The 144,179-nt window shown below is 48.0% G+C and overlaps 1 protein-coding gene across 1 annotated transcript; it reads right to left on the minus strand.

Annotated features, from left to right (window-relative positions):
- Nucleotides 1–8,546: 8,546 nt before the first annotated feature.
- Nucleotides 8,547–104,708, minus strand: DLGAP2 (DLG associated protein 2). Its single transcript, XM_027122562.1, has 11 exons — nt 103,692–104,708; nt 91,357–91,568; nt 62,511–62,658; nt 57,363–57,582; nt 35,923–36,272; nt 34,978–35,019; nt 28,968–29,053; nt 26,904–27,319; nt 17,812–17,903; nt 11,536–11,688; nt 8,547–9,145 (listed from the first exon to the last, which is right to left on the minus strand). Exons 1-11 carry the CDS (start codon nt 104,691–104,693, stop codon nt 8,927–8,929), a joined length of 2,940 nt encoding a protein of 979 aa, XP_026978363.1. The 5' UTR covers nt 104,694–104,708; the 3' UTR covers nt 8,547–8,926.
- Between the last annotated feature and the right edge of the window lie 39,471 nt (nt 104,709–144,179).

Below are 144,179 nucleotides of genomic sequence, written 5' to 3' on the forward strand. Positions count from 1 at the left end.
TAGAGGAAAACATAGGCAGAACACTCTCTGGCATAAATCACAGCAAGATCTTTTTTGATCCATCTCCTGGAGTCATGAAAATAAACATAAAAACAAACAAATGGGACCTAATTGAACTTAAAAGGTTTTGCACAGCAAAGAAAACCATAAACAAAACGAAAGGACAACCCACAGAATGGGAGAAAATATTTGCAAATGAAGCAACCGAAAAGGGACTAATCTCCAAAATATACAAACAGCTCATGCAGCCCAATATCAAAAAAACAAACAACCCAATCAAAAAATGGGCAGAAGATCTAAATAGACATTTCCCCAAAGAAGACATACAGATGGCCAAGAGGCACATGGAAAGATGCTCAACATCACTCTTCATCAGGGAAATGCAAATCAAAACTACAATGAGGTATCACCTCACACCGGTCAGAATGGCCATCATCAAAAACTCTACAAATGATAAATGCTGGAGAGGGTGTGGAGAAAAGGGAACCCTCTTGCACTGCTGGTGGGAATGTGAATTGGTACAGCCACTATGGAGAACAGTATGGAGGTTCCTTAAAAAACTAAACATAGAGTTACCATATGACCCAGCAATCCCACTCCTGGCATATATCCAGAGAAAACCATAATTCAAAATGATACATGCACCCCCATGTTCATTGCAACACTGTTTACAATAGCCAGGACATGGAAGCAACCGAAATGCCCATCGACAGACGAATGGATAAAGAAGCTGTGGTACATATATACAATGGAATATTACTCAGCCATAAAAAGAATGAAATAATGCCATTTGCAGCAACATTGATGGACCTAGAGATTGTCATACTGAGTGAAGTAAGTCAGGTTGAGAAAGACAAATATCATGTTATCGCTTATATGTGGAATCTAAAAACATGGTACAAATGAACCTATTTACAAAACAGAAATAGAGTCACAGATGTAGAAAACAAACTTAAGGTTACCAGGGTGTGAGGGGAGGGATAAATTGGGAGATTGGGATTGACATATACACACTACAATATATAAAATAAATAACTAATAAGGACCTATTGTGTAGCACAGGGAAGTCTTCTCAATACTCTGTAATGGCCTCTATGGGAAAAAGAATCTAAAAAAGAGTAGATATATGTATATGTATAACTGATTCACTTTGCTGTACACCTGAAACTAACACAACATTATAAATCAACTATACTGCAATAGAAAGTAATAAAAAAATAAAGAGGTAGGGTGAGTGAAGGCTAAAATATTAGGTATGTGCTCTCAGTTATTTTGAAATGGTTTCTCTTAACTGAAAACTTATAAATCACGGTTGTTCTCAGGCGAGTTGAACGGAAAGGATTCGTAAATGGGTTCAGTTTCCCGAACAGTCCTTACGCGGAACTCACGAGCCTCGGCAGGAATTCTCAACGAACGGCACCCAACTCACCGAGGGAAATCAGACCACAGTCTCACCCGTCCTGACTAGAGACTTTTTTCCTCCATCTTGCCGCCGCCATCAACTTACCTCGAAACCTCAGCGAGGCCGGAGCGGGTGGAAGGAAGAAAGCAGCTTGCAGAGACGGGAAGCAAGTCCGGGGTGAACACGGGGCAGGTGCTGAGGGGCCTGGTTGCCCCCACCAGACTGTCCATGCTTCCTGGGGGGCTGGAGGGAGAGGCTCAAAGGGGGAGCCGCCGGCACTAACCTCCTGCAAAAGCCAAGTGGCCAGAAGCACGGAGGCGGCAGAAGCCACGGGAAAGCAGGGATTCCCAGCAGGCAGCGCGAGACTAATTGGCAACAGGCGGGAGAAGGAAGCACAGGTGCCCTCGATCACGCTGATGCGAGAAGAGCTACCGAAGCAGAGCGGCGCCCAGCCCGCGCCCACCCAGGGGCTTTTCCCCGCGGCGGCCTGGGGGTTCCGCGGAGACAGCATCCCCCGCTCCCTGAGCCTGAGTGGCAGACCCCACACGTACCCTGACACGCCTCTTGTCCTGCAACGCAAGAGAATCTAAAACACGCATTAACTGACTACCGTCGTACTTACTAGTTTTAAGCTCATTTTCACCTGTGCCATTTTTTGCATCCACAGGAAACCTGTCGCCTTAATAAATGTCCTTTTCTTTTTAGCAGGTAGAGGAGGCGAGTCCATTTCAACAAGGAAGTATATACTGGGGGAAGGGTGCAGTTCTCCAGATAAGATTCTTTGGTCTATATAATTATTCTGAGTTTAAAATCACACGAGAATCCACTCCAATAAAAAGCAGACATTACTTTTCTCAAAAAATTTAATTGCAGAACTATTTACAGGAGGTGAACATCAACAATACAGAAATCAGATGAGAGAGGCATTATCCTGGAAGAAAAGGTGAGCGCGTTTTTCTTATAATCAGCGGAGAGTGAAAAGAAGTCAGGAGGAAAAAGAACCCAAATGACACAATCCTTCAATGCCTTTAAGTAAGGACCAACATTCTGAGAAGAAGTTATTGACAAGAAGAAAGAAAGTGTGGTGTGGACTGCGTCCTGTACATTCAGTGTAGGCATCCTGCATGCTAGGAAACAATTTATCAAAAGAACCAGAAAAGCATGAGAAAGAGAATTCCATAAAATCGTTTAATTCCAGTGAAGAGTAACTTTGTACAGATGTCAAATATTTGGCACTCTGTTCATCCTCACTGTTGATGTGACTTCATATGTATATATATTTATATATATATTTATATACTTTAAAAAAAACCAAAAAACGTTAACAGCTAGTTTCCTGGTTCTAACATTCCTTGAATTTCTGTAGGAGGCATTTCCTTTAGTCCTTAGGCCACACCTGGGTATTGTGACATGGGGGGTGGGTGTGTGGACCGCTCTCCGGGCGGGGAGGACCCGCATGGGGAGGAAAGTGACAGCATTTGGAAATAAGAGTTCAGAAGTAGCCTAGGATTCACTACCGGCGAGGGGAAACTTTTTGAATTCAGCAAACCAGTTATAAAGTGGAGGGAGAGAGACGTACTGAGCCCTTTAAGTGATGTGATAGTAGTCAAGCAATGGGCTGGGCCGTGGTGGGGTGAGATGGGCAGGGGCGTGTCAAAGAGCGGGTGAATGGCACCTGTGAGGTACCACAGACAGCCTTGGAGCTCCCTTCTTGCCTGTTCGCCAGCACGAACCGACATCCTCTCCCTGGTCTGCTTGAAAGACAGAAATGTGTACACAGATCTGGCAGAGACCTTTCCTTTCACCGTCGCCTCTCCTCCACTGAGGATGTGATCGCTTGCGTTCCCGAGGCTTTCAGGTTCAGAATAAGCACCCGTGATGAAGAGTCACATAAAATCTAAGAAAGGGAGGTAAACCCCCCCGTTACGTGTGTGTGTGTGTGTGTGTGTGTGTGTGTGTATACAAAATCTTTTAAAAAGTAGTGTTGTCGTAGGTAACTAACATTTCCTCTGCAAAGAAGTCATCTGTCAAGAGTTGAGATTGAAACTTGAAATAATTTCTTTAAATGCTGGATCACAATGCCAGGGTTAGGACAGCAATTCAGGAAATTACGTGGATTTCTCGATGTTGCAAGGATGAAGAGGTGGAGTTTCCTCGGAGTGTTCCCACGGGGCACTTCACGTTCTCTGAGGTGTGAAACGGGGTCATTATAAAAAGCCAGCCCAGAGGGGCCAGTTTCACAAACCTTCAGCGATTTTGGTACGTCTGATTCCATCCTTGGCACTGTCCCACATGCTCAGCTTTCTGTTTCCAAATTATTTTTTCTTTCTCACGTTCACGTTTCACTTAAGAGCTCGTCATTTCATCTAAGATGACGCTGTGCTTAAGCAGTGGTGAAAACATCACCTCATTCTGGGTGGTGCCTGGTCCTTGTTCGTGGAAACATCTAGAAGCGCTTGCCATCAAAGCCAGAAGACATGGAGAAAGGCCCCTGGTAGTTCTCCATTTCCAGGCCTTCATGGAGCTCCTGGCAGCCTCCTGCCGAGCCCAGACAGCCCTCTCAGGAGGGGACCGCTGCGTTTGGTGGTCCTGACCATCTCTGAGATGCTCAGGAAGTGACTTGACCTCCGCAAGCATCCGCCACACAGAAGGGGGCCGTGGGCATGGGCTTTATCAAGAACAGACACTTTCACACCTGATTCCAAGGAGCTCAGAGGACGTGAATGTCATCAGTCTTCACAAAATGTCTGTGAGGGCGACGGGGATGGGAGAAAACTGAGACGCGGGGTCAAGAGAAGTTGCGGCTGATGTAGGAACAGAAGCCGGGCTTCTCATTCGACTCCAGAACCCTCTGCAGCCACTCTGTGCTAAAGGGCATTTCCTTAAACTGTAAGAGGTCGCCTTTCCCAGCATTGCGTCCACTGCCCACACTTACTACAACTGTCAACTTAGTAAAGGGACCAGGTGGACCCTTGCTGTGAAGGCACAGGGCTCTGACGGGACCTGATGCCGCGAGCTTTATGACAAATGGTGCAGGGGGTGCTGACGAAGCCGCTTCCACAGCTCCACAGCTCCAGCCTGGTGGTGAAACGTACCTACTACCAGCAGCTGCTACAGTCTTGGTTACTTATGCTTCAGGTTTTCTATTTTATTTTCAAATTCTGGAACCCTGTATTCAACCAAAACTTTCAAACGAGTGTAAGCAAGTATGCAGATAAAAACAAAGGAGAACCTCAGGGGCTAGTATATGAAACCACTGTCTTCAACTACCTGATTAGTATGTTAAATTTGCAGTAAAAGGAAAAAAAAAATCAGCGGTTCAGGCTCTGAGAAGCAAGGAGGTGCCTGGGAAACGTGCACAGGTGAAAGATGCGGGATGGAGCCATTGGGTCCATCTGGGAGACGCGACAGGAACGTCCCACTTTTCAGAAAGGCAGGGCGATGCGGCGTCCACGTGCCCTCCCCAGCCTGAACCGTTGGGGCTGCCCTTCTCCATCCGAGGTGGGCACGTCCCTGCCTCACTGGCCGAAGTTCTTGGAGGCCTCCACTCCCCTGGACCAGGTGCTGGTGACTCTGGCCAGCCTGGGGGCCCACACGTTCCCCAGCTGATTCCAGATGAGGCACGTGGGACCTTCTGGGAACCCGACAGAACCCTGAAGGAGGCTGATGGCTCTGCCAGCAAAAAGCAGCTCAGGCCTTGGCCACGTCTCCCTTGAGATGCCCCAGGGGCCTCCAGATCCTCAGGGCGCTCGAGGTCTGTGCGATTTGACCCAGTTACTGCCGACGGGAAAAGGCTTTCTGATGAGGACCGTTCCTCCTTTCTTCTGCTCCCTACTCGCCACTGAAAGCTTTGGCCCAAATCAGGCAGCTGCTTTGAAGAGCCCACATTCAGAGTCACTCCAGGCACTTGGACCAAACGTCTGCAACATGACTTTTCTTTCCAGGCAGAGTCCATCCTGGATCGGGCCGTGGATTTGAGTGAATATGCAACGCGGGATCTTTCAATTAAAGTGACGGATACAGTGGTTGCTCCACATGGTATTGGGAAAGGCAAACGGGAGCACAGGCCCCAAAAGAAATGTTCAAAGCCCATGCATCTGTGGAATCGTGTTGTCTTCTGGTCATAAATTTGGCCACTTCTACAGGACCTAGCAGGGAGAGTCCCTCTACTTTTAGGGCCACTGACTTGCTGGTTACTTTTTTTTAAAGAGGGAATCTTAAATGTAATCTGTTATTTTCCCTAATACACTTTTCTACTATTTACTGCTGGAAGTCTTTAGTATCGATCTTGAGGTGCAAACATCAACAACATTTCCTTTTAAACAAAAATGTAATTTTTTGGTATCATACAACAGTTCGATTCTCCATACCCCATTCTAGGATGGTTCTATAAATTTGCTGAGAAAAAAATGGTAATGATGGTCACTGAGAACAACTACTTTTAAGTTAGAGACAACAATAACAAATGAAGATGTATGAGACGACTTACATCGAAAGCGCACTTGTGAACAAGTGACATTTGCCTTGTTTGGGTTTTGTTAAACTTTAGGACCCTGTTTATCATACTTGTGTTCTGATTTGGAAAGTTAAGTAGGGCCTTCAGCATGGCAACATCAACTTGTTGGCTGTGAGGAAAATGATTTCTAACGGGGTACCTGGGTTATAACGGTTATGGGCTGTATCTTCAGGGAATACAAGTCTGTGATCACAGAGAACATGGCGCTTCCCAGCACAATGTTCCTAGAACATCGTGCACTATCATTTTCAACCATATTCTCAAATTTACGTATAATCTTTCGGTAAAGTTATATCCACGACGTGGTGAAACGATCACAGAATAGTTCTGTGTCTGTAGAAGTGACTGCAATAAGTTAGTGTGAGGGACTAACACAGTATTATAAACAGTTTTATTTTTCTTTACATGTACAATGTGTAAACATGGCTTATCGTCTGCATTTCATGATGGGATGTCACCATGAGAACGGATATATTGCACTTGGTCGTGTCACACAAACGGGTACCATTCCATCAGACCCAGCTGCAAGCATCCCCCCTGCCCCCCGTCACACGACCTTCTTTGGAACAACGTGGACCAAACAGGGGTTCATACACGTTCCCCACTTCACATCAACAACTGATGTCAAATTTAGTTGTAGGTGAATTTGCTCACCAAAGGATGGTTTAGGCCAAGACTTTTGGGGATTTTAAGATAAAAATGAGTCTATGAAACATAAAGAAAATTAATCCAAATCCAGTGAGTACTTTGGTTTAAGTCAGCATCAGAGAATCTGGGATCTAAAATCATTATCGTCTAATTTTATAATTTGTTGGTATATATTTTGTACACGTTCAAGGAAATGAGATAAAACCCATCAGCTTCCAGGCGAGGCACACGTGAGTAGGTTGGCAAACACGTATGCCGTTTACATTTCCCCATGTGAATGAGTGCACACCGAGTTTTCTGTGGTTATTCCTAAAGAACTGTTCGTCTTAATAATACATCATGTTTAGAGTCTAAAATGCCAATGCTTGCAGATACATTTGTCTTTAACATAGTATACTGACTATAGGAAGAAGCATCATTATCGTATGCTACTCAGGATTTAGGTATTTATTTAGGTAGAAAAAATGTTTAGAATACTCTGGGGGAAATAGGATTCATTTATAGAAGAATATTTCAGGGGATTTTTTTTTTTTGCATTTTTCAAGGATATACATTCGTACTGATTTTTGCTTCCAAATATATTTTAAGGCTGTTTGGTAAAATATATACCAGATATGAGGTTCCATTTACAGGGTTTTGTCCTTACAGGGAATTCTTAACTACTCCGCTTTAAAAAAGTAAAACTTTGAAGCTAAACATGCTTTAATATCATCTGTGCTCCTACGAACCCCATGCTTCGTGAAATGTAGAATACAAGGAAAAAGAGAAGCTGCAGGCGTTAAGGCGCGCCCCAGCTGTGCAAGGACCTCACCGAAGGCTCTCGTACATTATCAGGCTGCAGGGAGAGCTGGGTGCGTCTTAAAGTGCGAGTCAAGGTAGGAATACAAAGTGCTATGGGGGAGGGTCTGTGCTGCTGGGCTGGGGGCACAGCACTCGGGGGGCCACAGGGGACCCGGCGTTCGGGCGGAAACGCCGCGTCACCTGCTTTTACCTGGAGTCACAGCGAGGACTCTAGTATGGGGTCAAATGGATCAATCCACAGGCGCTTCCTCTGAAGTGATGTCTCAACAGACACACACACCGTCGGATTGGAACAACGGTCACGGCATCTAAATTTCATGAGACGAATGGGAAACCTTCCGTTAGAGACCTTCCTATTTTTCTCTGGTGCCAATCAGAACCACGAAAACAAAGGACTTTTGCTGAAGTCCACAGGTGGAAATCACAACGTGCCCTTTTTCTTTTTGTCTAAAACAGGCAAGAAATGTATTCTTGACTTTAGCCATACTGCATAGGACAAACGAATTCTGGAAAAATACAAATGTAAACTACGTTTCTTCTTTACCATTTAAACTGAGAGACACTTACCACTCACATTCATGTTTCTTAAACTTTTTACATCACGACTGTCATTTTAAACAAGCAAACGTTTTGTTTTGTTTTGTTCTGTTTTTTAAGGATACCCTGGAAAGTCAACTGACAGAGCATTTGAGAATATATATACATCTATAAAGAAAAAAATCACATGGTGCCTAAAGGGTGAAACTTAAAGACAGAACCATGTGTGACATTTTAAGTGACAAAGGAATAAAAAATAAATGACTCTTTTATCTGAGTGAGGACAACTCTTTGCTCTTTTCTACTCCTGCTACAGGAGTGCCAGCCTTTCTTAAGACTCTGCTCTGTTTCCATCTGTCTCTCCCTGCGTGAATGAACATTCAGCTGACTTTCTGACTGTGAAGATGCTGCGCTGAATATCTGTGGCGGGGGCGGACTTCTCACCCCCCAGGTTTCTGGAGAAGCACACGGCGGGGAGATTGGTGGCTGGAGAGATGACTTCTCATCACCATAGACTCGGCACAGAGAACCACGTGAGGGGTCAGCTGGGTTGAGGGCGCGGTGACCCCAGGCCACGGGTGGGGTCTTTCTTTCCTGCACTCAGGCTGTAGCACCTTCCTCTTGGGTGTCTAATGCCTCGAGTGAGTGGGGAGATGCACCCATTCATAGTTTTTTTTGTTATTCTTGCCTCTAATATCACACAATTTATAAAAATATAAATAACAAAGTGTGAACTGGGTTCCATCTCGAGAGGTGTTCCTCGTACCCCTCTGAGAACAGAGTGGGTATGTCAGGTGTCCCCACGCCTCTCCCTCCCTGCTGACGGGAAGCCAGGCCATCCGGGGAGAAGTCGTCGTGGCCGTGAGCTCGCAAACCGTGGACGTCAGGGTGTTCCAGGGTGTTTATGGCACAAACACAACAGCCGGGGCGAGCTCGCTGGAGGAGTGACACAGGAGTGACCAGGGATGTGATGCACGGCACGGGTGATGGGAAGAAGGGGAGGGAGGGGCGGGCCCGGAGCCCTAGAGCCGGGTCTGGGCCTCGGGGATGTAGATCTCGATGCTGTCGGCCCGCTCGCTGGCCGAGCTCTGGCGGAAGGACGCTGCCCTCTTGGCGGCCGCCAGACGCCTCCGGGCCTCCTGGCGCTGTCTGTCCGGCAGGTCCAGAGACTTCTCTCTGGTGATGGGAAGTTTGCCTTTGGGGGGCTTCTTTGGTATTGGAGGGGGGACCTTTCTTTCTTCCTGAAAAGCATCACAAGTCAAAATTGGGGCAGTCAGAGGAGCCTGGCCGTCCCCCCAGCTCACAGCCCCGCGCCCACCCAATGCCGCGTGACCCTGCCCGGGGTGGGCCTGCTGTGCCTGCCCCCAGATCCCCGGGGTGGGGGGAAGTGTTTACACACGAGGACATCCATCCTGCATGTGTGCGTGGGACGCCGCCCTAGTCTTAGAGTTATTTTGACCCTGTTGCTGGGCGAACACTTGACAAGTGCTCACAGGCTCACGTTCTTGAGTTTCCCAGGGGTCTTGGAAGATGCCGCCTGACAGCCCTGTCCTACGTGACAGTCTTTTCAACAGACTCCAAGGTCCAAGGACACGGACCAGGGAACCGATGTCCAGATTCTCTACTATGGGCCTTAAGCCCTTTGATATGAACTACATATGATGTTTCGCTTCCTTGGTAAAAGGATGCAAACAACTATTTCTGACCCTTAGCTCGTGTTCTCAAACAAGTCACCCCAAGATACGTGTATGCCTCTTCCAGAAAGAGAAATGGCACAATTCTGCAGCAAAGGAACACACAATGCTTGCAAGGGTCCTGGTGGAAGGCCTGTGTCCCACACTGTGTTCTCTATTTGCTGTGGCCCCTCGCTAACAAGGCCGGACCTTCCCAGTGGTTGGAGGGCGGGAACTCCGCAACCAGTATCCTTGTCAGGAAAGGGGATGTTGCATACGGGGCCCGGATGCTGCCTTTTCTGAGAAGATAGTCGTTGAGGGGGGGCACCCACTCCTCTCTTTCCCTTCAGCCTCCAAAAGAATCTGAAGGGCACGAGATGGGCCCGGGCTTGGCCATTAGCACAGGTTCAGGTGAACACATGGCAGAATCTTGATGTTGTGTGCTATTGTTTTTGGCAGGAAGATCGTTTGGGTGTCTGAACCTTTGTTCCCATGACTTATTTTAAAATGACTTGGACCAGAAGCAACGTCCCTCCCGGCTTTTTGGCAGGGGTACAATCAGGGGTAATTAATTCGTGAAGACTTGCAGCTATTTCAAAATTTAACCCCTGCCTTAAGTGCTTCACTGTGATTATCTCTCTCCTCTCCTTTCGCAGCCTCTGAACTATGGGACTGTAAGAAATCAACCATTCTTGTGAGTCTCCGTTTTCAAGAGGCTCACAGCCTTCCTGCAGTGGAAGCGGGGGGGCAGGTGGCCGAGCAGATCTATGAGGCAGAGCGTCAGGACTCGTGTCCCGAGTGCAGGACACAGAGCCTCGGCCGCGTTCAAGGGCTGCTCGCCTTCTGGACGGGGTGCTGTACCCTCAGCAGGAACCGTGTTCATTTTGAGGACTACTCTCTGTGTACAGTTGAGGTGGAAGGGATTATATTAGCTGTCAATTACCGAAGAATGAAAAATAGGGAGGATTTTTGCATATCATTGGACTAGTTTAATAAGTTGTATTTTTAGTGATTTCTTTGAAGAACTGTTTCATTTGGAATCATTACTTATGATTTCCTTCACTTCAAAACCAAACCATCGATTTCCTGGACTTGCTTATGTACAACCCGATGGTTTGCGGGCCCCTCAGCCCCGTTATCTGCGGTGAGGACTTTTTCAGCCGCCCGCAATGGAGCGATGGCCTCCAGCCTGGAGCCCCACAACGATGGTGGCAGCACGTTTCTGGGAAAATGGACGATGATGATGGTGCTTTCATTCTAACTATGTAGATATACACCCTGAACTACATATTAAACACCACTGTCCCAAGTATGTTGGATTAGTTTTCTTTATCGTTTTAATTGATAATGTCTGTCCAGAAACATCAGATTATGATTACGTAGAACTTCTCTAAAATGTGTTAGGAAGTCAATGTCTTTATAGCTAATTCACACTTATCTATCAGCCCCAGTAAAGATGATCTCTAGAGGGAAGAGGTGAAACCATAGGTTCAAACTTAATGGACAGTTTCAGCCTATTTCAGGGCCAGGAAGTTTACATCCTCAAATTGTTCAGGAAAGTTTCAAGTGTTCCCTGTCTTCAACTGCAGATGCGCCAACTGGAAAGTCTATCTCCACAGGAGGCATTGTAACTGAACTGAAACTTCCCCAGTGGGAAACCGTCTCAGTACAATCCAAACAGAGGTTTGATGGCGATAACACAGGGGACAGACCCTACCGGAAACGAGACCGCGGCAGACAACGTGAGTTTTGTTGGTGTCTTCCGGGAATTGTCAGCAAGAAAGGGTCTCATTACACATGCTGACGACTTTAGCTCCACCCCGATCACGCACACATGGGTTTATCCCTGAAAATCGGATCCCGTACTGTTAGTCAAAGACCGAGACACACATAATAACGTGGCATTTGGAGCACGTGGCCTGAACGCCGGGAGGTGGCAGCGGCAGGTGGGGGGTTACCTTCATCTCCGGGGACGCCAACTCCTTCCAGTCACTGAGCTTCAGCTGGTGCAGCTCGTCAAACTTCATGCTGACGTCCTGGACGGACAGCTGCAGCATGTCCCAGTACCCGGCCAGGTCCTGCGAGGTGGGCCTGGGCATGGCGCTGGGGTCCTGCCGACACATAGGCGCAGTTAGAGCTGCTAAGAACTCGGAGGGCGGGGGCGGGGCTGCTCTTCCCAAGGAAGCGGGTTAGGGAGAAGCCCCACGAGTTCAGAATCGGGTGAAGATATTCCCGAGGGCCCACGAGGATTCAGGAAGAGTTCCCTTAAGTATTTGCTGACAGTTAAAAAGTCTGAAGAGACTACATTCTGTATGGTTCCAACTCTAGGACCTGCTGGAAAAGGCAAAACTATGGAGACAGTAAAAGACCAGTGGCCATGGGGGTTGGGGGGAGGAGGGGTGACCAGGTGGAGCACAGAGGATTTTTAGGGCAGTGAACCTACTCTGTGGGATGCTGTAATGGTGGACGCATGTTAGTATCCATTTGTCCAAACCCATAGGATGTCCAACACCGAGAGTGAGCTCTGATGGGAACCACGGACCCTGGGTGGTGATGTGTCACTGGAGGTCCATCAGTTGTAATAAAGGACCACCTGGTGGGGATGCTGATGGTGGGGAAGCTGTGGTGTGTGCGGGCAGGGGGTGTATGGGATTTTTCTCTGTATTTTTCTGTATTTTCACTCAATTCTGTTGTGAACCTAAAACTGCTCTAAAAAATAAGGTCTATTAACCTGATTAAGAAAATGGGCAGAGGATCTGTCTTCCAAGGAAGACATACAGATGGCCAACAGGTGCATGAAAAGATGCCCAACATCACTAATCATCAGGGAAATGCAAACTGAAACCACAATGAGCTGTCACCTCACACCTGTCAGAATGGCTACCAACGAAAAGATAAGAGATAACAAAGTTAGTGAGAACGTGGAGAAAAGGAAGCCCTCGTGCACCGCTGGTGGGAATGTAAATTTGTGCAGCCGTGATGGAAAACAGTATGGCGTTTCCTCAAAAAATTAAAAATAGAACTAGCACACAATCCAGCAGTTCCACGTCTGGGTATTATGTGAAGAAAACAAGAACACTAATTCTAAAAGATATATGCACCCCAACGTTCACAGCAGCATTATTTATCAATACAATAGCCAAGACGTGGAAACAACCTAAATGTCCACCAACAGATGAATGGATAAAGGAGATATATATATATATATATATATACACACACACACACACACACACACACAATGGAATACTACTCAGCTATAAAAAAGAATGAAATCTTGCCATTTGAAACAACATGTAAGTCAGACAGAAAAAGAAAGATACTGTATGATTTAACTGATATGCGGAATCTAAAAATCAAAACGAGTGAACAAAAATCAAAATGAGTGAAATAGAGTCATAGATACAGAGAAGAAACGGCTGGTTGCAGAGGGAAGGGGGTGGGGGGAAGAGAGAAATAGGTGAGGGAGATTAAGGGCTATGAGCTTCCAGTTGCAAAATAAATGAAATGTACAGTGTGGGGGATACAGTCAATAATTATGTAACGCCTTTGTGTGCTGACATATCGTGACTAGACTCACTGTGGTGATCAGCTTGAAACATCAAATCACTGTGTTTTGTAACAGGAACTAACAGTGTTGTAGGTCAGTTGTATTTCAAAAACAAACAAAGAAACAAACTCTTAGAAAAAGAGATGAGACTTGTGGTTACTGGAGATGGGGTGGGGAGTGGCAGAAGGGGGTCAAAAGGTACAAACTTCCAGTTACAGGATAAACAGGTGCTAGGGACGCGATACCCAACACGATAAATACCACCAACGCTGCTGTGTGTTATACAGGTAAGCTGTTAGGACAGTAAATCCTAAAAGTTCTCACTGCAAGGGAAAATATATTTTTTCTATTTCTTTACCTTTGTACCCATAGGAGATGATGGATGTTCACTAAGCTTATAGTGATAATTATTTCATGATGTATGTAAGTCACATCATTATGTGGTACCCCTTACATTTATTCAGTGCTGTATGTTAATTATATCACAACACAACTGGAGGAAATGAGAAGAAGAAAAATAAAGTCTACTGAAGAATACACGTGTAGTTACATTCCTTCACTGTTTCATTTTGAAAACGCTTTCTTGGAACCTGGGATGGTGGTACATGTTAAGGCTCCAGCCGCTTGACAGTTCATTCAGGCCCCAGGGTTCTGGTCGCCTGTGGGGTTACTGGGAAGCTGGTGCCCAGGAAGGGTCTGCAGTGGTGCTGGTGGTCATAGGCGCTGGGGAGATGGGCCTGGAGCCACGGCCATTTCTGTTTGTTCTCTGAGCGGTCTCAGCCCTGCTTCTGAAGGTCAGGGATGCCCTACAAATGTACCATCGATGTACCATCGTCGCTCCCATGTGGAGGGAGGGCAGGCACGTCGATCTCCTGAAGGGTCAGCACTGTCTCGGGGACAGGTCCCCGCCCTTGGAACGTGCAGGTGATGTCACGGAGCGGCACACGGGCAGCCATGGGCGCATGTGGTCCCGAGGTGGGTTTGCTTCTGCACACGGCGCCTGAGGTATGTGTAGTTTCAATGAGTTGTCTCTACTTAAAGCCGGGTGACTCCACAGGAGCAGAGGGGGGCCCTACAGTGCCCTGGCCACGCCCCTGGCGCCCAGTGCCGGCTGGTGACCACGGCCTCGAGTTCCCCGGGCCGCGTGACCTGCCTGCAGGCACCTGAGTTTGCCACCCTCGGGTTAAGGGTGTGAATTTTTCTGGTGTGGTTCCCTTGATTCAGTGTGGGGCTATCTCAGGTTAAACAGACGGAGAAATTTCTGATAGGTAAACATTTATCTGAATTTGCTTAAAATGTGCCATTTCCGGCTTGTTCATAAGTCCTTCCCATGAAGCACATCAGGAACTTCTATTTGGTTGGGTTTAAACTTCCTTTAACTTTTGTCTTAGTCCATCTGGGCTGAGAGAACAAGAAAACCACAGACTGGGGGCTTATGAACAGCACAGTCTACTTCTCCCAGTGCTGGAGGCTGGACGTCCAAGGTCAAGGTGCTGGCAGATCCTGTGTCGGGTGAGGACCCCCTTCCTGGTTCACAGACGGCGTTTTCTCTCTTGTGTCCTCACGTGGAGGAAGGGCTGGGGGCTCTCTGGGGTCTCTGTTATGAGGGCACTGATCCCAGCATGGGGGCCCCACCCTCATGACCTCGTCATGTGAATGTTTGGGGACACAGACATTCAGTCCTGGTTCCACATCCACACCCACTAGGTCACTCTTTGAGCCCCGTCTGTTCTGCTGATGCAGCCAGATGGCAGCTGTGCTGACCTGAGGGCAGACGGTAAGAACCACTGTCCAAGCGACTTGCACAAAATGCCCTTGTTTTCTCCTTCTCTGTCTGGAGTGAAAGTTGCAACCCAGGGCCGCTGTCTGCGGTTTGAAGCTCGTTCTCCATTGAGCCACCAGGAGGCGAACTGGGCCTGTGGATCGAGGAGCCCAATGGGCAGGTGCAGGGTCAGGGTCAGGGTCAGGGTCAGGTGCAGGTGCAGGTTCAGGGTCAGGTGCAGGTTCAGGGTCAGGGTCAGGTGCAGGGTCAGGTTCAGGGTCAGGGTCAGGGTCAGGTGCAGGGTCAGTGTCAGGGTCAGAGTCAGGGGCAGGTTCACGGGCAGGGTCAGGGTCAGGTGCAGGGTCAGGGGAAGGTTCGGGGGCAGGTGCAGGTTCAGGTGCAAGGTCAGGTGCAGGCTCAGGGGCAGGGGCTGGGGCAGGAGGTTCCTCCAGTCGCCTGGGTTGTCATGTACTTGCCTGTCTGAGCTCAGCCACTGCTTGTGAAGAAAAACAGAGCGAAGGTCTTGCCTCCGGGCCGTGCTCTGCAGGTGACGGGGGTGCACAGGGGCTCCCTGGACAGTCGGGGCTGGGGGGACTCCTCCCCCCAAAGGTGGGTCCTCAGCTGCTCTTCTGGAAGATGACACAAGTACAACGTCCTCTCCCACAGGTGCAGGCGTGATGGGGCCTGAACGTGTCCGAGGGATGGAACGGCTCCCCAGGTGGGACTTCGGGCCCTGGTCCTGCCCCACGGCTGTGCTGAGGCTCATGTCGCCCGAGAGTGGACTCTGTGGTCACCTGCCCTCCCCGCTGGACCGGCGAAACCTTTGTCCTCTGGGCTCCCAGGGAGCAGAGGCCGTGGCGTCGGTGGAACTGGGCATGGCCAGGGTCTGGCTCTGCACGGGAGGCGGCTGCATCTGCGTCCACTGGACATTCAGATGCCCGATCTGTTTGTAAGTCTCATTTTTTCATGTCAGTGGTGAGCCAGGCCGGTCCCCTACCCCAGCAACGTGTACAGAGCCATCCGTCCTTGCTAACCGCAGGCCGTGGGGTCCAGGTGGGATGTGGGCTCTGAGGCTCCATGTTCCGGAACATTCTCTGGGAGCTGTGTGTCCTGAGAAGGGCTGAGAAGAGACCGTGGGTCGTGTTCAAGTACACTGTTAGACCGGCCGGTCTGAGCGTGACTCCATTTCTCCCTGCTCTGGGGTGCTGAGCCGCTGGCCCGAGAGGTACCGGTATCGACCCGCCAGCTTCAAGGGTGGGTCCTGCCCGGTGTCGTCCATCCTAAATAGCTGGTGGGCTCTTGACGCATCTCCTTGACTGAAAACTAGTCACCGGTCTAAAGTTGCAAAGTGTGGACAGTGTGGCTTTGCTGAGCAAGGCCCCTGCTTGCACTGTCAGCATTTCAGCATTTCTGCTGACAGGCCTGCTGAGGGCCCCAGCCTGACCTCCTCCAACACATGCTCCAGACTCTTTTGGTCTAATCCTAGACGGAGGTCAAAAGAAATGGAAGCAGTCATGCCAGACTTTTGAAGGTTAACACAAAACGCAATCTGACATGTATAAGAGGGATCAAAAGTATAAGAGGGTGGATAATTTTTAAGTCTAGTATCAGCTGCTCTGGCAGAGAAGACATGCAGGTTTTATAAGCTTGAATAATGTGTCTCTGCTGAGTGTAGGGTGCTGAAGATGGGGACGACCCTCCCCACCAGACTCGGTGGAATACGGAACATGCTCTCCAACGGCCTGAATCAATTCCTTAAAGGTGATCCATTAAATACACACGACGGAGGACGCTAGAACATGCCCAGTAAACATAATAACTGAATGTTTCCGCAGCGGTGTGTTTCTTTCAGGGACTCGAAACCTGCCTGTTTCCCCTTTTAAATGTTGATTATAACTTCACGTCATAGGCAACCAGGCGGTAACTCTTTAAATTTCATGATGAACTTGAATGGGATTAATTGGAAAATATCAGAGAAAACATACTTTTTAATGATCCTGATTAAAAGGGATAAATTGACAACTCTGACGTGCTCTGCTGCCTTTGATGTGGAAGAACGTTCTGTAAATCCACACGCCTCCTTGTACATTTAAAAGCCAAACAAAACGAAATCAAACCACCTTGAACCATTGCTATGGGAGACCCTGCAGAGACCTACTTGTGTTTCAATGAAAATGCTTGGTCTGAAAGAAGTCAGTGTATGGATTATAAATAAAAGAACCTGTAAAGAAGTCAGTGTATGGATTATGAATAAAAGAACCTGTAAACCTGTAAAGTGATTACTGTTTAGTTATTTCTCCAAATAATATCAAGTGAATATTTTCTTTAGTCAGATAATGTGTGTGTAACAATATATATTTATATTTATTTATACGTAGTATAGTATACATATAGGTAAGAGTGTCCCCTTGATCTTTTCAGGAAGATCAGAACCAAGTTTAATGCCAACCATATCACCTAATTTAGTCCATGGTATTTCTGTTCACTCCTGACTGTAACATAATAAAGCGCAAATTATTTCTAAAATCTCTTCCTAATCTCTTGCACTGTGGTTGTTTACGTGTTTCTATTCAAGCCACCTGCTAGCACTGTCCTCACTGTGACACCCACCGTGACAGTGATTTACGCTTCCCCTCCATCCTGGGGTCCCCTGGGGGACAGCCAGGTGGCAGAGGACACCCCTCACGGCTGGGGAAACACCTGACTCCTTCCCACCCCTGCCCCTCCCCTGCCCATACCCCCATGGCCTCTCTGCTTTGGCTGCACTTTTAAATCCCCCCCAAAGCTGGGAGTGTCCCCCTACTCATTCACCAGGCTGCACAGGTGCAGGGATCTTTTAACAGGCGGGAACGCGGTGAGCACAGAAAGAACGGACGTTCAGCTTGGTTACAAGGGGCCGAGGTTACCTGAGGATCCACTTACCATGTTCTGTTGGCAAAGCCAGTAAAACTGTTGGAATTTCTGCGACATCAGAAGCTGGGCACTGCCAACAGCGCTCCTGATTTTCCCGAGAACTGTTAAAAAAAAAACAAGGTCAATTAAAAAACAAAAGCAAAAGCATTACACAAAGGGGGTATGACCCAAAGAGCAAAAGCTATTATTCTATCAGCTCTGTTACTGGAGGTGAAACTGTTCAGTTAAGTATGGCCACGGGCTGAACTGTCTTTCCGTCTGCTCCATTCCTGAGCAGGAAGGAAATTCAAAGACGACCTGTCCTACGGAGAGAAGCAAGTCAGAAAGAGAAAGACAAATACCGTGTGCTAACACATACATATGGAATCTAAGAAAAAAAAAAAAAAAGGTCATGAAGAACCTAGGGGCAAGACGGGAATAAAGACACAGACCTACTAGAGAATGGACTTGAGGACATGGGGAGGGGGAAGGGGAAGCTGGGATGAAGTGAGAGAGAGGCATGGACATATATACACTACCAAATGTAAAATAGCTAGCTAGTGGGAAGCAGCCGCATAGCACAGGGAGATCAGCTCGGTGCTTTGTGACCACGTAGAGGGGTGGGATAGGGAGGGTGGGAGGGAGGGAAACGCAAGAGGGAGGAGATATGGGGACATATGTATATGTATAAGTGATTCACTTTGTTATAAAGCAGAAACTAACACACCATTGTAAAGCAATCATACTCCAATAAAGATGTTAAAAAAAAAAAAAAGACGATCAAATGCCAGCTGCTAGGATACTTCAGTGTTGGGGGAAATTTAGCTTAGAAAGGTACTGCTAACACCACCAAGCCCTTCGGGGGTCAGCAGGGTGACCAGTTCCCCCGACCTCCTCACATCACCATCCGCTGACCCGTGGAAGCGCCACGTTCGGTGCTAGTGAGAACATCCCGCTTCGGGGCACCCTGTGGGCCAGCTCAGCTTTCAGGGGGTTGGAAGTGTCAGTTTAATCCAGAAACGATTTCTAAGTTGTAAGACTTTAATCAAATAGCACTTAAAAATGTAAATAATATAGTTTTGTCCGTGGAAAGGATTTAACCAATTACCCGAGAGCTATGACAGCTCTGGGGTTTTAACTGGGCATGAAATTTGTGGGAAAACCCCACACCTGCTACCTCCAGGGGCCTCCATACTTCCCATCTTTCTGCCCCAATCCTTCCTTAGCCTGTGTAAACGTCGTCATTATTTTGGAAATAATAGCTTTGGTGGATCCCAGCTCCCACGATCCTCGAAAGCACGTAGCAACCTGTAGGAGAACATTTCTGGCGACTCTACCCAGGCCCACTTATCTCTGACGTTTCGTCTGTAAGCAACAGTTCCCAGCTATTTCACTGAGCTTACACAGCATCCTCCTCTGATGGCCAGAAGCATCTTCTCTTCTGGGTCCCCCTCGAGACTCTGTGCAGAACACAGATAACACAGCCACACGGAACCCCTGAAACTCAAAGTCGGGCCAGTTTGCTAGGCTGGCCATTCCCTCAGGCTTTCAGGAGAGCAGCGCAAGCTTGTCTCCAGTGCCCTGCGGGCAAGCCTTCAGGAAAAAGGGGGTTTTAGCCTGGAGGTGCGTCCGTCGCGAAGCAGAGACACAGCCATCACCACTAACAGGCTAGTTAAGTACTTACTCTGGACAGAATGCTTACGTCCTTGCGGTTTTATCTGGAGAAGAGCCCACAGAAGCCAACCCTATCAGCACGTGAGTCACCTGGGGGTCTGGTTCCAGGCAGATTCTGACTCAGGGGGTCTGGGGTGGCGCCTGAGACCTGGCATTTCCACAGAGGTGGAGCCTGAGTCCAGAGAAGTAAACTCAATTTCATTACCTTTCTCCCCAATTTCCCAAACATTAGTAATTTGGACAGGCAGCCTTCAATAAGATGACTTGAGACGTTTAACGTGCGTTAGAAAGTGGAATCAAAGACTGATTCCTGAGCCTGGCCACACAGCTGCTGAGACCCTGTTCCTCGGCCTCCCTCGAAGGGAACGGAGTCACAGACACCGTTGGGAAGGGCCTCGATCCCACGTAACCAAGTGTCACATGTTGGAACCGATGTCCCAGAAATAAACCCATTGCTGTGAGGGGTGCTGAGGACACATCCTAATGTAACAGAAATCAGCCACGCAACAGAAGGGACAGCACAGCCTTCATTTTTACAGCGTGAGGATGTGGCCCCACAGACAACGTGTTCGTAACACGATGCTCTCCTGGGGAAGTTAATGGACTGCAACACTTCTTAGTTTGCCTGTGTTTTCTCACTTGTCCAGATTGTTGCTCTCCAAAGTTTTATTATGGCAAATTTCACACGCAGAAAACTTGAAAGAAAGTATCACAAGCACCTCCACCCCATCCCTTAGAAGCACCAATCTCGGGGCGGGTTTATTTTCCTGACCCACTTGGATAAGCTGTGGCCAGAGCCCCATCTGCCGTCATCCTGTACGACCACAGCGCCATGACCGCTCCTAAGAAATGAATAGTTCCCTAATATCATCCAGTTCTAGCTTGTCCTAAAATATGAAGAATTAAAAATGTAACTTTTAATACAAGTGAGTTAGCTGGATAACACTCTGGCATCCTTTCAGGCTTAAAAAAATATATATTGTCTTGTCAGCATCTTGACACCTGGGCCCTCGTGTCTCCTACCAATCCACTGCGAGAGGGGCTTACGCCCCCAGACCCCCCCATCCCGCCCATCTCCTCTGTCTGCTTTGCCTGCAGCCTTGCACGAGGGCAGTGGGGTTGGAGCACCTCCTGGAAGGGCCGAAAATACTGCCTACTTTGTTCCCAGTTTGATTCCCCAAACTGAATATGTTTCTGCAGCTCTGGTCCCACTGCTGCTGAGTGGAAGAGTTAGCTTTGTTTTTGAAAAGTTGAATTTTCACTTGTAAACCCCTATAACTTACATGACTGATGAAAACCTTTCAGGAGACTTGTTTTAATCAAGCTGTCACTGCAGGAATATATAGAAGTGACTCATGGATAAGTGCACTTCTTTTCACTGACTCTATGCTTCCTGAAATGGTATTTATTTATTTATTGTTAATTTCTCTAAAGCCTCAGTTTCTTTTTTTTTTTAATTTATTTTTTTATACAGCAGGTTCTTATTAGCTATCCATTTTATACATATTAGTGTATATATGTCAATCCCAATTTAAAAAGTCAATCAGTTTTACCCATTTTGAGGTTTTAATCCCCAATCTTCATATTCTTCTTTAAATGTACTTCCACGGAAGTGTTAATGTAAAGTACTTCCGTTTATCATCTTTAGCACAACATGGACAGGTGGGTGATATGTGGGTGTTGAGTTAATGCAGTGGAGACTTATTATAAAGGGTGTAAATTGATTATTGCTAGAGAGAGATAATGGCTGTGAGAGTGTAGCTAATGACCTGATGGCAAATGGCAGGAGAATTTGCTGCTCAGTGAATGGGGATGATTCTATCTGATACCTATAATGTAAATAGCGTCCTATAATTGCAAGGAATTTGAGGCGAAAATTCAATTTATTCTTTTCCACTATCCTTCCCTAATTTCGTCACAGTTTAGACACTTTCTTTCAAGAGCTACAGATTAGGACGTGTGCTCATCAGAATGCAAACCTACAACGAACCTGAGACAACCCTGGCCTTTGATGTACAAAGAAATTGGATGAACTGACTTTGCTCCTTTAATTTATTTTTCACGCGTGTTCCACAATTTTCCATTCTATCTAAATTTGCTGTGAAATGCCAGGACAACATTTACACTATTCTTTTCTTTCAAAATTCGAGGTGGGTTTTTCTAAAATCGGCAGACTGTTTGAAACGATCATTTGAAGATGTATTACTCCGGGATCTCTTGGGATTCCCGCCTGACTCATTTCGTAGAGCAGGCTGGGGGACACGGCTGCTTCCACAAACCCCCTCGCTTCCGGACCTCTGGCTTGATCATTTTCGTTTCGTTTCGTGTTTCTTGAGCATACGTTTCTTTTTATGCTCCAGTTTGCCTGCGGCCACTGGGTGGATGGGCTGTGTGGGGACATCTCCGTCGGGCACTTACCACATCCTTAGCAAGAGCCGGGACACAACCAGGCTTGTGTGTCCTGGCAGGGGTCTGGAAGCAGTGGCTGTACGTTCCCTGGAGGACTGGTCAGATCTCAGAGGCTGTAGCAGCTGTGCCGCTCAGAAGCATCATCATTAGCTCTGGTCTTCAATGTGCTGTCTTTGCTGATGGGGACTCCTGGGCAAACTGCAGACCCAGGGGCAGTTTCTCTGTGGCCCATGTCCTCCTCGTCCCCTGCATTGCCACGTGGCCCACGAGTCCTCAGGGTCACTCTACTTGTTGTCTGCTCTTCCCTGGGCACAGCGACCGAGCCACGCCCCCTGCCACCGCCGCCATCCAGGGAGCATCGCCCCTCCGCACGGAAGGACTGGGGGACCCATGCTGGACACCGAACCCCGACATCGGCGCTAACGTGACTAGTGAAGCCGGGGTCCCTTAGATGAGGAAGGAAATCATCAAAGCCCCCAGCTCTGTGAGTCTGTGGGTCCACGCATCGGACTTGGTGATGTTCAGATTATTAGCTTTGGGGCAGAGCTGTTCTGGGGGCGAGAGAACGTCCCAACACCTCTCGAGAGACCCCATTGTTGAGTTCCTTATACCATTCATATTTCTACAGACCTGCTGAGTAAGATCTTTGTGGTTCTGGAACCATTTCTTTTATTTCAGAAAACATCCTATTGTTTTTGTGCCACTTACCCGTTTGGTTTAACATAATTAACACAAAAATCCCAAAACACTAGTCTAGTGATGGTTTACAATCCCTCCAGAATATATAAATATATATAATATAAATATATTATAAATATATATAATATATTTATATAATATAAATATATTATAAATATATATAAATAAAAATATATATATAAATATATAAAAATATATATTTATTATATTTTTATATATAATATAAATATATTATAAATATATGTGAATATATATTATAAATATATATTTATATAATATAAATATATTATAAATATATATAATATTTATGTATTAACAATAGGAAGCCTGCTTTAACATGACTTAACTTGAACCAGTATTTAACTGGGCTCATGATGTTTTTATTAACCACAGAGGGCTGAATGAATCTAAATTCGTTCAATCGACTCAGTGAGCTGTGATTATAAAATTACAGTTCAGGAGAAAAGTTATCTCATGTAATGGAAATTTCAATATTCCAAGCTCAGGGTTTTGGTTCAACAGCCATGTAATTTAAGCTTCGCTTTTTGAAAGGGCCGTAACCAATAACCCTGTATCTGTTCTTAAAATGAGGACTGGACTTGAAGGTGATCTGACCTTTAAACATTACTAGGGAAACAACTAAACGTGACTGGTACGGTGCTGGCTTAATGGGCAAAGCATACAGTTCAGGTTCAAAACAACTGTTCTGTCATCCTTGTCCACAAAAAAATAAAGCCAGGCAAATAAGAGAAGAAATTAAGAAAATCATAAAAAGGACCCAGCAGATCTGTTCTCTGTTCTTTGCCTCCGAGCCTCATAGAAATGCAGTCGCACGTAGTTATTAAACGGTGGTAGGAAAACCCACGCAGAGTCACGATTATTGAGCTGGTGCCTGAGGAACGGGGTCTTCCCCAGCCTGGCCGAGGGCGACTGCAGGATGCGTGGGGTTTAGATGCTATGCTTTAAGAAGGCGTGAGCAGGGCTGCAACCCACCCCGGGTGTGAAGGCCGCACCTCTTCCCGCCTTCTTCCTCTCTCTGACTCTCAGCTGCACAGGGCTTCTGCCACGCACTGCTGGTGGATAATCGATGTACCAAGTGCGAGCCTTCCAGGAGCCTAAGATGTCAAACGACAGCGGGGCCCGGGCGGTAAGAGCTCTGGGAAAACGCAGAGCCGTCCCCACCTTTGAGCAGCATGTCCCCAAGGCAGTGGAGGACGACAGAGCCCAGGGACTCGAGAGGTAGTGGCTCAGCCTTCCCCTTGGTCAGGTGCAGAGTCCACGTCTAAGGGAAGGTCTTCCTGGAGGGTCTCCCAGCCAGTTCTCTGCCTCTGCTTGTGCCCCTGATCCTGCTCTCTCATCACCATCCCCCCGCCGACCTGCTTGACCAAACCCACCTCCCCGCAAGGTCCAGCCAAGATGTCACCGTCACCAGGAAGCCTTCTCAGACTTTCCCTGCCGGCAGCATCTCTCAGGCTCCTGAGAGAGTCTTTTAAAAGCACTGGATCTGCACTGCTCTTGCTACACTTTATATTTCTCACTCGCCATGAGCAGCTCTGCCCTGGTCTTACTTCACCCCTTCTTAAGTCACTGCAGCTTCCGTGCTATACACTCCTTTTCGTATCCACCTGCAGTCTATCGAACGACTCATAGTATGGGTTCAGCAAATATCTGCTGGGTGTTTACAAGATGCAGAGAGTCCAGAGAAGGTCCCAAAAAGATAGAAAAAAACTTGTGTATGGAAATACAATTGAGGGACGGCAGAAACTCCCTTTCCTCTCTGCCTTGTTGAAGGAAAAATGTGTTCTCCAGATGTCCAGTAATAAGGCAACTGAACATCCTAAGTGATGGACTGTTACTGTTGATGTGGGTCACTGCAGATCATCAAATCGTATTTTAGACACAGTACACTTACGGCATTACTCCCAGAATTTTCTTGAACGCCCCAGTGGCAAGAAAATCATAACTTAGGACAACGCTTCAGCGCTGAAGCCTTTTAATTTCACCTCTTAACTTCCAAGGGCTGAGGCACAACCCAAGTATGTATTTTAAGGCTCAGGGATTCTCTCTGGACCACAAATGGGTGTCACAGATTCAGAGAATCAGAATGAAGTAAACGGCCAGGGATAGGGGCTCCACATTTTCTAAAAGAGCAGAAGAAGACAGTGTTAGGATACAAAGGACAAGTTCCCAGGAATGGAACATCTGGACTGAAGAATGTCGGGCAGCGTGGTGGGAAAGCACAGCTTTTGACAAAAGACAGCTCTGACTTCGAGCCTGGATTCCACTGCTCTACTCTGTGGAATGTGAGGCAAGATTTTAACCTCTCTGAACCTCAGTTTCTTAACTTCCATAAAGGTGACAGTATTTTCTAGGTATCATGATATGCTGAGCCCTTGAAGATGTAAGTGACGTACTTAGCGTAGCCCTTGGCACTGTGTTCAGTACAGGAAGGCTTAGAGATTTCTTTTAAAAAACATATCTTTAAAAAAAACTATAATCCTTGATAAAATCGTAACTGAATTAGCGGTACACACTAAATATGGAAAATCATGACACGGCAGGTTTTGCTCTGTGTTGCCTTACAAACACAGCAAGGACTCAAGGCCTCCATCTCTTCCAGGCACAGAGGGAGACCAGAATCTTGTGGATGTGTCCTAACTGGTGTAAATCCACATGGTTCTAGAATAAAATGCTACCGACATACTGTGGGGTAAGCCCTGACAAGGGTTGCCTCTTGCTGAACTGTCCCCCCATCTCCTCCCCTTCAAAGGCATTTCATGGAGGGACCACAGGGTGTAGGAAACACATCCCGACTCATCAACCTCAGGCTCACGTCTCACAAGCCCCGAGGACCGCTCACCAAGCCCAGGCTGAACGCGGGGGTGTGTACAGAGCGGGAGCTGACAGTCTCCTTCAAATCCCGGGTCAGCTCTGGGTAAAGAGGATAAATCCCTGATACAATACAAACGGTGTCGCCCCGTTGAAGCACATACTGACAAGTGAAGAAAGGCTGCGGGAAACGAGGGATTTTTAAACATCGGATTGAGCGTGGTCACCGTCGGCTGCGCCCTCGACAGGTGACACGTGTGGACAAACGCATGGGGGCGGGGTGACTTCGGCAGCTACGTGCAGCGATGCCGCATGGCCGGGGCACAGGCTATGCTTCCTCCAAACCCCTCAGCGTCTAGTACCCACTCCGGCGAAGGAGGTGTGGGGTGTGATGACTGACAGAGGGATGTGGGAGAAGAGAACTGGGGACCTGAAGGCACGGCGCTCTTCCCCTTTCTTCCTAAGTTAACAATGTACATTTTAACAACTCAGGATCAAAACACCAACCATTTTCTTGGACTCCTCAGCGGCCAGGGCCACTGTGTCTATAAGTTACCATCCTGATACTTTCATCCTTATGCCTCCACTGTCAGGATTACTGACATATTCTCCTACAGCAGATTTCTGGACATGCAACGTCAGGGCGACATTTCCAAGGACGTCAGGTGTCCTTTTGAACTTCAGGATTTATAGTGATCTAGCAATTGTACAAAGGACTTCATGGAAAAAGAAAAAATTAAAAAGAGCACGCTTTGTCGAGGTAAGACATTCAGAAACGCCTCTGTGAAACTGTATTTGGTAAAGACAAAATTTGTTAGTTGTATGTACGTTGCAATCGTTCTTGTGGTATTCTTGGTCTATAAACAAAAGTCAGGAGGTATCTGTTTCGAAATCAACCCAGCAATTCATAAAGGATGCTGCTTCCGGACAGCCCTGACAATAAGTTTCTTCAGGGAAAGGGGAGGCTGGTGCCTTTCTGCGCAAGAGCCGGAGACCCACCTGGCGTAAAGGGTTGGGAGCGGATCTGCGCTGCCCACACGAGGTCGGGGAACTTAGATCCCCACCCGCCCGGGGATGGGGAACCGGGAGCCGCCACCACCAGCTGGCTGGTTAGTCGTCTACCGTAGCCAACGTTTCTTTGGCATAAAGCCAGTGCAATTTCTTATAAACACGGGACAGTCATGATTCTAGAAAACAGCTGAACTGCTCCATATCAAGTCATTGCCAGAATTCAAGAGAACCGGCACGTGGAACATGAGATAAACTACCTCCCTGTGAGCACAAGCCATCCTGTTATCCAACAAACAAAACAAAACAAAAGGATGCCCTTGAATACTTCAGCGATTGCTTTTCTGCTCGGTTACTGTGTCTGAGAATCGGTGGGAGGCAGCAGGAAGCCCACTCACTTAAATGTACTCAGGGACTCAGGGACTCTGCCTGGGAATTCTACCGTTTGTGTTACGGCAACATCACGAGCGTCTACAAGCCTCAGAGGAGACCTGGGCCCTTACTTTCCTCCGCGAGGTCGTTCTCCTCCGCTTCCCTCTCCATCTCTTTGCACCAGCCTTCCATCCTCTTCGTCTCGCTGTGCAGCAGCTTCAGAAACCAAGCGCCGTCCCTGTGGCACGGAGACACGCGGCCGCCATCCACCGCGTCCATGGACGGCTCCAGCCAGGGGTCGGGAGGGGGCAGGTCGGCAGTGTCCACGGGGGTCCGATAGTCCTCTCGGTAGCTGAAGAGCCCCTGGGTCCGGACGGTCCGCACTGCCCCGTACTGGGTCGGGGTGCTGGGCTCCGAGTGCCTCTGGAAGGAGGACCCGAACTGTAGGCCCTTGTCCTCCGTGGCGACATGTCCTGGGAAGCCCTCCAGCTCCAGGTCCGCCTGCACCGCGGCCGTCACGCTGTTGGAACGCTTAAAGCGTCCGCACCTGCAAGGGAGGCAAGGGGGACAAGTGGGGCCTTTGCGAGGTGGGCTCGTGTAGCAAAACCTAGATGCACTCATCAGGAGTGCGCCTGGGCCACAAGCCGGCACCTCGCGGGGAAGACGAGTGTTTTCAACTCTATTACAAGCACTCTGGTGCTTCACCTATGGCAGAACACCATTTGGCTTTGCAAAGAATGAACCTCTACCTTCCACCTAAGTTCCAATGTCTAAATAATGCCCGCTTAAGACTTAAGTTTATTGCACGACACAAGGAGGCTTGATGTATCCCGTGAAACCACTATCGTGGAGTGGTCACTTGCCTTTCAGAAAGACGCTACAAGTTTACCCTCTTCTGTTTGTGGCATACACGTGAAACGAAGCCCTGCTGCTTCTTTTATGTCTACAATTCTCTTAAGTAATAACATCTGTGTCCTACTGAGTTTTGGTGGCTATTCCTATCACAGCTTAGGACATGAGTTTCTTCTCCTATCTGAATAATGTAATATCATCCCGATGTTGTCTTTTATGCAAAACAATGAATCCAAATTCTGACCTCAGCAGGTGTTTAAAAAACATTTTCATCGTGTGTATTTAAACGTCAGTCATTCCGCACAGCCAGTTCCTGAAATGACTGGCAGAAGTGAGCTTATAACAGGAGTGCAGATTTTGCTGGTGAGAACTGTGTGTGTGTGTGTGTGTGTGTGTGTACGTGTGTGCGCGCGTGCGCACGCGTGTATGTGTGTCTGCACATCCAAACTTTGCCCATGCTACATGTTTTGGCTCCGCAGCAACTGGCCCCCCAGATGGCACACAGCTGTGAGTACAGCTGGTTAATGGACCTGCCACCATCTCCTGCCCTGGAGGCAAAGGAGCTGAGAACAAGCCACCGCGGGGGATGGAGACAGCCAGCCCCGGTCCCCAGGTACAGACGACTGACGACGTGCGGGTTCTGAGAGCTTGGTGTCCTGGGGAAGCCATCAGTTTGTGTTCTGAATTCCTCGGCAATCAAAACCTTTGCAGGTTGGTCCTAAAGCCCTCCACCGTGAGCAAATCACCGGGGCTTCACGATGTAATGCGCTCATCAGAATTTGTGCTTATGAAATTTACAAGATATGCTATTTTAAATATAAAATAAAATAGTCATCCTGTTTTTGTTACGAAAACAACACTCCTGTAATGGACTTCTCTGTGTTTGACAGTTTGAGGGGTTCCTTTGAAGTGTCACAATTCCAGCACAGCTAAGGTCTTAAACGTCTTTCAATCTCCCTCCCTCTCTCTCTGTCTTTCTTTTTACTTTTAACATGATAAGGTGAGAAAACCTGTGTTTGTTTCACCCTCAGCCTGTTTTTTCCCTTTGGATAAAGGACTGTAACATTCAGAGCTGCCAGCCCCCCTGCTTTCGTAGGTGGTAAATTACTTTAGAAGAAGCGGGTCCCCTGCCGCTTGCAGAAACAAGGCATAGGAGGATGTTAATTCACACTTAGAATGATATACGTTGAAAAGTATAAAGATATGACCCTGTTTCCTGGCCTGAATTATTGATGGTCAAATGGCCTGCATTATTGATGGTCAGTGTGGTCTAGACACTTGCAGTCAGGTTACAAACCAAGAGCCCCGCTTGGGAGATGGCGGGTATCTGGGGGGCTGGTTACCGTTTCTCGTTCTCCACCTGCACGCCAACAGACTGGTACTCCCGCAGGCCACGGCTCTCCGTGTCAGAGTCGGTAGCTGTTTCCACCTAATTCAACACAGAACACCTTATTTTAGAACCAAGACAAGGGACCTGGGTCAGGGACTATTTGTGTGTGTGTATTCATTTGTGGTAATTAATTATGTATCTGTTTAATTAATGCAGAGATGCACTTGACCCAGGAAAATGACAGAGAGAGGGAAATGCACTCGTAGTGGTGTAAGTCGCTACTGTGTTCCGCCAAATTCTGTGTCACCACTTGAACTCAACAGGGCATCTCAGTCTTTTAAATGTATGCAAATGAAATGGCTTTGTTTCGCTCCCGGCAAAAAATAGGCTTTGTTAGATCGCGTTATGAGGACTTAAAAGCTCTTGTCACACCCTACAGGTACAGCATGAACCAGAGAGAGCTAACAAAACACACACGCGATTTAATAGGACTGTGCTGACGGCTGCATCCACATACAAGAACACACGGAAGGAGTTTAAGCATTTACCAGGAGCACCGGGGCAACCTCTCCATCTGCGCCTACACAGAGCTGTCTCTCTTTTTGCTAATGATGTGCCCAGAGCAGGGCGATGTCAGAACAGAACAGAAATCGTACATTCTACACACAATCCTTACGGTGGTTGCGCTTGCCAAAAAGTCTCCCCAAACCCAAAGAAGCATTTATGATCGTCACTGGTGTAAAGTTAACTCGTGAGAGAATTCTAGTAGCGCAGGTTTTCTAAACAAACAAACAAGTAAACAAACAACCCCCCACCTGCCCCGCAAACTCTCAGTATGAAAAGTCTGCAAAACCAAAGGTTAGTTTAGTCAAATACTACCCCAGCTACTACACTGTCCCTTTTCCTTTTCACAAAGAATATTGCCTATTGTCTCAAAAGGACTTTTGACCCCAATCCACAAATGTCATAACTCAACTGTCAAACACATCTTTTCTTAAAAATATTAATGATCGCTGCAAAGGTAAGATACAAACCATTAAACGAATAATCAGGACGCTCTCCTGTGAGTTATGAGAAAAAAGATGTACTTAACAATCGTGCCTGTAACTTGGGATGCCCCTCGGCTAAGCCTTTGTCACTGGGGGCTGACTCATTTTGTGGTGAGTAGAAGTCGCGGTACTAAGAGCGAGCTGGCATTTGTTTTCCGCTGACACCGCACCGGGTACCATGCTGAGAGCAGACAAGTGTTACTACACCTGGTGCACATGATACCCTGTGTCGTTTCCAGCCACATCGAACACTGAGGAATCAGAGAAGGTGAGTAACTTGCCCAGGGGTGCACAGCTTGTCGGGGGCAGAGCCATGCTCTGCACGGATCCGCTGTGGCCAGAATCAACATGGCCACATGGAGACCCTGCAGCTCCCGGTGGGCTGCGGAGCTGGGGACAGCAGCCGGGGGCTGCCCACTGTTTATTGGTGTAATTCTGAAACCATGCACAGAAGTCATCTCTCATTTGTGTTGCATATTTTGGCGGCTGGAACAGGAAATAGGTTGACTGCAGAGGGAAACGTACTTGCATAAAATTCCTAACCTTGCTATTAATCACCACATCTTTTGAGTTTCAAGTGGGTCATGGCTCACATAAATGTTACCTTGCTGGGTGGGGAGACTGTTATTGTTTTACACAAAAAGATTGCAATAAAAGTTGATATATTAAAAATGTTACCCCATGTCAGTGCAAAAGGAGCTGCCTTGTGCTTTAAGTGCTATTCCACTCTATGGCTATAACCTGATTTATTTAATCAGTCTTCACTGGAGCGATAATTTGGTTATTACTAGTTTTCTGACATTGTCAAGGACGCCGCTATAAATACATGTCTGCACGTGCATGTACTTTGGTGACTATACTCCCAGCCCACGTGGTGGCTGAGGCAAAGGTATCCCATTTTACAATTTGGGTAGGTATTGTCGAATTGGACAGATACATAATATGGGTGAAATTGCTTCATTCGTACAGTTTTAGAGAGGTATTTGTAATGGAAAGAGCATTAGCTTTTCATCATAAAAATGTTCCAAGTATTTGCCTTACTTTTTCCAGTCTTGGGATTCTGGTCTAAAGAAGTTACCTCGAATTCTAACAAATTATAAGGTGACACGTGGGAAAAATAGGAGGCTAGGAAAGTAGGATAATAGTAACATATGGTAAGTTTTCATTTCTCATGACACAGAATAGCTGTGCAGCTCTGAAAATGATGGTTTAAGGATGACACCACAAAAGATGCTTACGGTACAATGTCCACTAAGGAATGTAGACTAGCAGGTGGCGTGAGCGGTCAGATCACAAGACGTGTGTGCACACGTACAACATACACATCTTCACAGATACATAAACATGCCATAAAGTGACGAAAAAATACCAACAAGGTATCACAAAGTGCTTTTTTCTTCCTTTCTCTAGTGTGTACGTTTTCTCTTATAATTCTCTTATTTTTACAGTGAATGAGGAAAAGCAGCTTTGGAGGCAGTCAAATCCTGCCACTTGCCGGCTGTGTGGTACTTGGGTAAATCTCTTAAATTCAGTGGAGTCTTTTCTTCCTACTCTCAAAAGCGAGGGAAGCGCTGGGCACCGGGTCTGATCGACGCAAGACTCTTTGGGTGGAGCCAGATTCAGCTCAGTTTCTCCACAGCACATCTAACGCTCTGCCCTCTCACGCCCGCTTTTAGGATCATCAGCTATATTAACAATAAGGTACTAAATTCAAGGAGTTTATATTGAATGACTTTTAGATTTTACAGTGTTTGTCATATGAAGCCTTTGTAAGAAAAACATGAAGACATAGCTCTACTTTTCAGAAGGTAAAGGTGAAGGGGGGTATGATTCAGTGGTACAAGGTCAGGATGAGCTAAATATCTATCATTTCAGAAATCCTGGGACAGCTTTATGTAGACGGGGAAAAAAAGTAAATTTGGGACAAAGAAAAGGAATTACTGTTTTGCATGGTGGAAAGGAAATCAAAGGGATCTTTTCCCGAGAGAAAATTCTGCCTAGGAGGGTAAAAGGATTGTAAAGGTTTGGAGAAATATATGTGTACGTTCATTATTTTTTACAAGATCCACGGTGTTCCAGGCATTGAGAAGAAAGATGAAATCAGCAAAATCCCTGTATTTTAAGCGAACTCTCTGTGAAGCAAACGCTGTACTGGAGGTGCTCACTGATGCAAGGGGAAAGGACCACCCCATCGCTGCAGTGAGTGGTGGGCGCCGGGATCCGGAAGCCCCCGCCTCACTCTCCCCGGGCCTCAGTGGAGGGACGCATGCTGAGCCTCGGGCCAGGAGGAGCAGTGGGAAGGGCGGTCCCGCACAGACCAGTTAGGGAACAAGGAGTTTGGTGTGGCCGGTGTGTGTGTGAGTGCACACGTGTGTGCGTGTATATGCCTGTACGCACGTGTGCACGTGCATGTGTGCAGCACACGTGCGTACACGTGAGCGCACATGTGGGACTGTGCATGTGTGTGCGTGGCCCGCGTTTTCGGGAGGTGAAGGCTGGTCGCCCGTGGTTGGAAGCACCAGAGAGGAGCAAGCCGTTACCAGGATATTTGCTGGAGCTCCAATCTCAAGTTTTTGCTCTAAACTGAGCTCATTTTAGGCTCTGCCTTCAAAACTTCACACATAGCAAAGCGGGTACATTGCTTCCCATACAAAGTCCCCGCAGCTCCCTCAGGGACTTATTACAAGTCCAACGGTTAAATATGATTTGCCAGCCCTGCTCTGTGAGATGCTTGCAGCCCCAGCAGAAGCAGTTAGGAAGGTGGGGTGGGGAAGGAAGGCTTGCTGGAAACATGAAACGGCTGGGACTCCGAGGGCGTCCTGGGTCAGGGTAAATCAGCATCACCACAGAGAGGACGTTTAAACCCAGTAACCAGCTGGTGACACCGCAGAGTGGGAATCGCTCCCATTTTAGAGATGGGGTGACTGAGGCAGACGGGATTGAATGATCTCTGACATTAAACCACATCACAGGGTATGGGAACAGTAAACGTGTTCTACAGAGTTTCACACGCGCGCGCACACACACACACACACACACAAGTAGAAACTGCAATAACAGACAAACCACAGGTAAAAACAAAAGTGAGCACAAAGAAAATAGCTAAATGTCACCACCATCGTGAAGAAAAGTGAGGTAGGGCCAGGTGTGGGCTCCAGGTGAGAAGACAGGTGTGCTGGCCGGGATATGTCACCAGGAGGGACCCAGGTGTAGCGCACACCTGCAGGGCCTGGGGCAGGATGTCACGGGAGGAGCCCTGAGCTGAGCCCCTGAGGACCCTACACATCAGTGCTCATCCTGGGCCCGGGCTCCAGGGAAGGTGCAGGCAGGAGGGCACACTCTGCTCGGTGGGAAGGACAGTGTCTGTACAATGAAAAGACTCTGCACTGTCTAAGTTTCCCCAACAGCTGTGGTTCTGGGAACCCGTCAGGTCCTGGTTCCGGCAGGCCAGGCGGGAACCCGTCCCCCCAGCGCTGGACGGGCTCGCAGAACACCAGCCACCCTGCCCTGCAAGCTGAGGACAGCGTGATGGGGCCGGGGGCGTTGCCGCCCTCCACGAGGGGTCATGGGGTGAGAACCACAGCAGGCTCCCGGGGGGGTGTCACCGCAGGACCCTCATTTCTTCCCCTTCCGTGTGCGGCAGGAGACTGCAGGCTGGGGTCCCATCCTCCCCCTGTGGCTGTCAACCTGTAGGCAAGTCACTCACCCCCAGCCTCGGGCTCCCCGTCCCTGACGGGGATGTGGCTCCAGCTGGCCCGTGGGGCTTCCGTGAGGATGAGGGCAGCTCGGGGCGGGGCTGGGACGCAGACTCAGCAGATCCACACGTGGCCCCAAGCCAGCCCCCTTCTTCGCCCTCAGCGTCACCTCTACTTTGTGCCCTGCCCACCCTGACGCCCTCGAGCATTCTTCTAGAGCTTTCTAGGCATCTAGGGGTGGTCCTTCCATCGGCTCGGTCTTCACTTCATCCCTCTTCCCCCCTGTGCCCTGGGAGCTGGCGCCCCACACCCATCTGTCTCCCAATTATCCTGACACTCGAGTTTCTTGGACGACATCTTCTTTGGTTTCCAGCTCACTTCCCTTGGCCACCGCGAGGTGACAAGCTCGCATCGTGCTGTGACATGCCACCAGGAGGAAAGCAGAACCCCTGCATTCGCACGCTCGCCCACACTCGCCCACCGACACTGACCGAGAGCTCGCTATGTGCCAGGCGCTGTGCTAGGCGCTGGGTACCAAGAGGCGGCAGGTGCGCCTGGCCGGCACGCGATGCGCAGCTGGGGGCGGGTCCGGCGAGGCTGGTAGGGAGGGTGGCCTGGGCAGAGCGGGGGACCTTCTGGGGAGAGGCACTGCGGCCGGAAGCAGAATGGGGCGTGGGGGGGTGGCTCCTGGGGTGACTTGCAGGCAGGAAGTGGTGGCCGGATAAACTCGCTTTATGGGCGTCTGGAATTACCTGAAATTATCTGAATTACCTGGAAATTCCCGCTATTTTCGGGTAAGTCAGCAACTCCTCGTGTTTGGAAGTCGACCCTCCAGCCTTGTTTGTGGCTGGGTGGGCCGTGCCCCTGTGGGAGGGGGCGGGTGGGCAGACCGGGGGGCACACGCGCCCAGGAAGGTGACCTCGGCCTCCTGAGCTTGGGGGCCTCACAAGTCTCGTCTGGAGACGTGAGTCTAATGGCAGAGCGACCCCCGAGTGAACGCCAGCTGCCCCCGTACCAGTACCCCCCGCCTGGCCAGGCCTCGTCTGCAGCGAGTCGCCTGCCCGTTTGAGCCCCAGTTTCGTCCTCATCAGAGTGGGGCTGATTCTGTGTCATCAGGGGATGCAAGGGTTCCCTGCAGTAATCTGGGAGCACCTAGCATAGAGCCTGGCATATAGAATCAGGACAGAGAGAGGTGACATGAGCAGTTGTATGGATAATCCAAAAAGGGAGAAAAAGAAAATTCATGCGTACTTGGCTTTGGAGTTATTTCGGTACTTACATCTGACCTTGGGTATGGCTGGTGCTCTGGGAATTCAGAGTCCTAAACAAAACAACGAAGCCACAGTGTGGAGACCGGGTTCAGAGGACCCAGACCAGCGGGCAGTCTCCCCAGCCTGCGGCCCCCGGCCCCCGACGCCCAGGACACGGCTCCCCTCTCACACCTGCTGAGCTCGCAGGCCCTCCTCCCTGGCGCCAGGGAAGCCCTCGGCTGGACTCGGGCTGGTGGAGGCGCCCGTGCTCGCCGAGGACGCCACGGGGAACCTGCCTGGCTGGCCGACACCACCTCTTGCAGGGAGTCATGGCAGAAATCCTGGGAAACGTGGTCCGCGCGAGGCCTGTCCTGGGCCGTCCCCGGGTTGGGGCGGGAGCCGGGTGGTGCTCTTCCTAGCCAGGCGCCTTCCCCGCCCCTGCGCCCGAGTGGACGCGGTGGTGGGAGCTGGCGTAGGGGCGGCCTCTGCGGCCTGAGCGGAGGTGGCTCGGCCCTCAGTGCTCAGAACACAGTGAACCAGAGCTAACCCACCAGCGTCCTGGGGTCGGCGCGGGGACTTTCGGGCTCACCTCGAGTAGCTGTGAGCCCCTTTTTCGTACAAGCAGCCCTTCCCTGTCATTCACCTTTGGTCCCAATGCCCTTCCTCCCCTCTCTACTGTTCGGCCACAAGACTAAAAATCAGGTTTCAACCACAAAACCTCCTTCTTAAGTGTCCGCATAACCTATTTCCATACTCTCCAAGCAGCTGGCAGCCCCTGGATATGCCTGGGGGGGGCCCTCCGGGTGGCGGGTGGGCCTGGCCGGGGCATCCCGCCCGCTGCACCCACAGGCCGGCCTCCCCTGAAGGCCGGGCCCAGGCTCTGAATCCTCTGGCCCCGCGGGGTCCCTGCGAGAGCCCGGGCCAAGGCCAGCAGTGCTTGGTCTGTGTCACCGTGGGGGGCACGCGGGAGGTACCTGGACCCCGATGGAGGAGCGCCGGCTCTGGAGGAAGCTCTCGGCCTTGGACACGAGGGTGGCCTTGTCACCGGTCCGCACCGAGCCGCCCTGGCCCTCGGCGGCATGGCGCTGGGCCGCGGCCGTCTCCAGGGCCAGGCTCATGGCCTTGTTGCTGTCCAGACTGTCCGTGGAGTTGTAGAGGCCGCGGCCGTCCTGGGGCCACGGGGCCATCCTCTGGGCGCGGCTGTCCTGGTAGGCGTCCTGCGTGGACTCGGTGCTGCTCTGCGCCGTCACCGAGATCAGAGGCTTGGAGGTGGCGCGGGGGGGTACGGGCGGTGGTGTCTTTTTGTAGTTGGTGTAGGACACGGCTGGAAGAGAGACAGAGGTCCATCAGCGGGGCCGGGTCCCCGCCGCCCGCAGGGAATCTGGTCCACGACCGAGCCCTCCCTTGGCCACTGGGCAGGTTTCTCCCCGACGTCTAGCCTAGCAAAATGAGGCAGAGTGTGGGGAAAACCCTTTATGCTCAGAGAGAGTTGACAGGGATGTGTGTATAACAGCGAAAAACTATAAAAACACCCCCAAATCCAGCAGAATAAGTAACGTCTGACTCAGCAGGGCAGAAGGAAGCCACACCATCGTCTACACGCCGGTCATGGTAGCAGGCGAGATGCTTATAACTCCAAGTTAAAAAAGCAGGGCCTACTCGACTCTATCCAGCCTAAGATGGAATCTATTGTAAAGAAAATCTGTGAATGAAGAAAGATGAGAAGTACATTTTAACCACGGGCATCATTCAGTGACGGTGTGGCTGACAGTTCTCTGTATATCCTACCAACACTTCTGATGAATAGGTATTCTTTTAATCATGGAGAAAAACACACAGTATCAGAAAGCTCTTTGCTCCCCATAAGTACACGCTCCCTGGGTACAAGCCGTAGGAGGCGACTGAGAAGGGACCCGGGTCTCCACGTCTACCCGGTTCATAACCACCACTTCGCCTCCTCTGAGCCCCGCACACACTGGAGTTCTACACATGACGCTGACAGTAAACCCCCCAAAGAAAATAAGTGCAATTCGACATGAAATGATATTAACTGCCTCTTAGAAGGCACCCCAAATTCATCAGGTATATTTGCTGGGCTCTGGGTGTTACCAATTTTCACAGCAGGAATATATCACATCTGCTCTGAAGGAATGGGTTTTCCATAGGTGCTGGTCGTGTTTCTTTACCTGGAAGGAAGGATTGGCAGAAGTGTTTCCGAGAGGGACCCGGGCACCCTCATCACCACGCAAAGCACGTGCACCCAGGCAGGGTGCAGGCGTCGGGGGCTGTTGGCCTGGGGACCAGACATGCCCAGGAGGACGGCCTGGGAGGGCCGAGCCTCGTCCGTGAGGACAGACGGAGCAGCTGTTTCCTTTCAGGGCCTCCAGACACCGTGCCTGGGGATCACCATCCTGCTGCTGTGTGGAAATGCACCATTTCCTCTCCTGTGTATGGGGACTTCAACCAACATTCCTAACCTTTACCCTCTGCGCCAGTGATTTTTAAATCTGCGTGAATGGATTTTCCCAAGAAATAAAGCCTCAAATGTCATCCCAGATGAACACAGGCAAATAAAACAAAATGAGTTTGTCATGTCAGGATGATCTTAAGACATAACAACTTCCCATGAAAATTTATGAAATGCACACATTTTCGAAAGGATGAATGGGAAAGAGGGGCTGAAGGGTAGGAAACACAGGGGGGCACAGGATTATTAGAAGAATGGGCTTTGAATATGGTTTACACCCGAGAAACCTCTAAAAGCATTCTCTTTAAAGACACTCACCAAGCTCTAGAGGAAAACTGTGGAAAGCTGACTTTATTCAGGGCTTTACTGTGGGAGATTCCGGTGTTTAAGGAAAGGCTCCCAACCTCCAGCACTTACCACTAGCTGCTGTTCTAAATAAGCCCGAGTCCGGAGGCTGTGTCGCCAGCCGAAGGAAGTGGCCCTCCCGGACGTGGGGCTGCGAGTGGCTCTTCCTGTTTCCCCTGGAACGTCATCCACACCCCAGGGTCCTTGTGCCTCAAGTCCGCTTCTTAAGGGCACCTTCAACATCCTCAGCAGGCCTGTCCACCTGTGCTGTCCTAGTGGCTAAAACACTTTGGTTTAAGGACACCTCTGTCCATCCGGGTTCAGTCAATCACAAGGCATCCACCACCGACCCTGCGGTCCCTCCTGCCCTGGTCCCGCCCTCTGTCCTGTCGACACAGCCTTTTAACCTCCCTCGCACACCTACCGTCGCGGCCCTGCCAGGCCCCCCTCAGAGCACACCCAGGACTGAACGGGCTTGCTGAAAGCCCAGCATCGTTCCCATGGGGCCCAGGTCACTAGGACACAAGGTCCTAGGAGTCAGGGAGCCCGGCCCCATCACCAGGCTAAGGAACTGCTCCAAAAGAGGAAAACTGCAAAGCAAAGAACACCTGCCTCTTCCAGAACGTTAACTGGTGAATGTTTTATAGAAACATGCTGTCACAGACATAGAGAATGGACTTGAGACACGGGGAGGGGGAAGGGTAAGCTGGGACGACGTGAGAGAGTGGCATGGACATATATACACTACCAAACGTAAAATAGCTAGCTAGTGGGAAGCAGCCGCATAGCACAGGGAGATCAGCTCGGTGCTCTGTGACCACCTAGAGGGGTGGGATAGGGAGGGTGGGAGGGAGACGCCAGAGGGAGGGGATATGGGGACATATGTATACGTATAGCTGATTCACTTTGTTGTACAGCAGAAACTAACACACCATTGCAAAGAAATTCTACTCCAATAAAGATGGTAAAAAAAAAAAACCAAACACGCCGTCAACCTGTGGATGCGCTGACTCCGGATGCTTGGAGTTTGCAGCTTCTTCCCCGTGGGCACGAAAGTCACCGGCTGGAGAGCGCGTGGAGAACAGGGAACCCGCCTGCACTGTTGGTGGGAATGTCAACTGGTGCAGCCACTATGGAGAACAGTGTGGAGGTTCCTTAAAAACTAAAAATAGAGCTACCATATGATCCTGCAATGCCACTGCTGGACATATACCCAGAAAAGACAAAAGCTCTAATTTCAAAAGATACATGCATCCCTATGTCCGGAGTAGCATTATTTACAAGAGCCAGGACATGGAAACAACCTAAATGTCCATCGAGAGAGGAATGGGTAAAGATGTGGTACATACATACAATGGAATATTACTCAGCCATAAAAAACAATGAAATCTTGCCACCTAGAGATTATCATGCTAAATCAAGTAAGCCAGACAGAGAAAGACAAACATCATATGGTATCACTTATACATGGAATCTAAAATATGATACCATGAACTTATTTACAAAACAAAAACAGAGTGAGACACAGAAAACAAACTCATGGTTAACAAAGGGGAAGGGATAGATTAGGAGTTTGAGATTAGCAGATACACACTACTCTATATAAACTAGATAAACAACAGGTCCTACTGTATAGCACAGGGAACTATATTCAATATCTTGTAATACACTATAATGGAAAAGAATATGAAAACGAATATATATATGTATATATTATCTGAATCACTTTGCTGTACACATGAAACTAACACAACATTGTAAATTAACTATACTTCCATAAAAAATAAATAAATTTTTAAAAAAGAAAGGGAAATCTCCCATATTTCCATTCTGGTTCTTTTAGAGCTACAGTAAATCTTCCTTGCTTCAGACATAAAGTGATGTAAGCGTGCGTGTGATCTGGGAGAAGCTGCCTTCTCTCAGCCTCAGTTTGCTCATCTGTAAAAGGGAAGCAGCCACAACGTCACTTATCTGCTGTCGCGAGGATGACGGGGAACAAAGCTCACGCAGGGGCGGCGGAGCGCGGTCTCGGGGAGGGCGGCCCTGACAGCGGAGGTCGCTTACAGCTGCTCATGGCTCCTCCCCCAATGGATAGAAAGACAAACACCAACAGCAACCAGCACCCGGCGCCACCTCATTTCTTCGGAGGCTGTTACCAGGTCACCGTAGGGGTGTTTAGGAGACACAGTCTCGGGGAAGAACAATCAGTGTGCACCCCGCCAGGAGCACACCCAAGGGCACGGCTACAACTGGGAGAGCGTCTCTGTGGCCATCTGAGCTCTCCATCCTTCAGCCTCATGGAAGCTGCAGAACAACCTTGCCGTTGATAGCACTTGTTCTTCCATTTCCCAGATGAGAAAACGGAGGTTCCAGTATCTTTAAACATTTTCCTGAGGGCAGCCAGAGAGTCAGCGGCAGGACGGGACCCAACGCCCCCGCAGCTGCCGACTAGAGAGACTCCTTCCTCCCTTCCCTGACCTCGACCCGGCTCAGCCTGCTCTAATCCCTGGGGTATTCTGGATGGGACCCCTGCATCGAATCCCCCGCCATCCTCTGAGGCAGCTGTCCTCAGGTAGGCAGTGTAGACTCGGGTCCCGGCAGCCTTGCCAGCTGGTTTGCACCACTGGCTGTGGAGTTCCAGGGCTGCCACGCTTCCACGAGCTGTTCCAGGGGACGACCACGTGACGTCCCCCCAGAACGTGGGGCTCCCCTGAAGACATGTGGCCCGACGTTTAGCTAAGTGGCCCAGGGAACGTTCTGGCTGAACACGTGAGGATTTCCCACCTTCTGGGATCCAATCACCATCTTCTCGATGGGGGAAGTATGTGCAAGGGTGGGACAGTTTTAAGCCCCTGAATGTGTTTATCACTTGTCACTTGATTCCCCTTGAAATGGCTCCAGTGAAAATCCAACACATACATTTATAATGAAATAAGTAGGCGCTACCTAATGTTTTGAGAGTAAATTTACACAAGTTAAAGAAACACATTCAGAAAACACAGATAAAGATTTCCAGGCACCCAGATATCAGATCCATTAGTACACGTTAGTACAGAAGTCCAAACGGGATTTGTAGTTTCAGACGTAAGACAGGCGTTTAACACACATTTTGAATGTCTCTTCTGCCACCCTCTCAGGCCCTATATGCACACGATGTGATGCCTCGTGTGACTTTGAATGAGGCTGTTTACTGCTGACAATGCAACACTTTTATATTCTTGGTCAACTGTATGCTTTTGAATTGGATCATTTAAAAATTAAGTGTCAGTTGTCAGCCTTGGGTAAATAAAAATTAATGTATACGAACTACTTTAGATTAGTAAAATAACACTGTGACAGAAGTTTTGAAAAATAAAGTATATCAATGTACTCATTCATAAGTCCATTCTTTTGACAAATACATGTCGGTACCTATAATCTCATGGAATAGAATTGTATATTCTTAAACGCCTCCTGAGAATTAGAATTAGAAGCTGGGAAATACAGTAAAGAAAGGACTAAAAATGCTCATTTGAGCATGTTAATTTGCTGCCACGGATTAAAATAAACCATGATAGGTAACGTTTTACACATTCAAGAAAAATATTCGATTGTTCAGTTGAACAGTTTAGGTAATAATGAGTGAGCTCATTGTTAGTTACAGGCTGTATCATCTATCATTTTCTACATGTAGGTCAGACAAACATTATATACGAATGAAAATTTTAATTTTCACTTAGCAATGTAATTCTGTCAAAGTGTATACAGCTTCAAAAAGCAGATGAATCAACAGAGAGATTTCGAAACATCCCAAGATTTGTTTCAATAAAAGTGATCAAAGATAAATTTTAAAGTAAAAAATGAAATGATTACTTAACATCTTTAGGTGTCTGACGGCCTGACTACTCTATTTTTATTTTTTAATTGAGTCCAGGCAGGAACATTCTTTTGGGTTTAAAAGCCTGTCATCGATTTCTTTCACCATGTGTCTAATGCTGTGAAAATCCCTGGATATTTTCAAGTGGCTTCCTGATTCTAGGGAGAGAGATTAAAAGGCACTTGTGTTTTAATCCATTTCCTGAGTTAGTCTGGACTCTGCTTCTGTCTTGGGGATCAGATGAGTTGGTGAGACTCACCCTGAAAATAATGGGGGTGACAGAAAGCAGCGGCTCTGTGACGTGCCTTCTCTCCTGAGTCTATTGACACCAATGTGAGACTTTGCGCCACCAAGAAAAGGTTAATTACACTATTTAAGATGGAAGGAGCCATGCATATAATACATTTTAGGGAGATTTCTATGGAAGTTGTACTAAACCAATAGTAGTGATACTTAAGGGACATGTTTCTCTTCCCTGTTAGAGCGGAATGAGAACCACGGCAGAGGCAGGTGAAAACCGTACTTTCCCAGATATATGCGGTATATATATGCGGGATTGAGTTAATCTCATTGGGACCCTTTCTGAAGAAATGGCTCAAAGCCCTGGTCAGAAGGGTGTGAGCTGGGCAGATGGGGAGAGGCTGCAGCTGCTGACCCTGCTGGCCAGGTGAACTGTGCCCAAAACCTCGTAGATGATTTATCCTGATTGCGTGAGAAGGGCCGCATTCCAGACGGCTTTGTCCAATAGCATAGCCCGGAGCCAAGTTTAAATGACCTAAACTTCTGAAATATCTAAACATCTCAGCTCCACTTAAACATCAGTTCCTCCGCATTTGAGCTGCATTGCAACTGCTCAATAGTCACGAACAGCCAATGGGGACAGTACTGGACAGAGGCCAGAGAACATTCTCATTGCTGGACGGTGCTGGTCTAGAGGTTTTCTCCAGGCAAAGTTGAATCAGTATGAGCAGCCCCCATCTGTTCAACAGATGACATAAAGCAGAGGACATCGGTCATAAGGACTTCCCTTTAGGTCTTCAAAGTGTTGGGTTAGCAAATCTACTGAAGGAGAATTTGGAGAAACACATCTTATTGGAGGTAGACTAACTTGAATGGGATGAAATACACTGCTGCTCAGTCTCTACTTCCACGTGGCTCTGAGTAATCTCAAATGTGAATACATCGTTACTTTAAATGCATGCCTAGTTATCCCTCCACACCTGGAATTCTGGACACATTTCTGAATTCAGTCCTTACAAGTCATTTGCAAGCCAAAAAGGAAATTTAAAAATTAGCATTCTGTCATATAAATACGTAATCAAGATAAAATATTTTTCGAAAGTCAGGCATCGCCGTTCTATTTGAATGTAACAGCGACACTTAAATTCACTGCACTCTTAATTAGAACTTCAAAGATAACAGCATAAAAGGAATTACAGTCATCAAGCCCATGAATGTCTAATGAGAGTTTGGATATTGGAGAAACCAAACCAAAGACAAAGATTCGACATAAAAGATTAAAGCTATTTTGACACTTTAATTAATGTCAGTCTCAAAACATAAGTGTAAATCAAACAGGACACAGAAGTCTTATCCCACCAGCATGCACACAGTGGTTTCCCTAAAGTTACAGAAACTTGCCTGGGTCCCCCAAGTTCTGGGGCAACATTGATGGGCTGGTGGCACAGACATCTACCTCGGATGTGTTAATTAGCAAGAAATTATAGTCTAACCAGCATCTAACATCTTGCAGACAGTAAAATGAAGTGATGACAGCTGTTTCACAGTTTGAGACACTTCCTGTTTTCATTTTAAATATTTAAAACTCACTTTGCACAAGAAGAACTTGGATTTTCTGAAAAAAAAAACTGAGAATGAGCCAACTTTTAAGGATGTGAAGAATCAGATAAGTTTCTAAGTACAGAATTCTGAGTGTTCAAGGGCCCAGGCAGTAAACAAAATGATAACACAACAGGGAATTGATTATAATGACGGTAAGTGCTGAGCTTACAGAGATCAGATAACAAGACAAAACGATGAAAACGTACGGGCAGCAGAGGGTGTCTCCCCCCCCCCCCCACCGCCCACATCAAGTGTCCAGTGTGACACAACTGTGTCCTGCATCTTTTGAGAATGGGAGGCTTTAAACTTAGATGAAAAAATTTTTTGAAAAGAATGATTTATTTCAGTGGAAAAGCTGACAGACCTATCACAGGGACACAACTGGGTGACTTGGGTCAATCTGTTCGTGGAGAATTTGCAGATCAAGTAGTGGAAGGCGCTGTCCTGTCCTCACAAGCAATATGTGGGCTGCTCTTTGTTTCACTTGGGACGTTTAATCGTGAATAAAGTCTACATTAAAGTTGTGCCAGAATTGTGTTTTTACCACCAAGATGTGGGAGGGGGTAATTCTTGGGTGGGGTTTTGTTTGATGGTGAAATCATCGATTTTCATGTCTGCTCGTGGAGTACGTAGGAGGAGTACGTAGCTGCGACCCACTGGAGTTAAAGTATCCAGAGTTACTACACTACTGTCTCTTGACTCAAGGAAAGAAAACGACCTTCCAACGAAAAAATAAATAAAATGATAAAGCTGATGTTACTTGCAAGGGTAAAATCAACCCATAACTTCTGAGCTACTGACACCTACTGATGCTCAGCGTCTAACGAATACATCCTGAATATTGTCTACTTCTCCTGGAAAGTTCCATAAGAAGGTTGGAAGACCCCCCAAACCTCTAATACGGACAACACAGTCACAATCTCCAGGTGACTGCAGTAGAAACAGACACACAGTCATCGATCCTGACGCACAGGACAAGCGCCAGAGGCATCTTCTGTGTGTGCCGTGTTGAGATCAAGCAGTCAGCTGTGCCAATAAATCAGAGCTCCCGGCTGGGGGCTTCCCGGTGACCTTTCTGGGCCTGCTTGAATCAGTAACCACTAACAGTTTGAGCACGAACAGCTCGTGCGGCCAGGATGCTGGCGGCCACTAGGGGCGTGGGATGGGGTGTAGCGGCTCTGCCTGGACGCAGTGAGACCCTGGCCCTATCCTGGCACCGCCGTCAGCAGCCATGGGGCTCCAGGCCCCGCTCACCTTCTGCAAAGGATGGATCCAACTCCCTTACAAAGCTCGCAGACCCAGCACAAGGACAAATACTGTGCAAACACAATGTGTCTGTGAACTCCTGCTTCGTCCTGGCCATGGAACTATATCTGCTCTGAATTCCCCATTAATAATGGGACCCTGAAAACCAGGGGCCTCTAACAGCGTGAAGGGCTCACTGCAGCCTCCGATCTCCAGGAAATCGTGTCCCTCCCTGGCCTGCAGGAGAGGGTGCATTGAGAGGAGAGGTTGGCATGGAGACTGCACAGTGAGTCATCCCCGAGCCCCGCCCTGAGATAAAACAGGGAGGAGATGAGACATGGACCAAAGTGGCCATTTACTGTGCTTTTCAGACACTGCTGGCAACGTGTCGGTCTGCCAGCTGCCCGCCATTCCTGGGCTCCACCTCCCCCCATATTCTTTATTAAAAAGAAAACCTGGCCCTGACACCTGGAGCTGGAAAACAGATGACGCAGAGTCTGTAACGAAGCACAAAGAGGTTCTAAATGAGTCCCCACAAAGGGCTGGTTTGCTGATCCACGCGTCCCTGGATGTTTGCTGGTGACTGCAGTGTGCTGTCAACGTCACATGAAAAGTTTTATTCTCTAAACTCGTAACATCAATCACAGAGTGAAAACCACCTGCACTGGGAACAGCGCTACCACCTGAGGGCAGCTCAGAGAGAAAAACATCCCTTACTAATTAACCCGTTTGTTCATTGTTTTCATTAAAAACTCAGCAACTATTTCTTCAATGTTTAGCACATTCCAGGCCATGGGGACCCAAGAGTGAGGAAATCCTGGCTTTCCTGGTCTTTTGTCCCGGGAGAGGAGACGCTGAGCCAGACACATCATTAAAACACACAGGATGCTCTAGGTGACAGACTCCAAGTGCAACTTCATGACGTTTGTGAAAAGTACCACGATGTGTATAAAACCCAATTGACTTTTCTAGTTTAATATTCAGTTAGCACCAGGTTCATGGAATTATTTTCTTAAAGGAGAGAAACACAAACATCTCTAAATTCCACACCTGCATGTTAATGAATGCATGACTAGAAAAAACGCCAACTTAACTGAAGGGAAAAGAGGAATCATTCAAATGGGGCTTCAGAAAAGGAACTCCCTGACCTCCAGTCAGGGGCAGGGCCTCTAAGTGCCTGGAGTGTGGGCGGGGCTTGCCGTGGGCGTCCACACCTGCAGGACGGCATCCATCTTTCTTCTCCCTAACCTTTCATATTTGGCTCTGATGAGCACAAATCCAGACTGAGACTAGAAACAGAAGCTTTTCTGCAGCCTGGAAGGTGCCCAGTCAATCAGGCATTTTCCTGCGTCTAACTCTCAGTGGGGAGAAGACTCCACCTGCCCCGGTGGTTCTGCGGATTCGCGCAGTGAACAAAGACATCAGGGCTGCGTGTGAGGCGTCTGGTGGCCGAGCACTGCAGGCAGGAGCTAAAGGGCCACGCAGACCATCCTCGGGAGGGATGGAGGTCCAGTTGCCCACAGCTGCCTCTGTGGCCTCCACCCTCTGGGCACCCTGGGGCTTTGGGCCTCCCTGACGATGGAGCTGACGCCTGACTGAGGACCAGGACAGCTGGGGTCGCTGATCAAGAGCTGAGCTGAGCTGAGCTGGAAGACGCTCTCGGCTTGACGCTGAGGACCCTGGACTCCCAGGGGACTTTCCCGCTGCTGTGACAGGTCTCGCTCATTTCTGCCAGCCTCAGGGCTGCCCACTGAACACATGGAACCTAGCGGGTTCCCCGTCTCAGCCACGCAGGACACCTGTCCATCCTATTGGCTTCAGCACCTGGACCTTGGGTTGTAGGTTTGAGAGTGAATGGGTCTCTCTGTTAGCACTGCTCCCCAGATGCTTGCCGTGTGATGCAAGAATTATGCTGATGGGGATTTTCTTGGCGGAAGTAGGCACGGAGACCGAGATTGGAGCAATAGCAATGGAGCCTGTATCTGTCCTTTCCCAAGTACCTCTGCTTCAGAGACTCTGTCCCCATGCTCCTGTCATCTACATACAAGGGATGCAGACGTAGGCTCTGAGCATCCTTTGAGAAGCACACGGCACCTGCCTCTTCAATAACTCCAAGTGCCAAAGCAACTCATTTCCTTTTGCCACCGTCTGCCGCCTAGTACAAGCCTTTCAGAAAACTCCCTCACCGTGACAACTAAGCCTCAGTCTGCAGGAAAGAGTATGTGGGAGGAGACTCCTCTGTCCCACAGTTAGGATCTAAGTCCATGCCGTAAATATTCGGAAGAGAAGAGAACTTTGAGCATTTCGTGAATCATAGCCCACTGTGTAATAACTCACCATAGGGATCAAATGTTAACTACCAAGTATTAGCAGAGAAAATTTGAGCACGGTGATTATCTATTTGCAGAGTGTCCAGAGCTTCTAAATCTATTGCAAATTCTGTTTCCCTTCATTTCATGAAGCATCTCTTTAGTACTTTAGAGACATTAGACACAAAATAAAAATCTGTGGATTTGATTCTGTTGATTGTGTGACTGATCAAAATGGCAGTGCAGGAAAGACCTGCTATAAACCCATGAACCGATAAAGAAAACACCAACTGTCCATTAGAGAAAGCGATCACAGCACACACAGACAATTTAAAGAACTGGAAAGGTGGCCTTGCCCCATATTTGCCGTATGGGTTTTTCTCCAGGAATTCAGCGGACCTACACCTGTTCGTGCCAGAAACGAGCACTGTTCCTTAGCTGGCGAACCTTTCCCTTCTTATGTCTTACACTCACGGTAACACTGGATACGATCAATCAGTTTATTCTTCCTTATCCCTCTCCTTCTTGGCTTCCAAAAAGTAATAAACCGATAAACAGAAGTGTAAATGTTCTTTACGATAAATCCTCTGGGAATTTCAAAGCTCTCCCATTATTTGTGTTTCAAAAGCACAGCATGGCTCTGCATCTTAGCGGCTATGTTAGGATGAAATAAATCCAATGTAATTATTTATTTTATAAAGGAATGCTTTACACATATGAATATGTGTTTCCTATGGTCCATAGAACTATTTCCTTACAATGTTTCACTGCCACCTATCTGTCATCTGAAAGGAATCCAGGCAGATATAACCCAAATCCCTAAAACCATAAACCAAGCTCACCATGTATATGTGTGTAGCATTCTACTTTTCTTGGCTTCTGAAAAGGGGTTGAAAGATTAACCTCAACCTCATTCAATCTCTTCCTCCAAACCTGAGAATGTTAAAATGGCCTAAACAAATTGTTTTGGCCTAATACCTCTCCTGAAAATAAATGATAGCCAGCCAGCACTAACGATAAGGTCGAGTTTTGAACAACTCCAGTATCTTTGTAAAGGCAAAAGGAAGTTAGCGGTGGAATTTTTTCATCACTTAAAAAATATTTTGAGCTATCTGTATTTGGCTTTTGGACATCCTCAATGTTAGAGAAAGGCAGTTCCCTCCAATTCAGTTTCTATGCCTGAATAATTCTTACCTTTTCAGGGAATCAACATCAAAATTGGAAGGATCACCTGAAATGATTTTGCAATTAGTGGGCCACTAAGGACCGCTTTTCAGAAGTTCTCAGATGTCATCTGAGGAGTAATTAACAGGCATGGGTTGCTGCCATTCTGGGAAAACCTCTGCACTTGACCTACATCGCAGGATAAAACTTCGGGATATTATTTGTATGTTTTTTCCCACAATTCTTCCCGTTGCAAGCAGCTCTGGGGTCCCTCTCTGCAAAGATTTTGTTGGGGGAAGGTAACTCCAGCTTAACCTTGTCTTGACTTTGGTAAAAACCTAGACTCAACAGAGGTTGCCCAGGGGTCAGCGGGGAGAGGGCAGAGAGCAGAGTTCTGCAGAGAATGGCGGCAGGAGGAGAACCTGTGCGTCTCTGAGAAGCTGAGTCCCGACCATGCAGTGGAGGCCCAAGAACCCTGAGGCCACGCGGAAAGGGACACGGAGACCTTAGGGCAGCGGGTGTCCGTGACCGGGGGCCTCCAGATGCCTTGATGCTACATGGGAGTCCTGGCCTTGCAATGCCCTGGGTTCAGCCAAAATGACCAAGGCAGGAGGGGTGGGACACTCAGAATTGGTATTGAACTGATTTAAAGAAAATAAACTACTGTGTTATTTCTTGCACAGCTAAGTCGTAGGTGATCCACTCACATGTCACACTGAATATCTGATAAAGAAGTTGGTGGGTACCATGAGTTGGTACCGTCCAAAGAAAAACAGCGAGAGAAAAAGCGGAACGGGAGGTCTGAGCGAAGGGCTTAGCAGAGGGGGAGTTTAAATACTGAATTTTAAATATTAAGTGAGTGCAAACTGTTAGTGTAAATAGATTTAAATATTTCATACACTGTAACTTCTCAAGTCAACCATTCTTACATTCAACAAATATTTACTGAGTCCTGTACAGCCCAGGTGTACAGAGCAGGAGACTGGGCAAATCGAAACTCAGCTGCAGCAAATCCCGAAGTGCCCAAGTGTGGTCCTGACCTTGGCTAATACTAGGCAATACAGTAACCAAAGATCAACGACGCCCCAGAACCATGGTTTGTGCACTGTCTTGGGCAGGATGTGACAGCCTGTGAGTAACAGCCTTGCTTAGTAGTGACAGCGGCATTTGTGATCTCCAGCTGCTTTCACCAGAGCCTGGTGGGGTAAGACTGGTCATGTAGCTGCAGGTGCCCGTGTGGCCAGCGCACCACGAAAGACCCCACCCCGAGCACACCTTGGGCCTCCTCGCCCTGCAGTGTTTGCACACATGCTGCTGCTGCTATCAGAAGGCATGTTCTGTGTGACCAGCAGTGAGAGGACAAAGAAACCCTGGGCCTCTCTGGATGCATACCGTCCCCCTGTTGTGTACTGTGTCCTTTGATGCAAACTGAACACTCGTGGGTGGTAAACTCCAGCCCCTGCTCTAGAAGTTTCTGATACAGTGTTTAACAGCCCCTAAAGGCGCCTGCTCTCGTGGCAGTGGAGGAAAGACAGTCAACAGTAAGAGTTAAAATAATTTCTGATATCGATTATCTATAAGGAAACCCAATACTGCAAATACTGAAAACTGCACTAATCGAGCAGAGAAATCCTGCTGCGACACCTGCCGCTGGGCTGTGACCCGTCAGCAGCTCGGTCAGGCCGACACCCTCCTTCTCAGGACAACGTTTTAAATTCAAAAACGAAAATGCAGAGGATTAAAAAGTTACATAAAATATAATCATCAAAATGTTAAAAATGTTTGTGATATGTTCCTATCCATTAATGCAGTACATGATGAGATCCGGCAACGGGACTAATAACTACTGTAATTTCAAAGCCTGAGGAGCGTAAACGGTGTTTCCAAGATCCCTGCAGGAATCGTAGGGCGACTCTGAACTGACACTCCCGCGCTCTGAGTCAGCACTGCTAATGTGAGCGTGTTCCGTAGCATTCCTCACCCAGGGCGTTGTGAGTTACAGTTAGACGTCAGAAAAAGTAGAGATCCGCTTTTTATCCCAGCTCAGTTCATGTGGCCCCGAATTCCTGGATATATTAGGGACCCCCAGGGGCCCATGGATTCCAGGTTGGGGACCTCAATTCTGGAGCCCGTGGCCTCTGTGGGGAGACTGTTGCCAGCTTCCTTGTTACAGTTTCCTGCAGGGCGTCAGCTGCAGACCTGCCAGGTGAGGATGGGAACCTTCTCCCTGGAACTACATGCCCTTAACCCAGCAGTCAGGATGAGCTCCGGGCCCTGCAGCTCTGTTTCTGCTGAGTCCTGGGCCCTCCCTCAGCCAGTTGACTGTCTCTTGGTTGCTTCTGATGCTGGGCCTCTCACTCCCTCCTTTATGGTGATGGACACTGGCTTCTCTGGCTGCCACCCTCGGTTCTCTTCCTAGACCAGAATTTCACTTGCCCTCCGGCTCAGGCATGCTGACAGCCCTGGATAACGAGTCACCCATCCAGTGCCAACCCAGTCCCGGCAGCGGGGACACTCTCAGGGACTCACCTGAACCGCCGAATGGGACTTCTTTTCTCTGATGTCCCCGGGCCCCAGGGGAGGGTGTGGCCCCCAGAAGGTAGCATTTGCTGCCTTGGGTGTGAGCCTGGGCCACGCATGTCCACAGGGAGCACACTGTCCTGTAGGCCAGCTCCCTGGACGTGCCTAAAACCTGTCACGTGATTGTTGGTAACAGCCGGCTTTCTGAAACGAATAGTGTTTTCATACTTTTAGATCTGCCTGATTGATCATTTTCAAACGTAGCTTATCGACATCTGTGAAAACACCTTTCATCTTAATGAACCCTCCCCCTGCCCCGTCCCCCTGGCCACAAGGACAGAAGATTCCGATCTATCTCGTTAAAGTCCAGGTTTTTGCCAGAGAGAGAGAAGGCCTGCTGGTGAAGATTCTCTGTGTAAATACTCTGACCATTTAAAATACAGAACCTGAAGAAATATTCTTTGGAGATACCGTATTAGTCATGTTTGTCCAGAGAAACAGACCAAGAGAATGTATCCATACATAGAGAAAGAGGTTTATTGTGAGGAATTGGCTCATGTGACTATGGGGGCTGTCAGGACCGGAGGTCTGGGGGGCCTGTCAGCCAGCTGGGAGAGACAGCTGATGGGTAAGTTAACGTCCGAAGGCCGGCAGGCCCAAGACCGAGGAAAAGCTGATGTTTCAGTTCAAGTTCTAAGGTAGGAAAAAGCAGATTTCCTACAGTCGGGCAGGGGGAATCCTCTCCTACTCCGGGGAAGGTCAGCTTTTTGTTCTGTTCGGGCCTTCAACTGATTGGGCACGGCCCACCCACGTTAGGGAGGGCAATCTGCTTCACTCAGTCTATTCACTCAAAAGTTAACTTGTCAAAGAAACACCCTCACGGAAACACCCGGAATAACGTTTGACTAAACACGCAAGCCTGGCAAGTTGACACATAAGCTTAACCATCACCGGTATCACACACAGAATTTTCCAACGTTCCTCAGTTGGAAACGCCTTAGTCCTCAACCACTAGTCCAAAGCAAACATCAACCAACCACTAGCAAACAGAATGGGAAAGACAGTGATAGCATAAGACAAACAGGCTTCAGGCAGTCTCCTCTTCCCTTTCTGAACGATGCTTCAAAGGATAATTTTTCTTAAAGGCGAATTCTCCAGAAAATAGAAATACCTAACAGGAAACCATTTTGTGTAAGTCCAAATACACCACATTAAATTGTCAAAGTGTTTCTTGGAAACCATAAGCAAAGAAGAAAAATCTGAAGTTGCAAAAGTAACAAGTGCATTATATTTTTTAGTGCATTTTAAAGATAATGTATGGAAAATTATTAAGTCCAGATAATCAATAAACTCTGTGTACATACAGGACTTTATGGACACATTTCTCTGATTTCCAATGTTAATTCTTTTCTACCTCATCGCAAGAAAACTAAATCCTGACGGCGAGTGATTTGGTTGAAAAGCATTGCTACACTCTTTCTTCCTGAGAGCAAAATTATTTTCTTTTCCAAGTTCTTAGAATATTTTATAATTTTGTGAATTTAAATAACTTGCTTTAATAACTTGCTTTAATTTAATATTTTATAATTTTGTGAATTTAAATAACTTGCTTTTTAACTAACATATTGTAAGAAATAAAAGCCATTGTATCGATGCTTTCTAAACATATTTATGAGAGGATGTAAGTATACGCAAATAGTGAATATAATTTGCTACCGTAGCCTAAATGTTTTGCCATCTCATATCTCTATATCTTTAAAAGGGAAGTACATTTTTTTAATTTTTAATTTTTTTGTGGCCAAGCTCACGGCTTGTGGGATCTTAGTTCCCCAACCAGGCATTGAACCCGGGCCCTCGTCAGTGAAAGTGTGGAGTCCTAACCACTGGACTGCCAGGGAATTCCCAGTACATTTTAAACATAAATGAAAGTTAGGATTTTTTTGTTTTAGTAAATATGTACTTTTGTTGGAACGCATCTGATAGGGGGATAGGAGGGAAGGAATTAGATGAAGAGCAAATCAGTGAAGGCTTCCTGGAGGAAATGATTCCTGGGTTGACTCTGAAAGCATAGCTAAGAATTAGGCAAAAAAAATCCGAAAAAGCAAATTCTGGTCTCAGCAAATAGGATATGCCAAAGCCCAGAAGTGAGAGACTGTGAGGAGGGGTGAGTGCCAGGCGAGGGGGTGAGAGGGCAGCTGAGGGCCGGGCCAGGTCATCCAGGTCACACACTGAGTGCAGACACTGTCGCCTCGGCTCATGGAAACCACGAAACCATGGGGGTACCAGGTGGGCAGTGCTGGACCAGGATGAATTTTCAGAAAGTTGGGTGGAGGGTGGGTGAGAAGGCACTTAGGGGACCAGCTGGAGGGCTAAGCAGAGCTCCAGGTAAGCACGGCCAGGTGCGCAGCAAAGAGGGGGATGCAGGTGCAGGGGGCGGGCTACTTGGGGGGTCTGAGGGGTCGGCCCCACAGCGCTTGGATCTCTGCAGGATCCTAAAATCTAGCTGAATGATTCATTCATCCATCTGTTTCTTTATGCAAGCATGAATTCATTTATTGAATCACTGATTATTCAGGGCGTAGGATGTTAAATGTTAAATCTGAATGGTTCACTTCTCCACAAGTTAAACAGTTATTTCTTATAGTGACTGATCACTCCTGCTGTCGTGATGGCCCCATGGAATCCCCAAGGGTCCTGGCTCGAGGAAGGAAGGAGGGTGGGAGTTGGAGGGGACGTCATGGGGGAACAGGCTGGAGTCACGTGGCCAGAGCTTAGGAAGGTGCCTGACTGCACACGATGGAGACTGTCTTGGGAACTGGAAATCATGATGTGTGCTTCAGGGACAAGGTACCATAGAAACATAAACAACCAAATAAAACAAGGTTTATGGCTGTTTCCTCTGTCGTGCTTTGAATGGATTTTCCCTTCCTTGTAACGACTTCTGGAATCAGTTCTGACATATGCTGAGACAATTTTTGACCCAGAGGAAAATCAGTATAATGTAATTTTATAGAATTTTCCTCCATGATATCAATAACCTCCTCTCCCTAGGAAAATCGGGTGAAATGCGTATTTAGACAAGTAAATCTATCTGATAAATCATTTCACAGATGAGAAAGAAGCCATGTGTGAAATGAAAGTAGGTGTTTTCAAAGCCACTTCATTTAGCGAGAGGACCCTAATCAGTAAGTGGGTTTTTTCGTAACAAGAGAAATAGTGGGATGGAGATACGCCCACGGTTGCAGGTCCCAGGGCTGAGCAGTGGATTCTGGTCCTATTTCAGCTCCCTGGAGATTAGATCGCAAGCGTCTGTTTCAGCTGAATCACCACCGCCTTGAAGAGTTGAGGGAAAAACCGGTGAACTCAAGCCCCCCAAACAAGCAAAACATTTACTAGCAGCATGAACCTGGCAGGGTTGAAAATAGAATGCCTAGCATCAGAAGATCTACAAACAACAAACGCTGGAGAGGGTGTGGAGGAAAGGGAACCCTCTTGCACTGTTGGTGGGAATGTAGATTGACACAGCCACTATGGAGAACAGTATGGAGGTTCCTTAAAAAACTAAAAATAGAGCAACCATATGACCCAGCAATCCCACTACGGGGTATATACCCTGAGAGAACCATAATTCAAAAAGACACATGCGCCCCCCAATGTTCATTGCAGCATGATTTGCAATAGCCAGGTCATGGAAGCAACCTAAATGCCCATTGACAGACGAATGGATAAAGAAGATGTGGTACATATATACAATGGAATATTACTCAGCCATAAAAAGGAATGAAATTGGGTCATTTGTAGAGATGTGGATGGACCTAGAGTCTGTCATACAGAGTGAAGTAAGTCAGAAAGAGAAAACTAAATATCATATATTAACGCATATATGTGGAACCTAGAAAAATGGTACAGATGAACCAGTCTGCAAGGCAGAAATAGAGACACAGATGTAGAGAACAAATGTATGGACACCAAGGGGGGAAAGTGGCAGGGGTATGGTGGTGGTGGGACGAATTGGGAGATTGGGATTGACATGTATACACTAATATGTATAAAATAGATAACTAATAAGAACCTGCTGTATAAAAAAATTTTAAAAATAAAGAAAATAGAATGCCTAGTACATATCCTAAAGCTCTTAATGAGGCTTTCATGCATATTGTTGATATTTAATTATTATTAGAAGAATATTAATACTACATGTTTGCATTCATATAGGTGAGACAACAAAAGAACACCAATTTTCATGTTTCAAGCTCAAAAAGAAACATTTAAATAAATCTTATTCTTCAAAATAATCACCGGGAATGTCTTTGCAAATAATGTTTTTTGGGAATTATTTTCAAAAGCCAATTTTAGAAGTATGAAAGAAAATCAATGTGTCAAAATAATCTCTCTCTCTCTCCACACATACGCACACGTCAACCAAGGATAGCTATTAAATGTTATATGATCTTCCAAGCAGTATTTTAACACAAAACCATTGAAACCCTGTTTTTGCCTCTCTGACAGGAGACTCTGAATCTAACTGGAAGTTCAGCTTTAATAGAAAGTGGGCATTTACATTCTGCTCACTTGCATGCTTTTGTTTTTCCAGACAGAGGTTTCTCATTTCTTTCGTATTTTTCACAGTCTTATTAAGTAGACTACTGTTGCATGCCATCTCAATTCTATTTAGGAAAGAAATATAAATATTCAGTTTACAATGCTTACAGTAAAACAGGGAAGGGAGGAATTAAGGATCCATCTGCACCTACATTTCTTCAAAAAGGCAACTTGTAATTCGATATCTCAATTATTTCAAGGCAACTCGATATTTCTCCTAAGGTTTTCCATCTCTTCTCTTACTTCCCAGACCATTCCCTAACTCTGGAAGGCACGCCTGCTCTCTGGCTCTACCACAGTCTTGAGGAAACTGTGACTCCATTACTAGGCCAAGATCCAGGAGAAACTTTGAAGAGAAGCATTATGGGGTTTTTTTTTGGTGCATACATGTTGGGAATACAAAAATGTACTTGGTAATATGATATGTACATAAATCAGAATTATAGTCTGAGCTCTGCACTGGTTCTTGTATTACCTCTATGAAACCTGTTTTATTTTTATTCTCCCTGGAATGACAGCTCTATAAACAATAAAGTCATTTCCCACTAGGTAATTATTGTTTCAAAGCATTTCTGAAGGCCAGGAGAGCTTAATTGTCACTTACTCACAGGAGACACTCAGCGAATACGGGTGACTATATCAGTAATTACCCCTTAAGTGTGTTTTTATAAACTGCAAGGACGGTAAGGCTTGTTGCTTCCCTAGGTTTGCTCATTTTCCACATTTTTTTCCACCCCTACGAGGGGCGGTCCCCGACTTCATGGACAACAGGGTCCCCAAGGGGTGCAGTCCTGCCACCCACAAGCCCCTGATGGCCGCCCCTGCAGCCCCGCGTGGCTCCCGCAGGGCCGGGCTTCCTGAACAGCACCCGCGGTGACTCCCGGCGTTTCTTCGGAAGGAAGGCCCGGGGCTCAGCCGTCGGAGGGCATCACCACCTCCACCCGGGGCCACAGGACAACATAAAAAGGTCACCGAGGCCCACAGCACTCTGCTCACTAATCCTCGGGCTGACTAATCAGTTACTCAGAGCTACCACTTCTCTTGGACACCACGGACAGCCGAGAATCTGACAAGCTAACCTGCCCAAGGTCTTAGAGGGATGATGGAGCGGGTTTGAATCTGGTTCGCCGTGCGTCCCACCTACAGGTGCTGCGTGGGGCAGCAGAGGTTTACGGCAGCGGCCTGAGGCCTGCACTTGTCATTACCCGCAGTCGCCCCAAAGTCGCGCTCACTGTCTTGGCTTCAGACACACCCAGCTCCGTCCGTGGCGTGGTGACACGGGCCCTCCCCCGCTCTGGTCCCCAGTGCTGTCACCTGAGCCGGCTTCTCTCCAGTCCTTCCCAGAACTGTCCCGGTTCCCCCTACCCCACACGACCGCAGGTCCAGATCTCACGCTCTTCGCATCACTGCTTGTGCCTGGGCTGCTCGGCTCGGCCTTTCTATACGGCTCGGCGACTCTGATGCTGACTGTTTTAGGGGTGTCCCAGGCCATGCTTATTCACTGTGTTGTATAAATAACCATAGTGCAGTGATATTTAGTTTAGGTGGTAAATTTTCAAAGGGGTGGACGTGGTTTTCCCTAAGAACTGAAGGAAACTGACCTTGAACCTGCACAGCCCCCAGACGAGTGAATTTACATTAACAATCAATTTGCTCTGCGGCACTGAATCGTGGTTATGGATTTCCTCACCAGGCCACAGAGACTCAGGCTGGACCCGCGCCGAAGGACCCTAGGAGTCATCGCACGTCAGCTGAGGCTTTCCTGCAATCTGTTAATCTTTGGTATTTGAAACACAATCACCATCCAAATTTTCCTATATAAAACTTTATGAAGACTCTCCTTGAGTATTGTAAAGTGCCCTGACAAGCAACAGATTTCATCCTAAGAAAAAGAAAGGTTATCTATGAAAGAAATGTTTCGACACACCATTGCAAACAGGAGCATGTCACAAGCGTAACTGGGAAGTGTCCAAACATTTGCAGGGTGACTTACACCCACTCCTCGCAGGACAGAGGTAGCACATGCCTGTACGTGTCCCCGGAAGGTCAGAGGGTGTGCCTTACCTGCCGAGGGTCTAGCAGTTGAGCTGACGTCAGAGGGAATCACCATGGGGATACGTTCATCGTCTTGGGAGTAACCAGCTTGAATGGCTCGGAGGTAACTGTGACTCCGCGTGCGGAAGCCTCCCGGGAGGTCCAGGGCGTCCATGGCCTGAGACTCCACTTCACTGAAGACGGATTCACACACCGACTCGAGCTGCCCATTGACGTCCGCTTCGCTCATCTGCAACGACCGACAGCCCGGGTGACGGCGAGACCCAGCCAAGGTCATCACGGCCACGTCGCAGAAGAAAAGAGAGCACAGGTCACCCCCACCTTCACTTACCGTCTTCCATTTTCAGCATAATTAATGTGAAATCAGCACTGGGAATCGTTACGCTTGGGAAACAGCTTATTGTGTTATTTCTTACAAAACACTAAGGAAAACCGCCAACTCCCAAGATGTCCTTGAAAGCCTGTGGACCCCGAGGCAGAACTTTAAAGCATGGCTGGTAGTTACTACCAGCGCAAGAGAGACGGGGAGCTTAAGAGTTTCGCACGCTGTTCACACGTTAGTCTTCCCTCTTTCTCCGTTTCCAGGTGATGCCTTCGCGTCCTGGACTGTTTACAGCTCAGACAACCCCAGGCGTGGAGGCCGTACCCGCGAGACTCATGGAAACGGCTCAAGCTATCTCACGCTGCTTCCTCTCAGCGTCCTGGAAACTAGCGCCCAGCTCGGCAATGCGCTCACATCCTTGTCCCAGGAGAGCAGCACAGGCCCGTGTCCGGGATGGTGCCGCTGGGTACACACAGCACGGGTATCACCTAGACTCCGGCGATGCCGTTTCCTTCAGTCTGGGATGGTAGTGCCTGCGCTTTGTTTGATGGTTCCGCAGGTAAAGTCATTATTTTCAAGCCTGAGATTTAATTTCCAGGTAGAGAGTCACCCTGGGAACCTAAACGTTCCAACTGTATTTCAGAAAGAAATGATCAGGCTTTGGCTAATGGAGGGGTCGTAGGAGGTGTGCACGCAGGGGCCCGACCGTCGGTGAGCTGAGGGCCTCTGTGTGTGCAGCTGATGGCGGGACATGCCTTCTGAGGTTTCTAGGTGGTAACACTTCGTGTGTTTCCCAGGAGCCAAGTCTAGAGGTTTTAAATGGAAACCCAACAAAGTGACATAGAACACTAAGGAAAGGTTAAAGAGCACGGGGTGGGGGAGGGATGGGAATTTTAAGAACGAAAAGCCCCAGTTGGGCAGGTGACGTGCAGCTGCTCCCAGGTCCAGGGTTCGTGGGCAGAGGCGGGGGTGGGCCTGGGTGGCTGGTCTTTGCCCCGTGGTTGGAGGGGACTTGGATGGACGGCCCCGCCCTCACTGCTCCTGTATTTAGGGCCCACCCCCCGGGGGGCACCGTACATGTTAACACGGAAGCGTGTGTGGGGATGCTTGCGGTGACCCTGACACGGGAGGGCTGAGGCTCTGGGGGGTGTGGGAAGGTGTGAGTGGAATCAGGGCTCAGGCAGAGGCCACAGACGGGGCTCGTGGAGGGGCCTGGAAACCTGGGCTGGTCTCCCTGCGCAGGCAGACTCTGCCCTCCGACCCCCTCTGCTCCCCAGCACCCAGTCACTCCTCCCAGCCGCGTCCTTACAGCTGCCACGACCTGGTCACTGTCTCAGCCCAGCACGTCCATTAGTCATTCATTCCACTGCTTGAAATGTCACCCACAATTTCCTGAACACCCCCGGTTATGTTGACAGGTAAATAAAAAAGTATTGTTTTAAACACCAAATTAATCCTTTTCCTCTAATTGTTCACAGAGTAAAAGCAGGTAAAAGCATCAGATTTCCCCTTCAATAGGGAAGACACCTCTGCCCACCTCTAACTGCAGACTTGGGTATGTGTCCTGGCTTCTACCTGAGATGCTCTACCTGAATCCCCTGCTTCTACCTGAGATGCTTTACCTGAATCCCCTGCTTCTACCTGAGATGCTCTACCTGACTCCCCTGCTTCTACCTGAGATTATTCAGGAGCTAGAATAATGGCTCCTTTCCTTTCACTGGACAAATCCCAATGAGAACAGCCCATGGAGGAAGGCGCTGAGGGGGATTTAAAGGTGGGACTGCTGGCCCGAAGCCCAGGGTAAGAAAGAGCATCTTCAGGTTGTTCAGTCAGAAAAGACCAGAGAAAAATTAATGGGCGACTGCATCACCCGAATGGTCTGAGGGTGTCTGACGTCGGAAAGAGACACACAAATTCAGGGCAAAGACAAATGACGACACCCCACCACGATCGCCTTGGGTGCCTAGTGAGGGAAATGCATCTGAAACACTCGCACTGGTCTGAAATATGACATTTTCTGGAGTACAACTTCCTTTCAATCTAAGTTTTCCCTTATGTGGAATTACATCAAAAAGGCTCAGATTGTGTTATGTCATTTACGTCAAAGATCCACATTAGACAACCTGAAGAAGCCAGAAACAGTCATGCTGCCAGCGTCCATCAGCTCCAGGACGCAGGATTTCGGTGGATCCCTCCCTTTCTGCAAACCCGCCTGCGCCCAGGAGCTTCTCCATCGGGAAGAGACACTATCAACCTTGCACGTGCATTCCACAAACGAGTGATGGACATTTCCGTGAGGACCATTCGGCCACTGCTTCCAGCTACAAAACTGATCAGTGAGGTTCTAGAAATGAAGGGGACTTTTTTTTCACCCAAACAAGTAGTTGAGAAGGATCTCAAACTGGTCTAGACAGGAACTGAAATGACCTGTTCTCTGAGAGCTGATTCGTTCACTAGCTTGAGGGAGATTTGGAAAAGTGGGTGTTTTGCTTGGCAACTCAAACCACAGCTCGGGCCCGCTGGAAATGTCCCAGGAGGACGTTAAGCCAGTGTGGTAAATAACCAGCGTGGGCTGAAGCAACCAATTTCTTTTGTGAACTATAAACGCAGAAAAGCACTTAAAGTGCTTCTGGAGAATGTGGGCACCGAGAAACCAAAGAAGAGAAAATTGGGAAGATGGTGAGAAAGGTGACTGTCCCGTTGGTAGCAGAGAGGTCGACATACAGCTGGGGGCGGGCTCCTCGGGCGTCAGGATGGATGACAATTCCAGAGCAAGCATGACAGTGAGGGTATGGGGGCCCTGGGACTGTGCGCACAGCTGCTAGGGGTGAAAAATGGGGCAGCCGCTGTGACAAACCATATAGAGTTTCCTCAGAAGGTTGAAACTAGAACTCCTGTCTGATGCAGCAATGCCACTCTTGGGTATACATGCACAAGAACTGAAAGTAGGGACGTGAACAGACACTTGTACACCCGTGTTACTCACAGTAGCCAAGAGGGGGAAGCAACCCAAGTGTCTGTTGATGGACAAACACGATGTGGTCCATTCACACAATGGAACATAATTCAACCTTAAAAAGGAAGCAAATTCTGAAACAGGCTACCGTATGGATGGACCTGGGGGAAAGTGAAATCAACTAGACACAGAAGGACACATACTGTATGATTCACTCATGGGTCCCTGGAGGACTCAGATCCACAGAGACAGAAAGTAGACGGTGGGGCAGGGGCTGGGGGAGGGGAAAGGGGAGTCAGCGTTCAGTGGGGACAGTGTCAGTTTGGGAAGATGAGAAAGTTCTGCAGATGATGGTGGTGTTTGCCCAACAATGTGAATGTACTTAATGCCACTGAACTGGACACTGAAGAGCGGTTAAGATGGTAAATTTTATGTTATGTATATTTTACCATAATTTTTTTTAAAAAAGGATGCACGACAGAGAGAAGCTACCATCACACGGAAACAGCTTTTCAAAGATGAGAAAAAGATAAGAGACGACGGCAGGACCTGACACGGAGGAAGACAAACGTCCTTCCTTCAGTGAGTGAGGATGCAGGGGGCCCCCTGCCCCCGTGCGGGTCTCGTGACATCCCCCTGCCCCGGCACCCGTCCTGATGTGCAACGAAGCATCCGCCGCAGCCCGGAGCCTCCCGGGTTCCTGGGAAAAGGGAGCATCGGCAGAATTATCCGAATGGCGGATGAGCAGAAACAAAGTAAACGCAGACTGTCTAGGGACCGTGACCTAGGAGATTCGGCCAGGCGGAGCCTCAGCACAGATGCCGCCCCAGGGGCAACAGGAGCAGCTCAGAGCCTCACTCACGCCCTCGGCCTCAGGACCTTTTTTTTTTTTTTTTTTTGGCGGTATGCGGGCCTCTCACTGCTGTGGCCTCTCCCGTTGCAGAGCACGGGCTCCGGACGCGCAGGCTCAGCGGCCATGGCTCACGGGCCCAGCCGCTCCGCGGCATGTGGGATCCTCCCGGACCGGGGCACGAACCCGTGTCCCCTGCATCGGCAGGCGGACTCTCAACCACTGCGCCACCAGGGAAGCCCCTCGGGACCGATTTGTCTTCCTGCCCAGGGAGTGGGCGTAGCTGTCCCGTCCCCAGAGCTTGCCCGCTCCCATGACAATGGCCACATTGTGAATCCCAGGGCGAGACTGAAAATATTCCATCGCACTAGCCATACGTTGGGTCATAGGCACACTGAGAAGCAGGCAGCGGCGTGTACGAAGCGGCGACTAGGATGTGAGGGGTGAGGAGGGCCGGGTCCAGTGGGGAAGAGGGAGAAGGTCTGTAGGGACGCGGCGAGGCCCCCCGGCAGGTCCTCCTCTTCCATCTGGGGCCTCCGTCTCGCTCAAGCAGTAAGAAGCCAAGGGGAAGGTTTGGACACACCTGCCACCTGGCATCTTCAAAGCATAAGGGAGGGTGTGACCTTGCCGGCTTTCCTGGAGCTGAGAGGGTGTCTGTCCCCAGAAACACCAGCAAACTTGGGCAGCTGGCGCTGGGAGACCCTGTGTGTCCCCTCGGGGTGGGACCCAGACCCTCCACATGGGGGGCGTGACACAGGGAAGGAGGCTCAGCACGGAGGCTCAGCACGGAGGGGACGGAGGGGACGGAGGCCAAGACGGCCAGCTAGTCAGCCACCCCGGCTCAGAGCAGGTGGGAGAAAGAATGACAGAGCCATAAATGCAGCCCCTGCCCCCCGCAATTAACCTTATAATGTTCCCGGGGGCGCAACCAGGCCAGGACGACTCCAGGCTGGAATGTGCGTCTGCTCGCGGCTCGCGGCCCTGGCAGGGGCCGACTCAGGGCGGGGTGGGAGGGCGGAGGGACCCCACCTGGCTGACGCAGCTGGCCTGGCTGAGGGTGCTGACGGCCCGCATGTAGCTCTGGTTCCGGGAGCGGAATTTCGGGGAGCTGTAGTTGGCAGAGGGGTCCAGGCTGTGGCCGGCAGGCCCGTCACTGGCAGCTTGCAGGTAGCTCTGGCTACAGGAAAGACACGGAGAGAAGAGAAGAGGCTTCCGTGAGCATCGCCGCAGGGCCTGTGCGAGCATCGCCCGGAGGCTGTTACCAAACTTCGTCCTGCGGTGGACACACCTTTGCCGCACGTAAACATGCCCAACAGACACTCGCACAGACGCGATTTCCTCAAAAGCAACAGGGGAGCCTATTTGCAAAGTTGCTTTGAAACCTGACTTTTCATGATCAGGTAGTGACATTAGGATCGCTCCACATAGAATAAAAAAGGGCTGAAAGCACAGGTAACTCACACACCATAAGAGCGAATTGGGGTCAAAAAACCATGAGAGTCTCATAAAAATCATGGTACACGCTCAGAAAAATAAAAGAAAAAAAATCAAAGGCTTGCCTTCAGTTTTAACGTATGAGAAGTTGTGCAGATCACGCAATACAGGCAGAGAGCAGACTGTGAAATCACATCCGTACTTTGTTACCATGATGATCATTTTCTCTCAAACAGCTTTAAAAATCTATTTCCTCTGGTATCCCTTCTCGTTATTTTGCAAAATGTCAGAAGTACGGGGAAACCTTGAGGGTGTCTGGCATGTAGAAGGTGCAGCTTAGCTTACGTTTCTGACTAACCGAACTCCTTTCAGGTTTTGGTGACAGACTTTCCACAATATAGTAGGAATTTCTCTTATTTGACCCCAACCTGGAATAATGTGGACACAGATAATGAGTTTATTCTTCTTTCATATTGCAGATCACAATGGGAACATGAAATAGGATCAGTGCCCAGGCCTGTGTATAAAAATGTGTATAAATATCAGGTTGTTAATTCTGACTCTGTATTCGACTGAAGAATGTTCCCTTGTTTTTCAAAGTAAATTCTTGATGTAAATTGTTTTCTCTGTGCCTTACTTCTTTAGAAATGGGGCAGAAGAGAAAAAAAATGGGCTCAATGAAAAGTTCTGATTAAGCAAAGCCCATTTCTTATAAAGTCATTACTTTGGGTAAAATTAATAATATGTATTTTTAGATATTAATAGAATACAATTTATATCATAACTTATAATAATAATAATTTTTGTTTTAAAACCAGGTGTATAACATATTCCAGCTCCTACCTTCCTTCTCTCTACTCAAAACAAAAAAACAAAGGAAAAAAAAAGAAAAGAAAGGAAAGGGAATGGGAGAGAAGTGAGTGTGGAGCCAGCGCTGACCTTGGCTCGTAAAGGGTGCAAGCCCCGCCCACGTCCTCGTCAGCCCCGCTGCTCCGGACCGGGGTCTGCACCAGCACGGCCGCGGGTCCCTTTGCGCCTCCGTGGGCCCGCAGCTGGAAGCAGGCAGGTGTGAGACCACCCACAGCGCCCACGGCCGCCACGTGGGGAGCAGGCTAGCTTGGACGTGACCTCGTCAGCCTCCCCTGCACTGTGTTTAGTCCAAGGTCACCTGCAGGGGCCTAAGCATCGCGGCCTCGGTGGTGTGTGTGGAGGTGTGCTGCCCGGACCCTCAGGCTCTCGGCCTCCTGTTTGTGTTTGCAAAAATGAAACCTTTCTGGGTTCCCCTCTCCTTCTGTTTCCTTTAATCGCTGACCTTACACTACGATTTCTACCTGTTAGCACTTTAGCTTCCTTCCTTCCGATAGAAGAGCTTTCCCTGCTGATTAACACCGCTCTTCACCGTTTCAACATTCTCAAATTGAAGTTCTGAGAATCTTTAAGAGAAGGGCTGTGTCTTCTTGATCTCTGTATCCAGATTTCCAGCCCACAGCCTGGCGCCGTGAGCCGGGGGCTGACTCGGAACTACAGCAAATGCCCCTTTGGTGGTGGCTGGGTGGGACCCACACACGACTCCATGTATTTGTGATTCTACGTTTCAAATACATTTTAAAAACCTCCCAACCATCTCCCTATTCCAACACAGGGTAGCCCCTTAGAGAAGAGCTTCCGCTATAGAAAGCTAATCAGGTTGTTTTCTTTTCCAGACTCACAACAGTTAACGTTTGCTATACACTGTTATGCTGGATCCCTGCAAGCTTCTGACCCGGTACCAACCCATTCAGCGCTCGCGGGAACCCCACACAGTAGGGCCTCATTGTGCAAACAGGCAGACCGAGGCGCACCTTGCCCAGGTGCCCCCGGGGCGAACGCAGCGCTACACTCCGGGGCCGGGCAGCCTGGCTCCGAAACTCACGCGTTTAGCCCCAAGATGGCGGCTGCTGGGTCACAGGAGCAGACGGCCCAGGAGGTCTGGTCCTCTATCACCAAATGTTTTACACAGTCAAAAATAAACCCAACTGTGCCTCATTAGGGTTCATAGCACGTTCAACATTTTAATAGCTTGGCATCTTCTAATACTGCCCAGGAAGGCCAGCGAGCCTCAGGAATCCCAGACCCCAGATACAGCAGGAGCTGAGATGGGGAGGAGAGTCGACGGTGGAGGGGCAGGGCTGCCGGGACCCACTGGAACCGGGGCCGGGACCCCAGGACCTGTCCCTCTCCCTCAATTCCTGACGACGGAGTTCTGCTCTTCAGAAATCCGTCTTCGGGAGTTGATACCACTTTGAAGCTCCCTTAAAGCCCCTCAGTTATTCCCTCCTACTTCGACATCCCAGTTGTCAGGCGTGGAAATACATCTTCATGTATAGACTTTCCGGTGGCTCAGAAATTCTTAAGAGGAAACCATAGAACGTTTTCTAAACTAACATGAAACATTTTTTTCCAGTTTTTTTCCCTTTCAAATGATGCCCACGTTAGACAGTCATATGGGCGTAAGTGAGATTGGAAACCTATTTTGGAAAGCTGTAAGGGTGAAAAGGAGTCGTATAAAAGCGGTTTCCTAGTTTTCTACTTCTTCCTTTCCCTCTGCAAACTGTGTCAGAGTGGTTTGCTGGATCACAGGCTCACAAACCTCTTCTGTGACTCCGGATCACCGTAAAAACAAATTCACGTAACAAAATACATGCCAGGCCTCTGTATTCAGCTATTCAGATCCACGTGGATATGCTTGAATATTTAGACAAAATAAACAATTCTCTTTTTGTCACCTTAGAAAATCAGTAAAGACTCTAAGTAGGTTGTATGAAGGAGAAATAAAAGAAAACAATTTTTTTCAAACTAAATGTGTTTATTCTAGATACAGAGGGCAACTTTACATCTTTATAAATGGAATCTGACTGGAATGGCGTGCATATATGACCACTGTCTTCACTGCATTACATGGAGAATGGAACATTCTAAACATCATTACAGATAGGGGTGTAAGAAAGTGTGTGTGTGTGTGTGTGTGTGTGTGTGTGATATACATGTGTGTGTGCTACTCCTCCTACAAAATGGAAATTATTCTAATGTCTTTCAGCACACATGTCACATAAGCTTGCAATTAAGTGATTTCAGAAAATTTTTTTTCCAGATTATTTCCATATTTAGACTAAAAGGGTCCTTTAAGCTTTAATTGCAGTCGCAGGAGATGAAGGTGTGCTTGTGCCCTAATTACACCATGCTGGGCTGGGGTGTCTGTTGGTGACAACGCAAGTGCTCAGACCCTAAAAGTGACACTGGAGGACCTGGCACTCGGGGCCTGGGGACAGCTGAGACCTTCCCGCCTCTATGGAGGCTTCTGAAACGGGTCAGGAAACAGGCTCAGAATCAGGTTCCTTCACCTGACTTGAAGGCTGGCGGGGCTCACGGAGGAATGGCTCACGTCACGTGGCTGGAAACGCATCCGGAGAGGAGGTGGCTGACGTCCGGGGTTCATTTGCAGCCCGGAGTCCGTGAACTTCCTATACTCTGCGGAGGCTGCCCTCGCGTCCTGCACTTTCCCCTCGTGCCTCGCTCGACCGTTTGCACCTGCCGCTCTGATTCTGCTCCTCTGTTCCTCACATGTATTATTATACTGGCCAGCACCCCCTGCGGGGTAAGGCCTTTGTACCTTCCCACTAAATTCTGCAGATTTCCTCGAGCGGGTGCTAGGAAAAGCGTCAGGCACGGAAGACGGCAAAGATGGAGGAATAACTGCCGGATAAAAATGCAGGGCACCCAGTTGAGTTCGAAGTTCAGAGGAACAGCAAGTACCTCTTAATATCAGTATGTTCCAAACGTGTCTCAAATGGGACATCCCTATACTAAAAAAATGCACTGTTGACCTGAAACTCAAATTTCACTGTTTGTCTTTCTTACATCTGGCAGTGCTACAACGGAGGTGTGCTCAGGGTCGTGGTGTCGGGGACGCAGACGGGAGCGTAGGTGTTCCTAATGCACCATGTCTGGGAGTTTGGTAGAAACGTCTTAGGACACACCTGGGGGAGCTGACGGGGGGGGGGGGGCTGCTCAGATGGGGCCCTCATTTTTCCGGGTCAGATTTTGTCCGAACGAAACATTTCAACCGTTTGATTTTTTTGAAAAGAACAAACCTAGGTGAAGTCATCAAAAGAACATCATTTTTTCTAAAATAGAAATCAAGGAATAGAAAAATAAATACCACTACATCGTGATAAATTGAGACAAATTGATACACGTGAAATGCGCAGATCTCATATTCAGGACTCAAGGAACGCTGACAGTTTCCTTTCTGTAACCCTCACCCACACGCTCATCGGCATTCTGGGTTGTCACTGTTCTCAAGCTGAACCATTGTACTGAAAGTGAAGTGGTGTCTCGTTAAAGTTTACTCCTCATTTCCTGGATGACTAATGATGTGATGGTTGGTTATTTGTACATCTCCTTTTGTGAAGTGACTTTTCAACTTTTGACCCCCATTTTTAATGGGGTTATTTGTCTTTATAGCTTTGTTTTGTGGGAGTTCTTTATGCATTCTGTATTCAAGTCCTTTGTCAGATACGCATTTTAAACGTTTTCCTTCACTTTGTGGTTTGCCTTGTCCCCTTCTTATTGGAGTCTCTTGGTGAGCAGAAGTTTTAAATTGTGATGGTTAGACTCACTCTTCTGTCACATCGATATATTCTGTCTTTTTGAGTTTTCCTTATCCTGAGAGATTTCACCTCCCGCGGGACAACTGGAAATGCCTGGAGATATTCTGCTGTCACAACTTGGGGGGCAGGGTGCTGGGCAGAGGCAGAGATGCGACCAAAACTCTATCGTGCACAGATAGTCGTCAACTGAAAAGAGTCGTCTGGCCCCAAATATCACTACTGCTGAGGTTGAGAAACCGTGGTCTATTCTGACACCAACAGCTCTCTGTCTTAAGGGCAGATGGTCTCCAACCCACAACAGCATCATCCGTATTCTTCTCAAGTGAGTGCACGTTGGGCATTCATCAAAACAGACTATATTATAAAACAAACCTTAACAAATTTGAAAGAACAGAAATCATACAAAGTATGTTCTTGGACCAAAATAAATTAAACTAGAAATCAATAACAGAAAGATTTCTGGAAAATGCCCAAATATTTGAAAGTTAGGTCTGCAGTGACTCAATTTCGATATGAAAACAGGTTCTGAAAAGCGACCTGTTTGGTCCATCTGATTAGACTATTTGATGTCCATGTGATGAGTATTTGTTCATCTTTATTAGCAAGGATTGAAAGATGAGCAGATTATCAAGACTCCTACATCTTTTGGTCAGACTATGTATTTTGGCAGAGTATGTGAAGAAGAGACTCAGCTTCTAAATGGAGGAACTCTACCTTTTCTCTGTCATGCTGAAAAGCTGATATATAATACTATGTAGGTAATATTCCTCCCCTTAACTATGCCTTCCTTGGCTTTGTATATGCTGAAAGAGATAATATCTTTTGAGGAACTTTGGCATGGATTTGGTTTCGGTTGTTTTAAGGATTAATCAATGAAATGCCTTTATCAACTTTGCAAACTTTTTTTTAATATATGAATAAAACAGACCCAGGAGCTGGATCTCCTGCTATACTCACATGCCTGCTATCTATCAACTAAAGCTATCATTACTGTCTTGGACAAAGTGGCAAAAGATAAAATAAAATCTTTATGTGAATTAGTCAGTAGGGTCTGACACACGCTAACAATGTTGCTGACTAGCATAGCACCTCAGTACAATAAATTTCAATCAGTCGACCATAAAGTGAGTGTTTCAACTAGAAAAAACAAAGACAAAACAAAACAACATCAGTCTTCTGAATTGGTTCAAAGAGGAAGTCTCAATGGAAATTTAAACCTGTCCTGTCCAGATAAGCAAGGGGAGGGAGAAAAGCTAGAATGAACCATGTTGGATTAGATTACAGTCAGAGACATCGGTATGAATTCATGTTCGGCTTGATACAGACGCAGATGGGTAGACTAAGTAAATAATTATAGATATAAGCGTGTATACCAGCTCTGCCTGCTAAGGAAACCAGCAGTGAGCACATCCAGTGCCCAGATCTTGGTTTCTAAACACCATTCTCCTGAAAGGCAACAGGGATCCTTGAAGAGACAGCTGGTTCCCGGGCTGGAAAAAATCAGAGAGGGCGAGTTGTCTAACTTTGTTCTTCTTTGTCAAGATTGTTTTGGCTCTTCCAAGGTCCTTTGCATTTTCACACACATTTTAGAACCTTCCTGTCCGTTTCTCTAAAAAGTGAGGCTGCTTTGAATGGCATCGGCTTTGACTGAGGTTGCACTGATGATACCTCAATCTGAGGAGAATTAACATCTTAGCAACGTTGCAGTTTCCATCACAATTTCTCTCTCCATTTGTGTTGGTCTAATTACATGTATACATGCTACACGTGCACATCTCATACATATACAGTGAATTCACGGATAAATGTCTCACACAGATATCTAGCACATACATAACACACTCCAGAGTGTACGGCTGCTTTCTGTAGCAGAGTTAGGTCTCCGGAGCTCCTACCTGGGGCATTTTATTTTTACATTATGTGGTGGTGGTCTTTGTCATCTGTTTGGCTCACAGACGTCTCAGTCCTTTTGTTGTTGTTTTTTAGAGAATTCGCCACTGTGACAGGCAGAGGTGGGCTCCTCTTGCAGGACTACACACGTTAACTAGTTCCTTTCTCAGACTCCCCTGGAGCCGGGGGAAGGGCACATGACCTACGCTCCTCTGATGAGATGCATTCCCCCAGACCTGGGTGAAAGCCAGGATCATGAAGCAGAGTCCACGCTAACGGTGGTATCTCGTTTACAAGGTCATGTGGCTGGGGTTCAGCCCGGGGGTGTCAAACCGAGAGGTGTCTGCACAATGGGGCTGGCAGGCACTGGCTTCACTGTGGCAGTTCCCAGTGAGGCTCTTTCCCTGCTGGAGATCCTCCCTTATTTTCTCATACATGTCCTTTCTGCTTATTTAAAGAGCCCGCTGTTGCGTTTATGACCCTCTAAGCCCTCTGTGTGATGATGAAACTGTGTTTCATGGATGCCGAGTATTCCAAGTGGCAGCTGAAGCCACACGTGGATTTTTACAGAGAACAGCGTCCCCCAGGGTCCCTCTGGCTCCACTGAAAGGCTCCTCGGGTCCATTTTATTGAAAACACTGTTGATCCCAAGACCCTCTAAGGCACATATCACAAAACTGGCCTTACTACCCTTATTTGTATTAGAAATTGCTGAGTGTAACCAGAATAGAAGGTATCCACTTAAACCTTTGACATTCAGCATTTCTGACGTTTATTCTTTGAAATTCAATTTGCTAGCATCTTTCACTACAATTTATTTTTCCAAAGAGACACAAAATAGAGGTCAATATTAGTGAACTGTGTACGCAGAGTCCGTATAAACAGAGAGGAACCCAGAGGCCTGCAGACCAACATCATCAGTAAGGACCACAGCAGAACAACCTCTCTTAGGAGATGTTTTTCGGTGTCAAAATGCTCTCCCCAAATATGTTTACCCAGCAAAATGAGTCATTCATCTAACACACATTTACTGGGCGCCAAGGACAGAAACAAGATGATTGAATACTCGCCCTTGTTCTCAAGGAGCTTGCTGGGTGGCACATAAATTTTAATAGAATTCGATTTTCCAAAGGGTATATTTAAAGAGACCCAATGTCTTTCGAAAAATCCTCTTCTTCTCCATTCAAATTGCCTTATAGTTCAACTTATGAAATGTATTTTAAGGAAAAGGTGGCACTATTGCTCAAAGGATTATGAACTAGATTCCACTGTAAGGAAAGCAGAGAGATTAAAAAATCAGAAAGAACGACGAGTATTAAGGAAAAGCTCCAATTCTTTATCTTCCATGTTACGACACGCTAGCAGCACCAATGGATGGAAACGTATCAAGGTTCCTGAAAAACTCTGCTCTTGTGACAAAATGATGTGCCTGTAAGCCTTCAGAGATGAAAGCATAAATGGATATAAATAAGAAAATTAAAAAGGTAAAATGAGGGATACATTTTATACAAACATATTTATATTTATACATACAGCACAATATGGTATAGAATACATTGAAATTTATATTATTAAGAAGATGAGGTTCAGCCAGTTTAAAAACAGTCTGGGAGCACAATAGCCAGCACATGGAGGCAACCTAAGTGTCCATCGACAGACGAATGGATAAAGAAGATGTGGCACATATATACAATGGAATATTACGCAGCCATGAAAAGGAACGAAATTGAGTTATTTGTAGTGAGGTGGATGGACCTAGAGTCTGTCATACAGAGTGAAGTAAGTCAGAAAGAGAAAAACAAATACCGTATGCTAACACATATATATGGAATCTAAAAAAAAAAAAAGTTCTGAAGAACCTAGGGGCAGGACAGGAATAAAGACGCAGACGTAGAGAATGGACTTGAGGACATGGGGAGGGGGAAGGGTAAGCTGGGATGAAGTGAGAGAGTGGCATGGACATATATACACTACCTAATGTAAAATAGCTAGCTAGTGGGAAGCAGCGCATAGCACAGGGAGATCAGCTCGGTGCTCTGTGACCACCTAGAGGGATGGGATAGGGAGGGAGGGAGGCAGACGCAAGAGGAAGGAGATATGGGGATATATGTTTATGTGTAACTGATTCACTTTGTTATAAAGCTGAACTAACACACCATTGTAAAGCAATTATACTCCAATAAAGAGGTTAAAAAACAGAAAACAAACAAAAAAAACAGTCTGGAAGCTCCTCAAAAGGATACACCTGATGTTCCCAAATGACCCTGCAGCTCCACCCCCAGGTAGGAGAGAATGAAGATAAGCGTCCATATAAAAACCTGTGCAAGAATGTTCACAGCAGAATTATTCCTAAGAGCCCCAAAGTGGACACAACTTAAATGTTCATCAAGGGACGGATGGATAAATAAACGGTGACGTAGCCACGTGACGGAATATCATTCAGCCAGAAAAAGAGAGGAAGAACTGACACCCACCACAAAGTGAGGAACCTTAGAAACATGCTGAGGGAAGGAAGCTGGACACACAGGGCACGTACTGTAGGATTCCACGTCCATGAAACATCCAGAACTGGCAAACCCGCGGAGACACAGAGCACATTGGTGGCTGTGGCTGGGGAGGGATCTGGGGAGTGCCTGCCGGTGGGTGCGGGGCTCCTTCCGTGTGAAGACACGTCCTGACGTTGATCACAAGGACCTCTGTGAATACACTACACGCCACTGAACTGTATACGCCAAGTGGGTGAATGGCATGATCTATAAACTGTATCTTAGTAAAGCTGTTAGGAATCAGACGAGAAAAGGACAATATTTCGTTTTCTGTCAATTGAAGTGAAATGTACGTTCACGTGGATGATTTGGGAGGAATTTTCCAAAGGAAGCTGAGGCCCCACCCACCAGTTCACGGTGTGTTCACGGGCCCTGGGCATCACCGAGAGGGGAGGGGAGGCCCCAAGGCCGCACAGGTGACCACAAAACAGTTTCATTGTGCTCACCGCCTTTGAGGCTGTCTACGATTCTCTGGGGAAGGGACGACAACCCACTTACTTCATGAAGGCAAGGGGATCCTTCCTGAGAGGGGACCCAGGCCCCAAAGGTCCCAGAGCAGGTGCTACAGATTCTGCACAGAGATCGCTACCTCCAAAGCCTGCACGTGTTACTTTAGTATGATACATATATTTTAAAACATTTGCAACGCATTATTACAACTGTGTGATAAAATAATATTTCAGAAGAATACAAAACCGTGCAACGGTTTCTCTCCAGAGCAGAGAGCTGCCAGCTTTGGTTCTGGCGCCGTCACTGACCCAGGGCCTCAGAGCCAGCACAGGGCCTCGTGCTTTGTTTCCTCCCTTAGATGAGAGAACTTTAAGTCACGGGGCTGGGGGTGGTTGCTGAAATGGAGCAGAGCGCAAGGTCTCAGATTGCTAAGTGGAAAAATCCTTCCCTGAAGCGGCATCTTAGGCAAACAAGGATGCGGAAAGTACAGGCTGGTCTCACTAGACGGTCCGATTGGTGCAATCAGGAGAAATTCTTGCCACCATCCGCTTTCTGAGCTGTGAACAAAAAGACCTCAGGAGAATATGGAAATGGCCTTCCTTCTCCGGGTTGTGATAAACCTTCTACTCTGAAAGGACCTGCACGTCACCATCCACGTGACCGGAGACAAACGCAAAAGGAGGGCTTTCAGCTTCACCTTAACGTGCGCCCCCCAACCAACCCCTGCAAAGAGGGAGGGGCTGCGGGCCGAGAAGAGCAGAAGTTTGCAGCCAGGGGACCTGGGTCCGGGGTCTGAATTTCCCTCTATCCACCCTCGCAGTGTGAGGCTGAGTGCGTCGCTAACGTGCTTGACCCAGACTTTCTCCCTGTGACAACGACCAGCCCAGCCCCACGCACTTCAGGGTCGTGTACGCGGTTCAGTGACTCAGGCCGCGGCAAAGGTTCAGAGAAGCTCGCTGCCGAGCCATGACCTCAATCCCACTTCTCTTACCAGGGCTTCAGAGACAGAGGCGACCACAGTATGTACCTCGTCACACCACGAGCCCCGTACAGAGCGTCAGACTTCCCTCCGGCAGTGCCGGGCAAGGGCTCCGCTCAGCGACTATTCTCGAGACCATCGCAGGGGAACCTTCCTCTGGCCTGAGATCCTTTCACTGCTATTTACATCCACACCTTCTTCTATGTTTGAGATGGTTTTTTAAGCAAGTACAGAGCTTTTTTCTTTATTAAAATTTCTGACGGTTGCCAGTTTATATTAAAGGCTAGTGTCAGGGCAGCAGGAAAACATCCATTTAATAGTCTCACAAGTGCTAACCTGTATCACAATCCCCTGGGGGCTTGCCAATAATGCAGATTCCTAGGTCACGTTCCCAAGATGGATTTAAGGGGGGGGGGTCAGCCCCAAATCCAAATTTTAATGAACATTCTAGGTGATTCTATGTCAGGTGGTCTACGGACCAGCCCGCACTTTGAGAAACGCAGGTCTACTTGGATAGAAGAAGAGGGGACCCCACTGAGGGACCTTTTGGAGAATCTAGATGTTTATTTCATCCACAAACAATAATAAACACACTCTTGAAAAGTCTTTCTGCTGGTGCTGGGAGACGAGGTTTGTATCGGCGTGACGGGCAACCACCGAGCACTTAGAGCTGGGCCCCCAGGGCACAGTTCACTCAGCCCTGCTTCCTGGAGAGAAAGCCTGAACCCACACAGATGCTGACCACCTCCGGTCAGAGTCCAGAGCGTCTGGTCACCGGTGTGGTCGTTGTTTAAACATCTCGGGCACCCCTGTGCCAACTTTGCTCTGAGCGCTGAGAGTGGTGACGTGTGACTGTGGAATCCCTGACACAGGGCAGGTGGGGATGCAGAAATGGGGCCCCGAGGTCCTTGTAGGGCGGGGAGGCAGGGTCGGGAACTCTTCTCTCGGAGGAGACTCGAGTGTAATCATTGCCCTGGAGCTCATCAAACATTAAACGGTCACGTATTGACTGGTGTATCCTGCCCGGAGAACAACGAGGGAACGTGCAGCCTGGCTTAGAAGCATCCTAACCCTTTCCCAGGCCTGGTCCCTTAGACAGATAATCACCAAGACAGGACGTATTGACTGTTCAGCCCTGAGCTGGGCTCGGTGCCCCATCCGATGGCGGGGAAAAAGGACACCAGATCAGTGACGTGACGCTCATACTGATGTCATCGCCCGGCCCAACGGTTTTACCAATGGCCAGGACATTAGGGGTGTGGGTCAGACAGACCTGCGCCTTCAGGAAAGGCACTCTCGGGGCCCGTCCGAGGTGGCGTGCGGTCCAGTGACCAGCTTTCCGAGTCCCTGCTACGTAAACAATCAGAAGAAGCCGACCAAATGGGACAAAACGAGCACTGCTGGTCGGGCTAACCAACCTGTATGGCTTATAGGTAATGGCGGTCCCGTAGGGAGTTAATTCCATTAACAGGCTAACTGCTACACTGGATGAATACCTGACCATTGATTAACTTGTTACCTACGTATTTAACTACTATACCTCTTGGGTGCCACCGCGCTGGGCACAGACGCGAAACACAGAACTCGCCTGCATGTGCACGGAGCTCACGCTCTCGGGGGGAAGAGACTGCACACAGACGATGATAATCGACGCTAACTGAATACCTTTGGATCGTGGTGATCAAAGAAAAGTTAGAGTCCACATTCAATGACTCCAACGTACAGTTGGCAAAAGGAAGCAAGAAAATGGCAGTGTGGAAGAAAATGGAAAACCCAGAGAATTTGTGAGTGATGGGTGAAATCAGCCAGCTGTGCAAACAGCTGGCCGCCCCGGGAAGCACTGCTACGGGTCCAGCACCCGTATCGTAATCGTTTCTGGATTATCCAGCACAGTTACTGCGAGGACGGTGACTTTCTCAGAAATTCTGCTGTCTCACACCCAGAATCTGACTGTTTCTTGCTGTGGCTTTTTCTGCCCTCCTGTGGCCTCCATCACCTGAATCAGGAAGGCTGGTTACTGCAGCATGACCGGTCTCCCTGCCTCTGTCCTTGCAGCTTCTCCAGGCCAACTTCCACCCTGGAGCCAGCGTTCCTGCTGACAAAGAACTTCTCCTTGACAGGCTTCAGCTGGGCCCCTCCGAGTCCCGGCCTCCTGACTCTGCCCCCAAAGAGCCCAATTTTAGGGAGAATCCTGCCAAGTCGGAGTAGCCAGCATCCCTCACCCGATATCTGCTCACTCCCGGTTCCAATGGGGTTCCCTGTGCCCCACTCTCCTCCAGGTGAGGTCTGATCACCTGCCCGCCTGCAGCAAGAATCCTGTAAGGTGGGTTTGGCCAGAATCCCTGAGCCCTGATGTTTCCTCTTGGAGACTTTCCGTCCGCGACCCCACCCTGCTCCCGGGCTGGAACCCCTGCTTGTCCTTGTGTGTTCACAGTTGAGCCTGGTCCCTCTACCCCTGTAGCACCCATCGCAGTGGTGGCCACACCCACCGTGATGGCTCTGTACAAAGTTGGCCTCACCCTTCTAATCAGGGTCATGGGTGACTTTTCTCCTTAAGGCTGTTAAGACATGAATTAGATGACTTCACCTGTCTGCCCCAAAGTAACGCGGCAATGGATTTATGATCATGTGGGTGGTGGGGCCCCGCTAACCTGCCCTCCCACCCAACCCATCGCCTCTCACCTCTCTGACGACGTTTCCCCTCCTGGCGGCTTATTCCAGCCTCACCGGACCCTGCTTCTCCCGTGACTCTGCAGCACGCCCCGCTCCCCACCAGGAACTCAGACATCCTCTCAGAGGTCCTCATGCCAACACCTGCGCCTGGCTGTCACCTTCCCGGGAAGCCCACCCTGACCAGGCCACTTCAGCTGCAACCCTCTCCCCAAGCCACCCACATGACCACACTCGCAGGCCTACCAGACCCCCAGACTCGGATCATTGTTCCCTGTGGCACTTCCCGCCTCTAATACGCGAGGCCCTTCGCTCCTTTATTACTGATTAGTTATCACGTGAATGGCGTGTCTTCCTCTGTCGCACACTAAGAACCACGAGGCCTGGGATTTCTGTTTGTTTTGTTCATTGTGTTTCTAAAGCACCTGAGTGGTGCCTGACACCTCACAGGAGCTCGGTCAGTATCTGCTCGACGGCAAATGAACAGATGCCCTGAACTGGACTGGGCAGTGCCAGCCTGCATGGGCCGTGGCCATCCCTCCCTGGCTCGGGAGGATCTGGATGCAGCAAACACACAGCAAAGCAGGAGTGAGTCTGCAGGGTTGCTGCCTGGACCTCTGCGGATGCAGGCCTCAGGGTGTCTCCAGCCCTGGACACTTTGGTTTTATCAGTCAGCACATGCCCCACTTTGCTTGAGCCTTTCACCTTCAGAGCTAAAGATCCTGGATCAGGCATGACCTCCAAGCAGTGATGTGTAAACGGATGGCGGAATTGCTGAAGAAAGACCCGATTTCAGTGACGTTTACCAGCCACAGCATATCATTAACTACAAACAACGTTTTGCCATAACTTTGAACCTACAAAAAGTTCCAAGAATATTGCAGAATGTTTCCATACACCCTTCCCCCACCTCTCCTTAATGTTCACATCTTACATAATTGTAGTATAGTCAGAAACACCAGGAAATTGGAACTTATTAGAATTTGACCAGCTTTCCCACAAGTGATCTGTTCATGGTCCAGGATCCATCCCAGGCTGCATTTGGTTGTCCCGGCTCCTGAATCTCCTCCAACCTGTGACGACTCGCCTGTCCGCCCTTGTCTGTCATGACGGACGCTCTGGAAGAGTGTTCATCACTTATTATGTAACTGTCCCCTCACCTGGGGTGTGGACTTTTTCCATCATCAGGCGGAGGTGATGCATTTCTGGTGAGAACCCCTCAGAAGCTTGCTCTGTGCATCGTATCCAGGGCGTATGATGTCTTTGCATCTCAGAGGGTTGATGTCAACCCTAATTACCTGGTTAAGTGGGGGAGGGTCCTTCTGGTTCTCCACTGTGACATTTCTACTGTTCCCTTGATAACTAATACATGTCTTGTAGGCAGATATCTTGAGGCCAAGCAGACATGAGCCTTCGCTCGCCCATCGGTCACTCTTGCTGCGTCAGTTAACGTGGCGGTGCCGGCCCAGGCGTGCTTTTCTTTCCCCTAATCCTCCTATGTTAAAAATTCTACTGCAAGAAAGCACTGTCCTGCTTCCCCATCATTTATGTATTCAGTGCTTTGCAAATATTAGTATGGACTCACGGGCGCTTCTTTTGTGGATGACAATCCAATACCTTTATTATTTCTTCTGTGGCTCAAACTGTCCTAGTTTTGGCCACTGGGGCTCCTTCAGTTCAGTCTGTGTCTTTCTGACATGTCCCCACCGTGCCCACCCCTCCACCAGGCCCAGAAGGTGGAGAGAGCGGGCAGTCGGCAGGCAGGCAGCACCGGGTCTGGGAGGTCTGGTCTCTTACCTGGTCACCAGGACTGCGGGGGCCACTCCTCTCCGCCACTGTAGACTCAGTGTGTCCAGGCTGGACTCAGCACCTTCCCGATGTCTGCTTCTCCTGCCAGCCTCCCGCTCTCACTGACTCACACCCCCAGCCCCGCCCGAGTCGCAGCCTTGGGGGTGCGCCTGTGCCTGCTCCCGTGTCCGGCTCTGTCCCTAACATGTGGACCTCCCAACGCATTTTCTCCACCCCGACTGCCATCACTAAGGCAGCCCCTGACAAGTCATCTGGATTTCCTGATAGACACCTAATTGCGTCCGCCCAGACAGACCGATCTCTCTAGAATAGAAACCTGCCAGCCTCCTTGAAATCTTCAGTGGCTCTGTATGACCTTCAGGAACCATTTTTAAAGAGAACTATTAGCCTCACAAAGGAGCTGCATGGGACACAAAGTTACAGTAAAAATCATCTCTAATAACCACACATAATTGGCCCCAGCTAAAACTTCCTTATAAGCAATTCCATCCATCAAATATTAAGCACCTACTCTGTGTCAGGATAACGAAGACGTGTTCTGTGCTCTCAGGAGACTTAGAGGGAAGTCTGGTAACGGAGACCACATCGAATAAATAAACTCCACGTCAGCTGGTGTGCGCAGAGGACGGGCTATGTAGGGAGAACACATTCTGTTCTACCCTGCAATTGCCACCTTTGTTCCAGTATTTTCCCTATTAGCACCTGAGATTAAATACCACGGAGGCAGTTAAATACGTATTTCCATTTTTCTCACTCCATTATATTTTCTGACTCTTGATTTTATAGGTTAAATATTTGATTACCTACCACTGTATAAAATAAGAGGTACACGCTACTTAAGAAGAAAGAGTTCTTTGACTATTGCAACGTTTAATGACAAATGCTGAATTTAATAACTATTTGATACTCACTGTACAAACGTAAGAATCAATGGTAGAATCTACTACCCTGTCGTGATAGGAGATAATCACTAAATGTACCTCCATTTGAAATAAAAATAAGATTGTAACTGTACCACAAAGAGTTCATAAATGGGGTCCCAGTCAGCTAGCAATGTTTGTTGAACATTCACTGGATGACAATTACAGGGATAATAAAAAGAAATGAGCATACACTGTCATTCAATTTAATCAAGAAGTAGAGAAAAACACAGAAGATAAAAAAGAAGAATTATGACATCAACTGTGCAGGAAAATGACAGATGGAAAACTCTCAGTATGGGAACTCTGCAACAGTTGAAAGTCACCCGATATCGGGAGGGGGCCCGATGCTGAGAGGGGCATCCGTGCTGGGAAAGCCCTTGACTGTCTGGACCAGGGGTATGTTGGAGGCTCCTTTTCCAAGTACTCCTTGTGGTGTTGGACTTAGAAGTGATTTTAGAGAGACTCCAGGTAAGTAACCCTCAAATGCTCATCCCTTTCACTCCATCAAGGAAGAGGTTCCCTGGTGGCAACACCAAGCCACAACTACTCCCAATGACACGCATCTCTCCACCAGCATCTCTTACTGTAAGTCTCATGTAACATGAGCCTTGGAGACACAAAATGTGGGAATACTACTGGGAATAAATTTCATTTTATGGCTTTAAAATCCACATAAAATTATAATTCCACTTGCAGCTGAAAAGTCGCATGAAGTCACTGAGCATAAATTCATTACTATTGTAACTTTACAACACAAGAAGATTCATTTAAATGCAGTGTTATTATTGGAGAGACAGTAATTACAGGTTACGAGGGGGCTTAGAAGACAATACAACTGATTTTCAATACCTTCTCTTCTTTTAACATTAATATACGCTTTTGGAAAAAGTTGAAAAATATTAAAAAAAATAAAATTCAGCTACAAATCCACCACCCAAAGATAACCATTACTAATATTTTAGTGACTTCCTTTTGTTTTTGGCTGTGCCACTGGTTTTCAGGATCTTGGTTTCCTTACCAGGGATTGAACCTGGTCCAGTGGCAGTGAAAGTGTGGAGTCCTAACCACTGCACTGCCAGGAAGTTCCCTAGTGACTTCCTGTATTAGTTTTCTACTGCTGTGTCTGATGGTTCATCTTATGTATCAACTCGGCTACACTGTGGGACCCATATATTTGGTCAAACAGTATTCTAGATAGTGCTGTGATGGTTTATTTATTTATTTTTGGGGCTCCAATTAATATTTAAATTGGTGGACTTTGAGTAAGCAGATTGCCCTCCATTATATGGGTGGGCCTCATCTAATCAGTTGAAAGTCTTAAGAGGAAAGACTGACCTCCTCGGGAAGAGAAATTGTGCCTCCAGACTGTCTTCAGACTTGAGCTACAGCCTAAATTCTTCCTTGACCCTCTAGCCTGTCAGTCTGCCCTGCAGAATTTGAACTTGCCAGCCTACACAATCATGAGAGCCAGTTCCTTACAGTTAATCTCTCTGTCTCTGTCTCTCTACACACACACACACACACACACACACCCTATGTTTCTGGAGAACCCTGACTAATACACTGCATAACACATTACCATAAATTCACTGGCTTAAGGCAACACTCAAGGGTTAGCTCACATCAGAACTGTAGGTCACAGTCTGGCCCATCATGACCGGGTCCTCTGCTCACGGTATCACAGACGGACACCAAGCCTTCAGCCAGACTGAGTTCTCACTGGAGGCTCTGGGAAGAATGAACATAAGTGTTTTTTGGATACATATTGCCAAATTTCGCAGTAAGAGAGATTTTAAAAACACTTTTAACCATGATAAAATGAGTATTTCAAAAGCAGTTTAGCTCATCAAAACCTCACTTTTTAAACTCTGTGAAAATGATTTCTGTCATTTAAAATTAACTGTTTAGTTTTAGATGCCTAGTTAATACCCTGGCACTCTGTACATTTGTTCATTTATTTACTTGATATCTTATTTACACACCCAGCCCTTAACATACACTTACTTATTGGATAAACGAATAAATGGAGAATTCGTATATTAATTATCACACACCAAGGAAGACGATGATTTCAATAGACTAAATCATCTTTACTACATTCGGGAGAATTGCATATAATGTGACTTAGTAGAAGTCACTGCTGCTTCAGGTTTACTATTCGGCTTCATTTTATTTAATTTTGCACCCACATCTTACAGATTTGCCTCTCTTTGCTCTAATCTCTTTATTCAGTGCATTCTCTGGAAACAGTCAGCGCTTTGACAGCCACTGGCTTCTGGTTTATTAACAGAAAGCCCTGTCTGACCTGTCACAAGTGCTCAGCTGATCCATCTGTGTGTCACTGTTAGACGTTTGAAGTCCACAGAGGTAAAGACAGTGACTTGTGTTTAAAGAGTGATTGCTTTCAACACTCTTCACTGTTCAAGTGTGACAAATTCTTTGTCCATTATGTTATCTGAACTCCGGCAGTTCAGCATGAGGTGAACTGAGGAAACGTCCTCAGCTCTGTGCTGGAAAGCACATGTCACGCTTAGATGAACGGGAGCACAAAGGCCAAAAGTAGCTCTGCGGTAGACTGAAGAGTGAGTGAGTGCATAGGCAGCCGTGACGACTTTTGGGGGAATCGAGAGCTCATACAATGAGAAATGGGAAAACATTGGAAAAAAGAACAATATTTTATCTGTTTCTCTAAAATCAAGTTCCCTGCCCAAAGGGCTGGAAAGAAAAGGTGGTCAGTATTAAAAACTCTACACAATACTGAAGTTTCAAAAAGTAATTAAAAGGAAGAAAAATAGTTACTAGTGGCTACTACATTTATCCTAGTAAGTTGATCTTCCCTTCATTTAATTCATTCAAACCCCTGATAAAGGTGAAAATCAAAACAAAATTGCAGACTATCCAGAAAGTAGGGACAACAAAAGCATCACCTATCAGGGTATGTGTGAGGCAGGTATAGGTACACCCTTAGGAATATTCATCATAATCTCAAACACTTTCACTACTAAATAAGCATTCAGCTGAAGAATGAGAGAAATAACAAATTAGATCTAAGGAAATACAAAGAAAAAATTAACAATAAGAGCATAATTACTGAATTAGAAAACAAGAAAACAGTAGAGAATAATAACTCAACACAGAGCTGATTCCACAGTCTGAGAATCAAAAGCGGAGGATTTACTAGAGAAACAATCAAAATAAATGAAGAGGTGTGAGGGTGAGATCCTGGTGACATCCATGAATGGAGACAGAAAAAGGCCACAGTGCTGAACAGGTCCACCTTCCTTCACAGACAGACGCCTGCGGAGTCTGCAAAGCCTGCAGTGGGATCGCTTCGCCAGTGAGTGGAGACCTGAGGGGCACAGCGCCAGGTGTCCCTTGGTCCCTACCTCCTGTTCAGTCTCTGATGAGAGACATTTTCAGCTACCTGGGAAGCCAGGAGGTCGCACTCTTCAGAGCTGCAAATACACACTCGCAGTGCTGGCAACAGCTCTAACGTGACCTGGCACAGAAGAAACCCCCGTGGTTTCCTCCAGCTGAAATGGAGGGTGTGGAAGCCACCAGACCATGGGTAGCAGTGGAAACTGTGAAAGAGAATACTTCTCCATGGAACACATGGTTCCCTATTGGTTGAAGATTTGCACACTTAAGGTGTGTGATATTTTCAAGGAGGCTAGCATCTGGTCCTTTTGGGACTAATTATTAGAGAGTTTAAGGAGTTGAGTGAATGTGAATGGGCTTTCACACATCTTTTCAACTTATAAGTTTTACTTTTAGAAACTTTAAAAATGATGATTTTACTGGTGCCCTTAATAGCAGTTCACTTATTAAGTTGATTAACAATGATCCCTGACTAGGGATTCATAAGAAGTCAGTTTTCTTCTTTCATTCAGTGTGTATGGGGCCCGTATAAAATGCCACACAGTGAAGATACGATGGCTGTTATAGACAGGACGTCTCTCTGTTAGGGAAAGCAGACACGTGTATGGTAGAGGCAAGCGCAGAGGACTCAGGAAGCGCCCGGCGGGGCACTGACTCAGGAAGACCCCCAGAAGGAGGGAACCCTGAGCGGGTACTGAAGGATGAACAGGAGCGCGGAAGTGTGAGCCGATGGTGCAGTCAGGAGACTGCAGGGAGTTCAGCAGGGCTGGAAGGCAGATTGCCAGGAGCCTTGGGAAGGGTGAGAAGAAAGGCTTGCCAAGCTGCGAGGGGCTGGAGGGTGAGGGATCTGCCCTGGGGCTCAGCCAGGTGCCCCGGGTGCGAGGATGCTCAGAAACGGGATGCTGAGGGGAGACGAGCCTGCGATACACTGGGCCTGGGGTCGGTATGTGAGAGATGCTAGGAGCTGGGGTGGGGGGGCTGCCAAATTCAAAAGGGAGCTGCACATCAGGAAAGAGCAGAAAAGTCAAGATTGATGGCCCTAGCAATGGGGAAAGTGGCCTTGCGGGATGCTCAGTGAGCTGCTCTAGATGGATCCTGCACGCCCTGTGCCTTTCGGGGTTTCTCGGGTTGACCCCACTGTGGCCCCGAAGCAGACCTGACCCCTCCCCAGGAGCCAAGGGGCACGACCAGTTGCTACCGGCCAGTGAATTCCAGGAGAGTCACAGGGCAGGTGTCTAGGTCATCGAGACGACCAAGTCAGTGTACATCTGGAGAAAAGGAAGCTCCCTTCTCCGAGCGCATGTGAGGAGCCAGAGGGACCATCTGAGCGCAGCTTCCCGGCTCTTCTCCGGTGCTCACCTCCCAGCCGGGGTTCTCTCCTGTGACTCGTTCGATCTCCTCTGCAACCAGCGGCCAAGGGGCATGTCTTATGCTGCCTGATGTGAACCAGCAAAAAGGGGGTGAGGCTGCAGGGCTCTCCCCTCCTCCTGTCCCGGATCAATGTTTATGCCTCGCCACAGAGGAGCTGCTGGCACACACTCCATTTTCCGCCCTCTGTTTTTCATTTCGCAGGATTGGGTTTTCCAGTTCTGGTTCAGTTGCCCACTGTCAGCATCCCTCCCTTTTTGCACAGCTCCGGGCATGGTGGCAGGCGCATGGTCCTGTAGCTATCATCACAACGCAGATATGGAAGGGTCCTTTTTTTGCACAGCCCCAGATGTCTCTGTCCTCGTATTATCCCATATTCGTGCCTGAAGAACTTCCGTTAATATTTCTCCTAGTACAGGTCTGATGGCAATGTTTTTCTCTGCTTTTGTTTTTGTGAAAAAGTCTTTATTTCACTTTCATTTTTGAAAGATACTTTCTCTAAGTCTAGAATTCTGGGTTAATAGTTGCTCTTTTAATACTTTAAAGATGTTACTTCATTATTTTCTGGCTTGAATACTTTATGACAAAAAGTCTGAAAATTTTTTGTTCCTCTGTATGTAATGTGTCTTTTTCTCCAGCTTTCTTTAAGATTGTCTCTTTATCCTTGGTTTCTGGTAGTTTGAAAATGATGTGTGTGGCTTTTGTTTTGTTTCTGGTACTTATCTTTCTTGAGATTTTCTGAGATTCTTCAATCTGTGATTTAATGTCTTTCATTATTTTTATGAATTCTTGGGCGTTATGTCTTCAAATGTTTCTTCTATTGACTGCTTCCCCTTCTCTTTTCCTCCCAGGATTCTGGTGTGTTGGACAGTTTGATCTTTTCCCACAGTTCTTGAATGCTCGTTTCCACTTTTTATTTCTTACATTTTTTTCTTTGCGTTTCAGTTTGGTGATCTCTGTGGACCTATCTTCAAGCTCACTGATTATCACTCAGTTATGCTGAGTCTGCTGAAGAGCTCAGCAGCAAAATTCCTTACTTCTAACACCATGATTTTCATCTGTAGTATTTCTAGCCGCCTCTTTCTTCTAATTTTTCTCTCTCTGCCAACTTCCCTTCTGTGTATGTGAGGAGTCCACGCTTTCCCTTAGATCCTTTGGCATTAATTTGTTATTTTTAGGTTCTCTCTGATAGTTCTGTCAGCCGTTATCTCTAAATCTCCTCTTGGCTGCCCTGTTTTTTGAGAGTGGCTTTTATTTTCTTTTATTGTGTCTTCTAAGTTCTGATATTCCTGAATAGATGGCACATTTGCATAAATGAAGGTTAACACTATATACAGAAAAGGGACATATTGAGATGTCCTGGTCCCAGCCCTATTGCACCTACTTCCTCTTTACTCCTTAGAGGTAAACATTTTTATTAGTTTCTATTTATCCTTCTATTGTTTCTTTATGTAATATAAATATGATTATTTATATTTATATAAATATTTATACTATAATTTATAATTTATAAAAATTTATAATATAAATATGATATGAGTTTTAATCTTATCTTCCCATTTTATTATAGAAAAGTGGCAGCTATATACTAATGTCCTATGCTTTGCTTTTTAAAGGTGATGTAACCTGGATTGCTCCAAATCGGTACATAGAAATCTTCCTCATCTTTTATAGCTGCCTAATATTCTAGTATATTCTATGAATAATATCCTACCGTTTTAATGCTTGTATATCTATTATTCAATCAGTACTACAGTGGTGAACTCTGGATTGTCTTAAACTTCTGCTATTACTGATGATGTTGCAATGAACATCGTCTTACTTGTGTCACCGCTTACAGGTGTATCCAGAGGCTAGACTGCCCCAAGCGGGACCCAAGGCCTACGGACGGGCACGTAGGCAGTTTACAATTCCTTACAGTGATATAAAATGGAATTGTGCGCATGCTTGACAGCAACTCCTTTAGAATAAGATTTTACATTTTTAGCTTTAAGTGGAATGCTAAAATACTCTCTAAGTTTCAATTATCGATAAGGTATGTACACAGTCTTTTTAAAAAATTAAATTTATTTTTGGCTGCACTGGGTCTTCGTTGCGGTACGCGGGCTTTCTCTGCTTGCGGTGCGCAGGCTTCTCATTGCAGTGGCTTCTCTTGTTGACGAGCACAGGCTCTAGGTGCGTGGGCTTCAGTAGTTGTGGCACCTGGGCTCAGTAGTTGTGGTTCGCAGGCTCTAGAGCACAGGCTCAGTAGTTGTGGCACGCAGGCTCAGTAGTTGTGGCACACAGGCTTAGTTGCTCCGCGGCATGTGGGATCTTCCTGGACCAGGACTCGAACCCGTGTCCCCTGCATTGGCAGGCAGATTCTCAACCACTGTGCCACCAGGGAAGTCCCATAAATAGTCTTTTCTGGCCTTTGTCCATTTTTACAGCTACAGTGCTCCCTTTTTCCTTACTGATTTGTAAGGCATCTCTTCGTATTAAGGGTATGAAAATGTGTCACCTGTATTATGGAACATTTTCCCAGGTTTTTATGGTTGTTTTACTTTGGTGACAGTACTTTTAGCTTGTTGATTTGTTTGTTGGCTTTTACCATGAGAACGTTTTTAGTTTTATGAATTAAAATCTGTCAGTGTCTTGTAGTTTCTCACTGTGGAATAAGGTTTGGATATGCCTTCTCCAACCCAAGATTGTAAAATATTCATATACACACATTCATGTATATATATACACATATACATACACATGTATATACACATACGTGTATACACACACGTATGTATATACACACACACATACCTGTATATACTCACACATACAAGTATGATTCTTATATCTGTAACCCACCTGAGTTTATCTTTACATATGAAGTAGTTCTTAAAATAAGCTCTCCTTTCTCTATAATTTAAAATGCTACCTTCTTGAGAGAATGACTCAGAGATGTTCAAAATTATTAGAGCTTTGACTTCTCAATTCAACTAAGCAGAAAAAAATACCCTGAATTAAATTAGTTGGTCTACCTTTCATAATTATAAAAAGTGAATTCTCCAGATACTAATACATAAGCTAATTTAAAAATCTAGTAAATCAGATTCAGTAGCATCTTGAAATTTGCACTTCATTTAAAATAATTCTAAATGGTGTCTGCCTACGGGCAGGGTCTGTCCCCGGCCTGGGGGTCTGATTTTCCTGATCAGTCAACACAACTGTTGAGAATTCTGAGCAGTAAGACAGCTGTGACAGGTCTTTGCGTGTCTTTTTTTGTTTCATTTTTCTTTCGAGAGTGAAAAGACTTTCTCTCACCTTGCACTCTATAGAGAACACAGCAAGGTGAAAGCGAAAATCCTTATATGTGTAATAAGGACATGCACTCAATTATTAATGAGAAGACTGACTTTTTTCTCGGTTTAACAGCAGGAAGACAAGACAGTGTTCAACAGAATCACTGTTCCCAGAGGTCAAGCATTCTGAGTACGTGCAGCCTTCACAGAAGGGGTTTTATATTACACGGCTCAAAAGGGCTGGTAACAGGCAACTAAACAGCCAATCTCGTTTCAGGTCTTAGCTGGGCAGATTGAAGAAGGGCTGCTGGGAAAGTCCATTTTATACTAGTGTTTACTGTGACTTGGGAGGCTTGTAAAATTCCTAAGGTTTCAGTGTGCCCATATGATAATTCAACGATAAGAACATCTATCCATCAAATTAAAACTAAAGTATAATTTCTAGGTTCATCTGACTATTTCATCTGCATTCTTAAATACCATTATGAGTGTGAATAGAATTAATGGTGCATACTGAGAATAAAACCTAAAGGAGGTTGGCAGACACCAATTCTTATGTTTATCACTTGACTCTTAAACCGTTCTGTCAGCTCCTGCTGGTGAAGTTCTGTGGTGTCAGAGGGAAAACATTCAGTGCACTGCTAAATCTGAGGGCTTTCAGTCCTATTTTAAACACACCTTTAGAACTACCACTTCCCTTCCCTCAGAGATCATGTTGGGCCCCAGGTACACGACCCAGCTATTTGGGTGGAATACTTTCCTCGGACATGGGATTAAAAGAACTTTTCATTTCAAACCCCTGGTACCTTCCGTGGCCTTCAGTACCTTGCTCCTCTGACTCAGGGTTCTGTTCCATAAAATGGGCACAGCTTTTATTTCCCTGGGTAAAGAGTTGAGTTTTCATGATGCCATTTAGGACGAAAATAAGTGAAATTATATTGAAACCTATAAAATGCTAAGATGTGCTAAGAGCCTAGCAGGCAATAATAACAACTTACTTGCTATACCTCCCAGTAATATATTTTAAAGAGAAATTTCATATGTTAACACAAAGAGCGACTTGTTATGGGAGTTTCATGGACTTTGCAAATTAGCAGAGGAGTCCTGCAGGGCACGGTGTCGTCTGGACATGTCACAGGGTGCTGCCCCCTCCCCTTCACATCTCCATCGCAGTGTCAGATTTGGGGGAAAAGAATAATCCACACACGTGTAAGGAGAACTTAGCACAGTGCCCGGCACGTGTCGGAGGGATGAATGGAGTGATAGACACAGAATAACGGGAAGAAGGGCCCGACCGAGGGCTTATCTCTGCAGACAGAGTGGGCAGTGTTTGCAAGGCCAACGCAGACGTAAGTGAGCTGAGAACAGGAGCAGGTGTTAGGCAGCATCTTCTATTCATTTTCCCCCAGGTTTCCCGAGGTATGAAGTGCAGCGGGTGTGCTGGGGCTAGAAGCCTCTGTGGATGAACCCCCGGCTCCACTTCCACACGCGGTTGGTGAATGGTTACTCTGTCCGGTGGCCTTGCCTCTCCATCACTCTCTTGGGTTTTTGAGGGAATTTTTACTATGGTGGGTAATGACGTGGGCTTTACGAATGTAAGCTCCTAACAATATCTTCTGAACATCGTCAGCACTGGCGCCTGGTACAGATGAGGGGAGGGACGAGAGGCAGGTGCTGACCGCTGAAGAAGGGAATCGTGGTCCCGCGGGGAGGACTCAAGGGTTGGGGACAGGGCTCCAGGGAGCACGACCAGTCTGGGGTCAGCAGACAGGGATGAGGGACTTTGTCGATAGGAAAACAAAGTGCGTAATTCTTTTTTTTTTTTTTTTTTGCGGTGCGCGGGCCTCTCACCGCTGCGGCCTCTCCCGCTGCGGAGCACAGGCTCCGGACGCGCAGGCCCAGCGGCCATGGCCCACAGGCCCAGCCGCTCCGCGGCACGTGGGATCCTCCCGGACCGGGGCACGAACCCGCATCCCCCGCATCGGCAGGCGGACTCCCAACCACTGCGCCACCAGGGAAGCCCCCGTAATTCTTAAAAGGTCTGATCCCTGCTCACAGTTCAAACACTGCTTGCTTTTATTTCTTTTTCATGGTTCGCTTTCAAAGTGCACAATCATGAAATGAATCACGAACTTTTAAAATGAGGAGTTAAGTCGGTGACCCTACCCAGTGGACCAGAACCTCAAGACCTGCTAAGCACAACTGCTGCCCGGGGGGGTGGGGTTTTCAGATAACCCAGAGTTCTCAGATGTGTCTTCAGGCACCCCCAAATGAAGCTGGGGAGACCAGTGCCTGGTCCAGCCCTCGACGACTGCGTGCCTGGGTCAGGTGATGCCTCTGGTTCCCCACCCCTACCCTCACTTCCTTTTTTTTTTTTTTTTAGATGTTGGGGGTAGGAGTTTATTAATTAATTAATTTATTTTTTGCTGTGTTGGGTCTTCATTTCTGTGTGAGGGCTTTCTCTAGTTGTGGCAAGCGGGGGCCACTCTTCATCGCTGTGCGCGGGCCTCTCACTATCGTGGCCTCTCTTGTTGCGGAGCACAGGCTCCAGACGCGCAGGCTCAGTAGTTGTGGCTCACGGGCCTAGTTGCTCCGTGGCATGTGGGATCCTCCCAGACCAGGGCTCGAACTGGTGTCCCCTGCATTAGCGGGCAGACTCTCAACCACTGCGCCACCAGGGAAGCCCAACCCTCACTTCTTAAGTTCCCAGCACAACCTTCCACTGACAACCTCTTGCAACGGTTTGCTTTCTTTGCTTACACGCCCCCTTCCCGTTATCCCTCTGTCAGCTCCAAAGGGCGAGCCTCTGGCTTGACTCCTAGGCACTGATTCACAAACCTCCCCTGACCACCTCCTCTGTGTAAGGCAGCGCCTTACCTTAGGGGACCCGTAAGGGACGAGACAGGCGTCGCTGCCTCCCTCATCTGTTCGTGCCTGGCATCCCCAACACAACTGCCGAGGGATTTAAGTGAACGAGGTCATAAAGGTACCGTTCACGTTTGTCAAATGCAGGATACGGGTCAATTCAAAATTTAAATTTTTCATCCTGTGAGGTAACATTTAACGGATGACTGGGTTTATCAGGAGAAATCACACCATTGTTTCACATGTCGCCATGTGCACGGGGCACGGGTGGGGGATGACACAAAGGTGACACCCCGGTCCCAGCCTCATCCTCTCACTACGTTACAAGAACAACTCTGGATGCAACACTGGCAAAGCACTGAGCTGCTGTTTCACCCTCTTGCTGAACCTTCACACCAGAGAAGCCACAGCTCGTGGTGGGAAAAGCAGACAGTTCTTTGCACTTACATCCAGACTTAGCTGGAAGGACCAAAAACACACAAGGTGACTGCTAAGAATTACAGGCATATTTTCATAGTTCAAAGGAATAGCCGAGTTCCTAGTTTCCTCTGTTTATATTTTGGAAATTAGTTAAATTTATCAACAGTGTGTCTTTGCACGCACCCCTATGTTCATTGCATCACTGTTCACGACAGCCAAAACATGGAAACAACCTAAATGTCCATCGACAGAGGAATGGAGAAAGAAGACGTGGCACATATATACAATGGAATACTACTGAGCCATAAAAAAGAATGAAATAATGCCATTTACAGCAACATGGATGGACCTAGAGACTATCATACTACGTGAAGTAAGTCAGAGAAAGACAAATAACCGTATGATATATCACTTACATGTGGAATCTAAACTATGGCACAGACGAACCTATCTATGAAACAGAAACAGACTCACAGATACAGAGATCAGACTTGTGGTTGCCAAGGGGGAGGGAGAGGGATGGAGTGGGAGTTTGGGATTAGCAGATGCAACTAGTGTATATACACTGGATAAACGACAAGGTCCTACTGTAGAGCACAGGGAACTATATCCAGTCTCCTGGGATAAAACATAATGGAAAAGAATATCAAAAAAGAATGTCTCTGTGTGTATAACTGAGCCACTTTGCTGTACAGCAGAGACTGGTACACCATTGTAAGTCAACTACACTTCAGTTAAAGAAAAAACAAAAAAAAACCCAATGTATTTTTGGACAAATATATAAAGCACATGCTATGATATTTGTAAAATTAATCCAGTTCCTGCCCCTACCCTGCAAAAAACTTGTTGCCTACATGTGCACTTGTAAAGTTATAGTAAACAAAAAATTCCCCATTGTGATTTTCACACACACACACACACACACTCACACAGATGTGCTCCTGATCAATTGCTGGAATGATCTGAGAAGACACGGATGGGTCATCGGCTATGATAGGTACTTGAAAATTAATATTTGACATAGAAACTGCCCAAGGGTATTTCCTTAATTACTATGCAATGAGTAAATAACCGAAGGTCTGATGACTTGAAAATTGACAGCCATTGAGCCTAATATTTTCAACCCAGGACTTTTTCTAGGGTGTTTGGACAACCGGCCGCGGTCGGCGTGAGAAGAGCCCTGGGCTGGGGTGAGGGAGGCGCGTGGGGGGCTTACGTTTGGAGGTCCCCCGGCGGCCTCTGTCCGATGGACTTGAGCAGGGGCTCTGGCCGGAGCGCCACCTTGGGGGGCATTTTGGGGCTGGAGTCCGACTCCCCGCTTTCCTCGTCACCCATGGCTTTGATGTAACTGCCACTCCTCGTCCTTCTGCAGGGAATTTCCTCGTCTTTGCCCCCCGTGGGGTACCCTCCCCACTCGTCCTGGGGCACCTAGGAGAGAACAGACAGGGCGTGCGTCAGCCTTGGCGTCAGAATCCCGTTACTGCCTCTCTGGGGACAAATCCTCGGAGCTCGTGAAGACACAGCTTGTTATGGTCACTCAGCAGTGAAAGTCACACGCTTCTTAGGGGTCTGTCATTCAAATCCCCAAAGGACATTAATATACAATTATTGTTTTCTCCCCTGTTATAAAAGTAATAAATGTTATGGGAAAAGTGAGACAACGTTAGAAAGAAAAACCCGTTTGTAGTCTCAAAACCTGGAAAAAAGCACCACTAACATTTAGATTTATTTCCTTCTGGTAGGAAAGCAGTTGAAACTTGAGAAAAGTGGAAAAAGAGGTCCCCAGTGTGGAGAACAAGAAATAAGAGGAAGAAGGAGACCAAAGGAGGACACCCTGCTGCGTGGCGAGGGCTGACAGGGGCGCACCCCACCGTCGGGCCCCCACGCCAGGGCCCTGCACGCCCGGGAAGCACGCACTGCGCTGGGTGGGGACTCAGACCCCGAACGCTGTCCACGGCGTGGGTCCCAGCAGAGCGACGCCCCCTCAGCGCTTCTGTGTCACTTACGGGGTGCATGGGCTACGCCGCGAAGAGGATGAAGCAGGCCTGCACTCCGTGTCCACCCCCCATCTGGGAAACCCGGTGTGCTCACACAGCACACACAAGTCTCAGGGTGTCTACACCGCACGCGCCTGCCCCGTGCAGCTCACCTCCCACCAGCCGTGACCCTTACAAAGACCCAAACCACGCCAAGCAGCGGCCGAGGGTAGAGGGCTGCACGATTCCGCACGTGCCCGCGCCGTCACACGGAGTTACGCAGTCCAAGGACCTAACACGTGCTCTCCGTGCTGCAGGACGCGATCTCCCAGAGTACTCTTCACTGAGACAGAGGACGGCGCAAGTCTGTACTGACAGTCTTCGGAGACAGGGTTCTTCCTGTGGTGACTATTCAGAGACTTACGGACACTCAGGTCATCCTAAGAGGAGTCCTGCCATTTTTCCAGGTTTTTAAAAAATTTGATTGAAGTCTAGCTGGTTTACAATGCTGTGTTAATTTCTGCTGTATAGCAAATGACTCAGTTATAGACGTATATATCTATTTTTCATATTCTTCTCCCTTATGGTCTATCACCGGAGATTGAATAGAGTTCCCTGTGCTATACAGTAGGACCCCGTTGTGTATCCATCCTATATATAATAGTTTGCACCTGCTAACCCCAAGCTCCCAATCCACCGCTCCCCCAGCCCCCCTTTGCAACCGCAGTCTGTTCTCTGTGTCTGTGAGTCTGTTTCTGTTTCGTAGATATGTTCCTTTGTCATCTTTCCAGTTTTGATGGTGCCAGTGGGCCCATTTGTCACCATCCCCGCCAGGGACGTGCATGCCTGGATGGAAAGGCAGAGTTTTCAGCTGAAGGCACCTTTTCTCCATTTTCTTAAAACACATCTTCAGACATCTCGCACGTTACAGCCCAGGAGGGGAAACCGGGGATGGGACAGGATGTACCTTCTGCGGTTCCGGCCAAGACAAGCAGGGACAGGGCGGCCCCTCACCGAGAGGTGAGGGGGTGGGCATCAAGCCCGTCCAGGCCCCGTGGTGACACGTCGTGGGTCCTGCCTGCAGTTTGTGTTTTAAAACAGCTCCCCCTCCGCCCACCCCAAGCTGGCGTAGGTCCACGGGAAGCACGTGGAGACATCGCAGCCACACACAGGAAGAGGAGGGGGCTTAACAGGGTGGAGATTCCAGGTCCTCAGTGGACCGTGACCCCCAGGGCTGTGTGGCCCTGGGGGGTCCGCAGCCGAGTCCCTGCAGCTGCAGAGCAGGGGCTGCGTGGGTGGCATTTCCAAGCTCCATGTTGCCGGGTGCTGAGTGCCCGTCTCCAGGGGGTTTCAAGAGGACAGTGACCCTGGGGGTGGTCCAGAGTGGGCGGGCGGGCACAAGGCCACAGACGGCAGTGCAGAACCTCCAGAGACACGGTGGGAGGAGAGAAAGGCCCGGTGACAGAGCAAGCCATCAGCCCCCGGGGAAACGGGCATAGATTTACACACATAGAAGGTATCTCCTGGCTCTCAGGATTGGGGGCACAAGGAAGAAGGAAGACTGAGCTGCTCTGGGCATTTAGGTCCTCATCCATGGGTTTTCTTACCAAAAGTCAGTTTTCCACCATCAGAACAAATTACCAGGATGGAGACAGGTGTGGGCACAGACATTTCCACGCCATTTCACGCCAGGTGGTAATGTGGGTCCAACATTTACAGCCACGTATCAGAAGACTTCAGACTGTGGGCGCCTCTGACCCAGCAATGTCCCCAGGCAACAGGATTCATGCCAGGGACTGTGAACCATTCATTAAGGTCAAAGGAGGAAAACTGATAATATCTGACGGGGTGGCGGGAAATATTTACTACAAGCATGCCATGGATACTGTGCAGAAGCATTGCTATTTAGCCGACGAAGGGTGTTCATGGGCGTGAGCATTTTAGCGTATGCACTCCGTGTTCTTATACTTTAACGACAGATATGCCTGCAACATGCATAGACACGTAGCCGGAAGGATGTGGAACCATCCCTGGGAGATACTGACCACGGGTTTCTCAATGATTTTTCCTTATACTTACGTCTTCTAAGTTTTCTACATGGACCATATATCTTGCTAGTGTAATAAGAAGTAAACTTTAGAAAATTTAGTCCCTAATGACAGTACATTTCAGTAGGAAGGCAGGCATAAAAGAAAGTGAATTATGGTTTAATTAGGGCTACAGAAGCAGGTGTGGAGGGAAAACAGGGAAGCAGCCAGTGGAAGCTGTGGACAGAGAGGAAATGATCTGGGAAGGCCTCCTGGAGGAGGGGTCTGGGCTCTAACTTCCTGGGATTTGAGCAGCAGGCAGATAGCCAGGACATGGAAGCAACCTAAGTGTCCATCAACAGATGAATGGATAAAGAAGATGTGGCACATATATACAATGGAATATTACTCAGCCATAAAAAGGAACGAAATTGAGTTATCTGTAGTGAGGTGGATGGACCTAGATTCTGTCCTACAGAGTGAAGTAAGTCAGAAAGAGAAAAACAAATACCATATGCTAATACATATATATGGAATCTAAGACAAAAAAAAAGGTCATGAAGAACCTAGGGGTAAAGACGGGAATAAAGACACAGACCTACTAGAGAATGGACTTGAGGATATGGGGAGGGGGAAGGGTGAGCTGTGACAAAGTGAGAGAGTGGCATGGACATATATACACTACCAAACGTAAAATAAATAGCTAGTGGGAAGCAGCCGCATAGCACAGGGAGATCAGCTCGGTGCTTTGTGACCACCTAGAGGGGTGGGATAGGGAGGGCGGGAGGGAGGGAGACACAAGAGGGAGGAGATATGGGAACATATGTATATGTATAAGTGATTCACTTTGTTATAAAGCAGAAACTAACACACCATTGTAAAGCAATTATACTCCAATAAAGATGTTAAAAAAAAAAAAAAAAAATGAAGAGGGAGGCACCAAAGGCCCAGGAAGGAGGAGGCCGGGGGTTCCTCTATGGGCCGGGCGCTCCCGGGAGGAGGCTGCAGACGGCAGGAGACAGATGGAGAGGAGCCGGGAAACATGCATCCCCACTGGCAGCTTTATGGAGTTTTTGTGAATTAAAAACATGTTTCCGTAAAAAAAACAAAGATTTTCTCCCCAGCAGCTTGTGAATTAACTAACAAATGAGAGCAGCTTGTATTTTTTTGTTTCTGATGTAAGCCGCCAATTTCGCAGTCTCTGACAGGAGAGATTTCAATACAGAAGGAGGGTAAACCAGAGTCAAGCGTGGGCTCTGAATACCGCTTCCAAAGCACATGTCTCCAGGCTATCAAAAGAACAAGGGAGTGACACGAAAATGCCACCGTGCCTGAGTCAACAACTCTTTCTTGGGTACATTACAGCGTCAAAAGCCTGCAATGGCAGGTAAGGGTGGCCAGGGTTGGCCCCAAACCCACAAGTGCTTTAATGAACGAACAAATGAACTTCCTTTCACAGTGACCACTGACCTCTGCAAATCCATGCGTGATCTTTGCTGCATTAGGCGATAATTATTACTTTAGTTCCTACTTGCATAGAGTGATATTTATGATGTCTAAATAGGCATTTTCCTAAGGTTGAGTTGAGTGTACAGTTCAGTGTCTCCTGCTCCTTGCTTGAAGGAAACTTCAACGCGGCAGGTTAAAATGTCCTTTCTTCCTTTCAAGCAGCAAGGCACGGGTGACAAGGGCCGGGGTTTCGTAATAATATTCTCTTTCAGGTGTTGAAACCAAGGAAAAAAATGTCATCAAACGCTGTGTGTCCCTGTAGGGAAATGTCTTCTCCATTCATTCCAGAAAGTTTTTGTGTTTTGTTTTAAATGCATGACAGGCACGCTCGCCACTGGGAATATAATTGACAGCAAGACAGCTGGGCTTCTCAGTTGCAGGTTGTTACAGTAAACAACAACGGTTCCAAGTGGGGACACCCTCTAGGGCCATCCAAGACATCCATCGGGGGAAGCCGTGAGTGCCACATACTTGGGGGACACGACCAGCATCCTGGGGGCCAGAGATGCTCGTTCGCAGGAAAGCATGACGCAATCCCACCCCCGTGAAGAACTGGCTTGTGTGCTGTATGCTTTTCTGTCTATAATGACCTGAGCCTTGAATCTAACTCTTCTTTGTATGTAAACTAAAGTTGTTTTGCTTTTTTCATTTGCATGGTCTTAATGAACAGTGGATTTTTCAGGAATGCAACTAACCATGTAAATCAAGGGAAGAGAGAACTTTGTTTGGTGTGATCCTTCCCCAAGAAATGTGGACCATTGCCGAAAATCCCATCTGGTGGGTGAATCTGCTGGTGGTGCGTGAGTCATGACTATTCCCTCCACAGGTCTAAATTATTGTGTCTTCATCCAGAAACAAGCTTCCGAATACTTCCTTCTGTACATGTTTGTCATGTGCCCAGACATTTTTATATTAAAATTCATGTTCTTAGTTAAAAGGGACCCTCCTTTTATTTCTGTTTTATTAGCGTTTGGGCACATTATACACGTAAACAAACCTATACAGCTGACCCTTGAACAATGCAGGTGTTGGGGCGCTGACCCTCCACGCAGCCAAAAATCCGAGGATAACTTGTAGTCAGTCCTCCACATGCTTCGCTCAGCATCTGAGGAGTCAACCAGCCGTGGATCACGTAGTGCTGAGCATTTACTACTGAAAAATTCCACCTGCAAGTGGACCCACGCAGCTCCAACCTGTGTCGTTCAAGGGTCAAATCTATACTCAGAATAGTGTGTGTAGGTCGGTTACACATGAATTTCATTTTAGAATAGTCCAGGAGACACCGTGAAATATTTGCTATAAACAGGATACTTGGTTTGACATGTTTAGGAGCCATGGTTACGGGCAGGAAAGTTGTTTAAACAATCGCACGATGGGTATAAATGCATGGACTTTGGAGAGGGCGTGGTTTAGCTATCAACAAGCCTCCTAGGACCTGAGAAGGCGTTTCACAAGAAGGTGTCTCACATGTTCCAGAACCACTGCATACAAAAACAACTTTCTGAGGTTACCAACTTAAACAAGGGATCAAGGTTAGCATTACCCCTGATACGACATATAAACATCACGTACCCCTTGATATGATGCACTGAACAGGACACGATATCACTTCTGGGTAGTCTTGCCAAAAATGCATAACTTTCATCATGAAAGCATCTGAGAAACTCAAACTGAGAGACATTCTACAGAATAACTATTATTCTTCAAGAGTGTCAAGGTCATTAAGGTAAGGAAAGATTGGGGAACCACCATGTATTGGAGGAGATTAAGGAGACACGATAACTAAAAGATTGTGGGAACAGAAAGAGGACATCGGGGAAAACTGGTGAAATTCCCATGAGATCTGTTTTTAAGTTAGTAATATTATAACGTTGTTAATTTCCTGATTTTGATAACGGTGCTATGGTTATCTAAGTTGTTAACACAGGAGAAATGGGGTGAAGGGTATATCTCAGTTTTCTTTTCTATTATTGCAACTTTTATGTAAATCTAAAATTATATCAAAATAAAAAGAAAAAAATTAAAAAAAAAAAAAAAGGAAGGCGTCTCATAAAAAGGCTTCCCAGCTGAGCTCGGACACCTGGGAGGTGGATGGTGCCGGGAGGGATGCTGAGGGCGGGGAGGCAGCGCCCGGGAGGAGGTGCAGGTGGAGGGGTCCCTGCCCCCAGCCCAGGAGAGTCGGCTTCTGATGAACCCAAGTCCACCTAGTTCTAACTCTCACGCTCTTGGGACGACCCCAGTGGTTCTCAGCTGGGGGTAGTTCTGTCTCCCGGGGACACTTGGTGACGTCCGGAGACAAGTTTGGTCATCTCCAAGGTGGGGAGACTGCCTCCTGGCCGCTGGAGGCTTGAGGCCAGGGATGCCGCTAACATCCTTCCCTGACCCCCGTGCACAAGAAAGAACCGCCAGCCCAAGCGTCAGCTCTCCTTTGATTTCTACCGTGCACATTCACAGTCACACACAGCCCTCGTCCTTCTTAACTGGTAAACGTGGACAGAGTAGAATATTCACCCACACGATATTATTATAGGTTTATATAATGACTGATGATTTTCCAAGCGCCTTTCTTACACTGTGTTGAGTCTCACCAAAAAGGGTGATGTATATGAGATCAATGAGGCAGAAAGGTTGACCGGGCTCACGGCTGGCAAATACTCGAACCCCAGCATCCTTCAGTGAAGAATTTATCTCAACGATATTTCCCAAATGCCTGTCACAGGCCTGAGACCATACGAGGGACTCAACACGATGCACTGAGCAGGCCGCGGCCTGCTGGAGGCGATCCTGTGTGCTGGTCATACATGAGTCCCCTGTCGGCACCGTCCATATGTGCCGGGCACTGTCCCCATGTGCTGGGCACCGTCCATATGTGCTGGTCACTCTCCTATGTGCTGGGCACCGTCCATATGTGCCGGGCACCATCCATATGTGCTGGGCACTGTCCCCATGTGCTGGGCACCGTCCATATGTGCTGGTCACTCTCCTATGTGCTGGGACCTGTCCATATGTGCTGGTCACTCTATGTGCTGGGCGCCGTCCCTATGGGCTGGTCACTCTCCTACGTGCTGGTCCCTGTCCCCGTGTGCTGGGCACTGTCCATACGTGCTGCTCATGCCCCCCATGCCCTCTCCTGTCCCCTCTGGTCCCCGGTCTCCTCCCCCCACACCCTTCTCTGTGCCCTGACACTGAGGGAGCCTCTCGCCAGTCCGGGTCTCTTAGCCTCCGGTTCTGGTTGGCTCTGCCGGGGGCTGCACTGCGGGGGGAGTGGAGGGGGTTGTGGAGTGCCTTCCAGAGCTCTCTCCAGTTTCGGGCCCACGGTCTGCCAGGAGCTGCCTCAACCAGGCTTCCGAATGCTGGGGGTCCTGCTTCCACGGGCCCCCTCTCTCCGGACCCTGCCCACAGGCTTAGGATGGTAATGGTTTCCCCTGTGCTCTGGGAATGGCTCCTTTCAAACCCTTCCCAGGGGATGCCACTGCTCTCCAGGACCCACCCATCCACTGTCACGAAAGAACAGAGACGGCAAAATGACCCACGATGTGAGCGTGTCTTATGTGCTGATGAAATCGGCCAAGACGTGCACGTGGAAACACAAGAGACCGATTGTGAGAAGTGCCCGGAAGAGGGACGAGGGTTTCCATGGGGACTCTGGGGGAAGGGACCCGCCACCTCAGCAGGTTTGGGGAGTAACCCAATCCACAGAGGGGCCAGAGAAATCCAGTGGCCGTGATGCCAGCCATTCCCGGCGGGGACAGCCCCGGGGCTCCGGGGGTCTGGGAACTGGGTGAAACAATTAAGTTTGTGAGAAGCTTATCAGAATTACTGGTTTTCTGGAGTTGGATGGTCTTTATGAGCCCTAATTCCAACCATCCTGAAGAGTCATGAATCCCGTGAGAGCAGAAGACGCTGGGGGCGCATCCATCCTCCTGATCACCCCGATTCCAGAACCACCCAGATGCCTCCAGCGCCTGGAAAGACGCTGGCTTTGTTGAACCGACACCTGAGTATCTTTTCACTGCTTCCAGGTGTCCTGCGGCATCACAGGACAAATGAGCCTCCTCGTTCCTTCATTCGGGGCTTTATTACGAGTCCGACCCCACCAGACGCAGGGATAATGCGGTGACGGGGGTGCGGAGTCCTGTTGGGGAGACAGATCGTCGTAGACCGGCGAGCAGAGCAATGCAGGCGGAGGGAGGGACCGGGACACGAGACACACTCAGGACAGTTGGGGCGGCCACGTCAGCCAGGGTGTGGGAGGTGGTCAGTGTCAGAGCTCAGCTCTTAGTCAGAAGTCAGCTTTCACTTCTGATCACGTGGAAGCACACGTCCAGGGCTCTGGAAGCCTGAGGCCCCTTGAAGTGCTTACTGCAGAAACCAGAAGAGGCCCCCTTTGGTAAAGGTGGATGGTTTTTCTAAAGCACAAACAGAACCCACTGAACGAATGTCGCTGGGAAATGCAGCGTTTGTAGGATGTACTTCTGTGCGCGCGCCGCGTACTTCATCAACTCTATGACCAGCTTCCGCTCTGGGATGGAGGATGCTCACGACTCATGGAGCGTTTGGAGCCCTTTCCCGCGAAGGACGGTGGGGCAGGATTGGTGCCCAGGTCTGGGGGCGTGCGGACCTCGGTGGGATGGAGGTTGGGAGCGGGGCTGAAATACTCTGCAAGTGTGGGAAGATTTTCACGCTTCCCAGTGGCTCTCGCCGCTCCACGGTCCTTCTGCCCCTCCCCTCTGGCGGCTCCCTGGAGTGTCATGTTGGGACGGGAACTCTTCCTGAATTAAACACCAAACAAGATGCTGCCTTCAGAACAGCAGCATCATTAGCACAGACACCGGGGTAAGACCCCTCATCGCCCGGAGACCCTGCGGGTCTGGACCACCAGTCGGGCAGAGACAATCAAGAGAGGAAGCGGGGAGGGAGAGTGAAGGAGGCCTGCGGAGAGGCCAGGAGACCAGGACGGGAGAAGGGGATACCGAGCTGGTGCTGGCCCTGGGCTGCGTGCCGCTGCAGTGCGATGTGATGGGGGCCAAGGCCTGTGTTCCTGGCATGTTCCCACGTGTCCCCGCCGTGTTCTCTAGACGACGCAGTTGCCCTCACCTGTCCTCCCATCAGGGCCGGGAGGGCACCTCCTACCTTTGTGTCCCTAGAACCTGGGGCAGCACATAACAAGGGGGCAACCTGTTCCCTGAGTTAACCCCCCGCAGGTCACCCACCCAATTAACGTGACATTCATTAACACTCTGACCTTAGACGCTTTGTCTGCTGATGGAGAAACTACCAAAACAAGCTCTTTCAAAGAATAATAGGGACCATAATTTTCTTTCAATTCTGCCTATTGTCTGCTTTGACCTACTTAAAAACATAAAGACTCTTGCTCTAATGTTAACTATGTATTCTGTACAAACCAAAGGTAAAAGTGAAAAGCAATCCTTTGTTCAGCTCCAAATCTCTCTAGCTTTTGGTGGAAAAAGAAAAGCGTACGAGCATTTATTTCTCCCTTCTGTTCTTGTAAATCTTATTCCTACGGTAGCATCTACAGAGAAATTCTTCCGATCCCCCTACCTTCCGGCTGTGAAATAAATCTGCGCGGGCGAGGATCCAGAGTTTTGTATCCTTCCCCAGAAAGCGTAACGCAGTCAGCACGGTGAAGCCCTGTAGCACCAGGTCCTGGAAGTCCTAGGCCAACAGGACAAAGGAGCCTGGGAGGGAGGCGGAGCTCGCGATGCTCCTGGCCTCAACTCTCCCCCCGCACCCATCCCCCCGTGATCCAGCAGGGCCCCGGGGAGGGGGTCGCTTGGTGGGAACCCGTCTCTTGAGTGAGCGCCTCACCCGCGTTTCTCTGGGGCCCCGTGGTGCCGCCCTGCCTGCGACGTGGCTCCCACCGCGGGCGACCATGGTCCAGACTGTTCTGAGGCTGCATCGTGAGTGGCCCCCAGAGTGTCCCTTCACGAGGACCACGCGGCTGGGTCTACGACTGCCCACTCCGAGTGAGGGCCTGGGGGGTTTGCGGGCCTGCGTGATGTCATTTAACACTGGGGCTTGTTCCACCGAATCACAACTTTTCACGGGACCCAGTCACGTGTCATTTCTCACACATTCTCATACGAGGACGAATGTTCCGAAGTCTGGAGACGGGGTTTTGCTGGAGCCGCGGCTGGATGGACGACCCTCTCGCTCCAGCGGGCGAGGTCCTTAGTGACTCTCACGCTAGCAGTGGGGGACCACGGGCGGGGGGGCTGATGGTGGAGGCCCGACCACCGCCTGACAAACACGAGGGCCCGAGATGCGGCTGCGTGACTCCTTGAGGCCCCACAGTTGGAGCCCAGACTGCGGGGAACGTCAGACAAATGGGTTCCTAACCACCCCCCAAAATAAAATCCCTGGGGAGGACAGCGGTGGCAAGAGAGAGCAAAGAGAAGGAGACAGAGGAGAAACCAACAGATTTTTCATGGACAGGTGACCCCACCCCGCGCAGGCCCCTGATCTGGGCGCTGATGCCAACACACCGTGAGAGAGAACTGCGGACAGACAGGGAACCCTGGACATTGACCCGATATTGACACTCTGAAGAATGTGATTCCTTAATGTCTTAACGGCATCGCAGTTGTGCTTCCAAAGGAAGAGCCCTTACCTTCCAGTGTGGGTCTTTTAGAGATAAATACAGAAACACCTACCTAGGCTGTGTGGGCTTTGTTTCAACATAACCTGGACAGGAAGGCAGGTGAGGTACCGATGGGACAAGACTGGCCCTGAATCGATCATTCCCGAGGCTGGGTGATGAGTGTTTGGGGTTCATTATGTTGCACTTTTGCCTTTATATTGGATTACTAGTTTCCATGATTAGCAGATGTTTGGTAAGTGGAGAGGGGACAGAAAACATTTAAGAGGGAGGCCCTGAGGGGTAAGAGGTGCCCCAAGAAGTGTTGTGGAAAAGTCAGGTCACTGAGTCAGGCACCCAGGGGCCCCATACCCCAGCTGCAGGTCCATCCTGATGTGCTCAGGGGACACTGCATTGGAGACTTCCCAGGTCCAAACACGGACACAAACAGGAGAGTTTTGCTTCTCTCACAATGACTAGACTGGGCCCTGGCTGCATTTGTCATATTTCTTTAGAGATGTACAGGTAAAATGTTCATACTTATATATCACTGGCATTTGCTAACTACAAGCAAAATTTAAGTCTCTCCCATTGCTACAAAAATAATATTTTATCCATCTGCCAATCTGTCTCCTTGAATAAATCTTCCTATAAGAGCAATTTGGTTAGCATTTCCTTTGCAAACAGAACCACTGGGTTTTGGACCATGTTCCAGGATGGCAATTGGAGTTGCTAGAATGATTTGCAGCCACCTGACGCCCGAAAAGATTCACAGTTGTTTATCTGTTCCATTAATTGACCGTCTGATGACTCAGCCAGCATTTAGCGCTATTACTCATTATTCCGTGAGGATTTCTCTAACCCAGAGCACAGCCTACAGCAACTGCTGTCGGCCAAGTCGAAGGGATTGTGAATTGGAATACAAATTATACATACACTGGAGGAAAACTTCAGACTTTCCAGCTTTGCTAACAGCACTGTTAGCTAACAGAAGTAATTGCAGAGGCCTCTTAAAAGGGGTGGCGCTCCCCTAGCTCCCTCGGGGGTGGCATGGTTAGGAGGCCCAGAGGAGAAGGGAATGATCTAAAACAGAGAATTCACAATATGCCACCTGCAGCCAGCCACTGCCTTTAATCTGTTTTTGCCTTTGGTGAATGTAGTTCACCCACACCCCAGGGGGACGCATGTGGCTTCCATAATCACGCTCATTGGCTTAAAGATGCTGCTGTCGGGTAAGACCTGTGAACTCGCTCCAGCTCACTCCTGGACCAAACCAGCCACTTTCAAACGGGAAAGCACTACCGTGGGCCGACACACGTTTGTGGCCGGTGCTACATCCTGGCCCGTCGTACCCAGGGCTACGGTCTGGAGGAAGGACGGGGCGTCCTCCAGGGCCCTCCCCACTCGGCCTGCCGAGACGGCACGCAGTGCCCTCCCTTACCTGCAGGTAGTGGCAGGGCCGCAGTGGCGGCTTCAGCTCCGGCGGCCCCAGCGGCTTGTCCAGGTGCAGGGAGCTCTTGCGGTAGGCCTCCTTGGCCTGGCTCACCGTGAGCGTGGACCAGGAGCTGCGCTTCATGTACTTGGCTTCCGGCGCCAGGGCCAGGCCCTCACAGGCTGAGCACTTGACGTCGCTGTTGCTCTTGGAAATCCTCAGGGAGAGGTCCCCGAAGGGGCTGGCCAGGGCGTCGGGGTAGCAGTGGGCCGTGGGGTCGGCGGGGTGACGGCTGAGCACGCTGGAGGCTCGGTAGGTGCTGTCACTGTCCAGGTTGTCGTCCGAGCTCCACCAGCTGCTGAGTCCCGAGCGGTGCCGGCCCTCGGCCTTGCGCTCCCGGCTCTTACTCCGTTTGCTGTGCTTGGAGTGGTGGCCGTGGGCGTGCTCGTCCGCCCGGCCGTCCCCCTTGGTGCCGTTGACGTGGCCCTTGGACGAGCCCTCCAGGGAGTGGGACTTGGTGAAGAGCTTCTGTACGGAGTGGACCAGGTGGCGGATGCGGCCAGGGCTCTCGCTGCGCTGTTCGGCCGCCGCGGAGGTGCGCTGGTACTGCAGCGTGTGGAAGCCGTCCCTGTGCAGGGGCAGCTGCTTCTCGAACTGGTCCAGCAGGTTGGCCGGGATCCGGTTGGTCTTGGCGCCAGCGTGGGCCACGGCACAGTCGTCCCTGGTGTCGTAGTGGGAGCTGTAGTGCATCCGGGGAAAGGTGCTGCTGGACACATGGTCTCCCAGCGCCACCGGCAGCATCACGCAGTCAGAGTGGACGGAGGCCCGCGGGGAGCAGCGGTGACGCTCCATCGGGCAGCTCTCAGCCGGGCTGAGCAGGTAGGGCTGCCGCGCCTCCGGGCCACGGTGCAGGTAGCTGTGGCTGTGCTCGCAGTCCTCGGGGGGCGTCAAGCCACAGGTGTGGCCGGAGCACAGCGGGGGCTGGTTCCGACTCCCGGGTAAGCCTTTCATAGCCCTCAGTGCAGGGGAGTACCTGTCTTCATTGAAGTGCTGAGTCGGGGACCATGAGTGCGGCTGGTCTGTCGAGAGAACACAGAAGCACCGTGTCAGACTCGGTGGGAACACGGACGGGAGCCCTCGCTTGACACCCTTCCCTCTACACGTGGACTATGTGTAGCCCGTGGCCACTCCTGGTCTGGACGCTCAAGTGAACGATCATTGTTTTATACCACATCGCCCGCTCCAAAGTGTAAGAGCACTAAAAGTAACTTCGATACTCCCCGGTGTGGTTCGACAACTACGAATACTTAATGCCTAATACATTCATCAGGTCTCCTGACAGCAAGATTTTGTGGCGTTAAACAGATGAACAATTTGGGGGAAAAAAACAAGTTACATTTCAACTAGACTTGCGTGTTGTGGTTCAGTTTAAGAAGTCTGAGAAATCACACCTGGTATTTCATCAGCGATACTGCCTGGTGGGCTGGTGCACCGCACGCTGGGGTGCTGGTCACGAACCACTTACTGAAGCTGTGTCCTCGCTATGCAGGCGAGCAGCGGGGGTGACTTTCTCAAGGCCACCGTCCGCGTCAACGTGAGGATGGAACCAGGATGTCCTGACTTCCTATTCCAGATTGTTGACTTTGAGCTGTACGATTCTACTCAGAAACGTCGGGGAAGAAAGGTCTGATTTTGTGAGCTGCACTATTAAACACAGACCCCCGAACCACCAGAGCCGACCTCTGCAGGATGCTGGGTTTGCTGCTGCTGGGGGTCCCGGTAGGAAGACAGCTGAGCTCAGTGGTCGAAACGGGGGCCTCCGGGCATGGACTAGTCAGGGTTAGGGTCCCCGTTCTGCCAGCACTAGCGTGGGACTCCCGGCAGGCTTCTGGCACCTCAACTGCGCGCTGGCGACAAGCAGAGGTCCAGAAGGAGGACCCGCTCAATGATTATTTTTAGCTACATTATGATGACTGTAATTGTTACCATTTTCAATTCTCTTGGGTCAGCATGTATAAAGTCCAGGGTTTACTGGATTCCAGGCTTTGCTAGAGAAGCCCCTCGCTCCACTTCTGCTTCCTGATGTTCCAGCGTCTCTGCTTCTGTTGCTTCCAACTGGTCACCAAACAGATGCAGGAGACACAGACTCTATTACAGTATATGATATGCCTATATACTATGTATGCAAAATGCACATATCCATATAGAATATGCAAACCTAGTATATAATATGCATATAATATAATCTATACAGGAAATACAGACTCTATTATAGCATATGATACGCCTATATACCATGTATGCATAATGCTTAGGTCCATATAGGATATGTATACATAGTATGTTATTTGCATATAATATATAAAGGAAATAGACTCTATTATCGCACATGATATACATATATAGTATGTACACATAATGCATATATCATATATAATATGCATACATTGTACATAGTATGCATATAATATATACAGGAAATACAGACTATTATAGTATATAGCAGGGGTCCCCAACCCCTGGGCCACAGACAGCTACCGGTCCACAGCCTGTTAAGAACTGGGTGGTACAGCAGGAGGGGAGCGGCAGGTGATCCACGGAAGCTTCATCTGTATTTACAGCCGCTCCCCATCGATCGCATTACCGCCTGAGCTCCTCCTACTGTCAGGTCAGGAGCGGCATTAGATTCTCATAGGAGCGCGAACCCTACCGTGAACTGCGCACGTGAGGGGTCTAGGTGGCATACTCTATGAGGATCTAATGCCTGGTGACCTGAGGTGGAACTGAGGCGCTGATGCTAGCGCTGGGGAGCGGCTGCAAATACAGATTATCATCAGCAGAGAGGTTTGACTGCACAGAGACCGTAATCAATCAATTGCTTGCAGACTCAAATCAAAACCCCATCAGTGAGTAGCAAGTGAAAACAAGCTCAGGGCTCCCACTGATTCTGCGTTATGGTGAGTGGTATAATTATTTCATTATCTATTACAATGTAATAATAATAGAAATAAAGTACACAATAAATGTAATGCACTTGAATCATCCTGAAACTATCCCCACCCCCCCTCCTCCCCCGTCTGTGGAAAAATTGTCTTCTACAAAACTGGTCCCACGTGCCAAAAAGGTTGGGGACCACTGGTATATAGTATACACATACAGTACATTAAATGCACATATGGCATGTAATGTAATGTATACCAGAAATACAGACTATTATAGTATATACTATGCATTTATAGCATGTATATATAGTGCATATGTCCGTATATAAAATGCATATATAGTATGTGTATAATATATAGAGGAAAGAGATTCTATTTCCTATTAGAGTGTGTAATATAATATTACACACTCCTATTAGAGTGTGTAATATGTGTGTAATATGCACATATAGCATGTATGTATAATGCATATATTTGCATATAACATGCATGTATATAGTATGCGTGTAATATATAGAGGAAATAGATCCTACTATAGTGTATAATATGCACATATAACATATATATGTAGTGCATATACTCATATATAATATGCATATATAGTATATAGCATGCATATAATATACACACGAAATAGCTTCTATATTATAGTGTATGATAGGCACACATAACATGTATACTTAATGCATACATTTGTGTATAATATGCATATACTATCTATAGCATGTGCAGGAAACACAGACTCCGGATGGCAGGCTCCCTGAGGCTACCGGCTGGCCCCAGCCCTGTGCCAGGCCCAGAGCGGATGCTCCGAGCTGCGTGGTGACCAGATACGCTGGCAGAGCCCCTCCCTCTAGGTTCATCTCTCAGCTCTCCTGGGAAGTATCCTGTGCTTTGTCGCATCAAACTGCTGCTCCTTCTGAAAATTCCTCCGCAGGCCCTCTCCATGCTCTGCTCCCCAGGCTGGGGTGCTTCCTCCAGGATTTGCTCTCCGAGACTCGGCTCCAGCACCACCCACCGCAATTCAGACAACGCCTGGGCCCCCTGTGTGCTGTCCTCAGGCTGAGGGTCCAGAAAGGGACGATGAGGGGACCTTCTCAACGTGTGAGAGCCTCGTCTCCTCAGGAAGGAAGCTGTCTGAGCCCCGACCCACCGCGGTGTCCAACACCCTCTCCGCAGGGCCACTGCCTGCCTCGGCACCACTGTCCTCCTCCAAGAGTGTCCCCCACTCACCCTTAACTCACAGAGCCTCGCCTGAGACACGCACAGAGCCACCCACCCTGACCCCCAAAGTGGCCTCCAAGGGCCACTGTGCGAAACAGGGAAGAAAGCTGAGAGACATGAGGCTTCTCCCTGATGACCGCCCACCCAGCTCTCCCGGTGACCCACGCAAGGGAAACGTCACCCCCTGCCAAGGACACTGGCCCAGCGACTGGTCCAAGGTGTGGAAATGGAGCAGGACCCCATGGGGCCCCCCAGGTACACAGGCCCTGCCGTGTCCCCCGTTTCTTGCTGGTAGAAAAAGGCTTTCGTTTCCTAGGCCTTCCACGAGTCCCAAAGAGCAGACCCAAGCAGTTACTGGTTAGGGAAGTGAGGGAATTGCAGAAATAAAGGAAAATCAGTCAAGCAAGAAAGGTAATGAGAGATTAAACAATAGTTCAGTGATAAGACAGAGTCCTGGTTCCTCCTCAAGGGATGTACCTACCGTCTGACACAGAGCTTGGGGCTGCTCTGCAGAAACTAGGACCCCTGCCCGGGTGGAAGAGGGTGACTACAGGCTGAGACCCCAGACGGGTCGGAACCAGGAGGTTGAGGACTGAGATTTCTGGAGCATCACCCTGTTGCCTCACCACCGACCAGAAAGTCACGGTCCCTGCAGCCCTCACCCCAGAGGTTGCCTTTAAAAACCTCATGCTCAGGCCAGCCAGTAACACGCATCAGACAAACCTACGTCTCCCATCTTCTTGGCTGTCGCCTCTGGACCAATGAACCTTCTCTGCTCCAAACTCTGACCTTTCGATTTGTTTGGCCTCACGGTGCATCTGACACACGGACTTGGGTTCGACACCAGTGTGGGTTCCAAAGGTCCCCTTTTCAGGCTCCAGAACTGCCACCTGTCAGGCCAGCTCAGATGTGGGAACGCGTTAGAAGCAAGGGACCCGGTTTCACGGATCCCTGAGAAGTTAGGGGCAACCTGGGAGCAACTGACAGCAGGAGAGAAAGTAAACCTTTTCTGAGGATCGCAGGGGGCTGTCTCTCACTCTCTCCTGCACGTTCAGAGCAAACGGTCCCCAATTCCAGGGTCCGTGGGCCCTTTATCTCCAAACAGAGCTTTGCTTCATCTCAGTGTGAGGTGCTTCTCTGTCTCACGGGAGTGGCCATCCCATAATAGCTACGCAGAGTCTGTCCTTCTCCACAGCCAAGTTATAACTGGAGCGCTTCAATATATCAGGAAAGGATATTTCTGATTATATTTTAATATAATTAAAAGCAAGTTTTCAAAGGAAATTCAGTATTCAATTGATAAACAGCACAAACTGTGCTCTGTCATCTAGACTTTACAGCAGCATAAAGCTGGCATCCTATTATCTTTTGCTTTATTTTTCCATTAACATGTAATTTAATACAATTCTAATCTTCCTCCATACTAAAAAGCCAGCCCATTATTGCTCCACTCACGTATCCCGTTTCTACCTAATGTTTAGCCTGCAAGCTACACTATGAATGCGGCCCCATAAAAGAACAGCATCAAAGAGAAAAGTTTAACTGAAATGAATTAAATCTGATTATGCCACATGTCGATAATATTCTCATTTCCCCTGAATCCCCTGACATAGGCGTGGAAGCTTACACATTACCTCTCAAAAATAAAACAGGGACAACACACAGGATAATAGTCCGCCGTAAATAATGGTGATACCAAAACATATAACGAGGGCTTGTACTCTGTAGGTTTTTTAATAAGTCTACATAACATATAACAAATACCTTAGGGGCTGGTCATTTCTCTTTGCGAAAGTGAGGTAACAAACACAAAATGCGGAAGGCGTCTCAGCTTCCTAATTTACAGCTATTCACTGAACCCTTTTTTGTTATTAAGCAAAAGAAAACAGCAATTATCATCGTCATTAACTGTCTCCCCAAATTCAAGCTAGGATGTAAATGCACATTCTACTGCTGGATTTCATGCGACTGTTGCCATACCCAGTCTAAAAAATATATTTTGAGTGGTGGAATGAAACCTTTTAAAATACAGCTAATGTGATGCAGTGCTCGCTGTGTGTGAATCGTGTCACAGGCTTTACCCTCCTGGCGGCCCCCTGGGAGCAGTGCCTGTCCCCAGTGCAGGCTGAGGGGGCCAAGGCTAGCAGGGCAGTTGGGCAAGGCTCCCCAGGTGGTACCACACACAGACACACACACGCACAGGTACACTCTCATATCAGAGCTGCAGCGGAACCCCAGCATCCCAGCTCTGGGCTGCTGATGGATAGGGAGGATGGAGGGGGCCCCTGTGCCCTTTCTGGTTAAACCAGGCTCGTGGTTCCAACACCAAGCCCAGCCTGAGCCACCCAGGCTGGACACACACTGCAGCAAGGGGCCCAGGCCCAGGTGTTTGGGGAAAGCGTGGAGGCCCCTGCCTCCGGGTACAGACAGGCATGGCCAGGCCCTCCCCAACCCCACTGTGGGTGCCTGGAGGTCCTTCCCCCGGGGAAACCAGCTTTGTCTCCCTCTGCCAGCAGCTCACTTACACCCAAGCTGCCTGCCTGCCTGCATCTGCCTCTGATTTTATCCCCCATCGGGGGGAGGGACAGACCTTCCACTGCGTCACTTGCCCCTGCCCTCACTTGGGAAGGAAAATCCTGTAGGAGGGAGAGGGCCGCTGAACTACATGGAAAGAACAACCCAAGGAAGACAAAATGAAGGGGCAAAAACTTTATCCAGTGGACCACGGTGTTGCCTGCTAAATAAAGAAGGATATATCTTCCCCAAACTAGTGGAACTTATCAACATTTCCTCAGAAATTTCAGCTGGGTCTTGTGCAAAGCCGTGAGGCCTCCCTGGTGGTCCCTGGAACCGCCACTCCCTTTGCCTGCTGACTTGTCCTCCTCGCCACTCCTGTGTCCTCCCCGCTGGCCCCAGCAGCACTGGCTCAGCCCACTTCCCTTCACGACTCCTCAGGAGCCGCAGCCCACCTGGCCATCTTGCCAGGACCTTGCGACACAAGTGCAGGTCAGGGAACCCAGAAAGCAAGAGCCGAGTGGACCTGTTCCCGTATGTAACGTGTGAAGGTATGAAAGATGGGGCCCACCATGTCAAAAGGACCCTATCTGAAGCTCCTTTAAAAAAGTTTCCTCAAAAATTAAACAGAAAAGTTCAAGATTTGTATCCTGACAGCTAGAAAATATTGCTGAAAGAAATTAATGCTGCTCTAAGCAAATGGAAAAATATACCCAAAAACGAATGTATAACTGAATCACTTTGCTGTACAGCAGAAATTAACACAACATTATAAATTAACTATAGTTCAATAAAAAATAAAGATATCCTATGTTCATAAATTGGAAGAATTAAAATGGTTAACGTGGGAATATTCCCCCAAATGACCTACAGATTCAACAATCCCCATCAAACCCCCAACTGGCTTCTCTGTCAAAATTCAAAACCTGATCTTCAAATTCATATAGATAGAAAATGAAAACTAAATCTAAAGCTAGCAGGAGGAAGGAAATAATAAAGCTCAGAGTGGGGATAAATGAAATAAGAAACAATAGAGAGAGTCAGTGAAATTTTCAATATACGCAAATCAATCAACATGATAAACCATATTAACAAACTGAAGGAGAAAAATCATATGATCATCTCAATAGATGCAGAGAAAGCTTTTGACAAAATTCAACACCCATTTATGATAAAAACCCTGCAGAAAGTAGGCATAGAGGGAACTTTCCTCAACATAATAAAGGCCATATATGAAAAACCCACAGCCAACATAGTCCTCAATGGTGAAAAACTGAAACCATCTCCACTAAGATCAGGAAAAAGACAAGGTTGCCCACTCTCACCACTCTTATTCAACATAGTTTTGGAATTTTTAGCCACAGCCATCAGAGAAGAAAAGGAAATAAAAGGAATCCAAATCGGAAAAGAAGAAGTAAATCTGTCACTGTGTGCAGATGACATGATACTATACATGGAGAATCCTAAAGATGCTACCAGAAAACTACTAGAGCTAATCAATGAATTTGGTAAAGTAGCAGGATACAAAATTAATGCACAGAAATCTCTGGCATTCCTATACACTAATGATGAAAAATCTGAAAGTGAAATTAAGAAAACACTCCCATTTACCACTGCAACAAAAAGAATAAAATATCTAGGAGTAAACCTACCTAAGGAGACAAAAGACCAGTATGCAGAAAATTATAAGACACTGATGAAAGAAATTAAAGATGATATAAATAGATGGAGAGATATACCATGTTCTTGGATTGGAAGAATCAACATTGTGAAAATGACTCTACTATCCAAAGCAATCTACAGATTCAATGTAATCCCTATCAAACTACCACTGGTATTTTTCACAGAACTAGAACAAAAAATTTCACAATTTGTATGGAAACACAAAAGAGCCTGAATAGCCAAAGCAATCTTGAGAACGAAAAACGGAGCTGGAGGAATCAGGCTCCCTGACTTCAGACTATACTACAAAGCTACAGTAATCAAGACAGTATGGTACTAGCACAAAAACAGAAATATAGATCAATGGAAAAGGATAGAAAGCCCAGAGATAAACCCACGCACATATGGTCACCTTATCTTTGATAAAGGAGGCAGGAATGTACAGTGGAGAAAGGACAGCCTCTTCAATAAGTGGTGCTGGGAAAACTGGACAGGTACATGTAAAAGTATGAGATTAGAACACTCCCTAACACCATACACAAGAATAAGCTCAAAATGGATTAAAGACCTAAATGTAAGGTCAGAAACTATCAAAATCTTAGAGGAAAACATAGGCAGAACACTCTATGACATAAATCACAGCAAGATCCATTTTGACCCACCTCCTAGAGAAATGGAAATAAAACCAAAAATAAACAAATGGGATCTAATGAAACTTAAAAGCTTTTGCACAGCAAAGGAAACCATAAACAAGACCAAAAGACAACCCTCAGAATGGGAGAAAATATTTGCAAATGAATCAACTGATAAAGGATTCATCTCCAAAATTTACAAGCAGCTCATGCAGCTGAATAACAAAAAAAACAAACAACCCAATCCAAAAATGGGCAGAAGGCCTAAATAGACATTTCTCCAAAGAAGATATACAGATTGCCAACAAACACATGAAAGAATGCTCAACATCATAAATCATTAGAGAAATGCAAATCAAAACTACAATGAGATATCATCTCACACCGGTCAGAATGGCCATTGTCAAAAAATCTAGAAACGATAAATGCTGGAGAGGGTGTGGAGAAAAGGGAACACTCTTGCACTGCTGGTGGGAATGTGAATTGGTACAGCCACTATGGAGAACAGTATGGAGGTTCCTTAAAAACTACAAATAGAACTACCATATGACCCAGCAATCCCACTACTGGGCATATACCCTGAGAATACCATAATTCAAAAAGAGTCATGTACCAAAATGTTCATTGCAGCTCTATTTACAATAGCTAGGAGATGGAAGCAACCTAAGTGTTCATCATCAGATGAATGGATAAAGAAGATGTGGCACATATATACAATGGAATATTACTCAGCCATAAAAAGAAACGAAATTGAGTTACTTCTGGTGAGGTGGATGGACCTAGAGTCTGTCATACAGAGTAAAGTAAGTCAGAAAGAGAAAGACAAATACCATATGCTAACACATATATATGGAATCTAAGAAAAAGAAATGTCATGAAGAACCTAGGGGTAAGACGGGAATAAAGACACAGACCTACTAAAGAATGGACTTGAGGATGTGGGGAGGGGGAAGGGTAAGCTGTGACAAAGTGAGAGAGTGGCATGGACATATATACACTACAAAATGTAAAATAGATAGCTAGTGGGAAGCAGCCGCATAGCACAGGGAGATCAGCTCGGTGCTTTGTGACCACCTAGAGGGGTGGGATAGGGAGGGTGGGAGGGAGGGAGACGCAAGAGGGAAGAGATATGGGAACATATGTATATGTATAAGTGATTCACTTTGTTATAAAGCAGAAACTAACACACCATTGTAAAGCAATTATACTCCAATAAAGATGTTAAAAAAAAAAGTTGGTTCTTCAGAAAGATCAATAAAACTGACAAACCTTTAGCTAGACTGAAAAGAAAAAAAAGACTTAAATTTCTAAAATCAGAAACCAAAGTGGTGGATTACTACTAACCTTATATAAATAAGAAGGATTATAAGGGAATACGATGAACAATTGTATGCCAGCAAATTAGATAACCTAGATGAAATGGACAAACTCAAAGAAACACACAAATTACTTTGAGAAGAAACAGAAAATCTTGGCAGAACTATAAGACAGAACTATTGGGTTGGCCTAAAAGATCGTTTGGGTTTTTTGTGCAAGCCCAAATTCACAGGATACAAGATCAAAACACAAAAATCAGTTGTGTTTCTACATATGAGCAATTAACAATTTCCAAACAGGAAATTAGGAAAGCTATTCCATTTACAATAACATCTAAAAGAATAAAATACCTGTGTCTACATTTAACTAAGAAGGTGAAAGGTTTGTACACTGAGCATGAGAAAGCAGTGCTGAAAGAAATTTAAAAAGACCTAAAGAAATGGAAAGACATCCTATATTCATGGATTGGAAGACTTAATATCTTTAAGAATTCAATACTATCAAAAGTGACCCACAGATTCAATGCAATCTCTATGGAAATTCCCGCCGGCGATTTTGCAGAAGTGGAAGAACCAATCCTTAAATTCAGTGGAAATTCAATGGGCCCCAAATAGCTAAAACCATCTTGCAAAAAGAGAACAAAGTTGGGGGACTCACACTTCCCAATTCCAAAACTTGCTAAAAACCTACAGTAACCAAAACAATGTGACTCTGGTATAAGGATAGACATATAGACTAATGGAATAGAATTGGGAGTCCAGAAATAAACCTATACATCTATGGCCAATTCATTTCTGGTACAGGTGCCAAGAGTGTTTAGGGAAAGAGTAGTCTTTTCTATAAAACGTGCTGGGACAACCAGATTTCTACCTGCATGAGAATGAAGTCGTAACCCTATCTCACACCGTATGCAAAAATGAACACAAAATGGATCAAAGACCCAAAGAAAGGCACAAAAGTATAAAATTCTTAGAAGAAAACACACATGTACTTCTTTGTGAATGTGGATTAGGCAATGCTTTCTTAGATATGTCATCAAAAGCACAGGAAAAGAAGAAAAAAATAGATAAAATGGACTCCCTAAAATTGAAAACTTTTGAGATTTAAAAGACACCCCCAAGAAAGTGAAAAGACAACCCGGAGAATGCGAAAAACATTTTGCAAATCAAGTATCTGATAAGGAAATTGTATCTAGAGTATATAAAGATCTCTTACGACGTAATTATAAAAGACAAATAGTTCAAATAAAAATGGGCGAAAAATCTAAACAGACATTTCTCCAAAGAAGATACACAAAGGGCCAATAAGTACAGGAAGAGATGCTCAACCATCACTGGCCATCAGGGAAATGCAACTGAAACCACAGCGAGATACCATTTCACATCACTAGGATGTCTAAGTAAGAGACAAAGTAACAAGTGCTGATGAGGATACAGAAGAAATGGAACCTCATTCCCTGCTGGGGGGGTGTCAGATGATGCAGTCGCTTTGGAAAGTTCTTCAGAAGGGTAAACACAGAGTAACCATGTGACCCAGGAATTCAAACGTGAGGTACATGCCCCAGAGAAATGAAAGCAGATGTCCCCACAGAAACCTGTATGTGAATGTTCATAGCTGCGTTATTCGTAATAGTAAAAAAAAAGGAAACAACCCAAATGCCCATCAACGGATGTACGAAAGTGGTTATGTCCATCCAAATGGAATATTATTCTCCAGTAACAACCAATTAAGTATGGGAACACCGTATAGCATGGACGGACCTTCAAAACATGCTAGTGAAAGGAGGTAGTCACAAAGGACCACATGTTACATGATTCCACTCATATGAAGTGCGCAGAAGAGGTAAATCCTTAGAGACCGGAAATCGATTGTTGAATGTCAGGGGCTGGGGCAGGAGGATAGGGGGTGACTGTCAGGGTGTGGGGTGATGAAAATGTTCTAAAAGTGACTGCAGTGGTGGTCGCACATATCTGTAAATACAAAAACACTGAATTGTACATTTTAATGGTGAACTGTATGGTAGGTGAACTATATCCCCATAAACGTCTTATAATTGAATAAATATATACGAAGAAGACATAAAAACACAAAATTGAATATATACAAAGTTCGCTTTAAAAATTTTTCCTCATGTGTTTAGAACTCAGTAAAAGACCTGTTTAGTAAAATTTAGGAAAGCAGTATGCTTGCTGGCTTGCTTTTAAACGTCCTCTCTCTCCGTGGTAGGACGGAGGTGATTGAGCTGAGTCCCATTAATTCGACTGCTAGAGAGCTCAGGGCCAATTTGGGGTCCACAGACAGGCACTTGTTTCTCTTTGCTCCTTCATTCTTACTGAAAGTTCTCAGATCATGATTTCAAATTTGCATTTATATTTCATCATGTTTTTGTTATTCACGCATCACATTCTTATAAAATGAGATGAGGAATAAATTAGTGAATAAATTAACTTTAAGTGGTTCGATAATATTAGTTCAAGTTATACAGTAAACGGATGAGAGCTGTTGAGTCATCGGCGGACAACGGCTGGGGACCCCCGACGCTGGGGGCAGGGTCAGGAATCCAGCGAGCTGGGGGCCAGCGCTTTCCTCACTCTTGTTACCCAAGGTCTGACAGCTCACGCACATTTGAATTTCCTTACCCATTTGTGGTTTTGCCTTTATTTGCCAAACAGTTCAAAGCCCTTCAAACCTGGGCTATGCACCAGTCTCACCCGGGAAGCATTTCCAAGCGCGGTCCGCAGGCATTACCCTGGACACGGTGGGACTCTGTCTCTGGAGCCGTGGCAGCTCCCCAACCCGTAAATGTCAGACGCTGCCCTCGGCTTCACGTGGGGCACTGCTGTCACTGGTCAAGTCTTCCCCTGTGGCTTTGTGTCCCCTACTAGCGCCTTTCACCTCTGAGTCACTGTGTACCTGGGGGCGGGGGGGGGGGTGCCTTGAACGACTGTCACGTCTCCATCATGGCTGGTAACTGAATGAATATGTAAACAAGCAAAATTAATAAAGAGCATGTGTGCCCCGGGCTTTGCCAGGGGCAGGACTCGCGGGGAGGGCTCCAAGGTTCTTAGGCAAAATTTAGATCCTCTACCAGCTTCTAGGCTGGAGTTGCTGGAATCACAGAACTACTTTCCAGCAGCTGGAGCCTTTTGAAGGGAAGGTTCTGTAGGAAACGCTCGCCGCTTCCGAACTGTGAAGCACTGGGGGCAGTACTGTTGAAACGGCTCCGCTGCTGAGCTTTTCTGGCCCTTCTCTCTGCTTGTCCTTTAATGCTTTTTTTAAATTCTGCTTTTGTACAATCACGGCCCCCAAGGGAGAAAACGCTCAAAGCTTGCGCGCTTTCAACCCGTTTTCAGAGGCACAACCGCGTACCCCCGGGCGCTAACGCTGCCACGGTTCTTAAGCTGAGGGTCTTCGGGCCTGCGGGGCTCAAGACCGTCCCCCGTGTTACAGATGCAGGCCAGCTCCCTGGGCCCCTGGTACTGTCCGTCTCAGCTGCTCCCTGGCCTCAGGCCCGGAGGAGGCGCGTCTGGGCCGTGAGCGGGTGTTTTTCTTTTTCTCGTGGGGTCACAGATGCCCGGACGGAGCGGCCCAGGGGGAGAGGCCGAGGCAGGGAGTCCGCGGTGAGAGCCTCTGTCGTCCCCCTCCTCTCGTGCCGACCTGACCTCATGGTTCAGTCACCAGTCCACCCTGCATGTCCCAGAACCTGCCCAGATGCAGGCGCTGACAGGTGACAGAAACCAGGGGCACGCCGCAGGCCAGGGACGGAGGGGAACGCAGACGAACCAACCCGGGAGGGGTGACGGTGTGTGTACGAGCCTCTCCCCTCTCGTGGGCCTCGGGGCCTGGGAGGGGTCGGGCCTGGGCCGGGGAGGGGCCTGGCGGGGATGCGCGGACAGGGTGGAACCTGCGGGCAGAGCAGCTTGGAGGCTGCACGGACTTGGTCTACTCCCCGAGCCGAGCAGCGGCAGAGGGGCGTGTCTGAAGCCTCTGGAGCTGTGAGCACCAGAGGGGATGAGGCCACGCGCTCAGGCCTCCTTCACGCCCCAGCCCAGGGGACGGCGACAGGCAGTGCCCTGCACCCACGTGCCCTGTTCACAGGTCGCAGCTCTGACCCCCAGAGAGTCTGGAGACGGGGCCTGTGAGGAGAGCGCTAAAGGTTAAATGAGGTCCCCGCAGGGCCCTGACCCGCAGCACTGGTGTCCTCAGGGGAAGCGGGGAGGACACAGCGAGGAGGGCCCTCTGCCCCCGGGCACCCTGGCCTTGGACTCCTAGCCTCCAGAGCGTGTGCAACAGACGTCTGTGGTTTAAGCCTCCAGCTTGTGGCGTCGGCTGTGGAGGGAGCGGCAGGGGGGTGGGCGGAAATGCCGGCACGTGGGCAGTGTGACCCCCCAACGCCACCCTCCCCCGAAGCTCACCGTCGGCGTGTCCCCGTGAGGAAACGGGGTTCAGAGGGGCAGTGGCAGCCCTGAGCCCGGGCCCCAGCATGGCTCGGAGGCCTCCTCCCTGCCCACCTGTGATGCCGACTCCAGGCTCCCCTCCTGGGGATGCGATTGCTGCCCGCTACCTCCAGGCCCATCCAAAGCGGGGTCCGTAATACCGAGTCACAACCGTGTTGTAACCCCCGTATACAAAGGTGTCCTCCTCTCAGGAACCTCATGGGGGTGTGAAAACCAACACCGACACGTCCACAAGTCCACCTCTGACCCCCGAGCCAGGGCCCCGCGAACACACGTTGTTTCAGCTTCTTCGGGTCCCTTTGGACACAAACACTGTTTGTTACGAAAACAAACAAAACCCACGAGCGTCGGATCCCATCCTGGGGAGGCTGAAAGACAGGATGAGGAACCCCTTCCGTGACAGGAGGGTGTGTGCCGGAGCCAGGAAACCTAGGCTCCGTCCTCCGACCCCGCAGGCACGGCCTCCGCGATCCGGCAGCTCGGTCCTTTCAGAAGCTCCGGGGGAACAGCGTGGGCCTCCGTCTCGCACGACAGGGTTTGAATCATGAGGGTAACATCGAATTCCTAGAGGGGTGTCACAGCACCTGGCAGAATCTCAGTAGACAAGGCAGCGCGAGCCGCCCCCACCCTCAGGAGGAGGAGAGGGTCACAGCATCCCCATCCCCCGCGGCCCCTGCACGGCGAGCACCACCCGGGAAGAACTTTCCTCTCCTTACAAAGAGCTTTACCGGGTCGTACGCTGAGCCTTAAACCGAGAGCAGCACAGGGATCGAAACAAACTTAACATGCTTTCCATTTTCCCTCCATTCAACTCTGGTCTGGTTTCCAGGGAATTTTGGATGGTGGAGGGAGCGCGTTTGGCGGTGAGAAGGCGGCACAGCCTTTCTGAGGGACAACACAGCCTGCGGAGGAAGAAGAGTACTGCGGCCTAAAGTAGTTCCTGAACGCACTGTAGAGCTTTGCGTTAGTGCAGAAGTGTATTTTGGGTGGATTTAGGTGGAGATAAAAGGAAGACAGAATTCAGCATGGACGGCAGGGTAACCAGGAAGGACAGGAAGAAGGGAGGAGCGAGGAGGGGGCAGCCTGCAGGCTGCAAAGAGGTTCCTGGCCGAGGGGATGCTTTCCCTCTGCCAGAAGCCTGCGTTGCGGGGGGGGGGCTGCCCCGCCCACTCCACGCAGGGCCACGCCCTCCGCAGGGACCTGCATCAGCCTGAATCCATGATCTCCCGCGAGGCGAACAGCTCTCTTCCCTCCAAGGTCCCCCCTATTCCCAGGGCGGTGCTTCTCTCTGCGTGACCCTCCGCACTTTACTGGACCCCACCCAGCCTTGAAGACCCACTGCACGGGCTTTCTCCTCCCACGGGTGTTGCCCCAGACCCTCCACCTAAACTCACTCATCCCTCCTGTGAACGTAAACAGAGTGTCTCGGCTCTGACAGTTACACATTCATTCACACATTCTTCCATCTACCCATCCTCACCCTCAGCCGCCCAGCAATCACAGGGCACCAGCTCACGGTCAGGTGTTGGGACCGTCCCTGTTCTGAGGCAGCAATGCCTGAGACGCTCATTCCAGCGGAGGAACGAGCATGTGAGCAAACAGAAAGCTCTGTGACAGAGAGAGGCACGTGCAGACGGCGGGGAGTTGGGTGAGAGGGACCTGGGCCGGCGAAGAAGGGTCAGGGGGTCATCATCCACAGCTGACACGTGACAAAACCACTGCTCTAAGAACGCGATTTCCCACGGTCAAACGGCTCAGGGGTCCAAGTTCCGGCTAGACTCCCAGTGCCCTGACTTCAGCTGTCCTCCTTCGGCCTGCTCTCAGCTTTATCTAGGACAGCACTCACTGGTCCCTCGCCTGCTCCAGGTGCCGGGGACCCCACGCTGCTTTTTCCTGCTCCCCTCAGCTGACGCTCGCAAAAGGTTTAATCCCGTAGATGGATGAACTGAATGGGGGCCGAAGCTGCCCCGTCACCCCTGTTGCATCCCGGCAGGGACACCAGCCTTCTCCGGTCTAGCCGTGCGGGACGGCACGTGTGTTGTCTACAGCCTGCTTCTCTTCCGGCTTCTCCACCTCCTGGAGAAATGGCTCACCTCCCAGCCAAGCCCGGTGCACTCACAGTCTAAGCTCGGGGCCCTGGGGACGGGGACAGAGCTGGCGTGCGCTGCCGCCCACACTTTGCAGGCGTCTGGACTGTGGGTGCTCAACCGCGGTGCACCCAGGGGGGCTGCGAGAGATTCTCAGAAACACCTCTTCCTGCAGCCCTGCGGCCGCCTTGTTCAGGTGGATAAAAACGGCCGTCTGTACAAGCACGTCAAGGAACAGTGCAACCCCAATTCAGTATTTTTAGTAAAACCAAATCCACTGCCTATTCTTCCAACTATGCACATGTGGACAAGAGGTCAGTGTGCTGCCCCAAGGCACAGCTGCCTGACCACTCATGACCTGCCCACATGTCACACGACCTTCCCTAAACCCTGCTTCCTGGCCATCCTTCAGGGGATGAGGGATTGAGGGAGGTTCCTGTTCCATCGTGGCGTGAGGCCAAGCCAGCACATCGCGGGTGCGTTGATGATGGAGAGAATAAATCCCACCTTCTTTCTCAGGGCTTTGAAATCCAGACATTTGGAGAGAGGGTTTGTCAGTGCCGTAGCAGCAAAGCAGGGGGACATCTCAGAGGCTGTGTGGGATGCCCGGGTCCGAGGGCACGATGCCCAGAGCAGCAGTGACCCCATCTGCACGGCCACTCCATCTGGAAGGATGCTCTGGTCCCCTGCAAGCAGCAGCTGGGTACATGCTGACAGGGTCCTGTCTCCTTGAACCCTTGCGACCCCTGCAGCAAACTGACCTGAGGCATCTGTTCCCGGCAGCAGAAAGAGCTTCCTAAGGGGACACTTGGGGGACGAAAACTGCACCTCAGGCAAATGGAAGCAAACTGCCAACTTGCAAACCTAACTGACCAAAGGAGGATTTCACCCATTCAAACCAGTCTCAGCTAATACTTAGGGTTTTATTAACTCCTGTCATCTGTTCCACAGTGTGTCCTGCAGTGTTGATTTCGCACACACACCCCCTAGTGATTTGACTTGGCTCTTAGATCGGCAGTTTCAATCAATAATTTGTAAGACATGCAAGTAGCTTTCTTTTTTACCCCCGTTAACTCCACACAGATCAAAGTTCTACTTTAAAAGAAAAGTTGCACCTAGGTGTCTTTTGAAAGGACAATGTCAACATGCGGAGTTTTCTGATTCTAAACTCAGGTGCCGAACGCTTCAGCTACTTCTCAGAATTTCCTTATATTTTTGATTAAGCATTTATGGTGAGCACGTTGGCAACTTAATTACCAAATGACTTCTTATTTATGGGCTAAATAAATAGCTTTTTTTTTTTTTTTTTTTTGCGGTACGTGGGCCTCTCACTGTTGTGGCCTCTCCCGTTGCGGAGCACAGGCTCCAGACGCGCAGGCTCAGCGGCCATGGCTCACGGGCCCAGCCGCTCCGCGGCATGTGGGATCTTCCCGGACCGGGGCACGAACCCGTGTCCCCTGCATCGGCAGGTGGACTCTCAACCACTGCGCCACCAGGGAAGCCCAAAAAATAGCTTTTAAACAGATCTTTATTCTGCACTCAAAAACAATGGCTTCCAAAGCACAAAAGAAAATTGCTATCAGTTGTAAACCCAAACCCATTACTCATGAGGCCCAAAGTCATTTCTGACTCTTTATTAGGAAATTTGCCTTGTGAAATACGCGTGTAGCTTCACAAAATTATAACTGTTTTTCCAAGTCTCTTTCTCCCTGAGTTCCTTTGATACAAATCAGTCTCCTTAATTTAAATCAATCTCTCTCTCTCCTTTTACATAGTTTTTGATGATTCTTATATTTCTGCCTTGACAAAATGTATAAGCTGTCAGCAATGTCTGTTGCCAATTCCCAACGTATATATCCAGTAAAAGAATGCTTGTTTTAAAATATTTGGTTTTTGACAATTACTTCATAAGCAATTTTGAAATAGGAATTCATAGTAAATTTTAAGGTAGTGATGATTACCTTCAATATCTCAATTTATAAACTTGAAGTTTTATGAAAATGAAATTCATTTTAAGATTTTAGATGATGGAAACTCATAATACAATCCCTGGTGTAAACGTTTTAATTTAAAATCCATGCTCTCCACCGGAAAGGAGTCAAGACAGGATTCATTTAGCGCCAGCGGTGCCCGGCAATTTCCGGCAGCAGAGGGCTCTTTTGCTAAATCATATGATAAAGGAAGCAACACCAATATGGATTTATGCCATTAGCTCATTTTCCCCCAGTATCAATGACTACGACTGAAGCTTCATTAATGGGGAACATTGCTTTGGGGAGAATGTCTCACTGGAGAACATTTAGATCAGCCCTATGCATGCGAATGACGCATCTGGAAATAGTTGACATGTGGGAAGAGGAGGGAGAAGTACAGGGGCAGGTGCGCGGGGCCCATCTGCAGCAGGTGTGGTGCTGACGTTTCCTGTTCTCTGTTTGACCATACTTCTCCCTCCTACAAAGATCCGTTTTCAAAACCTCTGAATAGGACTGAACCTTCTTTTACTGCGTTACAAGTCAGAGAGAGAGGTGTGTCTACAAACCAGCCCCTCCCTTCTACCCACGTAAAAAATAAAATTGAAGTCAAAATATATCTGCCCATTGCTATGAATCAAATAGGTATGTTAATAATTAAAACAAGCTGCTGTGGCCAGAAAGTGGCAAAGCGTGACTCCTTCACAATGGGAGGGTGTTTATAAATTAGTATGACCTTCTGGGAAATAAATGAGGCAAAAGCTTAGAAGCCATGAGAGTCTTTATACCTCCCAGCCAGGGAAGCATGCGCACAGTCTTCTGCAGAAGGAGCAATCTCGGAAGATGAGGTCACCTCTGCACAAGGATGTTTCCGGTGATCTTAGAAAACCGATCTCCTGTTTGTTTGCTGGTTTATACGCTGACACGTTCCAGTGAGGATTCAGTTTGTTTTTACAAATACAAACGAGAAAGTGAACTAAACTGAAAAAATTTAACTATGAAGCAAGAGAAAGGAGAGTAGGAACGGTGATGGGGCCGGGACCTCCTGTCTTAGCTACGGCTTGATTCTGACGCCCATTCGAGGAGAGAAACACCCGATTCGGTTACCTGCATGCTAGAGACACAAGAGTCACTCAGAAAAATGCAGTTTCTAAATCACAGGATTTGAAATCCAGACATTTGGAGAGAGAGTTTGGTTTAATAAAACCAAAACCATCGCCTATTCTTCCAACTATGCACATTTGGACAAGAGGTCAGTGTGCTGCCCCAAGGCACAGCTGCCTGACCGCTCATGACCTGCCTGTGTCATTTCCTCCTCTGTGTCCCCCTGCAGAATATATTTTCCCAGCTTTGTTGGGACATAACTGACATATGGCGTTAAGTCTAAGGTATACAGTGTGATGACTTGATACACGTACGTATCGGGAAATGTTTACCACAAGAAGGGTAGTTAACACGTCCTTCCCCTGACGTCTATAATCACCATCTGTTGTTGTTGTCGTTAGGGTGAAAACAGTAAAACTCTCCCGTCTTAGCAACTCCAAGTATACAATCTAATGTTGCTGACTATAGTCGCCATGCAGTGCATTATGTCCCCCGAACTCGGTCACCTTATAACTGAGAGTTTATAACTGACAAACATCTCCCCATCTCCCCACTTCTTAGGGAATATAAAAATTCTTAGAGAATATTAGAAAGGAAAGAAATATCCCAAATACTAACATTCTCAATGTTTAAAGAAATCATGAAGGTAAGAAAAATAATTCCCTGAAAAAATTAGCAGGTAAAATGGAAATAATTTCATAGACACAAAATACAAATTACTAGCAAAATATTTTAACCTCACTAACAATCAAAGGCCACCAAACCACATGAATAAAATATCTTTCAGAAGCATAGATCCATTTTCCAAACTCTGGCACCTGGGGCTCTGTCCTAGAAAAATAATAGAACAAAGAGAGAAGGATGGTCTCATTGCACAATCACCTTTTGTGAAATTGGTTCCAAGTCAAGAATACACACACACACACACACACACACTCGCATACACACACAGGGCTGTCTAATCATCTCAGTGCTGAACGGGTCACCATACTTAATTTTAATCAACTGCTCCACTTTTTTTGCAGGGGGAGGGAATTTAAGTTACTTCTAAAAATAGACTTTAAGAAAGTTAAAAAAGAATAAACTTTCAGCATATTGAGGGCAAAGTGAAGTTACAGAAGATACTTTTGGGGGATTTGGGGTTTCTCAACATTCGTTAAACACAAAAAGTTGGAGAGAAATTTCAAGTTAAAGAGTGTTAGAGAACAAAAGGAATTGTTGTACCTAGCCAATTATATTTGGAGTCCAAAGATGCTCTTCAAAGTGGGACATTTCCGCTGAGTTCCCCGTGGACCCCTGTCCCGAGCCCTCAAGTGCCCCTTCCCTGAGGGGACGTCGTGTCCACTGAGATCACTGAAACCACGGTCACAGCAACTTTTACGCTGGATGGGCCAATATCGGACACGTTTACTGCCTGTTCAAGGGGCAATTATTCGCCAATTTTTTCACGTGGTACAACATCAACTTCTGTTATTTTTAGCCACTCACCGTACCGGCACTGGTCTGGAGTTTGTAGCAGCCCCAGTTCTTGGTGACGAGTGTTCTTTGGGTAGTGAATATTTCAGGAATTGGTACTTTTTATAAACGTTAATTTATCTCAGCATTAGATGAACACTCCATTCTCTAAATCGTCACCTTCCTTCCAAAACCCGTGGTCCATCTCACTGACCACCGCTGAGGCAACAAACGAAGGAAATGATAAACATTTCCTGACATCACAATTTGACCAAAATCAGGAAAGTTAAACCACATGAACATTTGAAGAAACACTGGGAAACAATAAGGAAGGAAGTGGGATTAAATACATGGATGGACCTAGAGATGATCATACTAAGCGAAGTAAGTCAGACAGAGAAAGACAAAATTATATGGTATCACAAATGTGGAATCTAAAATATGACGCAAATGAACTTATCTCCGAAGAGAAACAGACTCACAGGCATAGAGAACAGACTTGTGGTTGCCAAGGGTCGGGGGGGGGGGACAGAAGGAATGCGAGTTTGGGATTAGCAGAGGCAAACTAGTACATATAGGAAGGGTAAACAAGGTCCTACTGTGTAGCACAGGGAACTATAGTCACCATCCTGTGATAAACCATACTGGAAAAGAACATGAAAAGGAATGCATATACATGTATAACTGAATCACTTTGCTGTACAGCAGAAACTAACACAACATTGTAAATCAACTATTCTTCAGCAAAATTAAATGATTTTTTTAATGAGGAAAGGTTCTTACTTTTCCCTAGCATCAATATTTACTTGTGGGGAAGTCACTCAGGAAACTGGGGCTTTGGTCTGCGTTCTTCCTAGTCGGGCCCTCTCCTCGGTGACACCGTCCTGTTTCTGTCACCTTTCTTGGCCTTTTCTCCTATTTCTAAACAGGAAACCAGAGATGCTCGTTTCCAGACCCTGGGGGCCCCTGCTGCCCGCAGGATGGGGGAGGCTGGCGGAGGCCTCGGCAGCCCGCGCCCCCGTCCCCTTGCTCCCAGCCCCCGCACACACCCCGTCCCCGATCTGGCCCCCCGTAGGCCTCCTGCTTCTGCCGGGGACTCCGCACGTGCCCCTCCCTGCCCCTTGCGCGCCCCCATCGTCAGTTCTCTCCACCTCCTGCCACCTCGAGAGTGGGGCAGCCTCTGTGACCGCCCCCCCCCTGCCCGTGAGGAAGCCCGCAGACCCTGCCTCGCTTCCCAGTCGGGGTCCTGACGCCTCAGGGCAGTTTTCTGTATCTATTTCAGTGCAGAGTTTTGGAAAGAAACAGAACGTTACGAATGCAGGTACCCCGCCTACGACCAGGACCACCGGCCACCGCACTGTCACGTGGATTTAGGTGGTTGTGTGGCGAATGCCCGTCGCCCCTGCTGGACGATAAGCTTCATCAGAATGGGAGGGCCAGGTGACACGGCCCCTCTCCTTCCCGGACCCGGCCAGGCCTCTCTTCTCCCCGAGGCCTCGCCCGGCCTGTAAACACTCGGACAAACACTAACCAAGTTTCTATCAGCTCAAGGCCGCTTCCCTGGGAGACCCCAGCCCGAGAAAACAAGGTGCTGCAGCCACACCTGAAGACGGGCCCCGTGTCCCAGCCTCTGGGCGGGGGGAGGAGCCTGACTTCCCTGAGCCCCAGGCAGCAAAGCAGACGGGGTCCCCCCCGACCAGCCCCCTCCTGGCTTTGTGACGTTCGCTCCCTGACTCTACTGAGTACCCCCCAGCCCCCAGATCCGTCACGCATCCTTTAACCCCTCCCCCCTCCGTCACCTCCGCACAAACCAGAGTCGAGTCCAGATCACGCTGGCCTGTCCCCTTCGGCCACAGTTACACTGACCGAAATCCGTCCTTACACCTTCCGGGTGTCAGCCGTGTTCACGTCTGACGCCGAGCAGACGGCACCGGGCGCTCGGCGCGGGCTGTGGGATTCCTGTGCCTCGTGGGTCCTGCTGTTTTCTGACATGTGCTTATGTGATGCTCCCTCAGGCCCTCTTTGATGGATGAGGATGGAGAGAGAGGGACTGAGGGCCAGTCAGACACGGCCCCCAGAGGCGGGAGGGACGCAGTTGGGACGGGCTGACGGTGGTGGTGCTGGGGTCCGGACTGTGGCTCGGTCGCGGCCTGACTCTCTTCCCTTGCAGAGGGGCTGGGAGACGGAGAAGGCTGGTGGGGGGCTGCGGGGGACGCTCCGAGGCTACAGCTGTGTGCAGGACCGATGGACGATGGTCTGGCTACTACGATGTGTGGGGAAAGAAACCGCCTCGTGGGCGAAACACAGGAAGGAATGACCGTTCCCCCTTCGAACTCCTGTGTCCCCCCAGTTCATATGTAGGAGTCCTACCCCCGTGCCTCCCGACGTGGCTGTATTTGGGGGCGGGGGACACTAGAGAAGCACTTCAGTGATGGGCCCTGATCCAGTGTGACGGGTGTCCTTAGAAGAAGAGACGAGGACCCAGGCACGCACAGAGGGGTGACCGCGTGGGGACGCGGGGAGGAGGTGGCTGTCCACACCCAGGACAGAGGCCTTGGGGACCAGCCCTGCGACGCCTCCCTCTCAGATTCCAGCCTGCAGGACTGGGGAATAAACGCAAGCCCAGGGCCCTGTAAAGAGGCCGCCAGCAAGAACACCACGGGTCGCTGGCAGAGGCCGGGCTCCGGCCCAGCCTTGGGACCCGAGGCCGACGCCGTCCCGTCCCTCATGGGCCCCCCGGGACAGCCGACTCGGTCCTCTGCTGGAAGGACCCCTGCTCAGCAGAGCACAGACAGCACCTGCTGCACCAGTGAATCTTTCCACAGACGAGAATTAGTTTACTGGAGCTCCAGAGCCCGACTTCCTTTCTTCCAAACCCCGCACACGAAGAAACCGCTGAAACCACCGGGTCCTTGGGAGGCCAATGCCTGTGCTCACACGCCCGCTGGTTTTTCCAATGATGTAGCGACTTCCATGGGCCCTGATCTACCATACGATTCCTCTTGAGCCACGAGAGAAATTCAACTCACTGACTGAATTTGTCGTACTGAGTTGTTTTATTCAGTCGATTCATTCAATAGATTTCTTTTGAATCCCTATTAAGTTCCCAAAGCGCTGAGAGAGGCTGGGATGGACGCGCCCTCGGGGGCTGGTCCTACATCAGCGGGAGCAGATGCACTCGAGCGCCTGGATGCCAGGTGTCACTCCTGCTGAAACAGACAAAAATGAAGCGCGGAGGCCCCGAGTACTCAGGGACGGCGGCGTCCTGCCCTTCAGGATCTGGACGCTTCAGCCGTGGTCTGGGCAAAGTCTGGGATCTGCCTTGGGACTGTGGAGAGCTGGGCTCGTACCCAGAAGCCCTTCCCAGTTTCTGAGGGACGGCTCCACAGCCCCATTGCAGATCTGTAGTGGGATTCCCAGGACGGCCCAGAGACCCCAGGGCCGCCTGTGTGGGGTAGGGCAGCAAGTCCCCACAGCTGCATGGAGTCTTAAACTGCAGGCCAGGGATGCTGTTTACAACTGGGCCACGGCCACTGGCCCAACATACGGCTCTCCCCCTGGAGGCTCCATGGGAGCAGTGGATTCTCCTCTGAACGTTTCACTGAAGGGTCACGTCTTAATGTCATGGTGTCCACTGAGAGCCCAGAGTTGGGGGACTGGGGTCCCTCCCCCAACTTATTTTCTTTTTATTTTTGCGGTACGCGGGCCTCTCACTGTTGTGGCCTCTCCCATTGCGGAGCACAGGCTCCGGACGCGCAGGCTCAGCGCCCATGGCTCACGGGCCCAGCCGCTCCGCGGCATGTGGGATCTTCCCGGACCGGGGCACGAACCCATGTCCCCTGCATCGGCAGGCGGACTCTCAACCACTGCGCCACCAGGGAAGCCCCCGCCCCCCCCCACACAACTTATTTTATTTGAGGAGATTCTCGGGACGGACGATGAGGTCGCCCTTCAAGGTCGTCCTGCTGCTGTCTGGCAGAGCCTGGACACCAGTGATGATCGTTCCTTGGACAACAGCCTTTCCAGCACCCCTGCCCACCTTTATTCTCTACAGTTATTGTGAAAGACAGATGAGAAAATGTAGAGCTGTATCCTTCTCAGTCTGCAGAGCTATTCCTTGGTTTTTATTCCAAAATTCACACAAGACTACAGAAAGGATAAATGGCTGCTGTCTGCTAGTTAACGTGATTTATTTGTTTGGGACACATTTAATGTCCTACAACTTGAAAGTTTTTGAATTACTATCCAAAATAGGTAATTTCCGTCCCCTCGTTCTGCTTGCTCATTTTTCTTCTCTCTGACAGAACAGAAGCTTCTGCGTTGAGCTCCCACATCTGGCCGGCTGCCTCCCATGGGTTACCTTTGTCCTTCCGACAGCCGTGCTCAGAAGGTGTCCGTACCCCCTGTACTGACGAGGAAACCAAGGCATCACAGGCGCCAAACCTGAGCCCAAGATCTGCGGCGGGGCGTTGCCGTGTGTCCTCGGCACCTGGCGTGAGCTGCGTACGTGTCTACTGGCTGAACCAAAGGAAGGTCCCCAAGACAACTGCCCTGACGTCCGACCTCTCCTGACCTGCCCCCAGGCCCACCGACGGAACGCGGCCGGCCTTCTCTGTGTCCAGCCGACCCAAGTCGCTCCGGGCGGACCTGGAGCTGCCGAGGCAACAGAGTTTGGTGGGGAAGAGAGACCTCTGTGTTACCGGAGACACCACGCTAGCAAAATGTTTTACAGTAGGAGGAGTCGAGAAGGGACATGGTGAGCGACTGTGTCCCATGACCATCGGTTCCATTAAAACGTGCTCTACATTCACCGCATTTGCAGCTTCCACCGAGCCATCGCTGTGAAATCTGGAGCATACTGATGGCTCCAGCCATCCTGTGACTCCCTCTGCAGCCAGCCTCCTGCTTTCCCATCCCCACCTCTGCCCACCTGTGCGGGGACCCTCCCTCACGGCAGCCCCTTCTGCCCCCCCAGGGGCCCCCCTGCCTACCCCGCCCGTACTGCATCCCTACAGCTTTCTCTTCCAAAAGCACAGCCCTGACACTGCCCCTCCTTGTTAAACAAACAAACAACCCCAAGACCTCTGAATTGCTCAGTATAAAATCCAAACTGTCCAGACAGGCAAGGTCCTTTGTAGTCTGTCCTCAAAAGGACCCTCCACTTTATTTCTCAGTTTCTCCTTCACATGCTGGTTGCCCACGACCTCCTTCAGTTCAGCCTAAACATCAGCTCTTCTGTGGGCAGGGCCACCGGCGGCTGAAGTTGCCGGCGGGGCTCGCACCCCTCCTTCCGCGTGCAGTGTCCCTCCTTGCTTGTCCCCCAGCCTCACCGCCACCACGTTTGTACGGCTGAGCCCTTCCCCTGTGTTAGTTTCCTCTGGATGCTGGGACAACTGACTGACTGTCAGGAGCTTAAACAGCACTCGTTGGGCTTCTGGTCTCTGGTCTGGCAGGTACGGAGCTTGAGGTCGCCACCCCCATCCTCACAACGAGTAACAAACTGAACAAACTGAACGTCAGCGACTCTTCTCAGACACAGCAGAGAACCAAGGTCACTGATGCGAGAGTTGAAGATGCACACAGGTGGAAACAGAGAATCACAACTTACCGGAGCAGAATCCAGGGCTGGGGCAGAGGAAACTGAGCTGTAATTGAGGGCTCGCTGGAGGCTCTGTGGGGACAAGTCTGCAAGGGGAACATTCTAGGGACCCAGTCTTGGGGGACCCACGCTTTGTGAGATGTACCTCCAGGAGCCTGCCTGGTTCTCCCAGTGAAGATCTGAGATCCCCTCACTTGCAACAGGGGGAGGGAAAGGAGCCACAATGAAATACACCAGAGCATGCTGTTCTCCTTAACAAGTTCTTCCTTCTGCAGAAACTCTTTTACCAGAGCTAACTTACTGGGGTTGCTTAGAGCCCGGCTGAGCTGGCGGAAGCCTCCCTAGCCTTCCTGTCTCACCTAAGTGGAGAAAAAATCCAAAACAACAAAACACGAAGTTTTAGCCTCTGACACCTACAGCTACAGCATCAGTGAGCACAGCCCAACTACTAGAGAGAAAAACACGGCACCTCACACCAAAGACCTTTCACCAAGTACATCACCTGTAGCTTTTAACCAAAGGTTATAAGGCAAACTAAAGACAACACGGTTTGAAGAGATGCAGAGCACTAGAACCAGAGACAGATATGACCAGAATGTTGGAATTATCACACCAGGGTTTAAAACAGTTATGATGATTACACTAAGGGTTCCCATGGCAAAAGTGGATGTAATGCAGAAACAAATGAGTAATGGAAGCAGACAGATGGAAACTCTAAGAAAGAATCAAAGGAAATGCTAGAAATCAAAAACACTTTGACAGAAATGAAGAAAGCCTTCAGACTGAACACTGATGCAAAAGGAAGAATCAGTGAGCTTGAAGAAATGTCAATAGAAACTTCCAATACTGAAATGCTAACACAAAATGATTTAATTAAGAGGCAGGACAGAATATCCAAGAACTGTGGGACAATTAAAAAGGTGTAACACATTCATGGTGGGAATACCAGAAGGAGAGAGAGAAAAAGGAACAGAAGAATATTTGAAGCAACACTGACTGAGAATTTCCCCAAATTAATGACAGACACCAAACCACAGATCCAGGAAGCTGAGGGAACACCAAGCAGGATCAATACCAAGAATATACATGTAGGCACATCATATGCAAATATTCAAAATCAGAGACGAAGAGAATATTTGAGAGAAGCCACAGGAAAAAACAGCTTCCCTGCAGAGGAGCTAGGGTAAGAATTACACTGGACTTTTCTTCAGAAACCATGCAAGCCTGAAGAGAGTGGATGAGATATTTAAAATGTTGAAAAAAGAAAAAAGAACCTCACTAATTTGTAGTTCTATATTCAGCAAAATATCCTGCAAAAGTAAAGGAGAAATAAAGACTTTCTCAGACAAACAAAAATTGAGGAAATTTGTTGCCAGTAGATCTGTCTTAAAGGAAATGTTAAAAGAAAGCCTTTAGGAAGAAGAAAAATTATATAGGTGAGAAACTCAGTCTATACAACAAGGGAAATCCATTAGAGAAGGCATAAATGAAGGTAAAGTAAATTCTCCTTTTTTTCTTATCTAACAGGCAACACTTTGTTCAAAATAATAACAGTGACCAGTGATTACAGCTCATGGACAAGAAAAGACAGCAATGTTATAAGGGATAAGACAGAAGGATTCAGATGCTCTGTTATAAGGTATTTTCACTACCTATGAAGCAATATAGTGTTATCTGAAAGACAGCTTGCATTAGCTGTAAACGTATGTTGCAAACCCTTAAAAAAGTAGGAAAAGAAGTATAGTTCATGTGCTAAGGAAGGAGAGAAAACATAACCCTATAAAATGTTCAATTAAAACCAGACAAGGCAGAAAAAGAGTGGAAGACAAAAAACAAAACAGAACAAAACAAAAAACCAAAAAACAAGGATAAGGGCAAAACCAGTAACAAATATGGTAGATATTAATCCAACTATATCAATAATCATGTTAAAAATCAATGGTCTAGGGACTTCCCTCGTGGTGCAGTGGTGAAGAATCCACCTGCCAATGCAGGGGACACAGGTTCGAGCCCTGGTCCAGGAAGATCTCACATGCCGCAGAGCAACTAAGCCCATGCACCACAGCTACTGAGCCTGCGCTCTAGAGCCCGTGAGCCACAACTGCTCAGCCCGTGTGCCACAACTACTGAAGCCTGTGCACCTAGAGACTGTGTTCTGCAACAAGAGAAGCCACTGCAATGAGAAGCCCATGTAGTGTATGCCACTCTCTCACTTCGTCCCAGCTTACCCTTCCCCCTCCCTGTGTCCTCAAGTCCATTCTCTACGTCTGTGTCTTTACTCCTGTCCTGCCCCTAGGTTTGTCAGACCATTGTTTTTTAAATAAATAAATTTATATATAAAAAATCAATGGTCTAAATACACCCTTCTAAGAAAGACAGAGACTGTCAGAGTGGATAAAACTGAAACCCAAGTGTACACTGTCTATAAGACAACCACTTTAAATATAATGACACAGAAAGATGAAAAGTAAAGGGATGGAGAAAGCTACGCCATGCTCACACTCATCAAAACAAAGCCGGGATGGCCATAGTAATGCCAGACAAGGCAGACTTCAGAGCAAGGAAAACTGTCAGGTGTAATGAGGGGCTTGACATAATGATAAAGTGGTCAATTCTCCCAAAAGACATTACAATCCTTAGTGTATGTGTGTCTAAGAACAGAGCTTTCCAAATACACGAGGCAAAAACTGATGGAACTGCAAGAAGAAATAGATAAATCCACAATTATAGCTGATTTCAATACCCCTCTATCAGAATGGGCAGACCCAGCAGGAGAAAATGAGTAGGGATGTGCTGCACTGAGCAGCGCCATCCGTCAAAGGGGTCTGACATCTGTAGACGATTTTGTTCAACAACAGCAGACACACCTTCTTCTCAGGGTCACACAGAACATTTACCAAGACAGACCACTGAGCCATAAAACTCACCTTAAAGATTTTTAAAGAACAGAAATCACATAAAACATAATCTCAGACAACAATGGAATTAAACTGGAGATCAATAACAGAAAGATACCTGGAAAACCCCCAGATTTGGAGAACAACACATTAAACCCCACATAGGTCAAAAAATGAGTCTCAAAAGACATTTCAAAATATTTCAAACTAAATGAAAATACAACTTATCAAAACTTGTGGGATGCAGCAAAAGCAAGGCTCAGAGGAAAATTTATGATCCTGAAGTGATATATTAGAAAAGATGTAAGACCTGAAATCAATAATCTAAGCTTCCACCTTAGGAAACTAGAGAAGAAAGAGCAAATTAAATCTAACATAAGCTGAAGAAAATAATAAAAATTAGAAATAATAAAAATTAGAGTAATAAGAATAAATGAAAACAGGACATCAGAAAAGAAAATCGATGAAACCAAAAACTGATTCTTTGAAAGATGAATAAAATTGATTAGCCTCTAGCCTGTTTAAGAAAAAGAGAGGGAATACACAAATTGCTAACATCAGAAATGAAAGTGGGGCCATCACTAATGATCCCACAGACATTAGAAGGACAGAAAAGGAACATTATGAACAACTCTAAGCCCACAAATTTGATAACCTAGATAAAATGGACCAATTCTTTGAAAGATATAGCTCCCAAAATTCACACAAAGAGAAACAGGCAATCTGAATAGACCTATACCTGTTATAGGAAACTGAATCAAGAATTAATAACCTTCTAAAACAGAAAGCACCAACCTCAGATGGGTTGAATGGCAAATTCTACCAAATATTTAAGGGAGAAATTATCAATATATCAATTCTCTACAGTCTCATCCAAAAAAATAGAATCAGACGGTATATTTCCTTACTCATTCTATTAGGCCAGCATCATCTTAACATCAAAATCAGACAAAGATATGACAGTAAAGGGAATCTGTAGACCAATATCTCTCATGAACACAGATCAACAGACTATTAGCAAATCAAATCCAACAGTGTGTCAAAACATTTATATACATCATGACCAAGCGGGATTGATTCCCTCTTGGAATGCAAAGTTGATTCAAAATTTTAAGATCAATTATGTAATCCACACATCAACAGGCTAAAGAAGAAAAATCTATGCAACATAGTATTGGAAGCCCTAGCCCAGCAATCAAACAAGAGAAAGAAATAAAAGGTATCCACATCAGAAGGGAAGAGGTAAAACTGTCATTATATGCAGAAGACTTGATACTCTATATAGAGAACCCTAAAGACTCCACGCAAAAACTATTAGAACCTATGAAGCAGCACAGTGTTATCTGAAAGAGAACTTGCATTAGCTGTAAACGTATGTTGCAAACCCTTAAAAAAGTAGGAAAAGAAGTATAGTTCATGTGCTAAGGAAGGAGAGAAAACATAACCCTATAAAATGTTCAATTAAAACCAGACAAGGCAGAAAAAGTGTGGAAGACAAAAAACAAAACAGAACAAAACAAAAAACCAAAAAACAAGGATAAGGGCAAAACCAGTAACAAATATGGTAGATATTAATCCAACTATATCAATAATCATGTTAAAAATCAATGGTCTAGGGACTTCCCTGGTGGCGCAGTGGTTGAGAATCCTCCTGCCAATGCAGGACACACGGGTTCGAGCCCTGGTCCGGGAAAATCCCAAATGCCGTGGAGCAACTAAGCCCATGTGGCACAACTACTGAGCCTGCGCTCTAGAGCCTGTGAGCCACAACTATGGAAGCCCGCATACCTAGAGCGTGTGCTCTGCAACAAGAGAAGCCACCGCAATGAGGAGCCCGTGCACTGCTACAAAGAGTAGCCCCTGCTCGCCACAACTAGAGAAAACCCGCGTGCAGCAACGAAGACCCAACACAGCCAAATAAATAAATAAATAAAAGTTAAAAAAAAACCCAAACTATTAGAACTAATAAATGAATTCAGCAAGGTAACAGCATACAAGATTCACATACAGAAATCTGTTGCATTTCTTTACACTAACAATGAAATAATCAGAAAGAGAACGTGAAAAAAGAATCTCATTAAAAAATACCTAGGAATAAACCTAACCAAGGAGGTGAAACACTTATATGCTGAGAACTATGAAACATTGATAAAGGAAATTGAGGATGATTCAAAGAAATGGAAAGCTATCCCGTGCTGTTGGATTGGAAGAATTAATATTGTTAAGATGGCCATATTACCCAAAGCACTCTACAGATTTCATGAGATCTTTGTCAAATTACCCATGACATTTTTCACAGAACTAGAACAAATAATCCTAAGTTTTACATGGAATCACGGAAGACCCAGAATTGCCAAAGCAATCCTGAGGAAAAAAGAACAAAGCAGGAGGCATAACCCTCCCAGACTTCAGACAATACTACAAAACTACAGCAATCCAAACAGTGTGGTATTGGCACAAGAACAAATAGATCAACGGAACAGAATACAGAGTCCAGAAATAAACCCACACACCTACAGTCAATGAATCTTCAACAAAGGAAGCAAGAATGTCCAATGGAGAAAAGACAGTCTCTTCAGCAAGTGGTGTTGGGAAAGCTGGACAGCCACATGTAAATCAATGCCGTTAGGACACACCCTCATACCATATACAAAGATAAAGAAGTGGCTTAAAGAATTAAATATAAGACATGACACCAAAAAAATCCTAGAAGAGAACATAGGTAAAACATTCTGTGACATAAATCGTACCAATGTTTTCTTAGATCAGTCTCCCAAGGCAAAAGAAATAAAAGCAAAAAATAAACAAATGGGACCTAATCAATTTATAGCTTTTGCACAGCAAAGGAAACCATAAACAAAATGAAAAGACAACCTACAGAATGGGAGAAAACATTTGCAAATAATGCGACTGACAAGGATTAATCTCCAAAATATACAAACAGCTCATACAACTCAATATCAAAAACTAAATAACCCAATCAAAAAATGGGCAGAAGACCTAAATAGGTATTTCTCCAAAGAAGATATACAGATGGCCAACAGACACATGAAAAGATGCTCAACGTTGCAAATTATTAGAGAAATGCAAGTCAAAACTACAATGAAGTATCACCTCACACTGGTCAGAATGGGCATCATTAAGAAGTCTGCAAATAATAGTTGCTGGAGAGGGTGTGGAGAAAAAGAAACCCTCCTGCACTGTTGGTGGGAATGTATGTTAGTGCAGCCACTATGGAGAACAGTATGGAGGTTTCTTAAAAAACTAAAAATAGAGTTACCACATGATCCAGCAATCCCACTCCAGGGCATATATCCAGACAAAACTATAATTCAAAAATATACATGCACCCCAGTGTTCATAGCAGCACCATTTACAATAGCCAAGACAACTTAGATGTCCACCGACAGATAAATGGATAAAGAAGTTGTGGCACATATATACAATGGAATACTACTCAGCCATAAAAAGAATGAAATAATGCCATTTATAGCAACATGGATGAACCTGGAGATTATCATACTAAGTGAAGTAAGCCAGACAGAGAAAGACAAATATATGATATCACTTATATATGGAATCTAAAAAAAGTGACACAAATGAACTAATTTACAAAACAGAAACAGACCATAGACATAGAAAACAAGTTTATGGTTACCAAAGTGGAAAGGGGTCGGGGAGGGATAAATTAGGAGTATGGGATTAACAGATACACACTACTATATATAAAATAAATAAGCAACAAGGATTTACTGTAGAGCACAGGGGACTATATTCAATATCTTTTAATAACCTATAATGGAAAAGAATCTGAAAAAGAATACATTAGCTACCTGTCTATCTGTCTATCGGTCTATCTATCTACCTATCTGAATCACTTTGCTGTATACTCAAAACTAACACAATATTGTAAACCAACTATACTTCAATAATAAATCAATTATATAACCCACACATCAACAGGCTAAAGAAGAAAAAAAATCACACGATGATATTGATAGATGCAAACAAAACATTTGACAAAATCCAACACCCATTTACGATAAAAACTCTCAGTGAACTAGGAATAGAAGGGAACTTTTTCAACTTGATAAAGAACATTGACCAAAAACCTACAGTTAATAGCATACTTGGTGGTGAGAAACTAGACATTTTCCAGCTAAGATCAGGAACAGGTAAGGATGACTCCTCTCACCATCTACTCAACATCACACTGGAAGTCTCAGCTAATGTAATGAGACAAAAAAAGGAAATAAGAAGTATACAGATTGGGAAGGAAGAAATAAAACCATTGTTGTTTGCAAATGACATGATTTTCCATGTAGAAAATCCCAAAGAATCAATTAAAAAATTCCTAGAAATAATAAGTGTCTATAGCAAGGTTGCAGGATACAAGATTAATATTCATAAGTTAACTGCTTTCTTATATACCAGCAATGAGCAATAGGATTTTGAAATTAAAAACACAAAACCATTTATATTGGCAACAAAAAATGAAATAATGCAGCATAAATCTAATAAAATATATACAAGATCTACATGAGGAAAACTACAAAATGCTGATGAAAGAAATCAAACAAGATCTAAATAAATGAAGAGATATTCCATGTATATTGGAAGACTCAATATTGCCATGATATCAGTTCTTCACTACTTGGTCTATAGACTCAATGCAATCCCAATCAAAATCCCATCAGGTTATTTTGTGGATAATGACACACCACCAATTATAAAGTTTATAAGGAGAGGCAGAAACGTCAGAGGACTGGCTGCCTGACTTCAATACTCACTACCAAGCTACAGTTATCAAGACGGCAGTGTTGGTGAAAGAACAGACGAACAGATCAATGGAACAGAACAGAGAGCCCAGAAATAGACCCACACAAATATAGTCATTGATCTCTGACAAAGGAGAACGGGAAATTCAATGGAGAAAGAATAGGTTTTTTTTTTTTTAAACAAATGGTGCTGGGGGACTTCCCTGGCGGTCCAGTGGTTAAGACTCCATGCTTCCAATGCAGGGGGTGCGGGTTCGATCCCTGGTCAGGGAACCAAGATCCTGCATGCCGCATGGCGTGGCCAAACCACCCCCCCCCAAAACAAGAAAACAAATGGTGCTGGAATAACTAGATATTCACATGCAAAAAGAAAAAAAGAATCTGGATACAGACCTTACACCTTTCACAAACATTAACTCAAAATAGATTGTAAATGTTCAATGCAAAACTACAAAACTCCTAGAAGATAAGAGAACATAGGAGATAATCTAGGCAACCTTGGGTTAGACAATGAGTTTTTACCAGAAACATTATCCATGAACGAAACAGCTGATAGGGTGGACTTACTTACAACTAGAGACTTATTCATAATTCCCCAAACTCGGAAGCATCCAAGATGTCCTTCAGTAGGTTGATGGATAAACAAACCACAGGCCATCCAGACAATGGAATATTATTCAGTGATAAAAAGAAATGAGCTACCAAGCCATGAAAAGACATGCAGGAAATGTAAATGCATATTCTTAAGTGAAAGAAGTCAGTATGAAAAAGATACACCCTGTATGGTGACTATTATATGACATTTTGGCAAAGGCAAAACTATGGAGACAGTATCAAGATCAGAGGTTGTTAGGGCTTTACGTTTGGGAGGAGGGATGACCAGGTAGAGCACAGAGGGTTTTCAGGGCAGTGAAATTACTCTACGATACTGTGATTGTGGACACATGACATTGTACATTTCACAAACCTACAAAATGTACAACGCCAAGGGTGAGCCCTAATGTAAACCATGGACTGTAGTTAATAATTATAGTTAATAATCTGTAATAATAATAATGGAACCATACTGGCTCATGTACCACATTATTGCAAGATTTGATAAGAGGGGAAACTGGGGGGGGGGTTGATATATGGGAACTCTGTATTTTCTGCTCAACTTTTCTCTACACTTAAAACTGCTCAAAATAATAAAGTCTATGAATTGAAAACGAACAAAACAGAACCTCCCAAGCGACAACACGTGTTTATCTTAGATTGCTTGGCTCAGAAATCTGAACTAGATTCCAGTGGGCGAAAGTCCAGACAACAGCAGGGCTGGGTCCCCCCGGGGCGGAGGGCAGGGGGCTCCTCAGGGAACCGGCTTCTCGCCTTCTCCAGCTCTAAGGCCCCCCTGTGTGGGCTGGGCCTCCTCCGTCTTCACAGCCGCGGTGAGTCCTTCTAACTAGGCTGTCTTCTCCTGTCCCCTGAGGATGCCGGCGGCTGCACCGGGCACAGGGGGTCCTGCACCGTGTGCGGCCTGGGGCCCAGGATGGTGCTGGCTGTGCAGAAGCCCCCTTCCTTCCATCAGACCCAGCCTGAGCAGGTGGAGACGCCCCAGGGTGACTCATCGTCCCGCCACAGAACGAAACCACGACTTAGAACACGCATGTCACAGGCAGCGCGAGGTGCAGATGGGTCAGAACCCCGGGGTCTGGATCTCAAGTCCAGTTCAGCCCCTCCCCAGCTCTGCCTGAGTGACCTCCACCATGCCTGGCCAGGAAAGCAGTGGGAAGACCACGGGCCCTGGTGCAAGAATTCATTTTTCAAAGTATTTAGGGATCAGCCAGCACTGTGAAGCACATATGCACAGACATACACTTAACGTGTGTGTGTGGGCATGTGTATGTACATACATAGCATTAAAACATAATTAATACAGTTGGTTTTTTCAGTGGCCGAAGAAGGTGACTAGAATAGAAATATCTCACCTTGGCCAAGCTTGATTCTCAGAACCCTATAGAATTTACATATTAGTACCGCAGTGTTTGGAAACTAAGAAAGGTAAAGCTCAAAGATTCACCATAACTTACTTAAATCCACAGTAAATGGCAAAAGGAGAAATAAAAATTTTTATCTGACTCCACACCCTCCAGAAACACTAAAGCTGCCAGGAGACCTGGGCCCAAACCATCTTGAGGTCATTTCCTAGCTGATCAAGTAACTTGATTCTGAGACTCAATTTCTTTATTGGAAAACTGGATCGTCACAATAGCTTTGCCGTGAGCTCCAATGTTATGTAATTGTCCGCTAGCTCTATTCCACATACCTTACGTCCACACCACCCAGACGTGTAGTATGTATTTGCCTTTTCCCTTTATAATGTGCATTTAAAAGTCCGTTTTTCACTTCGACTTGGTCTGCCACAGCCAGAGATTAGACAGTTTGAAGACAAAGCAAACAAAACCCCACAATAGCTAATAGGCTCCGTCCCGGTAAACGAGGATGGAGCAGACAGATCTCATTACGCCCGGAATGCAATTTGGGTGCAGCAGCCAGTCCAGCTGGGGCAGGGCAGCAACAAACTCGATTTTGTGCCTGAGTCCCGTGGACAAGTCACCCAACCGGGGAAGGGAATGCTCAGTGTTCTGGACGGATCTGTGGGCGGCTCCCAGTCAGCACCGTCTGACACACACCAGACTCTGTAATCGAGCGGGGCCATCAGTTTTAATCACTCCTAAATGTTTCTACTGATGTCATTGCAACAAAACAGTCTGCAGATCTGCCTTGAGTGGAACTCAGTTAGGGAGTCGCTGTGACCCCGGGCGTTCCTTCTGGCAATTTCCCAGTTGCGACGCCCACGCCCCCGGACGCTTACTTGGGGCAAAGCCCCCTAATTCCCCACCCATATTCCATCACTACCCGGGGCCGTATTACAACGTGAGGCCTTGTTTTTGAAAAAGAAACACGGATTTGTGGCTCCTGATAAAACGAGTACGTGGTACTGACTTCTCGCGTTTTCATGGAACCAACAATCCAAGCGTGACAGCAAACAGAGGCTTGCGAAGGCCACCTCCCATCCCCACGAGGACAGTCATGTCCGGAGACGGTGCGTCCCTTCTTCTAGCAGGCGCGGCTGCCTCGGGATGGAGGGTCCCCCACCAGGACGTTTACGCAGAGAAGCGCTCCTTAGGACTTTGCTAAGAGGAGCGACTCTTTTCCTTTCCTGGAGGTGGCCCAGGCAGTGCTGTCACTCATGTACACGGTGGGGAGAAACGCAGTGGGGACGGGTGTGGAAGTAGGGAGGAAAGGGGGCATGTGCACCGGGGGTAGGGGACGGGGTGTGGGCCCCTCTACTGTGGCCTCTGCGCTCACCCTGCAGGTCCTGTCTTTCTCCCATCGCTGCAGGTCTGACTGCTCCAAATAGGCCCCAGGATGCCGCAGATGTCTGGCTTCTCCCTGGTCAGGAGGCGGGGGCTTTGGGGGCTGATGTGGTCCTGAGGGTGGAGGCCTCACAAATGGGATCAAAGCCCTGATAAAAGGGACCCCCGAGAGCCCCCAGCCCTTCCCCCATGTGAGGACACAGCACGAAGACGCTGTCTGTGAACCAGGAGAGGCCTCAGCAGACACCAACTCTGCAAGCACCTTGACCTTGGACGTCCAGCCTCCAGAACTGGGAGAAACGAATGTCAGTCGTCTAAGGGGCCCGGCCGACGGTGTCCTGCTGTGGAAGCCCAGAGGACAGAGACTGCCGCCCCCCTTCCTCCACGTGGCTCCCAGAATCCACCCCCAGGCCCCAAGCACGGTTCTTCCAGAGACAAAACCAGACACAACTTCCACGGCTCCGGCACCTTCCGTGCGCAGGAAGCCTATCCAAGCTGCTGGTTGGTCCAGCCTCAAGTGGCCGCCTTGGCCGCCACCCGCTCAGCCCAGCCTCACCTGCGAGGCACTGGGAGGGGGTGAGTGCAGAGCGCTGGTGCTGGGGCCCCGCGGGTGCTGTGGGCGTGCGGGCCCGTGGAAACGTTTTCTGGTGGTGCTGGCCCTTACCCTCGCCCTAATGAAGCCAGAAACCTGGACGATGAAGGAAAAGCTTCCCTTCCGTTTGCTGTTTGTTTGTTTACTTGGTTTAAAGAACATCACGTGGGCCCCACAAAATATGTGCAAGGGACCCTCTGGGGGCTCGCAGGGGCCGCTGGCACTTCCAGACGCGCGTCTGCCCTGTGCTCAGGGTGAAACACACGCCACCGACCCCTGCAGCACGTGCCCTTCAGCGCGCACATGACGTGCACCCCGCTCCGGGGCCTTGGGGGCTTCCTTCACAGCGCCCCCGGCAATCGCGGCTGCCGCTGCTCCGCACTCCGGGCGCGGCGGCTTCCCCACCCCTGCAGCCGCTCCCCCTGGCCCCAGCACGTGCGTGTGCGCGAACGTGATCCTGAGTCTGTGTGCGTGTGTGCACAGCCTGCATGTACACGCATACCGTGCATGTATGTGCACGTGGTCGCTTGTCTGTGCATGTATGTGTGCATACATGCATGCACGTGCACCTGCACACACGTGTGCATGTACATATGTGTGTGCACATATGTGCGCACATGAGTGTGTGTGCGTGCACTGCCCGCCATGCTTGTCTCTCTCTGGGGAAGGGACAGAGACCTGGTCTCTCCCTTCTCCTCCCTGGTCTCTCCCTTCTCCTCCCTGGTGGCCACCCGTGCAAGTCTCTCATGCTGGGACCTTCTTCGTATGAAATGGAAGGATGACACCTGAGCCGGGCAGACTTTCACGCCCAAAGTGGGTTCAGCCACCATCCGTACACACAATAATCCTCTACGGCTTCTGCCCTAGGTGTCCAGCTAGATGCCCTCGTCAGACCCCGATGTGTCACCGTCCCCACGTGATCCAGACTCTGTGTCATCCGTGTGTGGTCCTCGCCCCTGTCCCTCCTCGGGCCCTCACCCAGCTCTTCTCCATCACCTGATTCCCGGGCTGCAGCGCCAGTGCCCACATCCGGGATGCTGCACCTTCTCCCACCCCCGTATCATGAGATGGGAGCCACACCAGCCACGCGGTGGCGGCGGGGATGGGGGGAAGGACAAATAAACCAGTCCTACAAGTGAAGTGCTTTAAGCAGAGCCTGGAACTCCAGACCGGCCCGTTCAGTGTAAACCCAGGGGCCACCCAGGTTCCCCAGACCCACATGTCTACCATTTACTCAGACATGAGCGCTCCTGTCCTGAAGCCCTGTTGCATCCTCCTACCCAGCATAAACTGTTCTCACTCTTCTCTTGATACAGTTGCAACCACACTAAATTTTATAACATTTCATTTCATCGAGTTTTAAAAATGGAGTTTCAAATGCACTTGCAGATTCTGTGCGATAAGTAATAGAAAGCAGAAAACAGGGCTTCCCTGGTGGCGCAGTGGTTAAGAATCCGCCTGCCAATGCAGGGGACACGGGTTCAAGCTCTGGTCCAGGAAGATCCCACATGCCGTGGAGCAACTAAGCCTGTGCGCCACAACTACTGAGCCTGCACTCTAGAGCCCGTGAGCCACAACCACTGAGCCCAAATGCCACAACAACTGAAGCCCGTGAACCTAGAGCCCATGCTCCGCAACAAGAGAAGCCCGTGCACCACAACGAAGAGTAGCCCCCGCTCGCCACAACTAGAGAAAGCCCGTGCAGCAACGAAGACCCAACGCAGCCAAATATAAATAAGTAAATTCATATACATAAAAAAAGCAGAAAACACGTACATGAAATTTAAAAATCCCTGGGCTGCTCGGAATTAACCTCACTTTGTAGGATGTACGTGGCCTTCTGGGAAGATTGGTGTAAGCCAAAAAATGAGGGTTGAATTTAAAATTGGGCAGGGAGAGGACATCTTG

Source organism: Aethalodelphis obliquidens, unplaced genomic scaffold (genome assembly GCF_003676395.1).
Source record: "Aethalodelphis obliquidens isolate GAN/ISIS:26980383/991018 unplaced genomic scaffold, ASM367639v1 scaffold25, whole genome shotgun sequence".
NCBI lineage: Eukaryota > Metazoa > Chordata > Mammalia > Artiodactyla > Delphinidae > Aethalodelphis > Aethalodelphis obliquidens.

Coding starts and splice junctions, on each gene's coding strand:
- DLGAP2 (XM_027122562.1), bottom strand. CDS start 104,693: ATGAAAGGCTTACCCGGGAGTCGGAACCAGCCCCCGCTGTGCTCCGGC. Junction 35,020..35,922: donor GCTCCTCCATCGGGGTCCAG/GTACCTCCCGCG, acceptor TGTTTTGTTTAG/GACTCTGAATTCCCAGAGCA. Junction 27,320..28,967: donor CAGGTGGAGAACGAGAAACG/GTAACCAGCCCC, acceptor CCTCCCTTGCAG/GTGCGGACGCTTTAAGCGTT.